General features: G+C 39.7%; 4 protein-coding genes and 1 pseudogene across 9 annotated transcripts in view; 3 read left to right on the plus strand and 2 right to left on the minus strand.

The window, feature by feature from the left end:
- Positions 1 to 3,346: 3,346 nt before the first annotated feature.
- tmem104 (transmembrane protein 104) lies at positions 3,347 to 75,776 on the minus strand. The gene is given in 11 exon segments (XM_043235821.1): positions 3,347 to 4,398; positions 13,407 to 13,500; positions 65,846 to 65,942; positions 66,848 to 66,960; positions 70,432 to 70,498; positions 70,594 to 70,691; positions 71,718 to 71,799; positions 73,894 to 74,015; positions 75,187 to 75,205; positions 75,207 to 75,267; positions 75,486 to 75,776. Coding segments are annotated over 10 exon segments (1,479 nt in total). The 5' UTR covers positions 75,230 to 75,267; positions 75,486 to 75,776; the 3' UTR covers positions 3,347 to 3,634.
- Positions 75,777 to 77,334: 1,558 nt separating this feature from the next.
- LOC122342018 lies at positions 77,335 to 89,443 on the minus strand (annotated as a pseudogene).
- Positions 89,444 to 89,590: 147 nt separating this feature from the next.
- gaa (alpha glucosidase) lies at positions 89,591 to 98,724 on the plus strand. The gene is given in 22 exon segments (XM_043235819.1): positions 89,591 to 90,120; positions 90,152 to 90,203; positions 90,205 to 90,387; positions 90,389 to 90,475; positions 91,331 to 91,482; positions 91,637 to 91,802; positions 91,882 to 91,978; positions 92,065 to 92,184; positions 92,265 to 92,383; positions 93,215 to 93,346; positions 93,426 to 93,536; positions 94,262 to 94,375; positions 94,487 to 94,571; positions 94,669 to 94,786; positions 94,914 to 95,047; positions 95,353 to 95,504; positions 96,240 to 96,388; positions 96,475 to 96,616; positions 96,858 to 96,956; positions 97,049 to 97,213; positions 97,864 to 98,016; positions 98,114 to 98,724. Coding segments are annotated over 22 exon segments (2,766 nt in total). The 5' UTR covers positions 89,591 to 89,947; the 3' UTR covers positions 98,177 to 98,724.
- Positions 98,725 to 99,552: 828 nt separating this feature from the next.
- tbc1d16 (TBC1 domain family, member 16) lies at positions 99,553 to 120,233 on the plus strand. Of its 3 annotated transcripts, none has more exons than XM_043235176.1 (12): positions 99,553 to 99,710; positions 102,128 to 102,334; positions 103,439 to 103,850; positions 110,520 to 110,708; positions 111,282 to 111,429; positions 112,479 to 112,643; positions 112,733 to 112,881; positions 115,433 to 115,567; positions 116,215 to 116,401; positions 116,486 to 116,665; positions 118,145 to 118,291; positions 119,425 to 120,233. In XM_043235176.1, exons 2-12 carry the CDS (start codon positions 102,160 to 102,162, stop codon positions 119,689 to 119,691), a joined length of 2,154 nt encoding a protein of 717 aa, XP_043091111.1. In that variant the 5' UTR covers positions 99,553 to 99,710; positions 102,128 to 102,159; the 3' UTR covers positions 119,692 to 120,233. The 3 variants fall into 3 exon arrangements, with proteins under 3 accessions (XP_043091111.1, XP_043091113.1, XP_043091112.1); XM_043235177.1 differs by having other exon boundaries at positions 99,556 to 99,710; positions 102,088 to 102,334; XM_043235178.1 differs by lacking the exon at positions 119,425 to 120,233 and having other exon boundaries at positions 117,737 to 118,285.
- Positions 120,234 to 139,518: 19,285 nt separating this feature from the next.
- The window catches only part of cbx4 (chromobox homolog 4 (Pc class homolog, Drosophila)), a 6,146-nt gene continuing 1,485 nt past the window's right edge, over positions 139,519 to 144,179 (plus strand). Inside the window, exons 1-6 of one of the 4 annotated variants that reach the window (XM_043235159.1) lie at positions 139,519 to 139,642; positions 139,742 to 140,530; positions 140,621 to 140,975; positions 141,400 to 141,465; positions 143,121 to 143,187; positions 143,531 to 144,179. The exon at positions 143,531 to 144,179 is cut by the window's right edge and continues 1,485 nt beyond it. In XM_043235159.1, the coding sequence (XP_043091094.1) occupies positions 140,401 to 140,530; positions 140,621 to 140,975; positions 141,400 to 141,465; positions 143,121 to 143,187; positions 143,531 to 144,179 (1,267 nt within the window). In that variant the 5' untranslated portion in view covers positions 139,519 to 139,642; positions 139,742 to 140,400. Of the gene's footprint in view, positions 140,531 to 140,620; positions 140,976 to 141,055; positions 141,100 to 141,399; positions 141,466 to 143,120; positions 143,188 to 143,530 lie in introns of those variants that run through there. The other 3 variants (XM_043235158.1, XM_043235161.1, XM_043235160.1) reach the window with 3 other exon arrangements.

Genomic DNA, 144,179 nt, shown 5'->3' on the forward strand with positions numbered 1-144,179 from the left:
TAGACACCGTTTACTCATCTTCGCGTTGCTCCAAACTTTACTTTCTTGCTTTCTCTTACGCCGCTCGCTGCTCTTCCAGTCAACTCCACAAAAACACAAATAAATTGATTTCACACAGGCATACGATAGCGTCCCGTCAAACTCTAGCGGTTGTTTATTTTCCTTTCGGAGCGTCCCGACGCCACATCGAGGCCTAAAGGCGAATCTCACGGGTCAGTTCGTCGGCGCCGGCGTTTATCAACGCTTTCTGTCAAAACGCGGTTTTGAACCTCTATGTAGAATATGATTAAGACGGTTTTAATACGGTGTCATGTAGAGAAGCAGAGTCATAAATCAAACGACGACACGTTGTCCAGGCTCTCGCTTCGCAATACTCAAGCGGCAGCTGTCTCACAGTTGATCAATAGACAGTGAGACGGCCTGCATTAAAATGCTGTTTACAGTTTCTATATGCAGTACATCGGAAGCCTTTTTTCTTTAATAACTTCATTCAAGTCTTTTATATACTAACCATAATATAAATATGGAGCATAAGCACCACGAATGAGATGCGAAGCCTTTTCTGTACATTTGTTCTGAAACGGATTGGCTATAGTCGATGTCCTCGGCCCGTGTTGTACTCTATTAAGTATAGTTTGTGCAGCTAGTGTGGATCGATATCCTTCTTTATCTAATCAATAGAGCAGAGCTTAAAAGGTAGGACATAAACGAATGCAGGCGAGGCTGCTCAAACACGGCCGACGTCCATCTATGATTAATGGACTGAGCCAATACGTTTCTTTAAAAATAAATACAAACACCCATTAGTAAAGCAAGGTTTATGATGGTGTAGTAATTGCTTATTATTACTCATTGCATGTACTAGAAAGCGAGTTAACCAATAATTAAAACGCTACTGCATGCCTTTTCAAGCGCCTCCAAGAACGTGACACATCAGGGCAAGTTAGGTTTATGATCATAATAATGAGCTAGCATGTTCTTGGAGATAAGTGCAGCTACAATATACTTCTACTTTGTGTAGTTTCACTCGGTTTCAACATTCAGCAGTCAACCTGGTGTGGAATAAAACATTCTGTCTAACTTCAGGAAGTCAGACACCAAAGTGAGGGCAGAATTATATATTATATTTAATTAATATTTAAAATCCCTTTTTAAATGCACATTGTTTGACACCATTACAGATGCCAAGATAATCTTGAGGTGATGAAAACATTAAAATAAGGCAATTTAAAACCATTTATATTACCTTTATACATACAATTACATAATTATTTATTTTGTGACAAACCATGTAAGAAAAAAAAATGCACGAGTCAATCTCAAAGATCAAAAAGAGCATATCCATTTTTATTTTAACGAGACATCGGTGGATGTGATTGTCAAGTGTTTGAAGTGACTTACATGCAAAGTGACAGGCTGCACAGAACACACACTCGAGAAAAAGACATTAGACGGCGAGAAAGAGAAAGAGAAAGAGAGAGTGAAATAGGCGAAAAAGCAGGAAGATTCCTGGAAAAAAGGCACGTTTGTTTTTCGTTCATGGACATATTACATGAGAGTTTGGTAACATAGCATTTCACCCACGTGAAAGACTTGCTTTTGTGCTTTAGAGAGGCATGAATGACTTGTTTGTGGATCAAATCAGAGAAAAGTACTGAACGAGGAGACGTCCATTCTGTCCACAGACACCGTCCCACAAATGTATTTCCCTTTAAATCGACAGCATTTTGAAGTTAAACCTACAGCGGAAACAGAGTAAACTCAGGCGCAGGTTCAGATACGCGCGTCTCTTAGATCAGGAGACGGCGCTCTCACAGAGAGCAGCGATCGGGTTACAGTATCAAACACGGCACGGATCAAACGAATCAACCGCGAGGGGAAGAAAAACAGAAACATGTCAAACTAAGAACTCTGGGACAGACACGAGAGAGCTGGACGGAGCAAAGATACACACAAACAGAAAATCATTAGAGAAACTAAAGGAACAGTTAATTCTGTCATTGCTTACTCACCCGTTAATGCTACTTTGGACCCCGTTGACTTTCCTTTCTCTCTTTTTAGCCATGTGATGAAAGTCAGTGGGCTCCGAAATAACGCAAGACCCCACCGGCTTTCATTACACGGCCAAAAAAGAAAGCAAGTCAAACTGTCTGCAATGACACGACAATGAATGCGTGTAAACTACCTTTAAACGAGCCAATATAAGCAAAAATGTGCAAAACGATAGGCAGGAATCAGCTGCCGTACATTTGGTACGAATTAAAGCCAAACTCGAGACAGCTTCGTCAGAACTGACATTAACATTAATAACTGTGTGAATGTGTTCTCGCAGGCACGATGAGGTGCTCCATATTGATCATGATAAATCTCAGTCTCCGTAGATCACGAGGCAGAGGTGTCCATTTAATATCTGGTTTGTCTTCCCTTTGCTGCCTCCCCAAGGGGCCCGTTTGAGAAGCCGAGAGCTTGGGGTAAGACGTCACTACATGGAGAGCATATGGAAGCCTTCAATGCCTCTATCAATCTGCTGATGAACTGAGATTGAACTTCAGGTCCGGGCACATTATTCAGACAAGCGTTGCGCTGGTGTCACCATCCGTCAGCGCAGGAGACGCAGCGAGGTGCCAGCCGCCGGTTAGGAGCGCCGGAAACACCAGCTGTGAAACGCTAACAATCTTGGAAGACGAAAACAAGGAGCGCTTATCGTCAGTCTGTTTGTTTTTGACTTGATGAATATTAGGAGCATTTTTGGTGGGGGTTGAGTTTTTCGGTTGTTACACACGAAATCAGACGCTGAAACGAAATCCAAGAAAACGTGAAGGCCACATTTCACCCCCCGATATCAAATAAGATTCAAATAAACTAAATTAAGTGTAAACACAAGAGAACCCTTCAATTTAAAAAGACCATTAAATCACACCTTATCATTATTAAAATGCAAAAAAAATATATATATACACTAGTGCTGGGCAATGATTAATCGCATTAAACTAAACTATTCTGGTTTACATAATGTGTGTGTATGGTGTATATTTATTATGTATATATAAATACACACACGCATAATATAAATATACATATATTTATATTCATACAATTTATATATACATTTTTTTTTCTTAAATATATACATGCATGTGTATTTATATGCACGTAGTAAATACACAGTACACACAAAATATGTAAAAAAAAATGTTTTGATGCGATTAATCATTGACAAGAACTAATATATACACAATAATAATGTGATATAATATAATTTTTCACACTATTGCAAAGCATTAATCAGAACAGTAAATATGCTAAACTGTCTTTTAAATAACATCACATATGCAAAGACTTTTTCTTATGCATATGATTTATTATTATTTATTTGTAGCTTTTTTTTGCTTTTGGGGTGGAGAGTGACCCAATCATGTTTTGATGAGAAAGCCCGAAAATAACAAATCAAGTGACGTTTGGAATGAACACATCACATATGGTTTTTAAATAATCCTGAACATCCCCTAAATGTCTTTTGGTCCCTTTTAAACACTGAATTAAACTTCAGCTAATGCCATTCATTTAACATATAACCCTAACAAACAAAAAATTAAAAAACAAAAAACACGGCTCGACAAAACAACTTGTGAGCTCAGTTCTTGGCCTCGGTGAGGACAATATTAGCGGTCACAAACATCAGACAGAACGTTGCCCACAATATCACAAACCAAATCCAGAAGGTATGATGGAAAGGTGACCGGTGCTTATTTACAGCATCCCTTCCCAACACGGGCTCGAGATGACGCCTGCTGAAATACACCAGGAAGGCCGGTATGATGTACTGAATGCCCGTTCCGGCATACGCCCCAGTGATGCCCACAAGCGCCTCTAGATCGTGAGTACAGAAGGCCACGATGATGGGCGGCACTAGAGTAATGAGCGGGAAGACGATGCGGTCCACCACCCAAGGGTACGTGCCGCCGTCCCGATGGAAGAGGGTCTTCCAGTTGTTACGCAGCGTGACGGCTATGATGGGGAAGTTGGTGCTGATGGTGAAGACGGGAAAGAGGCCCAGGAAGTAGCGCAGCACTGGAATGCTCAGGACGTCGCAGTTGTCGGTGAAGTTTAGAGTGTACATGTCCCGCAGCAGAGAGCTGTCGAAGCAGAAGATGGCCGTGAGGGACAGCAGGCTGTAGAAGCACAGGATGAGGACGTAGTCGGCCATGACCAGGGCGCTCATGCGCTGCTTGTTGGAGATGGGCGTCACGAGCGAGGGCAGCGAGTGCTGGCACATGAACGAGTAGACGCAGACCCCGAAGAGGTTGGGCACACCTGAGATCTGAGCCACGGATGGGCGGCCCTCACCGTGGCCCTTGCCGATGCGAATCAAAGCCAGGATGATCATCATGGTGAACGCTGAAAGAGACAGAGAAACTCGTGTACAATTATTATAGAAAATCTAGAGCAAAATATATGTTTTTCATGCGTGTGTTGTGCATATTTATTAAACATACATAAAACACACACATGCATGTATATATATATATATATATATATATATATATATATATATATATCTATGCAAAGACAATACGACTGCTTTTTTATATAATTGTTCATTTTGAGGTTTTTGACTATTTGTTTTCATAATGTTATTTTAGTCTAGTGGAAGAAAACTTTCATCTGTAGATTTCAATGATGAGCCAAAAATCTCCCAAAAACCTGGGAATCACGGTGATATCTATTAGATGAATATTTTACCCTATCCACCTGGGGTTTCCTGCCTTAATACTGTGTATTCAGCTCATACATGAGTTTGCCAAGCCGAGATGATTATTTATTAACACTGTCCGTCTAAAGCCGATTTTAGGCATAACCCCTTTTTTTAGTAGCCCGAACAGCAAAAAAAAATAAAAAGTATGAAATCTGATTTTAACTAAATCAATCCAAGTCTCATGAGGATGTGACTTGAAATCCATTTAAATTGGATTTGAGTAGATCCGTTTCAGCATGAACAGATATCGAGTTTATCTTCCATCATTTGGGACACAACTAGATGTGGGGGAAAAAAACTCAAGATCTCTGATGTGTGTGTTTTTTGCGCTTTACGACGAACTTGAATAGAAGACAAATTCCCAGTTCTGCTCTGTCCGCACAGACAGACCGCTTGCGTGCAGCTTCAATGAGTCCAGTGTTATCAAAGCTGCAAAAAGCCGACTTAACTTACATTTTAGTACTAACTACCTTAAAAACTGTATATGTAAGAAAAACGTTAATAAAAAATGAATTCAACTTTTTCAGTACAAGTTAAAACTAAAGTGGTTGGAATTATTTATTAAATGTTTTTGAAAGAAATTTCTTGAGCTAGCACTGAACTGGTGGACAACGTGTGTTTGGTTTGCACACAGAAATGGCCACGGGGTCAAACTATAATTAAGCCCCCATAATATTAGGTGTCCTAATTCTAACATACTTGCCTTATTTAAGCTTTATATTATTTCTGTAATACTGAATTTATGTGAAAAAAAAAACAAACCCTAAATGCATGACTTTTTGTATTTCTATTCTGATCAATGCTGCAATCAATGCTGAGTAAGATGAGGCTGTTAGGGATCTAACAGCCTGCTGGAAAACGCTGAGCTGGTTAAAAAAGGGACCAATATGTTCCCTGAACAGACAAGGGAGAGGAACACACAAGTGCAATCCCCTCCAAATTGTTCTCTCAAACATCTAGAAGATCTTCGTGAACAGATTTCAGGACAATAAAAACTTTAAATGTAAAACAAAAAAATAAATATTTATATGGTCACACTGGTTAAGTTCTAATAGACAACAAAAAGCTGTTAAACACAGGTTCCTGATAGCTTAGAGGACTGACAGTAATAATCAGTCGTCATCCTCTTTCCTAATGCATCACACAGCCAGGTCGGGGACTACAGGTGTAAATCTGAGATGCCAGCCGTGGGATTTAAAGGGGAAATGGATTGGGTCCGTCCGCACCTCTGAGAGCCCAGCTGACGTCCAATTAATCGAAGGTGCTCCCGACAGCAGTGCTGACCCAAAGGTCTCCATTAGCATTAAAGGTGTCCTCGCACATGCTCAATCAGTGTTTGAAAGAGACGCATTCTTCCAGGCACGAGTAAAACATTCTGGCAGCAAACAAGGGGCAAAGAGCAAGTCACACTAATCTCAGTCTATTAATCAAGGGCAGGTTGCATGTAAGGAGAATAAATAATTCACTAGTTATAAAGAACAAATAACGCTGTTTTGTTGCAGTAAAAGGCTACGGCAGCATGCTGCCAGGAAAAATACAAATTTCCTCATGTCAAGTACACAAATAACCGTTATGAATGGCTTCAAAAAAGTTTTGAAACTCAAAACTCTGGAAGAAGTGGAGAACGAAGAAGAGTGACAAACACTGAATCTATACTGTGACAGAAAGCTATTATTTTACATCAGATCTAGACACCAACAACGAGCATACAATATATATTTTGAAAATATTTACATATCTCTGTATGTCTGTGTGTGTGTGTGTGTGTGTGTGTGTGTGTGTGTGTGTGTGTGTGTGTGTGTGTGTATATATATATATATATATATATATATATATATATATATATATATATATATATATAATATATTATTCTATAATATATATATATATAAAATTTTCTTAAATGTATGCATGTGTGTGTATTTATATATGCATAATAAATATACATAGCACACACACATATATTTAGATTTACATTATGTAAACAAAAAATTATTTTGGATGTGACTGACTAGTTATGATGCATCATCTGTGTGTGTATATGCATGTTTTTCATTAATTTATTTATTTATATATATATATATATATATATATATATATGTGTGTGTGTGTGTGTGTGTGTGTGTGTGTGTGTTTATGTGCATGATATTTATATTTATAATATCTGTCACAATATACAAACAATGTCAACCAAAAAAAGGACAGTAATATACAGAGCACAAAGCCAAAGGCAAACAACTGCATTAACAGGTAACCTTCATTGTGCAATATGCTTAATATAGCAAAACAGATACACAAGAGCTCAACTAGAGGACAAACGCAGACATACACAATGATGGAACTACAAATCACTGGGGCAAACGTCAGAGATAGATAATGTAACTGAAGAGGCCAACCAGGGAGGATACCAGCATGAATGGGACGTAGGCAGATTTAAGATGCATTACTCATTTTCATAACAATAGCAGAGAACAAAAAAGTCGCACCAAAATAATAGGAAGGTAGAGGAGAGGGAAAAAAAGGAAACAAAATCAAGGGCACACTTAATTCAAATACTCCTGACATCTCCTGACACAACTCAAGTCATTGTATAGACGCTTAACCTTCAGCACAGAGGCCTTTTGTTGTTTAGGGATGAGATGTGATTGTATCCTGCCACATACGGCCCAGCGATTCATCACACGCTATAAATTCCCTCAGTGTACATGCTGACGGCCATGGAAAATGCCACCCGTATCTCCGTCTTCGAGTCTTATTCATCATGATATGTTTGTATCTGACACCAAAACCGGCAGAGCCTGGTCAGGAGACACCACATAGGTACACGAGGAGGATACAAAATATATATTGCGCATCAAAGCCAACTTGTCACGGCATCACCATTAAAATGACACTGATTGCTAAAGCTTCCTCAAAGGACTGCTGGGTTTTTGAAGGACACTCTTCATTAACAAAACGCCCGTGAGGCGCCTAGTCACATGACCAACTGTGACCATCAAGTGTGAATGGAGAACGGTGAGTGGAAGACGTCAAAAACACCCCATCTGTGAAAGTTTCATCAATCATTATTCATAAACTTTGTCAAGTAGGACGCATTGGTAGTTTAACAACCTTGCTTGCTTGTCCTGGAACATTCCTATCAAACAACCATGTTTCAGAGAGATATTTATATTAGCTATAAACTAGTGTTCAAACGCTTGGGGTAAGCAAGATTTTAGGGAAGCAAAATATTATCGGACCGATATCGGAATCGGCCGATGATGGCTTTAAATGTAAATATCTGCATCTGCACATAAAGCAATTGATGTCATGAAATAATGGGTATGTTTTCATTTTAAGGTAAGAAGCTATAGCTTTTATGAAAAAACTGTATAAAAAAAACAAAAAAAAACATACTTGTATAGTTATTTTAAAGCTTCAATGTACTGTCAAAAAATCTTGAACTAAATTAGTTTAAAAATATATTCAAATAGAAAAGTGTTACTTTAAATTGAAATATTTTGAAATATTAGTTTTGCTGTATTATTTTAAAACAAATGCATGCAGTCCATGTGAGCACAAGAGACTTTAAAACCTATGCAGCCTCACAGAGCTCTTACTAATAGTATATTATGTTTTTTCAAAAAGTCATTTGGAATGACTGTGAATTGATTTTCGGACTAACTTTGTGATATATGTGTGTTAATTATTGAATGTAAATGCTTATGTGACAGAGGGTGAATATACAGGGTACACACATCTCCCTAATCACCTAAACTTTATTCTGCCCTTAATTGCTCAAGTAATTAAAGTTTTAACAGAAAGCCGTTAAGGAAGCAAACGTGGACATCAATACGTGGCATAGGCTTAGGAGAGTTTAAAATCTATTTTAACACAGTTTACACAAAAACCCCCCAGCAGAAAGCGTACAACACTTTGCCATTTCAGACCATTTGATGATCCTCTGAACTTTTCAAGCAAATGAGCGAGTGGTTTTTATGGTCTGTTAAGGAAAGGAGTATACGGTAGTTTGTAGCTTGTCTATATCGCAGGCCCTTCTAAATGAGAGGCACCAATGCATTTTCCTTGAGAGCAATTTTCAGACTCTATGAACTGAACCATTGCCTGGGGTATTCATTAAGGCACGGCTATATTTCAGAGCACCTTGAGACTACAATGCTGCACAATATCCCACACTGATGCTGTTCCAGATCCAGCACCTTTTACAGTAAATCTGACCTATAAAACCACTATAAAGTCTGATTCTCAATGGACGTCTATTAATGTGGGGAAAACCCTTAACATTTAAATAGCACTGGAGCCAAATCCTTATAGTAAGGCTGCTGTTCAAACCCCAGTATGTTTGAAGTGGGGTAGCTTATTGATAATATTTATTTATAATATAACTGAAACTGTAGTAGCGTCACAGTGTTTTGCAGTAAAAAAAATGACAGAGGGAAAAAAACATTGGAAAAAAATAACGGCAGAGGTTACAGTGAGCTTTTGTGGGAAAAGTGTACAGTTCAAGCTGTCAAAATCAAGACTGAACCTCAACTAAATGCTTTTAAAGTTTTAATAGTTATCTATATGTTCAAAATGCTATAAATTCACACAGCAGTTTCACTGTTGCACTGAGTATAAAATTTTATTTCTTTTAACCTTTGCACATTTTAAAGTTTTAATAGTTATCTATATGTTCATCTGTAAATGCTATAAATTCACACAGCAGTTTCATTGTTGCACTGCTAGCTTAAGAAAAATATAAATGCTAAAATATTTATTTCTTTTAAATTCTTTTGTCAGACAATGTTTTCCCAAGCAATTTACAGTAATGTCTTTTTATATATATATATATATATATTATATTATATATATATATATATATATATATATATATATATATATATATATATACATATACATATATTATATATATATATATATATATATATATATATATATATATATATATATATATATATATATATATATATATATATATATATATATATATATATATATATATATATATATATATATATATATATATATATATATATATATATATATATATATATATATGATTTAATCAACATGCCACTGTCATTGTTTGTATCTCACTGGTACTACGGTGGTGTTCAAATACTCTGACATGGCATGAAGGCACCTACTGCATCTATTGCAAATCACCTTCATACACATTTCCTTATATCCGCATTTGGCAGACGCCCTAATCCAAAGTGACTTAATTTGCATTCAAGCCATATATATTTTTTTCCAGTTCATGCACTGCCTGGAAACTGAACCCCGTTTGAGCAATGACCTTGTTAGCGCTCTGCCATTACATGTATAATGATGCAAATGATGTCTTGAACCTGAACGGCAGATTTTTTGAGTCTTCAGCATGTTGTTCCAGCACCATTAACAGTAATACAGTCTCCGGGGGACCGTTCGGGAGCCCACCACGGCAATGCAAAACGCAGTCGTTAATCTCCAGTGAGTAATCACACGCTCTTTGTCCGTTCCTCAGCATTCACACTAAATATGAATTAAAGCGGCAACCTCACTGACTCATTTCTCTCTCCACGTCAAAAGCTGATAAATGTTCCCTACTTCAGTGCTGAGAGGAGGTGATCCTTCCCATTTAAATTACCCCCGCAATAAAACCGCCTTTAAATAATGCATGCGAAGACGCACAGCTTTGCATACAAGACGCCATATCTGTGATCCCGGTAAACAAGGTGCATAATGAATTTCATACAAGTGGCGAGCAAGAGTCTGTGGCTTCTGAGGCTTTATATCTGAAGTACGAGGCTTCAGTGGTCGTTGAGCTAATAACTGAGCTCTGCTTTCTGATTGAGCAGAAGACTGCGCTTGGTAGTAGATGCTAAAACACGAAGTCGCTCACCTGACGCCAACTAAGCCGAACCCTACTTACCACGTCTCGACTGACACCGGAGCAGGCACGGTCTCTCCTTCGGGGCATTATGGGTGAACGGAGGCACACGAGGGACGTGCCTGCTTGTCCTGCTGTCTGCTGTGAGTAATGACTGAGACCGGAGAGGATCATGGGGAAAAAGCACAATACTGGAAAGAGCCGGACAAAAAGAGGAAAAAGAAACGACAGGCGACCGTTCAACCTGTTGGCATTGAGAGGTTCGTGTCTGGTTCGGGTTCAGATTGAAAAAGTGAGAAGAACGGCTGCGTTAACGTGTTGATATGACACCGTTAATCAATAAGAGGGGGAAAATGTGGAAGAGGGTTGGGTTTTGGTATGAAATAACAGCATGGTTAGCGCATAATGGATGAAAGTTTAATCAGCTGGGCAAAATAAAGCCTAAAAGGATGGCAAGGGTCTTGTATTACTTGGAAGGGGGTTATTTTGGGAAGGCTGCTCGAGTATATTCTCCTTGTTTTTACTAGAACACCTTGCCAAATAAATTAAACGGACATGAAATATTGATTTGAGATCCAGTTATTGTTTTACGCGGGATAAGAAGCAGCCGCGGAGTGATACGGGAGACGTGAAACTAGCATCGATACGTAGGAGATAAGTTGCCTGGGACATCATCATACAGAAAAGGTTTGTCCGCCGAATGCAGTGATTGACCGATCAGAATCAAGTATTCCAGAGAGCGGAGTAATAAATAAACACCGATTTACAAAATAAAGAGGCAATTTATATGCAATGCAAATGTTTGTCATAATAACGTCTCTGCGGGAAAAATGCTACAAACTAATATCATGCTTTATATTAGATTTGGAAATCTGTTTTTCTCCTCAGGGATAAATAAAAAAAAAAGGCCTCAATCTATGGTTAAAATAAGTTCCATCCAAAATTTATATTAATTAGACTGTGTATTAAACGGCCAAGCATTTGTTAATAGTAGATATTCAAAAAGAACTAAAACTATTGCTGGATCACATTAAAAATTCAATCCATTCTAAACCTTAGACAGGATTTTCATTAGATTTATTTTTTGCCTTGTTTGTCTGTTTGTTTAGCCTGTCAATCTATTCCATTAATAAGCACATCTGGAAAACAATCTGTAAAGCAAGTACTACAACAGAATACCTGAATCATTTTTGTAAAAATCAATCGATCATTTAAAAATAAAAAATAAATAAATGAATAGAAACCGCAACTGTTTGACAAATAATTTTGATGACAATTAAAGTTGATTTTAAAGTGAATTTAAAGCATTTTAATACTTTAATAAATCACAGTTCTAGATCTGAACGGCTTGAAATCAAACTATAAGACTAAAAATGAGAAGAATGCATTATCAAATAATTACTTCAGCCCTCTGGGGATTCAGAAAAGAAAAAGGGAAAAACAGCTAGAGAGAAAGGTAAGGGCAGCACACATGCTACAAGATGGCCACTGTGCTGCAAGGCACTGTGATGTAGTAAAAAAAAAAAAAAAAAAAAAAAAGTGCAATACAAAGCAAACAGCGGCCAGCTAGACCAGTGAAGACTTTCACGATCGACTGGAATCATGCATAATACATACATGATGCAAATAAGCCCATATTGATTTGCATGGCTAATAGAGCAAGAATCCATTCTGGATAAACAGTCTTGAGAAATAGCAGCACTGCTGTGAAGTTCATCACCTGCATTCAGCTGTATATGTTGCTGAAGCAAGCAGGATGAGCTACTTCAACCCTCAGGTTATAGTGCCCTTAAATGGGCAGAGCGTTAAAACACAGATGGCAGAAATATGGGTCGCACATGCTAATCAGAACATTTCTATACGCTGTCTATACATTTCTTGATACATAAATTTTGAGTAATTGCTACACAATGCTGCATAGCACCACTATCCACAACTCAGCGTTACTGAAACCCACACAGCTAGAACAACCGCCCCGTGGAGCTTTTAGGAAATGTACCGCACAGCTAATGACACTCATGCACATCTCATTGTGAATCAATGAGACGAAGAGCAGAGAAAGGTGAGCGAAAGGGTATGCTTGTTTCTTTAAAGGTCTACGAGCGTTGTGACTGTGTGCCTTTTTTGTACGTTTTACAGGTTCATTCACCGCTGCGTGCACATGGGAGTAGAAGCCACGATTCAGTGCGGCTATGATTTGAGCGGCGGGTGAGGATGGGCGGTTTTATTTTGGGCCTGTCGTCTGGTAAGTGACTGCCCAATCACGCCTGAGACGGCCTGTCTAGCCTGTCAGGCTGAAGTATGAGGGAGACAGAAGGCGGAGACATGGAGCGGGACGCACTTATGATTGACAGACCCTGGCTACACTGCAGAGGAGGGGGAACAATGTACTAACCACGATGGCGTACCTTTAAAAGGCATTTATTAAGGAAATCAAAAAGGTTAATTGGAAAAAGAACAAAATAAATAACTTAAATGCACTTATTCTGTACAGATAATTTAAGCTTTGAAAAAACAAAAGCACCATCATTTTTCATCCTAAGGTACATCTTGAATATTACAGATTAAGCTTTTGTTTCACGCCATGTTGTGTTGCAAAAAAATTGAAATGAAAAAATAAACATAAAAAATAAACAGACATAAAATAAAATAAATATCACCCATATCAAAATTTAAAACAAAGGCTTAAAAAATGTATACCAAAAAAAAAAAAAACACAAAAGCAAACTAACAAAAACACAATACAAAGTAAAAGCAAAGTAGTAATGGACTTACCAATCCATCTCATTAGAGAGGTGAGGATCTGGAGGTATTTGGTCTTCTGCGCATTGAAAAAGGTGAAGGGCCCCAACATCAGTGTGAAGATTGCCTGAAATGAAGTGAAAACACAGAAAACAAGTCAATGAAAGCAACAAGCAGTTTGAGTAATTGCAGTGTGCCACAAGTAGGAGACCAAGATAGATCTCCGTAAACATTCAGTGGTATTTTGACCTAAATAACTACCAAATTCGGCGCCTATCTCAGCCACAACTGAAGCGTATACATGTAGGACTTTCATGAATGATGGGCGCTCCAGTTCTATGGAAATCTGTGGAGTTTTGAGGATGCGGGCACATAGATTCATGGCTCGCTTTTAATAAACTGCACTGGGTTAAGTGTTGATGCCAGACTCTTTGATATGTATATTAGAAAATTTTGCATCTCCACAGACATCAGCAAGAAGCACTGTACCTCCCCGTCCTGGTGTGCCTGACCGTGCAAGCAAAGCATTTAACTCTGAATCTACTCACTACTAAATCACACCTTTTGTGTTTTTAAAGACTTCCCATCATGTCTGGCATGAAGGAATCTGCCCTAAATACATATAACCGTTCTAACAGGGTCACCTGTGAAAGCCATTTTAGGTCTGATCTTTTCCATTAAAAAAAAAAAAAAAAAAAAAAAAAAACAAAACAAAACACAATCTCTATTAAAAGCAAGAAACTAAAATACATTTTTAACAATCCTGACCTGTTTTCTCGAAAGTAAGCTCTAATCAGATTCAGCTGGCCTCTTCTGGTACATCACAGAAGCTGTGACTTACTATTTTGCATATGATGATTTGATTTTTAGGCCACCGGCATAGAGATATGTTTGCTAATACAGTTGAACAAAAATCGATTTCTTTTCAATTACAACTACAATGTGAATTTAAGTTTACCGTTTTAAATTTTGATGCCCTGTTGAGTAGTCAGATTAATGGCCCAAAACAGAGCTCAACACACGTCGCTAAACTGATGGATGTCTCTCATTAAAGAGTGAACTGTAAATCATCATGACACCATTCATGCTTTATCTTGAAAGGTGAGGAGTGTCTTGGTTTTTCTATAGTCAGATAGGATGAGAGCGAGATCACAGTCCATCATAATGCCTGAATGTCCTGATAAAAGAGCTGACAGAGAGGCTTACAAAAGCTAAAACCCTGTCGAGACAAAAGAGCAGAGGGCTCCAAGTTTGTGTGCGGCTCCTATAAAGCGTTGTTATGAAACAATATGGCAGAAGTTAAAACAGTTACCAGGAAAGGGTTGGGGCTTATATGATAATTGAAGAGATATACTGAAGAGAGGAACAGATAGGCGCTTTTCTCAATTTCAATTCTGCTCTGAAACTAGCAGCACATTGCCTAGATTTATGACTTGAGTTCAAATGGACGTGTTATATGGTATTACAGTTAGTTAATCTAAAACTGTGAATATGTATGACTGTGTGTGGGCAACTATTTCTTTAACAGCCAATGAACAGTTGTTATTAACTTTTGCCAAGTCATTCCTAAAAAGGCACTTCAGAGCAAACAATATGGCAAATAACGAGAAATAAGCATCTCCACCTTGATAAATTCCCATAATGCATTGTTGTCAGCATGAGTTATCTCAAAATTCATGCCTGCATCACTCCCACCATACAAAAATATACAACCAAGCCCCTTGTTTCACGATGGTCGGAAACACCCACGACCCTAACCATTTACTCCCGAGCTGAACTCCTACATCCCAGAACGGCCATAAAATACCAAATGCAATCTCACGTCAACACGAAATGAAACCGAAAACATAAGCCCTGTAAAACAGCTCAGCTTTTTTTTTTTTTTTTTAATAGGAGGCAATGTCTAAGCTAACCAATTTCGCCTCTGATGGCCGGGCCTGCTGTAGCTCCTCATCTGAAACCTGACTTATAACATATGCTGCAGTTTCCGATTTGAAAAAGGACGCTGGCAGAAAGGTTGGAAACTTGACAGGAGCTCGTCCACGCATGCCAGGAGGGCAGAGCGATAGTAACGGATTTCCATTCCCTGTCCCATTCCACGAGTGTTGCTGGTGCTGATAGTGAAAATGGTGCAACATTGGCACGCTGGTGCACAACGTATGCCAGGAAAGGACGACAGGAAGGAAGTTTGGCAATAGATTGGAGTGAGGGGAGAAATGGAGGGACATGGCCAGGCAGAGAGGGCATCAGGGGAGGGAGAAAGAGCGAGAGCCGCGGGGTGCTCAGTGACTCAGACGTGACACAAAGAGAGACAGAGAGGTACTGTGACATACTGTACTTGTTTGTAAAAAACAGAGCTCATTTATTAACATCAATAGTGTAAAACAGCCATACAAGTAATTTAATAATTAAAAACAACTCTTTAGCCTAAAATAAAAGCACATTTTAAATCAATGGCATGATTTAAAATGTGATAAAAAAATCTATAATTAAATAAAATGGCAAAATGACTTAATATAATAATAATAATAATAATAATAATAACTAGAGCACATTTCCTGAAGAAAATGTAAAGCTTATTGCGGGCAAAACTCGCCGGTTGCTAGGGTAAATTGGTTGGTTAAGTTAGGAAGCAGCTTGAAATACAATGATGATACACTTGTCACTAAGTGACGATATAAACCAACCCCCATGTCTCTAAGTGACGCCCGATGAAAGATATGCCCGCTTGAGTCGGGGTTGCTAGGTGTTTGAATGGTTGCTAAGGCATGGATAGAGATGTCTATGATGACTCAGGATTGGCCGTTTGTTGCCCTGGACACCCGCGATCACCCCATGTCTCTGCAGACGCTCTGTTTAAGATATGCAGCCACGGTTGCTAAGGTCATCGATAATGGCTACAAAGTGGCCAAGGAACAGCTGGGGTACTTATGATTACGCTACGCCCGGAAGTCAAAATGACATTTCACCCCATGTCTCTATGACGCTCTGGATCCAAAGATACCAATCGAACAACATAATGGCGCCCTATGGAATCTGTTGCTAGGGCGTCTAAATGGTTGCTAGGTGGCTTGACACCTTCATAGTGATTCAGAGACTGATTGGCCCATTGAGCAAAACGAAAGCCCACCCCAATGCCTCTATGACATTTTAATGCAAAGTTATATTGATTTGCAAAATTCTATGTAAATTACCATAGTAGGAAAACACATGTGCAGTTTTACCTCACCATAGTAAAAAGTTTGAGGTCTCTTGTCCCCAGGTAAAACTTTACCCCACTGTGTGGTATGTTCTCGCTCAGCTTGATAAAGTCTTCAAATCTGGTGATTTACAAGTTTGTGCGACATTCTCGCTGCGCTACGATCCACAAAAGTTTGGCGAATGTTAAGTCTATGATTTTTCGCCTCGACTTTCGCTCCGTGTACTAAAAATCGCACGCCGATCATTATAAAAGTCATATATCATCTTTTCCACAATACCCCGCACGATTTGACGCCTGCTTGTGTGTGTGGGTAAAAACTGGCGGACTAGTTACGCACGTAAATTTGTCCGAATCTATAATAATAATAATAATAATAATTCAGAAAGTACATTTCCTGGAAGAAATGTGAGTGGTGCTTTCTACGTGGCAAAACTTCGCCGGTTGCATGACTACATGTCGCTAGCATGTTTTTTAAGATGATTAAGAAAGTATCAGCGCCAAAGACAAGTTTCTAAAGACATGATTAAGAAGTGACCAGCATGCTCAGCAAGATCAGCATGTCACGCAAGATGTTTTTAGCATGATTAGCAAGGACTAGCATGTCGCCAAGATGACTCAAAGATGCGCGAAAGATGTTTTTAAAGATGATTAGCATGCACCAGCATGTCACGCATGACTCAAAGATGTCGCTAAAGATGTTTTAGAATGATTAGCGATGTGACTAAAGATAAACAAGCAAGACACCAAAGCATGTCGCTAAGATGTTTAGCATGATTGAAGAAGTTACTAGCATGTCGCCAAAGATGACTGGAAGCATGTCGCCAAAGATACTTCGCAAAGATGATTGAAGAAGGGGTGACTAAAGATGTCGCCAAGATGATCAGCATGTCGCTGGGTGATGTTTCAAGATGATTAAATAGCGACTGGAAGATGTCGCAAGCGATGACCAGCGATGTGTCACAAAGATGTTTCTAGAACATCAGCGGGCGACTAGCATGTTTCTAGCATGATTGAAAAGTGACTGAAGATGTCGCTGGAAGATGACTAAAGATGTCGCTAAAGAGATGTTTTTAGCATGATTAGCCAAGTGACTAAAGAGATGTCGTTAAAGATGATCAAAGCATGTCGCCAAGATGTTTAAAAAGATAATTATAAAGTGACTCAAGATAAGCCGCTAGCATGACTAAAGACAAACGCTGCGATGTTTAAAGATGATTAAGAGTTGACTCAAAGTATGTCGCTAAAGATGTTTAAAGATGATTGCCGCTAGCGACTAAAGATGTCGCGAAGCATGACTGAAGTGATGTCGCTAACATGTTTTGGCAGACAATAAGCAAGTGAGACTGAAGATGTCAAGCAAGATGACTAAGATGTCGCTGAAGATGTTTCAGCGTGATGATTAGCGTGCTGACTAAGATGTCACAAAAGATGTTTCATGATGATTAGCAAGTGACTAGCATGTCGCCAAGATGACTAAAGATGTCGCTAAAGATGTTTTTATCATGATTACAAGTGATTCAAAGATGTCGCTAAGATGACTAAGATACAACATGTTTTTAAGATGATTAGCAAGTGACTACATGTCGCTAGCATGACTAGCATGTCGCTAACATTTCTAGCATGATTAAAGAAAGTGACTAGCATGTCGGTAGCATGACCACATGTCGCCACGATGTTCTGACGCAAAGATATAGGTCTTGCTAAAATACAGGGTGTTTGATAATGGTTGCTAAGGCGTGATAGGAGATGTCTATGGTGACTCAGGATTGGCTGTTTGCTGCCCCGAGTCAAACGAGCCCACCCCTGCTGCCCTGTACGCTTTTGAAGATATGTAAGTCGGTTAAGACGGTTGCAAGGTCATCGAGATAAAGGTTACAGGCGGCTGGCCAACAGAATGAAGTAGTCTGGTTATGATTACCGCTTGCTGCCCCGAATAAACGAGCCCACCCCATGTCTCTGGTATGACGCTTCGATCCAAACATACCCATCTGAACCATTATAATGGTAGTTCGCGGATCTGCTGCTAGGTGCTCAATTGTTGCTAGGGCGGCTTGACACCTTCATAGTGATTCAGAGACTCGGATTGGTTAGCCGAGTAAACGCAGCCCACCCCAATGTCTCTATGACATTTAAATGCAAAGTTATTTAGATTTGGCGAAATCTTCTATGTAAATTACCATAGTAGGAAACACGCATTTTTCCTCACCATACTAAGGTCAATGGGGCAACTTTGAGGTCCTCAATCTCAGGGTAAAACTTTACCCCACTGTGGGGCATGTTCTCGCTCAGCTTGATAAAGTTCTCAAATCTGGTGATTTGCAAGTTTGTGCGATATTCTCGCTCCGCGCCACGATCCGCCAAAAGTTGGTCGAATATTACGCTCTGGCGGGATTTTTCGCGACGCCGCCCCGGTGTACGAAAATCGTATACGATCGCTGGCAAAAGTCATAGCACATCTTTCACAATACCGCATCGGTTTGACGCCCGCTTGTGTGTGTGGCAAAACTATGGACTAGTTACGCCAATAAAATCGTGACGAATCTATGCACAATAATAATAAGTAAGAATAAGTATGAGGAATAGTAATAGCGTGCTTTGTTTTTAGTGCCGCGCTACACCACTAACTAGAAAGTACATTTCCTGAAGGTTGAGTGGTGCTTGCCGTGGGCAAAACTCGCTCGGTTGCTAGGGTAAAATTGCTGGTTGGGGTTAGGAAGGAGCTTGGTAGCTCACAATGATGATACACTTGTCACCATGAATGATATAAACCAACCCCATGTCTCTATGACTTTCCTGACGAAAGATAAGTCCGCTTGAGCTTCCGGGCTGCTAGGGTGTTTGATAAATGGCTGCTGGCATGGATAGGAGATGTTCATGATGACTCAGGATCACGTTTGCTGCCCTGAGTCAATCGCACTCCACCCCCATGTCTCTGTGACGCTCTGTTTTGAAGATATGCAAGTTTGGATTTTGCTGCAAGGTCAACGATAATGGTTGCGCGTACAATGCAACAGCCGAAGTACGGCGATTGGGCGCTTGCTGCCCGAAATAAATGAGCTCACCCCCATGCCCTATGATCGCTTGATCCAAAGGATGCCCATCTGAACTACTTATAAATGGCAGCTCATGGATCTGTTGCTAGGGCGCCTAAATGGTTGCTAGGCGTGGCTTGACACCTCTATAGTGATTCAGAGACTTTGATTGTCTGCTGAGCAAACATTTCCACCCCACGCCTCTATGACATTTTAATGCAAGTTACATTGACTTGCAAAATCCTATGTAAATTACCATAGGAAAAACACATGTGCAGTTTTACTCTACCATAGTAAAAGTTTGAGGTCTCTTGAATTTCAGGGTAAAACTTTACCCCACTGTGTGGTATGTTCGCCAGCTTGAGCAAAGTCTTCTCAACCCAGATTTACAAGTTTGTGCGTATATTCTCGCTTCTGGCGCTACGATCCACAAAGTTTAAGCGCAATGTTAAGTCTATGGGATTTTTCGCCGGATGCCAAATTCGGTGTATTGTGCACCGTACGCTCGGGACGCGCAGGTAAAAGTCATAGCACATCTTTTCTCCACAATACTCCGCACGCATTTGATCGCTTCAGGGTGTGTGTGGCAAAACCGCGGGACTAGTTACGCACGAAATTTGTCCGAATCTAGTATAATAATAATAAGAACTAGAGCATTTCTGAAGAAAATGTGAGTGGTGCTTGCCGCGGGTAAAACTCGCTTCTCGGTTGCTAGGGTAAATTAAGTTGGTTGCTGTGAAGGAGCTTGGTAGTCACAAATGATGATAGTTACTTGTCACTATGAATGATATAAACCAACCCCAAGTGTCTCTATGACGCTCCGACAAAAGATATGCCCGCTTGAGTTAAAGGCTAGGGTGTTTGATAATGGTTAAGTAAGGCGTGATAGGATGCTCCGGCGGCGACCAGGATTGGCTGGTTGCTGCCCTGAGTCGACCGCAGACCCACCCCATGCTCCCGTCATGTTCTGCTTTGAAGATATGCTTGGATTTTGCTGTTAAGGTCATCGATAATGGTTACAGGGCGCGGCTACGAACAGCTGAAGTAATTTCATGGATTGGCCGCTTGCTGCCCCGAAGTCAAACGCAGCCCACCTCATGTCTCTATGACGCCTGATCCAAAGATACTCCATTCAACCATTATAATGGCAGTCTATGGAATCTGTTGCTAGGCGCTCTAAAATGGTTGCTAGGCGTGGCTTGACACCTTCTACAGTGATTCAGAGACTTTGATTGGGTTCGCTGAGTAAAACGAGCCCACCCCCACGTCTCTATGACATTTTAATGCAAAGTTATATTGATTTGCAAAATTTCTATGTAAATTACCATAGTGTAGGAAAAACACATGTGCAGTTTGACCTCACCATAGTAAAAAGTTTGAGGTCTCTTGCACTTCAGGGGTAAACTTTTACTCCACTGTGTGGTATGTTCTCGCTCAGCTTGATAGCAAGTCTTCAAATCTGGTGATTTACAAGTCTGTGCGTATTCTCGCTTGGCGCTACGATCCACAAGTTTGGCGCAATGTTAAGCTCCATGGGATTTACCATTTTTCGCCTGGCAGACTAAAAAAAAATCGTGACTCGACGCTTATAAAAGCTCATAGCACATCTTTCCACAATACCGCGCACGAGACGGACGCCTGTCAGGGTGTGTGGCAAAACCGCGGACTAGTTACGCGAAATTTGTCCGAACTGAATAATAATAATAATTCAGAAAGTACATTTCTGAAGAAATGAGTGGTGCTTGCCGTGGCAAAACTTCGCCTCTGTTGCATGACTAGCATGTCGCTAGCATGTTTCTAACATGATTAGCAAAGTGACTGCATGTCGCAAGATAAGCTTTTATGATGATTGCCAAGTGACCAAGATAACAAGCAGTACGACTAGCATGTCACAAGATGTTTTAAAAGATGATTAAAGAAAGTGACCAGAAATGTCGCTAAAGATGCTTTAGCATGATTAGCAAAGTGATTCAAGATGTCACAAAGATGATCAAAGATGTCGCTAACATGTTTTAAAGATGATTACAAGTGACTAGCATGTCGGGCCGCATGACCAGTATGTCGCCAGCAAGTTTTAAAGAGATGATTAATATAAAAGAGACCTAAAGTATGTCACGCGATTACTAGAATGTCGCCAACATGTTTCAAAGATGATTAAGAAGTGATCAAAGATGTCGCTAAAGATGACCAAAGATGTCACAAAGTGATGTTTAAGATGATTAGCAAGGATCAGCATGTCGCAAAGATGACTAAAGCATGTCGCCAACATGTTTTTAGCATGATTAGCAAGTGACTAAGATGTCGCCAAAGATGACCAAAGATGTCGCTAAAGATGTTTTAAAGATGATCAGCAGCGACTAAACATGTCGCTACGACTTCGCGATGTCACAAAAGATGTTTCTGATGATTAAAGCAAAGTGACTAGCATGTCGCTAAAGATGACTAAAGATGTCGCTAAAGATGTTTTTAATATGATTAGCAAGTGATCAGCACGTCGCCAGATGACTAGCATGTCGCTAACATGTTTCAGCATGATTAGCAAGTGACTAAAGGCACGCTAGCATGACCAATATGTCGCTTAACATGTTTTAGCATGATTAGCAAATTGACTAGCATGTCGGTAGCATGACTAGCATGTCACAATGGCGTTCTGATGCAAAGATATAGGCTCCTGCTAAAAGGTTGCTAGGTGTTTGATAATGGTTAAGCAAGGGGCGTGATAGGAGATGTCTATGGTGACTCAGATTGGCTGTTTGTTGCCCCGGTAAACGAGCCCACCCTCATGTCTCTGTGACGTTTCTTTTTTTGAAGAAGGCACACAAGATATGTAAAGTTTTGCTAAGATTGCTGCTAAGGCCATCGAGCAAAGGTTGTTAGGGCGTACTATGAACAGCTGAAGTAGTTCATGATTGGCCGCTTGTTGCCTAGTCAAACGAGCCCACCCTCTTATGTCTCTATGACGCTTTCTGATCCAAAGGATACCCATCTGAACCATTATAATGGCAGTCTATGGATCTGTTGCTAGGCGCTCTAATTGGTTAAGAAGTGGCTTGACACCTTCATAGTGATTCAGAGACTCGTGATTGGTTAGCTGAGCAACGAGCCCAATTTCACGTCTCTATGACATTTTAATAAAGTTATTTAGATTTGCGTAAATTCCTATGTAAATTATCATAGCAGGAAAACACATGCATTTTTTCCTCACCATACATATGTCAATGGGGCAACTTTGGAGGTCTCTTTGCCCCAGGTAAAACTAATTCTACTGTGGGGTATGTTCTCGCTCAGCTTGGATAAAGTCTTCAAATCTGGTGATTTACAAGTTGAAGTGATATTCGCCTGGCGCTACTTATCCGTCAAAGTTGGTCGCAATGTTGCCTATGGATTTTTCGCCCGATTTTTCACCTGCATTTAAAAATCGCATCATCGCTATAAAAGTCATAGCACATCTTTCCACAATAATACCCGCACGCATTTGACGCCTGCTTCAGGTGTGTGGCAAAAACTATGGATTCAGTTACGCGCCGTAAAATCGCACGGAATCTATAATAAGAATAATAATAACTAGAAAGCACATTTCCTGAAGAAAATGTGAGGAAGCTGCCGTGGCAAAACTTCTACCGGGTTGCATGACTAGCATGTCGCTAAAGATGTTTTTAAAGATGATTAAAGAAGTGATCAAAGATGTCACAAGATGTTTCTGATGATTAGCATGACTAAAGATAAACAGCTAGCAAGACTAAAGAGGTCGCTAGCATGTTTTGTGCAATGATTAACAAAGTGATCAGTGATGTCGCTAAAGATGACTAAAGATGTCACGAAAGATGTTTTAAAGTGATGATTAAAGTATGTGACTAAGATGTTTACAAGATGATCAGCATGTCACAGATGTTTTTAGAATGATTAAAGATGTGATCAGTATAAACACAAGATGACTAAAGATGTCGCTAGCATGTTTTAGTACGATTAGCAAGTTACTAAGATGTCGCTAAAGCATGATCAAAGTATGTCACAAAGATGTTTTTAAAGATGATTAAGAAGGTGATTCGAAGATAAAGTCGCCAGCATGACTAAAGATGTCGCAGATGTTTCAAAGATGATTAAAGTGACTGAAGATGTCGCTAGCATGACTAGCATGTCACTAAGATGTTTTTAGAATGATTGCATTAAAGTGATTTAAAGATGTTTCTGGGAAGATGATTAAATAGCGACTAAAGATAAACGCTAAAGATGACTGGGGCATGCGCTAAAAGATGTTTCAAAGATGATTAGCTAAGTGACTAAGATGTCGCTGGGGCATGACTCAAGATGTCATAAGATGTTTCCTAAAGATAATTAGTAAGTGACTGAAGATGTCGCTAAAGATGACTAAAGATGTCGCCATGATGTTTTTAAAGATGATTAAGAAAGCGGACTAGTGATGTCGCCAAAGATGTTTCAAAGATGATTAAAGAAGATCAAGATGTCGCCAAGATGACTCAAAGATGTCGCTAACATGTTTTTAGCATAATAAGCAAGTGACTGAAGATGTCGCTAAAGATGACTTCGTGATACGCCAAAGATGTTTCAAAGATGATTAGCAAAGTGACTAAACATGTCGCCAAAGTGATGTTTTTAAAGATGATTAAAGAAGACTAAAGATAGTCACAAGATGACCAAGATAAACGCTAAAGATGTTTTTATCAGGATTAAGAAGTGATTCGCATGTCGCAGCATGACTAAAGATGTCGCTAACATGTTTAGCATGATTAGCGCGACTAGCATGTCGCTAGCATGACTAGCATGTCGCTAACATGTTTTTAGCATGATTAAAGAAAGTGACTCAGCATGTCGGCAGCATGACCAGTACGTCGCCACGATGTTCTGACGCAAAGATACAGGCTCAAGTGTGCTGTCGCTAGGGGTGTTTGATAAATGGTTGCTAAGGCTGGATAGGAGATGTCTATGGTGACTCAGGATTGGCTGTTTGTTGCCCCGAGTCAAACGAGCCCACCCCATGTCTCTCTGCGTGACGTTTCTTTTTGAAGATATGCTCGGTTAAGACGGCTGCTGCGCCCCGATAAGCGCCAGCAGGGCGTACACGAACAGCTGGCGGAAGTTCATGATTGGCCGCTTGTTGCCCCGGGAAGTCAAACGAGCCCACCCCTACGTTCTATGACGCTGATCCAAACATACTCATCTGAACCATTATAATGAGTCTGGCGGGATCTGCTGCTAGGTGCTCTAATTGGTTGCTAGGCGGGCTTGACACCATAGGTGATTCAGAGACTTTGATTGGTTAGCTGAGTAAAACGAGCCTACCCCCTCAATGCCTCTATGACATTTTAATGCAAAGTTATTTAGATTTGCAATTCCTATGTAAATTACTTCATAGTAGGAAAACACGTGCATTTTTCCTCACCATACTATGTCAATGGGGCAACTTTGAGGTCTCTTTGGCCTCTCTAGGGTAAAACTTTACTCCTGCACTGTGGGGTATGCTCTCGCTCAGCTTGATAAAGTCTTCAAATCTGGTGATTTACAAGTTTGTGCGACATTCGCTCTGGGCGCTAATGACATCCACAAAGGTTGGTCTAATGTTACGTCTATGGGATTTTTACCGAAACGCTCGTGTACTTGTAATCAGACGATCGCTTATAAAAGTCATAGCACATCTTTCCCACACAATACCTCAGACGATTTGACGCCTGCTTCAGGTGTGTGGCAAAATCGAAGGACTAGTTAATCACGAAATCGACGGGAATCTATAATAATAATAATAAGTAAGAATGGCATGAGGAATAGTAATAGTGTGCTTTGCCTAAAAGGCAGCACCACTAATAAGTAAGAATAAGTATGATAATAGTAATATGTGCTTGTTTTAAAAGGCAAGCACCACTAACTAGAAAGCATTTCTGGAAGAAAATGTGAGTGGTGCTGTCGCGGGCAAACTCGCCTCCTGCTGCATGACTACGATGTCAAGTTAAAGATGTTTCAACATGATTAGCAAAGGATTCAATGGATGCTATACGACTGCATGTAGTTAAAGATGTTTGGAAGATGATTGCAAAGTGACTACCATGTCGCTTAGCATGACTAGCATGTCGCTAGCATGTTTTTAAAGATGATTAAGAAAGTGACTAAGATGTCGCTAAGATGATCAGCATGTCGCTTAGCATGTTTTTGGGGCATGACAGCAAAGTGACTAGCATGTCAGTTAGCATGACTAAAGATGTCGCCAAGATGTTTTTAGCATGATTAAGAAAGATTTAGTATGTCGCCAAGATGTTTTACCATGATTAAGCAAGGATTCAAGATGTCACAAAGATGACCAAGATGTTTGTAAAGATGATTAAGCAGTTGACTGTGCATGTCAAGCAAGATGTTTTTAGCATGTTTAAGAAAGACTAAAGATGACTAGCATGGTCGCAAGATGTTTTTAAAGATGATTGAAGCATGATCAGCATGTCGCCAGATGACTAGGCAAGTATGTCGCTAACATGTTTTTAGTATGATTGGGGCAAGTGATCATGATGTCGGTAAGATGACCAGCGATGTCAATAACATGTTTTAGCATGATTAGCAGCGACTAGCATGTTGGCAGTGATGACTAGCATGTTGGCAAAGATGACTAGTACGTTCTACGATGTTCTGATGCAAAGATATAGGTCTCTGCTAAAAGGTTGCTAGGTAGTTTGATAATGGTTGCTAAGGCGTGGATAGGAGATGCCGTTCATGGTGACTCAGGATTGCAGTTTACTGCTCCAGTCAAACGAAAGCCCACCCTCATGTCTCTGTGACGCTCTGTTTTAAGATATGTAAGTTTGGATTTTTGGGTTACAAGGTCATCGAGTAATGGTTGCTAGGGCGCATGACAAACAGCTGAAGCACTTGCACATTGGCCGCTTGCAGCCCCGAGTCAAACAGCCTACCCCCATGTCTCTATGACGCCTGATCCAAAGATACCCATCTGAACCATTATAATGGCAGTCTATGGAATCTGTTGCTAGGGTGCTCTAAATGGTTGCTAGGGCGTGGCTTGACACTCTTCCTGTGCCATCCAGAGACTTTGATTGCCCGCTGGAGTAAAATGAGCCTACCCTCACATCTCTGGTGGGACATTTTAATGCAAAGATTAGATTTGCTAAATTCTCATGTAACTACCACAGTAGGAAAAACACATGTGCTTATTTCCTCACCATACTATGTCAATGTGGGGCAAGTTTGGGGTCTCAGATTTCAGGGTAAACTTTTACCCCACTGTGTGGTATGTTCTCGCTCAGCTTGATAAAGTCTTCAAATCTGGTGATTTATGTTTGCGCGATATTCTCGCCTGCGCCACGGAAACACAAAGTTGGTCGCAATGTTACGCCTATGGGATTTTTCGCCGATGCCGCCCCGGTGTATCAAAATCAGACGCCCGATCGCTTTATAAAAGCTATAGCACATCTTTCCACAATACCCCGCATCGCATTTGACGCCTGCTTTCAGGGGTGTGTGGCAAAATCATGGACTAGTTACTACCAAATCAGAGGACGAATCTATGCGCATAATAATAAGAATAATAACTAGAAAGCATATTTCCTGGAAGAAAATGTGAGTGGTGCTTGCCGCGGCAAAACCTACCGGTTGCTAGGTAAATAGGCTAAGGTTAGAACAGTTTCTGGTAGCCGCACAAATGAGGATACACTTGTCACTATGAATGATATAAACCAACCCCATGTCTCTATGACGCTCCGGGACGAAAGATATGCCCGCTTGTTAAAGTTGCTAGGTGTTTGATAATGGTTGCTATATGGATAGAGATGTCTATGGCGACTCAGGATTGGCTGGTTGCTGCCCTGAGTCAATCGCACCCACCCCCATGTCTCTGTCATGTTCTGTTTTGAAGATATGCAAGCTTGGATTTTAAGCATATACATCGATAATGGTTAAGCAGGGCGTGGCTACGAACAGCCATACCTTAAGATTGGCCGTTGTTGCCCCGAGTCAAACGAGCCCACCCCATGTCTCTATGACGCCTGATCCAAAGATACCCATCTGGTCATTATAATGGCAGTCTATGGAATTTGCTGTTAGGCGCCAATGGTTGCTAGGGCGTGGCTTGACACCTTCATAGTGATTCAGAGACTTTGATTGGTCTGCTGTAGCAAAACGAGCCCACCCCACGCCTCATGACATTTTAATGCAAAGTTATATTGATTTGCAAAATTTATGTAAATTACCATAGTAGGAAAACACATGCAGTTTGACCTCACCATAGTAAAAAGTTTGAGGTCTCTTGAAATTTCAGGTAAAACTTTACCCACTGGGTGTGGTATGTTCTCGCTCAGCTTGATAAAGTCTTCAAATCTGGTGATTTACAAGTCTGTGCGATATTCTCGCTTCAGGCTACGATCCGGCCAAAGTTTAAGCAATGTTAAGTCTATGGATTTTCGCTCGATGCCATCGCGACGATTTAAAATCGTGACACTCGATCGCTTATAAAAGTCACAGCACATCTTTCCACAACACCTCGCACTTCCATTTGACGCCCGTCAGGTGTGTGGCAAAACCGCGGGACTATTACGCTCAAATTTGTCCTGAATCTAGCACAATAATAAGAATAAGTACAGGAATAGTAATAGTGCGTCACTAAAAGGCAAGCACCACTAATAAGTACATCAAGTATGATACAGTAATAGTGTGGTAGCTATTCTGAAAAGGCAAGCACCAATTAATAAGAATAAGTATGAGAATATAATAGTGTGTTTTAGCTGGAAAGGCAAGCACCACTAATTCAGGTGCTACATTTCTGAAGAAAATGTGAGGGTGCTTGCCGTGGCAAAACCTTGCCCTGCTGCTAGGTAAACTGCTGGTTGCTATGGAACAGTTTGAACTGACAATGATGATACCGTCACTATGAATGATATAAACCAAACCCTCTATGCTCCCATGACGCCCGATTTAAAGATATGCCCGCTTTGAGTTAAAGGTTAGGTGTTTGATAATGAAGGCAAGGCGTGATAGAGATGCCTGCGGTGACTCGGCATTGGCTGTTTGCTGCCCTGGAGTCAATCGCACTCCACCCCCACGTTCCCGTGATGTTTCTGTTTTGAAGATATGTTTGATTTGGTTGCCATGGTTATCATCGATAATGGTTACAGGCGCATACGTAACAGCTGAAGTACCCATGATTGGCCGCTTGCTGCCCTGAGGTCAAACGAGCCCACCCCCATGCCCTATGACGCCTGATCCAAAGACACCATCTGAACCATTATAATGGCAGTTCATGGAATCTACAAGGTTAGGCGCTTAAATGGTTATATAGGGCGCTTGACACCTTCACAGTGATTCAGAGACTTTGATTGGTTCGCTGAGCAAAACTGTCATCCCATGACTGACATTTTAATGCAAAGAATATTGATTATAAAATCTTAAGCAAATTACTACAGAGAAAAATTACATGCAAATGAACTTCACATAGTAAAAAGTTTGGAGGTCTCACTTCAGGGTAAAACTTTACCCCACTGTGTGGTATGTTCTCACTAGCTTGATAAAGTCTTCAAATCTGGTGTGATTTACAAGTTTGTGCGATATTCTCGGGCCTGCGCCACGCATCCGGCCAAAGTTTGTCGCAATGTTAAGTCTATGGGATTTTTCGCCCATTTTTCGCCCGTGCACGTAAAAAATCGTACTCCGATCGCTTATAAAAGCCATAGCACATCTTTTCCACAATACCCTCGCGACTACTTGACGCCGTCAGGGGTGTAAAACTGGCGGGACTAGTTACGCCAAAATCAGACGGAATCTATAATAAGAATAATAATAATAAGTAAGAATAAGTATGAGGAATAGTAATAGTGTAAGCTGAGTTTTGAGCGCAAGCACCACTGACCAGGGAAAGCACATCTGAAGAAATGTGAGTGGCGTGCTTGCTGCGGGTAAAACTCACTCGCTGCTAGGGTAAATTGGTTGCTACAGCAGCTTGGTAGCTCAATACGATATACTTGTCACTAGAACGATATACCAACCCCTACAGTTCCCTATGACGCCCGATGAAAGATATGCCCGCTTGAGTCGGGTTGCTAGGGTGTTTGATAATGTTGCTAAGGCATGGATAGAGATGTCTATGATGACTCAGGATTGGCCGCTTGTTGCCCTGAGTCAATCGCACTCCACCCTCACAAGTCTCTGTGACGCTCTGTTTAAGATATGTTTGGATTTTGTCACAAGGTCATCGATAATGGTTACAGTGGCGTGGCTACGAACAGCTGGGGCGTACTTCATGATTGGGCGCTTGTTGCCCCGGAAGTCAAATGAGCCCACCTCATGTCTCTATGACGCCTGATCCAAAGATACCATCTGGAACAATTATAATGGCAGTCTATGGAATCTGTTGCTAGGCGCTCTAAATGGTTGCTAAAGTGGCTTCGACACCTTCTATAGTGATTCAGAGACTTTGATTGGTTCGGCTGAGTAAAACGAGCCCACCCCACGCCTCTACATTTTAATGCAAAGTTATATTGATTTGCAAAATTCTATGTAAATTACCAGAGAAAACACATGTGCAGTTTTACCTCACCATAGTAAAAAGTTTGGTGTCTCTTACCTAGGTAAAACTTTTACCTCACTGTGTGGTATGTTCGCTCAGCTTGATAAAGTCTTCAAATCTGGTGATTTACAAGTTTGTGCATATTCTCGCTGCGCTACGATCCGCCAAAAGTTTGGCGCAATGTTAAGTCTATGGGATTTTTCGATTTTTCCGCCTCGTGTACTAAAAATCGACACTCGATCACAAGGCTATAAAAGTCGCAGTAATATCTTTTCACAATACCGCACGATTTGACGCCGGTTTCAGGGGTGTGTGGCAAAATCATGGACTAGCACACGTAAATTTGTCCGAATCTATAATAATAATAATCTAGAAAGTACATTTCCTGAAGAAAATGTGAGTGGTGTTGCCGTGGCAAAACTCGCCGGTTGCTAGGGTAAATAGGTTAAGCTGTTAGAAACAGCTTGGTAGCTGACAAATGATGATACACTTGTCACTATGAATGATATAACCAACTCCCCATACCCCAAGGACGTCTGATTTAAAGATATGCCCGCTTGAGTTGGGGTTGCTAGGTGTTTGATAATGGTTGCTAAGGCGTGGATAGGAGATGTCTGGTATACTCAGGATTTCTGGCTGGTTGTCGTCCGAGTCAATCGCACTCCACCCCCACATGTCTCCTGCTGCGTTCTGTTTTGAAGATATGCAAGTTTGGATTTTGGTTAAGCAAGGTCAATGATAATGGTTGCTAGGCGTGGCTACGAACAGCCGAAGTACTCCATGATTGGTCGCTTACGTCCGGTCAAACGAGCCCAATTTCACATGTCTCTATGACGCCTTGATCCAAAGATACCCATCTGAACCATTATAATGGCAGTCTGCGGAATTCAAGTTGCTAGGCGCTCTAAATGGTTGCTAGGCGTGGCTTGACACTCTTCATAGATTCAGAGACTTTGATTGGTTCACTGAGTAAAACGAGCCCACCCCCACGCTCCTATGACATTTTAATGCAAAGTTATATTGATTTGCAAAATTAAGGTAAATTACTATAGTAGGAAAAACACATGTGCAGTGCTTCTTGACCCTCACCATAGTAAAAGTTTGAGGTCTCTTGATTTCCCCAGGGTAAAACTTTACCCCACTGTGGTGTTCTCGCCAGCTTGATAAAGTCTTCAAATCTGGTGATTTACAAGTCTGTGCGATATTCTCGCCTAATAATGATCCACAAAGTTTGGCGCAATGTTAAGTCTATGGATACTGATGCCGCCTTGACGACGAAAATCGCACGCCCGATCGCTTATAAGTTTATAGCACATCTTTCCACAATACTCCGCACGATTTGACGCTCGCTTCAGGTGTGGCAAAAACCAAGAGGACGAATCTAGTATAACAATAATAAGAATAAGTATGAGGAATAGTACACAGTGTGCTTCGCTTTCTAAAAGGCAAGCACCACTAGCCAATAATAATTCAGCGCACATTTCCAAGAAAATGTGAGTGGTGCTTGCCGTGGCAAAACTCGCCTCGGTTGCTAGGTAAATAGGTTATTGCTAGGAAACAGCTTGGTAGCTGACAATGATGATACACTTGTCACTATGAATGATATAAACCAACCCCATGTCTCTACAAGGACGCTCCGATTTAAAGATATGCCCGCTTGAGTTGGGGCGTTAGGTGTTTGATAATGGTTGCTAAGGGGCGTGATAGGAGATGTCTATGGCGACTATGACTGGCTGGGTTGCTGCTCCCTGAGCCAATCGGGGTGACCCACCCCCATGTCTCTGTCATGTTCTGTTTTGAAGATATGCAAGTTGGATTTTGCCGTTAAGGTCATCGATAATGGTTACAGGGCGTACAATAACAGCTGAAGTATTCCGGCGATTGGCCGCTTGCTGCCCCGAGTCAAACGAGCCCACCCCATGTCTCTATGACGCCTGATCCAAAGATACCCATCTGAACCACGGCAATGGCAGTCTATGGAATCTGCTGCTAGGGCGCCCTAAATGGTTGCTAGCGTGGCTTGACACCTTCATAGTGATCTCGAGACTTTGATTGGTTCGCTGGAGTAAAACGAGCCCACCTCACGCTCTATGACATTTTAATGCAAAGTTATATTGATTTGCAAAATTCCTATAAATTACTACAGTAGGAAAAACACATGCAGTTTGACTCCTCACCATAGTAAAAAGTTTGAGGTCTTTAAGACTTCAGGTAAAACTTTACCCCACTGTGGTGGGCGTTCTCGCCAGCTTGATAAAGTCTTCAAATCTGGTGATTTACAAGTCTGTGCGATATTCTCGCCTGCGCTACGATCCACAAAGTTTGGCGAATGTTAAGTTCAGGATTTACCGATGCGCTTTCGCGCATTTAAAAATCGTGACGCCTGATCGCTTATAAAGTCATAGCACATCTTTCCACAATACTCGCACGCATTTGACTCGTCAGGGGTGTGTGGCAAACGCGGATCAGTTACGCTTCTCAAAATCAGACGAATCTATAATACACACACACAAGTAAGAATAAGCACAGAATAGTAATAGTGTGTTTTGGCCTTGAAAGGCAAGCACCACTAATAAGAATAAGTATGAGCAATAGTAATAGTGTGCTTTTTGTTTGAAAGGCAAGCACCAATAATATCGGGAAAGCACATTTCCAAGAAATGTGAGTGGTGCTTGCCGGGCAAAACTCGCCTCGGTTGCTAGGTCAATTGGTTGGTTGCTAGGAAGCAGCTTGGTAGCTGACAATGATGATACACTTGTCACTAAGTGAATGATATAAACCAACCCCATGTCTCTATGATGCCCGATTTAAAGATATGTCTGCTGAGTTAAGGCTGCTAGGGTGTTTGATAAATGGTTGCTAAGGAGTGATAGAGATGTCTATGGTGACTCAAGATTGGCTGTTTGCTGCCCCTAGTCAATCGCACTCCACCCCATGTCTCTGACGTTTGTTTGGAAGGCAAGATATGTTTGGATTTTGGTTGCTGGTACACGAGTAATGGTTGGGCAGGTACAACAACAATAGCGATTTCATGATTGGCCGCTTATTGCCCCCGAGTCAAACGAGCCCACCCCCCATGTCTCTATGACGCTCTGATCCAAAGATACCCATCTGAACCATTATAATGGCAGTCTATGGACTTGTTGCTAGGCGCTCTAAATGGTTGCTAGGGCGTGCTTGACACCTTCATAGTGATTCAGAGACTTTGGATTGGTTCGCTGAGTAAAATGAGCCCACCTCACTGCCTCTATGACATTTTAATGCAAAGTTATTTAGATTTATGAAATTCCTATGTAAATTACTTCATAGTAGGAAAACACATGTGCATTTTTCCCTCACCATACTATGTCAATGGGGCAACTTAGTCTTCACTTCAGGTAAAACACATAATCTCCCACTGTGTGGTATGTTCATTGTAGCTTGATAAAGTCTTCAAATCTGGTGATTTACAAGTTTGTGCGATATATTCTCGGCCTGCGCACGATCCGTCAAAGCTGGTCGCAGTCGTTACGCCTATGGATTTTTCGCTTCAATTTTTCGCCCGCGCATTTAAAAATCGCATTTACCCGATCGCTATAAAAGTCATAGCACATCTTTTCCGACAATACCTCAAGACGATTTGACGCCTGCTTCAGGTGTGGCAAAAACTGCGACTAGTTTACGCGCTTAAATTTGAGTGGAATCTATAATAATAATTCAGAAAGTACATTCTGAAGAAAATGTATGGTGCTTGCCGTGGCAAAATCACCGGTTGCATGACTAAGATAAGTCACGCGATGTTTTTAAAGATGATTTTAGCAAAGTGACTAGTATGTCGCTAAAGATGTTTCAGCATGATTACTAAGTGGATTAAAGATAAACACAAGAAGACCGCATGCCGCCAGTATGTTCAGCATGATCAGCAAAGGACTGAAGATGTCGCTAGCATGACTAAAGATGTCACGGAAGATGTTTTAAGATGATTAGCATGTGACTAGCATGTCATGAAGATGACTAAAGATGTCGCCATGATGTTTTTAGAATGATTAAGATGACTAAAAGATAAATGCTAAGATGACTGAAGATGTCGCTAAAGATGTTTTTAGCATGATTAGCAAGTTACTGAAGATGTCACAAGATGACTAAAGATGTCACAAGATGTTTTTAGCATGATTAGCAAGGTGATTAAGATGTTTCAAGATGACTAAAGATGTCGCCAAAGATGTTTCTAAAGAGATGATTAAGCAAGTGACTAAAGATAAACACTAAGATACGCGATGTCACAGACATTTTTAGAATGATTAAAGAAGTGACTGAAGATGTTTCTAAAGATGATTGAAGAAGTGACCAAAGATGTCGCCAGCGATGACTGGTATTGTCGCCAGCATGTTTTTAGCATAATTAGCTGGCGACTGAAGATGTCGCTAAAGATGACTACATGTCGCTAAAGATGTTTCTAAAGATAATTGAAGGCGTGACTAAGATAAACAAGCAAGATGACTCAGCATGTCGCTTATAAGATGTTTTTAGCATGATTAGCAAAAAGTGATCAGCATGTCGCGCGAGATGTTTTTTAGCATGATTAAGAAGTGATCTCAGCGATGTCACAAGATGATCAAAGATGTCGCTAACATGTTTTTAGAAGATAATAAAGCGAAGTGATCAGATAAATGCCAAAGATGACTAAAGATGTCGCCAAGATGTTTCAAAGATGATTGAGCAAAGTGACTAAAGATGTCGCTAAAGATGTTTTTTATGATGATTACTGAAGGACTAAAGATGTCGCCAAGATGACTGAAGACAACGCTAAAGATGCTTCATCATGATTAAGAAGTGACTAAAGATGTCGCTAAAGATGACTAAAAGATGTCGCCAACATGTTTTTGTAGCATGATTAATAAGTGACTAGTATGTCGCCAAGATGACTAGCATGTCGCTAACATGTTTTGAAAGTACGATTAGCAAAGTGACTAGCATGTGTCGGTAAAGATGACTGGCGATGTCGCCACGATGTTCTGATGCAAAAGATATAGGTCTTACAAAAGGTTGCTAGGTGTTTGATAAATGGTTGCTACAAGCGTGATAGGAGATGTCTATGGTGACTCAGGATTGGCTGTTTGCTGCCTCTTGAAATGTGGAAACGAGCCCACCCCACAAGTCTCTGTGACGCTTCTTGAAGGCGTAAGCTGGGTTAAGATTTGCTGCTATGTCATCGTATAAAGGTTGCTAGGGCGTGTGGGTTTAACAGCTGGGAAGTGGTAGTTCATGATTGGCCGCTTGTCGCCCCGGAAACAAACGAGCTCACCCTCATGTCTCTATGACGCTCTGATCCAAAACATACCCATCTGAACCATTATAATGGTAGCTATGGGATCTGTTGTTAGGTGCTCTAATTGGTTGCTAGGGCGTGGCTTGGACACCTTCATAGTGATTCAGAGATTCTGATTGGTTAGCTGAGTAAAACGAGCCCACCTCACGTCTCTATGACATTTTAATGCAAAGTTATTTAGATTTGCGAAATTCCTATGTAAATTACTACAGTAGGAAAAACACGGCATTTTTCCCTCACCATACTATGTCAATGGGAAACCAGTCTCTTTACTTCAGGGGTAAAACTTTACCCCACTGTGGGGTATGTTCTCGTTCAGCTTGGATAAAAGTCTTCAAATCTGGTGATTTACAAGTTTGTGCGATATTTTCGCTCTAAGTGCCACGACCACAAAGTTATCGCGAATAAGACGTTTATGGGATTTTTCAGCCTCGATTTTTCGCTCAAATAAATCAGATGCCGATCATTATAAAATATAGCACATCTTTCCACAATACCCTCGCGCACTTCCATTTGACGCCGCTTCAGGGGTGTGGCAAAAACTGCGGGACTAGTTACAAAATCGCACGGAATCATAATAATAATGGCTATAAGAATAAGTATGAGAATAGTAATAGTGTGTTTAAATGGTGCCGCAAGCAATCTAATTCAGAAAGCATTTCCGAAGAAAATGTGAGTGGTGCTTGCCGTGGCAAAAACCGCCTCGGTTACAGGGTAAATTGGTTGGTTGTTAGAAGCAGCTTGTAGCTCAAGCAATGATGATAATAATTTGTCACTATGAATGATATAAACCAACCCCACATGTCTCTAAGGACGCTCCGGATGAAAGATATGCCCGCTTTTGAGTCGGGTTACTAGGGTGTTTGATAATGGTTAAGGCATGGATAGGAGATGCTCCAGGATACCTGGTGATTGGTCGCTGCCACTCTGGAGTCAACGCACTCACCCCATGTCTCCCGTGACGCTCTGTTTTAAAGATATGCAAGTTTGGATTTGGTTGCTAAGGGTCATCGACATAATGGCTACAGTGTATGCATACGAACAGCTAGCATTTTCATGATTGGGCGTTTGCTGCCCCGTGAGTCAAATGAGCCCACCCCCATGTTCCTATGACGCCTGATCCAAAGATACCCATCTGAACAATTATACGGCAGTCTATGGAATCTGTTGCTAGGCGTCTAAATGGCTGCGAAGGTACGGACACCTCTATAGTGATTCAGAGACTTTGATTACATTCATTGAGTAAACGAGCCCACCCCCACGTCTCTAAGGACATTTTAATGCAAAGTTATATTGATTTGCAAAATTCCTATGTAAATTACCATAGTAGAGAAAACACACATGCGCAGTTTTACCTCACCATAGTAAAAGTTTGAGGTCTCTCTTATACTTCAGGTAAAACTTACTCCACTGTGGTATGTTCTCGCTCAGCTTGATAAAGTCTTCAACACCTGGTGATTTAAGGCTTGTGCGAGACTCGCCCATGCCACGATCCACAAAGTTTACGAATGTTAAGTCTATGGGATTTTTCACCGATGCCGCCTCCGGTGTAATAAAAATCGACGCCCGATCGCTTATAAAAGCCATAGCACATCTTTCACAATACCGCACCATTTGACCAAGCTTCAGGGGTGTGTGGCAAAATCATGACTAGTTACACTCAAAATCAGACGGAATCTAGTAATAATAATAATAAGTAAGAATAAGCATGAGGAATAGTAATAGTGTGCTTTGCCTAAAAAGGCAAAGCACCACTAATAAGTATGAGGAATAGTAATAGCGTTGCTTTGTTCCTGAAAGGCAAGCACCACTATTGAAGAACTAGAAAGTACATTTCCTGAAGAAAATGTGAGGGTGCTTGCCGTGGCAAAACTCGCCTCTGTTGCATGACTAAGATGTCAAGCAAGATGTTTCTAAATATTGATTGCGAAAGTGACTAGCATGTCAAAGATACTTTTAGTATTGATTCACAAGTGACTAGCATGTCGCTAGCATGACTGGGGCGATATCGCCAGTATGTTTTAAAGATGATTAAAGAAAGTGATAGAATGTCGCAAGATGTTTTTAAGATGATTAGCAAAGTGATTCAGCATGCCAAAGATGATCACGATGTCGCTAATAACATGTTTTTAGCAGATTAAGCAAGTGACTAAGATGTCGTCACATGATTCAAAGATACCGCTAAAGAAGTTTTTAAGATGATTGAAGAAAGAGACTAAAGATGTCGTTAAGATGATTCAGAATGTCGCTAACATGTTTTTAAAGCATGATTACTATGACTAAAGACAAATGGCTAAAGATGACTCAAGATGTCGCTAAGATGTTTTTAGCATGATTGGGCTAAGACTAAAGATGTCGCCAAAGATGACTAAAGATGTCGCTAACATGCTTTTAGCATGATTGGGCGAAGACTGGAAGATGTCGCTAAAGATGACTAAAGGATGTCGCTAAAGATGTTTAGCATGATTTAGCAAAGGACGATGTCGTTAAAGATGACTAAGATGTCGCAAGATGTTCTCAAAGATGATTAGCAAGTGACTAAAGATGTCGCTAAAGATGACTAAAGCATGTCGCCAAAGATGTTTTTATCATGATTGAAGAAGACTAGCGATGTCGCTAAAGATGACTAGCATGTCGCTAACATGTTTTTAGCATGATTAAAGAAGTGACTAGCATGTCGCTAAAGATGACTAACATGTCGCTAACATGTTTTAAGATGATTACAAACTGACTAAAGATGTCGGGTAAAGATGACCAGCATGTCAAGCACGATGTTCTGATGCAAAAGATACAGGGTCTTAAGTAAAAGGTTGCTGTGTGTTTGATAATGGCTGCTATATGCGGATAGGAGATGTCTATGGTGACTCAGGATTAGCTGTTTGACACCTCGAGTCAAACGAGCCCACCCTCATGTCTCTGACGCTTTTTGAAGATATGTGTTTTGGTTGGCATTTTGCTGCTAAGGTCATTTTATGTTGCTAAGAAGGTGGCTATGGAACAGCTGAAGTAGTTCATGATTGGCCGCTTGCTGCCCTGTCAAACGAGCCCACCCCATGTTCCCATGACGCCTGATCCAAAGATACCCATCTGGAACCATTATAATGGCAGTCTATGGGATCTGCTGTAAGGCCTTAATTGGTTGCTAGGCGTATTTGACACCTTCATAGTGATTCAGAGACTTTGATTGGTTAGGCTGAGTAAACGGAGCCCACCCCCACGCCTCTAAGACATTTTAATGCAAAGTTATTTAGATTTGCGAATTCCTATGTAAATTACTCATAGTAGAAAAACACATGTGCATTTTTCTCACCATACTTCATGTCAATGGGGCAACTTTTGGAGGTCTCTGTCCCAGGGTAAAACTTTACCACCGTGGTGTTCTCGTCACGGATAAAGTCTTCAAATCTGCGATTTACGTTTAGCGATATTCTCAGCTTCCGCGCTACGATCCACAAAGTTGGTCGCAATGTTACGCCTATGGATTTTTCGCCCGACACCGGTGTACGTAAAAATCGTGACGATCGCATTATAAAAGTCATAGCACATCTTTCCACAATACCCCCGTACCCATTTGACTCGCTTGTGTGTGGCAAAACTGGGCGGGATTAGTTACGTCAAAATCGTGACGGAATCTATACAATAATAATAAGTAAGAATCCAGAGTACATTTCTGGAAGAAAATGAGTGGTGCTTGCCGTGGGCAAAACTCGCCTCGTTGCTAGGGCAAATTGGTTGGTTGCTAGAAGCAGCTTGGTAGCTGACAATGATGATACACACGCTTGTCACTATGAATGATATAAACCAACCCCATGTCTCTGCAAAGGACGCTCCGACGAAAGATATGCCCGCTTGAGTTAAAGGTTAGGTGTTTGATAAATGGTTGCTGAAGGCGTGGATAGGAGATGTTCATGGTGACCAGGATTGGGCCGCTTATTACCTGAGTCAACTTAATTCCACCCCCATGTCTCTGTGACGCCTGTTTTGAAGATATGCAGTTTGACTTGCCATAAGGTCATCGACATAATGGTTGCTAGGCGTGGCTACGAACAGCTGAAGTACTTCATGATTGGCCGCTTGCTGCCTCGAAGTCAAACGAACACCCCCATGTCTCTATGACGCCTGATCCAAACATACCATCTGAACCATTATAATGGCAGTCATGGGGATCTGTTGCAGGGCGCTCAAATGGTTGCCAGGGCGTGGCTTGACACCTTCATAGTGATTCAGAGATTTTGATTGGTTTCGCTGAGTAAACGAAACACCCCCTACCGCTCTCTACATGACATTTTAATGCAAAGTTATATTGATTTGCAAATTCCTATGAAAACTACTACAGTAGGAAAAACACATGTGCAGTTTGACCTCACCATAGTAAAAAGTTTGGAGGTCTTCAGTTTCAGGGGTAAACTTTAACCCACTGTGTGGTATGTTCCTCGCCAGCTTGATAAAGTTTCAAATCTGGTGATTTATGTTTGTGCGATATTCTCGCTTCAAGCTACGATCCACAAAGTTTGGCGCAATGTTAAGTCTATGGATTTTTCGCTCTGGATGCCACCTGGTGTACTTAAAAATCAGACTGATCAAAGCATAAAAGCTCATAGTACACATCTTTCACACACTCAGACGATTTGACGCCTGCTTGTGGTGTGGAAATCAAGTGGACTAGTTACGTACTGTAAATTTGTCCGGAATCTATACAATAATACAATAAGAATTAAAAGTACATTTCCTGAATAAAATGTGTGAGTGTGTTTGCCGTGGCAAAACTCATTTCGTTGCATGACTAGATGTCGCTAAGATGTTTCCTAACATGATTAGCAAAGACGGCATGGTCACACAGATGTTTTTAGCATGATATGACTAAAGATGTCGCTAGCATGACTAGTATGTCGCTAGCATGTTTAGCATGACAGCAAAGTGACTAGAATGTCGCTAAAGATGTTTTCAGTATAGATTAAAGAAGTGATCTCAAAGATGTCGCTAAAGATGACTAAGTATATGTCGCTAACATGTTTTTAAAAGAAGATTAAATAAAGTGACTAAAGATGTCGCCGCATGACTAAAGAGAATGTCAAGCAAGAAGTTTTTAGCATGATTATAAAAGAGACCAGTATGTCAAGATGATTCAGAATGTCGCTAAATACGTTTAAGATGATTAAGTGACTAAGATGTCGCAAGATGACTAAAGATGTCGCTAAGATGTTTTTAAAGATGATCAAAGAAGTGACTAGCATGTTGCTAGCATGACTGTAAGCATGTCGCCACATGGGCTAGCAAGATTAGCAAGTGACTAGCATGTCGCAAAGATGACTGGAAAAGATGTCGCTGGGTGATGTTTTGGCATGATTAAGAAAGTGACTAAGATGTCAGTTAAGATGACTAAGATGTCGCCAAAGATGTTTCAAAGATGATTAGCATGACAAGATGTCGCCAAAGATGACTGGGGTGAGATGTCGCTAAAGATGTTTTTATCATGATTAGCTATGATCATGATGTCGCTAAAGATGACTAGCATGCCGCCAATACGTTTTGTGTGATGATTAAGAAGCATCAGCACGTCAGCGCGACTAACATGTCTAACATGTTTTTACATGGATTACAAATTGACTACGATGTCGGTAGCATGACTAGCATGTCGCTGTCGAATGTTCTGATGCAAAGATATAGGTCTTACAAAGGTTGCTAGGTGTTTGATAATGGTTGCTAAGGCGTGATAGAGATGTTCATAGACTCAGGATTGGTTGTTTGTTGCCCGAGTCAAACGAGCCCACCCCATGTCTCTGTGACGTTTCTTTTTGAAGATATGTAAGTTGGTTAAGATTGTCATGGCGTCATCGACAAAGGTTGCTAGGGCGTGGCTATGAACAGCTGAAGTAGTTCATGATTGCCGCTTGCTGCCCCCGAAATAAACGCAGCTCACCCCCATGTCTCTATGATTTTTGATCCAAAGATACCCATCTGAACCATTATAATGGCAGCTCCATGGGATCTGCTGCTAGGGCGCCTCTAAATGGTTGCTAGGGCGTGGCTTGACACCTTCATAGTGATTCAGAGACTTTGATTGGTTAGCTGGAGTAAAACGAGCCCACCCCACGCTTCTATGACATTTAACAAAGTTATTTAGATTTGCGTAAATTCCTATGAATTACTATAGGTAGAAACACATGTGCATTTTTCTCACATACTATACAATGCGGGGCAACTTTGGAGGTCTCTGTCTTCAGGTAAAACTTTTACCCACTGTGGGGTATGTTCTCGCTCAGCTTGAGAAGCCAAATCAGGATTTACAAGTTTGTGCGATATTCTCGCCTGCGCTTACGATCCACAAAGTTGGTCTAGCCGTTAGCCTATGGGATTTTTCACTGATTTCGCCTGTGTACGAAAAATTTACGCCCATCGCTATAAAGCCAGTAGCACATCTTTCTGACAATACCCTCGCATCACGGACGCCCGCCAGGGGTGTGTGGCAAAACTGCGGACTAGTTAATGTAAAAATCGCACGGAATCTATACAATAATAACATACATGGCGGCGAGGAATAAGTGAATAGTGCGTTTTGTTTGGTGCCGCGGCACCACTAACTAGAAAGTACATTTCCTGGAAGAAAATGTGAGTGGTGCTTGCCGCGGGCAAAACTCGCCTCGTTGCATGACAAAGATGTCGTTAAGATGTTTCTAACATGATTAGCAAAAGTGATCACAGTGTCGCATGACTATGGTATGAAGCGTTTTTAGCACATCACAAAGTGATCACTATGTCGCCAAAGATATCAAAGTATGCCGCCAGCATGTTTTTTGTGTACGATTAAGCAGTGACCTTGAGCGTTTCATAGTATACAAGTTTTTAGCATGATTAAGAAGTGACGCCAAAGATGTCGCCAAGATACAGACGGCATGTCGCCAAGATGTTTTTGGAAGATGACACAGCGACTAAAGATGTCGCTAAAGATGTTTTAAAGATGATTAGCAAGGACGAAGATGTCACGCTAAAGATGACTGGGGCATGTCGCGCTAATATGTTTAGCATGATTAAGAAGTGACTGGAAGATAAACATGCATGACTAAAGATGTCATAAAGATATGCTTAAAGATGGTCAGCGCAAAGTGACTAGCATGTCGTTAGCATGATTAAGATGTCGCACACGTTTTTAAAAGATGATTAGCTGTAAGTGATCAGCATGTCGCCATTTACATGATTACAAGACTAAAGATGTCAGCAAAGATGACTAAAAACATGTCGCAAAGATGTTTCGTGACATTTTCATGACCAGCATGCCAGTATTGTTTTTATCATGATTAGCAAGTGACTAGCATGTCGCCAAGATGATTCAGTATGTCGCTAAATATTTTTAGTATGATTAGCAAAAGCGACCAAAGATGTCGGTAGATGACTGGAAGCATGTCGCTGTTTATGTTCTGATGCAAAAGATATAGGTCTTGCTTAAAAGGCTGCTAGGGTGTTTGATAAGTATTGCTACATGGATAGGGAGATGTCTATGGTGACTCAGGATTGGCTGTTTGCTGCCCCGAGTCAACCAGAGCCCACCCCATGTCTCTGACGCTTCTTTGAAGATATGTGTGCCTTAAGCAGACTTTGCTGCTGGTCATCGACATAAAGGCTACAGTATGCACTACGAACAGCTGAAGTAGTTCATGATTGGGCCGCTTGTTGCCCAGACAAACGAGCCCACCCCCATGTTCCTATGACGCCTGATCCAAAGATACCATCTGAACCATTATAATGGCAGTTCATGGATCTGCTGCTAGGTGCTCTAACTGGCTGTTGTGGCTGGCTTGACACCTCATAGTGATTCGTAGGGACTTTGATTGGTTAGCTGAGCAAAACGAGCCCACCACGCCTTTAAGGACATTTTAATGCAAAAGTTATTTAGATTTATGTAAATTCATGTAATTACCATATAGTAGGAAAAACATGTGCATTTTTCCCTCACTACATATGTCAATGGGGCAACTTTGAGGTCTCTTTACACTCTAGGTCAAACTTACCCCACTGTGTGGTATGTTCTCGCTCAGCTTGATAAAAGTCTTCAAATCTGGTGATTTACAAGTTTAGCGATATTCTCGCCCGCGCTCACGATCCACAAAGTTGGTCGCAATGCTACGCCTCAGGATTTTTCGCTCGATGCCAGCTCGTACTAAAACAGACGCCCGCATCGGCTATAAAAGTCATAGCACATCTTTCCACAATACCCGCAGACGATTTGACGCCCGCTTCAGGGTGTGTGGCAAAAACTGGCGTGGACTAGGTTACGCCACGAAAATCGTGTACGGAATCTATGGCACAATAATAAGTAAGAATCCAGGAAAGCACACTTCCTGGAAGAAAATGAGTGGTGCTTGCCGTGGCAAACCTACTATTGCTAGGTAACAGGTTGGTTACTAGGAAACAGTTTGCAGCTGACAATGATGATACACTTGTCACTATGAATATAGTAAACCAAATCCCCATGTCTCCCATGATGCCCGATTTAAAGACATGCCCGCTTGAGTTGGGGCTGCTGTGGTGTTTGGATGGTGGTTAAGTACATGCGGGATAGGAGATGTCTCATATGCACTCAGGATTGGCTGCTGTTGCTGCCCTGAGTCAATCAAGACCCACCTCTGGGCGTTCTGGGTCATGTCTGTTTAAAGATATGCAAGTTTGGATTTGGCTGCTAAGGTCATCGATAATGGCTAAGCAGTGGGCGGCTACAACAGCCGAAGTAATTCACGATTGGCCGCTTGCTGCCCCCGAATAAACGAGCCCACCCCCAGGTTCTCATGGACGCCTGATCCAAAGATACCCATCTGAACCAATATAATGGCAGTCTGGCGGAATCGGTTGCCAGGGCGCTCTAAATGGTTACTAGGGCGTGGCTTGACACTCATAGTGATTCAGAGACTTTGATTGGTTCGCTGAGTGGAAACGAGCCCACCCCCACGCCCTATGACATTTTAATGCAAGTTAGTATTGATTTGCAAAATTCATGTAAATTACCACAGTAGGAAAACATGTGCAGTTTCTGACCTCACCATAGTAAAAGTTTGAGGTCTCTTACCCCAGGTAAAACTTTACCCCACTGTGTGGTATGTTCTTCGCTTCAGCTTGATAAAAGTCTTCAAATCTGGTGATTTACAAGTCTGTGCGAGATTCTCGCTCTGCGCCATGCATCCAAAGTTTGGGCGAATGTTGGGCTCCATGGATTTACCATTTAATATTTCAAGGACAAAAAATCGTGACGCCGGACGCTTATAAAAGTCATAGCACATCTTTTCCACAATACCCTCGCATCGACGGACGCCTGCTTCAGGGGTGTGGCAAAACTGCGGGACTAGTTGACAACAAAATCGACGGAATCTATAATAAGAATAACAACACAAGTAAGAATAAGTATGAGGAATAGTAATAGTGTAAGCTTTTTGCCTGCGCAAGCACCACTAATAAGTATGAGGAATAGTAATAGTGTGTCATTTAAAAGGCAAGGGCACCACTAATAAGTAATGGTGAATATAACATAGTAATAGTTTCTAAAAGCGTGCTACCACTAATAAGAATCCAGAGTACATTTCCTGAAGAAAAATGCGAGTGGTGCTGGCCGTGGCAAACTCTCGCTCTGCTGCACACGCGACCAGCATGTCGCTAGCATGTTTCCTAACATGATTGCAGCGACCAGCATGTCGCCAGCGGCGTTTTTAAAGATGATTGAAGCAAGTGACTAAAGATACGCCAGCATGACCAGCATGTCGCTAGCATGTTTTAGCATGATTAGCAAAGTGACTAGAATGTCGCGCATGTTTTTAAAGATGATTAGTAGCGACGGAACGATGTCGCTATGATGACGTTGATGTCGCTTAACATGTTTTTAGTGATGATTAAGTGACTGCGATAACGCCTACATGACCAGCATGTCGCTGAAGCAAGTTTTTTAGCATGATTAGGCAAAGAGACTAGCATGTCAAAGTTAAAGAATATCAGAATGTCATACCATGTTTCGTGATGACTAAGAAGTGACTAAAGATGTCGCCAAAGATGACTAAGACGTCGCTAGCATGTTTAGCATGATTAAGAAGATCAAAGATGTCGCTGGGGGCATGACTAGCATGTCGCTAACATGTTTTAAAGATGATTAAATAGTAGTTGACTAGCACGTCGCCAAGATGACTAAGATGTCACAAAGATGTTTTTAAAAGATGATTAGCAAAAGTGACTAGCATGTCGTTAGCATGATTCAAGATGTCACATGTTTCAAAGATGATTAAGAAGTGACTAAAGATGTCGCTAAAAGATGACTGAAGCATAAACGCTAAAGATGTTTTTATCATGATTGAAGAAGTGACTGTGATACACAAAGATGATTCAGCATGTCGCTAACATGTTTTTAGCATGATTAGCAAGTGACTAGCATGTCGCTAGTATGACTACGTCGCTTAACATGTTTTTAAAGATGATTAAGAAATTGACTAGCATGTCGCAGTACGATCTAAAAGATGTCGCTACGATGTTCTGATGCAAAGATATAGGTCTCATGCAAAAGGTTGCTAGGGTGTTTGACAATGGTTGCTAAGGCGTGATATACAGGGAGATGCTCATGGTGACTATGATCATTGTTTGTTGCCCCGAGTCAAACGAGCCCACCCCATGTCTCTGTGGACGCTCTTGAAGATATGTGTTTTCGGTTAAGATTTGCTGCTAAGGTCATCGATAAAGGTTAAGTAGGGCGTGGCTAAGAACAGCTGAAGTAGTTCATGATTGGCCGCTAACGCCCTGTCAAACGAAAGCCCACCCCCCATGTCTCTATGACGCTCTGATCCAAGATACTCCATCTGAACCATTATAATGGCAGTCTGCGGGACTAAGGTTAGGCGCTCTAATTGGTTGCTAGGGCGTGGCTTGACACCTTCATAGTGATTCAGAGACTTTGATTGGTTAGCTGAGTAAAACGAGCCCACCCCCACGCCTCCTATGACATTTTAATGCAAAGTTATTTAGATTTGCAATTCCTATGTAAATTATCAGTAGAAAACACATGTGCATTTTTCCTCACCATACTATGTCAATGGGGCAACTTTGAGGTCTTCTTGCACTTGCGGGTAAAACTTTACCCCACTGTGGGCATGTTCTCGGCTCAGCTGATAAAGTCTTCAAATCTGGTGATTTGCGTTTGTGCGATATTCTCGGCCTGCCACGATCCACAAAGCGGTCGCAATGTTACGCTCATGGGATTTCGCCCGACGCCGCCTCCGGTAATGCAAAATCGACGCCGCATCGCTATAAAAGTCATAGCACATCTTTCCGACAATACCGCACGATTTGATCACTTCCGCTTCAGGGTGTGTGGCAAAACTGCGTGGACTAGTTACGCCACGTAAAATCGTATCGAATCTATACACACAATAAGTAAGAACTAGAAAGGCATTTCTGAAGAAAATGTGAGTGGTGCTTGCCGCAAAACTCACTGCCGTTAGGTAAAACTGGCTGGTTGCCAGGAAGCAGCTTGGTAGCCGCCGACAACGATGATACACACGCTTGTCACTATGAATGATATAAACCAACCCCATGTCTCTACATGACGCCCGATTTAAAGATATGCCCGCTTGAGTTGGGGTTACTAGGTTTGATAATGGCTACTACATGCGGGATAGGAGATGTCTATGGTGACTCAGGATTGGCTTGCTGCCCTGGAGTCAATCGTGACCCACCTCATGTCTCTGTGACGTTTCTGTTTTGAAGCAAGATATGCAAGCGGATTTTAAGCCAAGGTCAATGATAATGGTTGCCAGGGCGTATGGCTAACAGCTGAAGTATTTACGATTGGTCGCTTGCTGCCTCGAACAAACGAGCCCACCCCATGTCTCAAGGACGCCTGATCCAAAATGATACCCATCTGAACCATTATAATGGCAGTCTATGGGATCTGCTGCTAGGCGCTCTAAATGGTTGCTAGGGCGTGGCTTGACACCTTCATAGTGATTCAGAGACTTGATTGTCTGCTGAGTAAAACGACCCACCCTCACGTCTCTATGACATTTTAATGCAAAGTTATATTGATTTGCAAAATTCCTATGAAAATTACCATAGTAGGAAAAACACATGTGCAGTTTGACCTCACCATAGTAAAAAGTTTGAGGTCTCTCATACTTCTGCGGGTAAAACTTACCCCACTGTGTGGTACTGTTCTCGCCAGCTTGATAAAGTCTTCAAATCTGGGTGATTTACAAGTTTGTGCGATATTCTCGCTCTGGGCGCCACGATCCGCCAAAGTTTGGGCGCAATGTTAAGTCTATGGGCCTACCCGACGCCACCCGTGTACGGGGTAACGCGACGCCTGATCAAGGCTTATAAAAGTCATAGCATCTTTCCACAATAATTTCGCAGACGATTTGACGCTAAGCCAGGGTGTGTGGCAACCGCGGACTAGTTACGCCACTGGTCCGGAATCTATAATAATAATAATTCGTAAAGTACATTTGAAGAAATGTGAGTGGTGCTTTGCCGTACAAAACTCGCCTCTGCTGCATGATCTGTTAACGTCGTTAGCATGCTTCTAACATGATTAGCGTGATTCAACAGCACGCGATGACTAAAGATGTAGTTAGTGCATGTTTCTAGCATGATTAAGAAAGTGACTACCATGTCGCCAAAGTGATGACTAAAAAGATGTCACAGATGTTTTTGTGCGATTAGCAAAGTGATTTAGCATGTCGCCAGTGATACTTAAGATGATTAGCAAGGACTAGCATGTCACAAGATATTTCAAGAGATGTCGCCAGATAAGTTTTTAAAGATGATTAAGAAAGTGACTAGCATGTCGCTATAAAGATGTTTTGAAGATGATTGGGCAAGGATTGGCATGTCGCCAAAGATGATCTAAAGTATGTCGCTAACATGTTTTAAAGATGACAAGAAGTGACTAAAGATGTCGCCAAAGTGATGACTGCATGTCGCCAGTGATGTTTCAGTGATGATTAAAGAAAGTGACTCGCATGTCGCGAGCGCTGACCTACATGCTTCCATAACATGTTTCTTAGCATGATTGGCTACAGTTGACTGAAGATGTCGCCAATGCTTTTATGAAGATGATTAGCCAAGTGACTTAAGATGTCGTTAGTGATGACTAAAGATGTCGCTAAAGATGTTTTATCATGATTAGCAAGGATCAAAGATGTCGCTAAAGATGATCACGTCAAGCAAGATGTTTTAGCATGATTAGCAAGTAACTAAAGATGTCGCTAAAGATGACTAAAGATGTCGCTAAGATGTTTTTAAGATGATTAGCCAAGTGATCAAGAGATGTCACAAGATGACCAGCATGTCGCCGCGATGTTTCAAGTATTGATTAGCAAGAAGTGACTAAAGATGTCGCTAAGATGACTCAGTATGTCGCAAAGATGTTTTTTTTTATCATGATTAAGAAGTGACTAAAGATGTCGCAAGATGACTGAACATGTCGCCAACATGTTTTTAAAGATGATTAGCAAGTGACTAGTAATACGTCGCCAGCATGACTAGCATAAATGCTAAACATGTTTCAGTACGATTAGCAAAGTATCAGCATACGGCATGACTCAGCATGTCGCTAATGATGTTCTGACAGCATATAGGTCTGCTAAAAGGTTGCTAGGTGTTTGATAGTAATGGCAAGGCGTGATGGAGATGTCTATGGCACTGTGATTGGCAGTTTACTGCCCCAAGTCAAACGAGAGCCCACCCCCATGTTCTGTACGCTCTGTTTGAAGATAAGTTTGGATTTTGCTGCTAAGGTCATCGATAATGGTTGCTGGTGGCGCTAAACAGCTGGAAGCACTTCACGATTGGCCGCTTGCAGCCCCGAAACAAACGTAGCCCACCCCCCCATGTCTCTATGACGCCTGATCCAAAGATACCCATCTGAACCATTATACTTTGGCAGTCTATGGAATCTGCTGTTAGGTGCTCTAAATGGTTGCTAGGCGTGGTTTGACACCTTCAAAGCCATCCAGAGACTTTGATTGGTTCGCTGAGTAAAATGAGCTTCCACCCTCACGTCTCTGTGACATTTTAATGCAAAGTTATTTAGATTTGCAAATTCCTATGTAAATTACTATAGGAAAACACATGTGCTTATTTCTCACTCATACTATGTCAATGTAGTGTTTGGGGGTCTCTTAAGACTTCAGGGGTAAACTTTACCCCACTGTGTGGTATGTTCTCGCCAGCTTGATAAAGTCTTCAAATCTGTGATTTACAAGTTTAGCGATATTCTCGGCTTTCTGCGCCACGAGCCGCCGTTGGTCGCAATGTTACGTTTATGGATTTTTCGCCATTTTCGCCTCCGGTACGTAAAAATCGCACGCCCGATCGCTATAAAAGCCATAGCATCTTTTCGCCAACACCTTATTCCATTTGACGCCAAGCCAGGTGTGTGCAAAACTGCGGACTAGCACAATAAAATCGCATTGAATCTATAATAAGAATAATTAGAAAGTGTACATTTCCCCAAGAAAATGTGAGTGGTGCTTCGCTGTGGCAAAACTCGCCCTCGGTTACAGTGGGTCAATTGGTTGGTTGCTAGGAAGCAGCTTGGCAGCTGACAAATGATGATACACTTGTCACTATGAATGATAGCAAACCAACCTCTGCTGCCCCCAAGTGAGATGCTCCGATTTAAAGATATGCCCGCTTGAGCTGGGGTTAAGTAGGTGTTTGATAATGGTTACAAGGAGTGATAGGAGATGTCTGGTGGTGACTCAGGATTGGCCGCTTGCTGCCCTGAGTCAATCGCAGACCCACCCTGTCATGTCTCTGTGACGTCTGTTTCAAGATATGCAAGCTGGATTTTGCTGCTAAGGTCATCGGGAGTAATGGCTAAGTAGCGTGGCCACAACAGCCGAAGTACTTCATGATTGGTCGTTTGCTGCCCCGAATAAACCGAGCCCAATCCCATGTCTCATGACGCCGACTCAAACACCATCTGAACCATTAGTAATGGCAGTCTATGGGATCTGCTGTTAGGCGCCTAAATGGCTGCTAGGCGTGGCTTGACACCTTCATATGATTCAGAGACTTTGATTGGTTCGCTGAGTAAACGCAGCCCACCCCTACTTCCTATGACATTTTAATGCAGCTATATTGATTTGCAAATTCCTATGAAAATTACCATAGGAAAAAAACATGCATGTGCAGTTTGACCTCACCATAGTAAAAGTTTGATAGTCTCTTGCTCCCAGGGGTAAAACTTTACCCCACTGGTAAGTGTTCTCGCTAAATATGAGTTCTCAACCAGACGATAAGTTTAGGCGATATTCCCGCTCTGCGCTACGATCCACAAGTTTGGCGAATGTTAAGTCTATGGATTTGATGCCGCCTCGCACGGGAAATCGTGACGCCGATCAAAGGCTATAAAAGCTTACAGTACATCTTTTCCATTGCCACCTCGCATCATTTGACGCCCCTCGCTTTGAGGGTGTGTGGCAAACTGCGACTAGTTACGCGAAATCGCATTTGAATCTATAATAAGAATAATAATAATAAAAAAGAATAAGTATGAGGAATAGTAATAGTGTGCTGCCTTGAAAGGCAAAGTGATCACCAATAATGAATCAGAAAGATTTCGAAGAAAATGCGAGTGGTGCTTATTGTACAAACTACCGTTGCAAGGACTACAGATGTCACAGTACGTTTCTAACATGATTAGCAAAGTGACTAATGCGGTCGCTAGCACGACTAAGATGTAGTTAAGATACACGATGATTGCAAAGTGGACTACTATGTCGCTAAAGATGACCAAGCATGTCGCCAGCATGTTTTTTAAAGATGATTAAAGAAAGGATCAAAGATGTCGCTAAAGATGTTTTAGTGATGATTGCCAGCGACCGTCGTTTCAAAGATGATTAAGAAAGTGACCAGCATGTCGCCAGTGATGTTTTTAGCATGATTAGTAAGTGATTCGTGATGTCGCTAAAAGATGATATGATGTCGCTAATATGTTTTTAGCATGATTAGCAAGTGATCGAAGATGTCGCCAAGATGACTCAAAGATGTCACAAGATAAGTTTTTGGGGTGATGATTGAAGAAAGGACCAAGATGTCGCTAAAGATGATTAGCATGTCGCCAATTATGTTTTTGTGATGATTGTATATGCGACTAAAGATGTCGCCAAATAGCTTAGCATGATTAGCTATGACTAAGATGTCGTTAAAGATAGACTCGCGATGTCGCTGTAAAGATGTTTCTTGGAAGATGATTAGCAAGTGACCAGCATGTCGCTAAAGATGTTTTTATCATGATTAGCAAAGCATCAGATGTCACAAGATGACTAAGATGGGGTCGCTAACATGTTTTTGTTATGATTAAAGAAAAGCATCGGTATGTCGGTAGCATGACTAGCATGTCGCCATTTACGTTCTGATGCAAAGATATAGGTCTTACTAAAAAGGTTATGAGGTATTGATAATGTCATAAGGGGCGTGATATAGAGATGTCTATGGTGACTCAGGATTGGCTGTTTGTTGCCCCAGCCAAAACGCAGCCCACCCCACACAGTCTCTGACGCTCTTTTTGGAAGATATGTGTCGGTTAAGATTTTGGTTGCTATGGGTCATCGATAAAGGCTGTTAGTGCATGTGGCCACGAACAGCCGAAGTAGTCTGATGATTGGCCGCTTGCTGCCCTCGAGACAAACGAGCTCACCCCATGTCTCTATGACGCTCTGATCCAAAGATACCCATCTGAACCATTATAATGGCAGTCTATGGATCTGTTGCTAGGTGCTCTAATTGGTTGCTAGGCGTGGCTTGACACCTCTTATAGTGATTCAGACGATTGCTGAAGGAGAAACCAGCCCACCCCCACGCCTCATGACATTTTAATGCAAAGTTATTGATTTGCTAAATTCCTATGTAAATTACTACAGTAGGAAAATATGCATTTTTCCTCACCATACTAAGTGTCAATGGGGCACTGGAGGTCTCTACACTTCAGGGTAAACTTCTTACCCCACTGTGTGGTATGTTCGCTCAGCTTGATAAAGTCTTCAAATCTGGTGATTTACGTTTGTGCGATTCGCCCGCGCTAATGCATCCACAGTTGGTCGAATGTTACGTTTATGGATTACCCGACGCCCGTAAATAAAAAAATCGTGACGCCCGATCGCTATAAAAGCCGCAGCACATCTTTTCTCCACAATACCGCATTTACTTGACGCCTGCCAGGGGTGTGTGGCAAAACTGCGGGACTAGTACGCGCGAAAAATCGTGCATTTGAATCTATAATAATAATAAGTAAGAATTGTAGCACATTTCTGAAGAAATGTGAGGTGCTTGCCGCATAAAAACTCGCCTGCTGCATGACTAAGATAATGCTAGCATGTTTCAACATGATTAGCAGCGACTAATGTCGCCAAAGATGACTAAAGAGCGTAGTTGCATGTTTTTTAAAGATGTATCAAAGCAGCGACTACCATGTCGCCAAAGATGACTAGCATGTCGCCAGCGCTGTTTTGGTGATGATTGAAGAAAGGACTAAAGATGTCGCCAAAAAGATGTTTTTAAAGATGATTACTATGATCAAAGATGTCGCCATGATGACTAAAGACGTCACAACATGTTTTAGCACGATTAAAGAAAGTGGCTGCATGCTGGTGATGTTTTTTAAAGATGATTACTAAAGTGATCATGTCACAAAGATGACTGTGCTATTGTCGCTTAATATGTTTTTAGCATGATTGAAGAAGGATCAAAGATGTCGCTAAAGATGACTGTAAGATGTCGCCGTGATGTTTTTGCGATGATTGAATGAAAGGATTCAAAGATGTCATAAAGATGATTAAAGATGTCGCCAACATGTTTTTAAAGATGATTAGCTAAGTGACTGGGGCGCGCTGCCGCTAATTAAGCTAAAGCGATGATTACCAAGTGACTAAGATGTCGCTGGGGCATGACCAGATGTCGCCAGCATGTTTCTGTGTAGCATGATTGGGCTAGCGACTAGGCATGTCGCTAAGATGATCAAAGATGTCGCTAAAGATGTTTATCATGACAACAAGTGACTAATGATGTCGCCAAAGATGACTTAGGCATGTCGCTAATATGTTTAAACATGATTAGCAAGTGACTAGCATACGTATAGCATGATCATGGCAACGCTAACATGTTTTTAGCATGATTAGCAAAGCGACTAGCATGTCGGCAACATGACTAGCATGTCGCTAAGATGTTCTGATGCAAAGATATAGGTCTTAAGTAAAAAAGGCAGTAACATAATGGCGCGCGTGATAGAGATGTCTATGGTGACTCAGATTGGCTATTGTTTGTTGCTCGAGTCAAACGAGCCCACCCCCAATGTTCCTGGACGCTCTTTTTAAGATATAAAGCCTTGCTAAGATTTTGCCATAAGGTCATCGATAAAGGTTGCGAGCTAAGGTGAACAGGCTGAAGTAGTTCATGATTGGCCGCTTGCTGTCCCGAAGCCAACGAGCCCACCTCATGTCTCTATGACGCCTGATCCAAAGATACCATCTGAACCATTATAATGAAGAAATCATGGATCTGTTGCTGTGGGTGCTCTAATTGGCTATTAGGAAGTGGGCTTTGACACCTTCATGAGTGATTCACAGAGATTTTGATTGTTATTGAGTAAAACGAGCCCACCCCAATGCCCCATGACATTTTACTGCAAAAAGTTATTCATAGATTTGTAAATTCCAAATGTAATTACCATAGTAGGAAACATAAATGTGCATTTTTCCTCACCATACTATGTCATCGGGGCAAGTTTGGCAAGTCTCTCACTTCAGGTAAAACTTACCCCACTGTGGCATGGTCTCAGCCTCAAAACTTGACAAAGTCTTCAAACTGGTGGATTTACAAAGCTTGCTTTTATTCGCTTATGCCATTTATCCACAAAGTCGGCTCAAATGTTACGCCTATGGATTTTTCATCGATTTTTCGTACCGCAGACTAAGATCAGACGCCCGATCAGCGCTATAAAAGTCATACACATCTTTTCCACACCGCACTCATTTGGACGCCCGCTCTAGGTGGAAACGCACTTAAAGCCACGCTACCTAAAATTTGGAGTGGAATCTATAAGGCGTAAGAATACATGAGGAATAGATGAGTGTGCTTCTGCCTCGGAAAGGCAAGCACCAATTAATACATGAGGAATATGGCTGAGGTGCTTCGCCTGGGTGCTGCAAGCACCACTAATAAGTAAGAATAAAGTGATGGAGAATAGTAATATGTGTTTGGCCTTGAAAGGCAAGCACCACCACACAAGTATGAGGAATAGTGACAGTGTGCTTTGGCCTTAAAAGGCAAGCACCACACAAGTATGAGGAATAGTAATAGTGCGCTTGGCCTTGAAAGGCAAGCACCACCACACAAGTGAAGGCATGAGGAATAGTGAATAGTGCTGCCTGAAAGCGCACAACCACTCAATAATAAGAATAAGTATGACAATAGTAATAGTGCGCTTTGGCTCTGAGCGGCGCACCACGGTCAAGTATGAGGGAAGAAAATAGTGTGCTTTACCTGAAAGGCAAGCAACCACTAATAAAGGAACAAGTATGAGCACAGGCGAGTGTGCTTTGCCTCGTGCCAAAGCACCACTAATAATAATAATAATAAAATATTAATTGCACCGCAATAACGCAATTCGCGCAGATGTGTTACCAAACATTAATAAAATATAAAAGCAAAGATTATACACAAAAATAAACAAAAATTTATATAAATATACCAAGCAGCAATTTAACTATTTAATGATAGACTCAGAAAACTTTCCAAATACTTTGTAATATAAAAATATATAATAATAAATAAGAATAATTAACAATAATAATACTAAGAAACTGTGGCTTATATTGTTTGCCAACGACAGGGAAAACTGATATTGTACATTTGTGGCCAGTCTACCTTGCTGAATATTTAATGTTTTGATATATTTTTCTTCAAAAGGCAATATGTACGTATTTACTGTCAGTTTGTATAAGATTTTATCTTTCTACAATAAACATTCTGTTGTTAAACACTGACACTTTATGCTAATTTTATCCTTTCTTTATAGCCAAAATTGTGGTCAATGGGTATTTTGACCGATTTGACATCTTCTTTGGGTGACTGTAATGTTCCTAAAGCAATATCAGATAAATAAATTGAGCAACACGAGCTCATCTAAACCCAAATACTTTGACTGAAATGAGATAAGCCAAAAAAACTAAATGAGAAATGCAAAGGTGAATAGCTTGACGGAAAAGCAGGACTCTGACTTATCGCGATCAATATGAGTGAATGAAACTAACAGTCGAAGCACTTTATTTGGCACCAGGTGGATGGTGGACTTGTCAATGCATTGCAGACACATATCTCAGGATAACAAATATCTGAGCAAGTGAGATATTGGCATTATGACTGAGCCCTGCCTAAACAAACTATTTTTGTAAAAGCACATACCTCACTCCTTAGCATATTGGAATAAGGTAGACTGGCAGAAACTGCCTAACTATAAATTACATCAGCTGTCAGCTTCTATTTAAAGTGTGTAAAGAGCAAAAGAAAATGCTTTTCCCGACATTTCTCACGATGTACCAAAGCGTGGATGGCTCTGAGTGGGCATTTGTGTCTCTGGGAAGGCCCATGTGGCGGCACAGAATGTAGGATTAGAACTCAACTGATAGCTACATGCAAAACAGGGATTATTTCCAATCCCCACAGTGTCAAGATCCCAGTGGCATTCGTCTCACAACTAATCTTTGGGAGACATTCTAGACAGGATCAACAAATGGAAGCATATACACTGCTACATCTCTGCTAAATAGAACGGACGGACTAGAGAATAGTGTTTAACGTACACTTCAATCCATAAGCAAACTTAAACCGTTAGTTCAATTCAAAATTTAAAAATTAGCCTGTGTTTTACTCACCCTCAAGGTATTTCTGACAAATCCGATCGGATTCCATTAAAAATTGTCCTGGCTATTCCAAGTGTTATCATTGCAGTGTTTTATCAACAGTTCGAACGCGTGTTTAATAAAAAGTGCGACCATCCGTACTAATATGGAGCTTCTGTAGCGAATCCATTGGATTTAGTGAGAAAATATCCATATTTCAGACAGTTTTTCTATCGCTTATCCGCTATCAATCATGTGCTCGATCTGCTCTAGTAGATGATGTACAGGACGTTGGCGTTGCCTGATTGTAGTGAGAAAGCGCAGAGAGAGAACAAAACTAAATTCCCGAATAAGTATAAACAGAGGTTTTTAAAAGAAAAATGTAGAAGATTTTGATACAAGATGAGATTGGTTTTCATTTGCTCCTGTAAACAAACTCTTGAGACTAGCATATTTCACGCAGACTAGCACTCTCAAGGGTGGAGTTAAACAAGCTAACCCTTTATGCTAGAGCAATAATAAACACATATGCATCTATACATGCGTATATGGCATGTAACCAACATTTTAACTACAACTTGACGTTCGAATGTCCTACAAACCTCTAACGTTAGAGTCTTGTATTGGACCTCAGATTTAACGCTTGTGTAAAACAGGCTAATAAAAAAGCATACGACAGGCAGAATAAACCTGCTACGAAACCCGACTGCAGCAGAAGCTAAGCTGCTGAGCCAATAATGACTCCGTAATTGAGCTTTTTTTCAGCTCATTGTATCTGTCAGTGCGCGTCATTAACCTCCAAAATGAGCTGCAATAAAGCGATCACAATTGCTGCGACTCAATTAATGAATAAATGGATCAGAAACAACGCATTAAAGAAAGCAAACTAAAAAAATTTTAATGGAAGCACAGTTTGACCCATTCTTCTACAAGAAAAGCAATTAAGGCCTTACTTTGGTTTGGCGTAGGTATTATTATGTGCACAAAATTGAATACTAGATTTAAACATAATACTTTAACCCGTAATATACAACAAAAATATGGACACTAACTCTCAAGGATCACTGAGGATGAAATAAGCTTAAATCTTTTAAAAGTCATACTCATGGAATGACTGGAAACTGATATCTTAAAATGAATTTAGCACAAATCAGGAACTGTCAGGCATCAGAACCATGGTGCAGAAGCAAAGTGCAGCTCAAAATAAGATCACTCGGCTCCCATAAGAGGATGATGGATTTCAGGATTCTGGCTCATTCAGTCTTTGCCCAATCCCTTCTGATGATCCAATAAAGTAACTCTGCAAACGCTATTGTAAAGGAGCAAACATACTCAGAACTCCAGAAAAGCTGGAAGCTGTCAAGTGATTTTCTTTTTCCCCTGATTGATCTTTACAATCAAGGAAAGCATGAATATTAAGTGCGTCCCAGTAGATGTCCATAAAAAGACAGGAAGTGTCAGAAAATCAATGCTGTATATCTGAATCTTTGGAGAGGTCATTGGTTTTTGTCTGCTTGAATCTGACAGTAGAAAAGGCCAAAAGACCACCAACTTTTTGTCCTTTGACATATATTGGTTATTAGTCTCAATCCATGACAATATTTTCCAAAAGAACATTTCTTCACTTGCAAAGTCGATAAAATACAATAAAGCAGATTTGTTGTGTACTTTTCTCTTTTTGCTCACTAACCCGATATGAAGCTTGTATATTAGATGAGTAGCTAAACTTTCATCTTTACATTTTAGCCGTAGGGACAAACAAGCAAGTTTAACTGTTTGAAAAGCTCAAAATTAAGACTAATAAATACCAATTAGCTTCCCAACTCACAAGCCAGGTCTCAAGGAAAATCTTGTAAATATGATTAATAAGTCAGTTGGAATGGGAGTAACCCTCCTCACTTTCATTCATATCTCACAATCTGTATTTCTAACGCTCACAGAGCCAATAAATCACTATGGAAGAGCTTGTCATTGAGTCAGCGGGGGTGTTCATTAAGGCTGGACACTTGCATTACTCTGCTATTCATGGGTCAACAGCTCTCTCCCAAAGGCCTTTGGTAAAAAAAATAAATAAATAATGTCTATATTTTTAAGAAGAAAGCATTCTTCCGTTAAGTCTCATTTACAGCATGATTACTCTGGCAACCGTGGTGTGAATCAAAGCAGAAACCTTTCTAAATCAGTGGGAGCCACCGAGGAGCAGGTCTTAATTCTCATGACTTTGTAATACTGTGTCAAGTTCACCAAAGTACTTTGTTCTCTTTGTAACCATAGAGCTTTCGGTTTAGTCCAGTTCCAAGAAAGCCAAATAGTCAAATCTTTTTCGCCAAGATCAGGGCAGACACCACTTTCACGCCATGTCACCACCTTAAGCCACAAGGACAGTCCGCCAAGGAAGCAGGGGCTACGTGCCTTGACCAAGGGCACAACAAGAGTTTTGTTAAAGGTTTTTAATATGCAAACTGTTGGTTAAAATCCAGACGTGGCGCGTCAACTAGTATAAACTACATTACAGAAAAAGGAAAAAAAAGGAAAAGGATCAAGAAAAAGAGAATAAAAGGAAAATAATAAAATGAAGGGTAAAACAAATTAGTTTTGCTTGTTGATATTAAATTTTGTAAATTAAAATGTTGTTATTGAATTTAAAAAGTACAGGATTAAAGAAAACGTCGGAGATAAAAATGTGTGTGTTTATATATATTATACACACAAATAAATGTGTTAGTAAATAATTGTTACACATGCATAAAAAAATATAGGAAATCTGTTTCAATCAGTATTGTAATCAATCAGTACAGTACTCTGTGTCTCAAAATCATCTTTGTTGATAGAGGTTAGAACAAACTTCAAGCTAAAAAAAAAAAAAAAAAAAACCATTAAACAGTTTTGTATTCATAACTGGCTGTAGAGTGGGAAGAGTGTGTCATTTTCATGTCATTTCATTTTCTTTAAAATACCATTCAGACTCCTCTCCAATTTAAAATCAATCAGGGCCTTGATGTTTTTAAAAGAAAATAGCAGGTCAGGGCTTGAAACTGTGACAGAAATGCAAAAATAAAAATAAAATAAATAAATAAAATCCACTGCCATCATCTCAAACACTGCACTACAAATATGTTTGTAAATCTAAAATGCTCCTAAACAGTCTGAACCCTTTCAGCCAACAAACATGAGAAACGAAGGTCAAACAAGTAGCTTGTGTGTTCAGGGTGACATACGCGCAAGGATGTTTTAATAATGAGACATCGGGTTGTGCTTGTGGATTTCATTTCATGGAAATCACGCACAGCCTCGTCCCTGACACCCACCGAGGAAGACCATTACATCATTCTGCATGTCGTCCTTGGACTATATAACCAGCTTTTCCAAGCCGAGAACAATATTGTACTCAGCAGGAAACTCCGGTGAACATGCAAGCTGTTCACGGACTAAAGTTAAGCTTGCAGAAATGGACATTAAAAGTAATTACAATAACGGGCTACAGAGTAAAACACAAACTGGTGGTTGTAGAGATACAGGTTCAGGTTATTCTGGTCTCTTGGTGTAAACCCATGGATTGTTCCGACAGCTAACACTGCTAATAACAAAACGAGACAAACTAAACAGCTGTGGGATCCTAAACCGCATTTTGAGACCGGGGCTGTCGCTGTGACATCAACTACTGCAATGTTTACAGCACTCTGACAGATCATCCTTGCATATCCTGCAGAAGATATAAAGAGCTGTCAAATTGTGTTACAGACGTGGTACATCATGATCTTAACCCAAGGATGAGTTTGTTTTGTCTGCATTTACTTCCTTGTCGCTTTAAAGTTGATCTGCCACATCTTTTCATAGCGCCACGACAGCTTCTTCCACGCTTTGAGGATGGGGGTGTGACTGTGGGTCAGCCAGTGTTTGCACTGGCACGATGATCCCACTGTGGATTAGGGGAGAGAGGACTCTTCCCTGGTGGGCCGCTGCTCAAACTCCTCGTCCTGCTGTGCTAATATCCACTAAACCATCTGCGTGGTCTTATTCCTGCAGAGCCATCTACACCGAGAGCCGCGGGAACCAAAATCTATTGCTTTCGACTTCTCAGATGTTGCTGTAAAAGTAAAACTGGTCATTGTTTGTTGTTGTCCCCTGCATCTATACTTGTCTGAAAGAACCTGAATATTCAAAACCTGATTATTTGCTGATCATTTAAAAAAAGTTCCACCAAGAAAATAAATGTGCACAAAAACATTACTACAACGCTATTGCATTAGACATTTTAAACATGACTTTGCAACTTGCTGTTTAGTCCAAATCACAGATCCTCTGAGAAAAAAAAGCTAATGTATAAAATAACATTAAGGGAAATTATGCTGTGTCTTAAATTTTAATAATCTTAATTACTCACCCTCATGTCATTCCACCATAAGCTTTTGATCCTCCATTGACAGCAATGCAAGGTAATAAGGCATCATTAAAATAGCCAAATGCAACAAAAGTGGTTCAACCTTAATTTTATGAAGCTATAAGAATACTTTCTGTGTGCAAACAAAAATAACTTCATTCAACAGTTTCAGCTCTTTTAATGTCAGTCTTTACAAAAACACGCTCAGGAGATTACTACATGTGATGTCACATGGACTACTTCAATAATGTCTTTACTAGCTTTCTGGGTCTTAAAAGTTGCATTGCTGTTTATGCAGAATTCGGAAAGCTCTTCGAGTTCATTAAAAATATCTTAATTTGTGCCCTCAAGATGAACCCAAGGCGAAACAATATGAGGGAGAGTAATTAAAGGAATAGTTCACTAAAAAAAAAAAAAAAAGATGGCATATTTTACTCATCCCCAAGCCATCCTAGGTGTATATGACTTTCTTTATTCAGTCAAAAACACTGACAGTTTTTTAAAATATTAATCCTGGCTCTTCCAAGCTTGGTAACGCTGGTGGATAGTGGCCCTTATTTTGAAGCTATGTAAATCGGATAGGTTCCATAAATAGGTCAGCCATGAAGCTTGAACTCGGCGCGCTCTCTCTGTTCAGAGGACACATCGCGATAACCCCAAAAAGACACGTATATAGGTTTATTATACATCAAAGAAATTGTGGATATATCCAGTTTATATTCATTATAAAATAAAGGCCACTATCAAAGAACATTACCAAGCTTGAAGCTTTTGCCTGAAAGAAAAAGTCTTAAACACTTTTAAACTTTTTAAAATAATTTTAGGGGAACTATTCCTTTAATGACAGAATTTACATGATTTTTAAATCACACCATCCGTTTAAGTCATAAATCACCCAATTTAAATTGTGTGAAAACCACGCTACATTTTGACCACTGACCAACAGAAAGTTCAGAGGAAAAAAAAAAATCGAATGTGACTGTATTACAACTCAAGTCTTTGTTTACGCCACAAGTATCTGCAGGTCTGCAGTGATCAATGAGAAGTTTTATGATGTTAAACGACCATCATACGACTCCATAAGAATCGTAGCTTATGAGCAAGACTGTTTTGGTACAAGGTTCCTCCCATCAAGATGGTTAAGGAAATGAGCTCATTTAACAAGGACCCATAGAATAAAGGTGATCATGTACAGCCATTAATCCCCGCTTCCCCTTCCAGAATAATTACTAGCCCAATGAGAAAAAGGAGGACACCTTTCTGTCCTTGATATAATTTACAGCCTCACTCCACTTTATCCTTTCCATATATAAGCAGATCCACGGAAGGCTCTCAATACTTTCCCTCAAAAATGAATCAACAATGTCTTGGACTTGAACTCAAGTATATCTTAAACTTTCGGAGTGCTTGCTCTACAACGCTTCGCCAAAAGATGCATGTTAGCGCCTGAGGGTCAGATGCCATTAAAGCCTGTACAGATACTCTGGTTCTTTAAAAAGCTCTTTAAACTGGACGCTGAAACGAACTGACAGCAGATGAAGTCTCTGTCTACTGATCTTCTTAACAGCTCACAGTGAATTTGCGACAGATAAAATGGCAGTTTTACACAGTGTGGACCTTTACTACTGATCAAAGCCACCACTTGCCGGGCAGACAGGCCTATCTGACTTTATAGGCAACAAAAGACTAGCCTTTAGCCATACCTGCTTCAAAACAACCCAAACAGATCTACTGAAATCTTTCACAATTGACAAAACTGCTTAATTACGGGGAGAAAAATGACTATTATTTTGCTCAGAAATGCCGCGTTTTTGTCCTTGCCTCAGAGAGCCCTGATATTTTCAGAGGTTTGTGTGTCATCCGTCTTGGACTTTAAAAATATAGCATTGCTCAGGGACAGCTGTTGAGCCAGAGCTCAAAAATAGCTCTTTGTTTGCCGTGCCACTAGAACAGCAAGTGCTGCAATGGTTTTTATTTTAATGATGGGGAAAAAAAAAATTGTGACAGCAGTGATCTACTTTAACACTTAAAAAGAAGAAAAGTGTGAAGAAATGTGAAGAGAACGAAATGAATTAAGCACATGCTGTTACATACACACTGAAACACCATTATGAAAACTAATGACCAATGAGTCATAAAACATGGAGTATAAATTGGATCATAAATGTAATAATTACATAAGCGCCCCAGGTACTATTGAGTACGATTATTCAGTGAAGATATTTATACAATGTGCCCCTTAATACAAACATAAATTAGTTTTAATTATACTAGTAAATTTGCTTAGATTTATATTTTAATATAAAATGTATATTGTATATGGCTGCTTAATTTACTTTTATTTACATTTTAATTTAAAAGTATAAAAGGTCGTTTTCAGAGAAACTGCAGAAAACATTTTTAAATTATTAAACATTTTATGACTCAATCAAATCCTGATGGATGAATCCCCTTCCCGATATTAATTTCAATGAATATTTTATTCAGAAAGAGGTTAAATCAGGTCAGCAAAACACAGATGCAAATAGTGTTATAACTATATACTTACGTATGTAAATACATATGTAACCTAAATACTTTATGATGCACAAAAATATTTTATTCTACTTTATACAATATTACAACATTATAAACAATTTTTCGTTCTGTGGAATTCAAATGAGGGTGGAATGACATGAGGGTGAGTAAAGTTACATAAATAAAAACTTTGAGTTTGCCTTAGAAGTAGGAATTTTTACCAAGAAACCATAAAAAAATTATGGCATCAATTCTAAAAACAAAAGAACCTAGTTGTCCATCCTGCCTGTCAGAATAAAGAAATCACTGAAGTCAGGAGGATTTACACACTGTACGGTTGTGTTGTATTATTGGTGTGAACAGCCATTAAGCAGCACAAAGCAGAACAGCAGCTACAAAGGCCTTTGCTGAGACATGCGGTCTGAGAATCTATAGTCAGCAGCGCCCATTCCTGGAAAGTCTTTGGCCACATTCCTTAAAGAAAGACATCCATAACGCTCCTCTTGGCGTGTCACACAGGTAGAGAAAGAACAGTGCCACGGTCTGCCGCCCACACTCAGGGATTATACTGAGGAAGGTGTTATGTGAAGGCATAACATCCTCTTAATCTTCCCTTTTTTCCTTTTCTAAAGCTTATGCCATGAGGCTGCACTAATGTGTCAAACATCAATCCCGCCAGCCACGAGGGGATACAACTGACCATCGCTCTCAAATATTCTCAGGCAGACCACATGCTGGCTTCAAGTCAAAGTCAAGACCCTTAAAAAAGCTGAGAAAACTATAATCCACACCTCTTTATCTAAGGCAGGTATCATAAGTAAGATGATTTAGGAATATATTCAAGAATAAAAGGCATACGGGCACACAATTCAATAATCTGAATATTTGCTAAAAACATTATGCTGGACAACCAAAATTTCCATGAATGCATTTCTATGAATATTTAAGATGTAATAACAGGTTAGATCTCTCATTTTTCTCTACATCATGTAATAGATTTGCGCTATGTCTCAGAAGCAGTCTTGTTGCATGATCAGCACTGATCTAGAAAACAACGCCAGATAAGTAACAAGGACTTCTGGTTAGACTAGCTTACTTGATTTAAAAGAAATGTACAGAGCGCCAACGAAGAACTCTAATTAACACTGCAATTAAAAGCAAGAGCAGTGATGAAGCAGCATCAGTGTTCTCAGACAAGTTCAGGTATATGAAAAAACTGAAAACAAAGGTAGTGCAAGAGACGGGGATTTATGTAAATGTCACTCATTTGCATGCAAATGTGACCTGACATTTTTGTGGTCATGTTAAAACACCGAAGCACCAATGCGTGTTTAATTTTTGCTGACGTAGTAAATTTTATGGCACTGTCTTAAAGGGTGAATCTCACAAAAAAGTATCCTTTTTAGGACCATTAAGATTTGTGATTTTCATGTTCAGTGACAAATAAGCATTTTCTTCCCCAAAAATCTCATTACTGTAAAGCAGAAAAGTTACTTCACATTAATCTTCCTTTCCAGACAGCATTTTATTTATTTATTTAATCAGAACAAACTAAATTCTGTACACTTAAATATAAAAAAATATTATATTAACATTTTAATTATACATTTAACAAAATGCTGAGTTTTGTAGTATCAAAATAATACTTTATAAGTATATAAGAATACTTTTTTTTTTTTTTTTTTTTTTTTTTTGCTGTAACAAGAATTGCCAAGTGCCAGTTAAACATCCTGTGGCACAATTTATCTGGTCTGATAAAGCTCATAAAGTTGGTGGCTCAGACATTTTGGCCTTTGGACATTCCCCAGCCTCAAAATTGGTCAATTTTCCTCTCTCACAACAACAGAGACGGTTAGAGGTGAAGGTGAGGGGAACAGAACAGCCCCAGCGACACTCGGTTCATAAGCCGGGCGGATTAATCTTTCATCAAACCCAAAAAAAAAAAAAAAAAAAAAAAAAAAAAAAAAAAGATGATTTATTTAAGGGCATGTCTAGAAGGAAAATGAACGATGGCGGCTTCTAGATGTGGGTTAAACCTATGGCTTCCTAAATGCATGCGTACAGAAATGATCTAATAAACGAAACCCAATTACAGCCGATACACAGCATGCATGAAGTCACGACCTCATCTTAAAAGTCGACACGAGACGACAAACGGAGCATGAAGGGGAAAAAGCTCCACATCCGTAAGGCAAGCACATATTGGCACATGTTCTAAAATCAGCATAATTTCCTGTGGTTAACACGCGGTAAGAGGCTTATCCATGCGATGAGATTTAAAAAAAAAAAAAAAAGAAAAGAAGCTGAAACAATGCTTTTTATTGGCAGATGGGACAGCCACTTCCCTCATTTCTAGAGATGAAGGAGGTGGAGCAGAGCGGAATGAATCAGCACATCAATCACTGTTGCGAAGCTAAAGCCGAGGAGGAAATCACACTGGCGTCTTGTGCTGTAGCTCGCGTGAATTTCAAGGGCACTCGAGAGCCTCCAGATATGCGTGGGGCGAGGAGTCCACAGAGATTACGAGAGAAGTATTAAGTGTCTCGTTTGTCTTTCTTACCTTCAGCCTTCAACCGGTGTGAGTCCGGCACCCTGCCGAGACATAAGTGCTGCCAACGAGGTGCGCGTGTTTGACTGCGTTGTAACACTCACCAGAAACACTCTGTAGGCATCTTTGCGGCTCACGGGGCCCCAGCACGACTCGGTGTCGTTGTATTTCACGCTCCCAGCACTGCACGAGTGATTCCCACTGTGAGAAGCCAAACAATTAGACACTTCTGACCTCAGAAAAATCCATTTCAGGAGTTTGTAAAACTAAAGACACATTCAAACTCTACAGGCCATTTATAAAAACGACCCTGTCTATCAGCGTCGGTTTCTTTCTGGGAGTACTCATTGTCGAATAAATTACATTACGATTGTTTTCTTTGCTCACAAAAAGTATTCTCGTAGCTTTGTAAAATTAAAGGTTGCTTTGTGTTGTTGTGCCTTTGCCAGCATTTGTTTTCCTATTAAATGCATGCTATGAAGGAAGGATGAAAGTTTCAGAGGCGGTGTGTAAATATGATAGAGGCAACATGAGGAGGTCAGTCAGTCAATTCGTTATCAGAGCAGGATACAACATTTGATATGACGAATTAGATCTGTGCATTAATGTGAATGCAGCCTATTAAAGCAGCCGCTGTCTATGATCTCATAATCAAAACAACAACAATGCCAAAGCAAAAAAATAAACTATGATTAACTATGATTGTCAGTAAACTATTAAGATACTCAAAGAACACTTATTTTAAAGAAGTAATTATTTAAAAAAGTAGCCTGCTCATGTAATTTAATGTAGAAAATGAAATAATGCACAAAATAAGTGTTGCATTCAATTTATATGAAAATGTATCTAAGTGCAGTAATATTGAAAAATGAGGACGTGATGCATCGATGTATGGTGATACCGAATTAAATCCAATCGATGACGTATAATGTGAAAATATATGTGAAAATGTCTGTCATGAGAGATTAGTTGAGTTCTTATGACTCCTTAATCTGCAACTACTATGAAACAAGTCAGGTTTTAATGTTTGGATTTATTTTCACGTTTAAACATAGCTGATGCCTTAATATCTAGCACAATAACAAGATGGGAGATCCCGAACTCACCACGCAACCTCCATCAGTGACACAGGCACAGCAGCAGCATAAATGGCCAGGTCTCCGTACAGGTACACGATGATACAGATGTAGAACATGTTGACGCCAACTGCCGAGAAGAAGCATCGCGAGTCATTGGAGGAAGATTCATGGCTTTGCATAAAACATCGCTTCAAGTACAAACAGGTGGAGATGTTGACTGAGCCTGAAGACGGGCGGCATCATTCCTAGAAGATTCCTCTGATGTTCCTCCCAACACTCTATACCCACTAAATGCATGTATAAATCATCCTAATTAAAAAAGCAAGCACTTCATTATGAACCCCCTGCTCTTCTCTTCATTAACCCCACACTCCTCTTCACCTGTTCCTCCACCCATCCATCACTCACTCCCTGCCAGTTGGAGACGAGATGGAAGCATTCAAGAAGAAACACATGGGCTTACCATATCACACATTCATCATCACGAAGAGCCAACCGGCCAGCAAGCTCATTAATTACTCTGAAAGCGACTAGAGCTAACAGACTATTAAAACTAGATTCAAATAAAGAAAAATTAAGATATACTCTTTTAGCTCAAGTGAATCATCTTTTCCTCCACATTAAACAAAAAATATATATATTCAGCAAATGCTGCTGTCATTTCTAGTTGGTTTTATGAAGATGAGTGGAGAAAAGCTGGGAAATTATAATCACAGAGTCAGTTCATGTGCTTATAAAGTTATAAATGGAAAAAGAGTGAGCATGTTACTTTAAATATTGAGATTAATGAGGAATATTGTTTATGAAGTCTGTGGCGATTTTACTTCCATATTGTGATGTACTTCAGAAAAAAAAAATGTATTTAATAATCATTTAGAAGACTACGAAGTCTGGCAGAATACATGGAAAATTATAAACACCGATACAGACAAAATGCTTATTTAAAAATGTTATAAAAAGAAAAATATTTAGTCTGTTACAGAGGTTCCTGTATTTTTTTTTTTTTTTTGTTGTTTCTGAATTTAAATCCAAACTTGTTGCTTTGTTATGCATATATGTAAATGTAATAAAGAGATGCAACGGTAACTAAATAAAAAAATCTAGAATATTTATTTAAAATTGAAACTATTAGAAATATAGGTATCACGGGCAAAATTAGGTTGTTCCTTCCTAACTCATTCCTAACAGTCATGTTTCAGCGCTTACGGTTAGGGGTCTGAAAAAAAATAAATAAAAAATCCCCATCGTGAGCCAAAAGTAATAGTCTTAGCAAGCGCTCCAAAAAAAACTAAATCAATCATGAACTAATCTATCTCTTCTGTGACATTATCCGAAGCTGACTTCTAATCAACCTGTCAGTGGGAAGGTTACTGTGAACATCCCTGATAAACCAGCGGCCATGAAGAAACCTGTCCAGTGATGAAACGAGGGAAAGCCGAGCTTCCTGTCGGTAATTTCAGACAAGGCGAATTCCCGTTCGCTTTAATCTTAAATTGCAAACAAATAGCAGCTGACTGTGTTTTCTCTAAAACAACCTCCCACCTGCCTGGACAATCCTAAAGTCCATTCACAAACAACAAAGCCTCTAACTACAGCTGATTGTGGCATATAAAAGACTGTGCTTTCTTCCCGGCGAATGGCAGCTCGTGGATTGATCGCCCCCATTACAAAGGCTGCGTTTAGCAATTGCACTAGCATTAAAAAGACAGCATGCCCTAAGACAGGAGGGCGAACGAGTATTATATTTAAAGCGGCAGTCAATACGAAGTCACACTAACTATACTAATCTCCTTCACGGTGATTGTAAATGTATTAAATGGAAGCGTAACTCAGGGTCTGCTCAGGTAGTCATTAGTTTCTCCCAAGCGTGGGCCACTTCTCTCCAGCCCACAATGGGGAAAGGTCAGAGCAAAGCCAGCTATTTTCACACATCACGCCTAATAGAATAACAGAGAGGCGACTGGGCGCGAGTGAGATGTCCGTGTTGAGGAAACGCTGGGCTCTGAAGCTGCGAGAGTGCGTTTGCGTTGAAAGACGTAACGAGTGCACCACCTAGTGTCTTCCACGTGCCTTCACGTGCTGTAGATGCACGGGAGCAGGGTCAGAAATGTACTTTTTCCCGTTAAAGTGCGATATTTTTCACCTGGAATTGATTTTGGGGGTATTTGTCATTTCTTTGTATTTAAGTTTTCATTTTTACACTTACCGATACTAACCGTTTCGGTGCTGCCTTTTATGTGAAATACAATTTAACAGGTTCATCGATCGTGGCATTTTTATGCACATCGACGTTTAACGCCGCTCAGAGATGACAGGTTTATATGAAAACTCATTCGCGTATAATATAAATAGCCTGAATAAAGCATACAGACTTCTGTTATATGCCGTATGTACATTTACGAAGAAAGAACTGCATTGTTGTTTATTGCTTTTGTAATAAAGCATATTATAGTAATGCCAATTAGTTTTGTTTAATAGAATACCTAAAATACCTTTAAGGCTAACCGTTTTTTGTTCCAAAGCCATAAGACTTCTTCTGAAAACAAACTAAGTTGTTTTTGATGAAATTCAAGAGCTTCCTGACCCTGCATAGACAGCAATACAAACACGTTCAAGGCCCGGAAAGATACTAAGGAAATGGTTCAAATTATCATAGCTTCATAAAATGTCACATGGACTATTTTAAAAATGCCTTTATTACCTTTCCGGTCCATAAACTCCCGTTACAGTCACTGAAGCCGTCTACACTGCCAAATTCAACTTTAGATTACATCTACACTCTAAGCATTGAAAGAATTTGCAAGAGAGTGCAGAATTCAGATTTATTCAGCGGTGACACCTCTGATTGCCCGTCGCATTCATCATCTCAACAGAAATGCGTGTGATTGGTTATAACACTCATTGCTGAAATATGAGCGGTCTAAATACAAGCGCAACCAATCCATTTTCACGTGTAAATCAAAGACACCGTTTGGCATTTTTACCCCCTTGTCTTGAATTTCCGACCCCCGTATGGAAAGGGACTTTTGTTCATTTTGTTCATTTCGCCGCATTTTGGCCCCCCCGCTTAAATTTCCGACCCCCGTATGGAAAGAGCGGCAAGCCGTTTCTGATGTCCGTTCTTTTGTTTGATGGTTTGGAAAAGATGCCAAAAGCAATGCTGTTGAGATATTACAAGGCTGCTCTGGGCACTGTCGAGTCAGCCTCAGCGATCGAAATGATGCTTAGGAGGGCAAGAATCCTGAAAACAGGAATCTGTATAAATGACACATCGGTCTGCGGTTCAAGGTGAACACGTCGTCTTCATATTCATCACAAGATTCTCATTACCTGGCTTCTCCGTCTTTGAGCAAACCTCTCCCTCCTTGCATTAAAGTAGATAACGGATCTAGAGGAGGGTAATTACAACCAAAAAGTAATTGAACTAGTTATAATTACACCTCATTAGCAGCCAATAACCTTGTTCACTGCGACTGAGCGTTCAAGCAAAAAACTTGACCTTCGCAAGCCATCTTTTAAGGCCCGTTTAATAGCCTTATAAAACTAAATGTCTTAACCGAAGATTACACTGTAGCACATAATGATGCAAGAACTCTTACCTTTATTAAAAACATGGAGGCCATTTGTCCCATCTCGACTCTCTCGACAATGTCAAAGTGGTCTACATTCGCAGCACGCCTGTTACATCAGATGACAAAACCAACGTGACCTTAGGATTTCAAGCCCGCCAAATCATTATGTTGACAAAGACACAAAATAACGCAGAACAGCACTTACGGACAGAAAGAATGGGCGCGTCTCAGCGGGTTCGAGCGTCCCGAATAACAACTTCGTCATCTGAATAGTCCGAGCTGGAGTCGCTGTCGTTAATCTGGAAATTTTAGAAAGCAGTTAGTTTAGTTACTGAACAAACATGCTCGTAACCAAAAAGAAAAGAACGTATTGCTTTTTTTCATTTAAAATCACAAGAACAATGCTGTTAAAATCTTAATTTTTCTTTTTTTGCATGATATTATACTTTTTCTTTTAAGTAGCACAACTGTTCTTAAAACTACTGTTTCATGACCAGCAAGTCTCTATATTGGGATTAGTGCTGCCAAACAATGAATCGCAATTAATCATGTCAAAAAAGAAACGTTTTTTGTTTACATAATATATATAGATGAGTGTGTTGTGTATAGCTATTTTTCTGTACAGAAATATACACAGCGGATAGACAGATAGATAGTTTTAGATTTTACAACATTACTATTTTTTACTGTTTTTTGAACTAATGTTGAATGGAGATGTACATCTTCAGAGGATTTAGAAAATATCTTTCTGCATCTTTGGCATATATTTTTGTTTTTAGCTCTGCAGCACTCGTCCCCATCGACTTTCATTGCACTGTACTTTCATTCAGCCGTTCGCACTATATAATGTGCCACACAAAAACAAAGGTAGCAATTTGTCATGCTAAACTGCAAAAACTGGTCACAACACGCTTATTCAGCATAAACATAAAATATGCACAATCACATGCCGCTGTAGAAAAGAGACGATCTATTAAAATATAAATACAAACATATTCTTTTTCAAGTTGCATAGGCCAAATTATTGTTTCCCAGAGAGGTTTTTATTGGTGAAAAGGAATAGAATCATAGTAAGCATTGGCCTCTGTTCTGAGACTACTTCAACACATAAAAGCTCTATTTTAGTACTCCTGCCCTAAATGGCCTGCTTACGTTCAACGATAGGTCAGTCTCGTTCAAAGCTTCATTGACTTTCTGGCTTGATTACCTGCAGTGGGGCGTGCAACATTTCCAAAATCAGTGTAATTTTCATAGGGAATGACCTGAGACTGAGTAAGAACATAATGTTCTTATTCAGCTGGCATTAAATAGATGCAGTTACCAACCTCTTCCTGTTCTCTCCTCTTCCAGCGCAGCTGGGCGTTAGCAGCGGCCATGGCTTCAATCACAAATGTGGTGGTCATGAAACTGAGAGAAGACAGAAGAGTTAAAAACACGTGTAGCATGTCTTTAAAAAAAAAATAATAATAATATCATAAGAAAATAAGGAAAAACAATTCAGAGACAAGCAACTGGCTGGTATCATAAGAAAACAACAAAAATTTTGCACATTATTTTAAAAGACCAAATAAAAGATTCTATTTTTTTCTGCTAAATGCAATACATTTGAAATGATGCATGTTGTGGTCAATATGGAGAGAAAAAAATTTAAAATTAAAAAAAAAAATAAATAATAATAAATATATATTTTTTATGATTTAAAAGTCATGCCAGCAATCAAATTGAATATATTCATGGCTTTTTAAAATATTTACTGTATGTTTATGTATTTATATACATACAATAAATAATCAGTCATATGTAAACACAACTTTTATTTTGGATGCAATTAATCGCGATTAATCGTTTTACAACACCATTTTTTTATGTTTTATTATACCAAAACACAAAGACTTCCACGACATCAGGCAGTCCCAGTGCAAAATATGCAACTATATGTCAAATACATTACGTCCATCTCCTCCTATAACCTGTATTTAAAGAGCACCGTTGTCTGGTCTCTTTCCTCAGCTCTTTCATTGATATACAGCTCCATCCCGTTTCATCTAAACACTCATAACTCTCCCCTGGGCTCTGTCAGTGACTCAGACAGCTGGCAGGTTGGCGGAGGTGATAAATGTGTTTTGATGGCCACAGCACCAGCGGCAGCGGTAACAGGGTTGAGAAGTCAGCTAAAGATGAGCGGAGTGGGAGAGAGCGGCATGCAAGAAAGACACGGCTGCGCTGTCACACCGCACAAAACCCAAACTTCTCGAATTCATGCAAATCCAGAGACTCCTCCTAACACTGTTTGGAAAACCACTACAAAAAGCGCGATGGAAATCTAACCCGCACAGCCTGACATGTGAAACCCCAAAATAATCAAGCCTAGAAGCAAGGTACTCGAATAAGAAAATTGCTAAATAAAAAAATAATAAAAAAAAAAAAAAAAAAAGACTAAAATAAGCGGTTTCTGCACACAAATCTGCATCACAAAAATGGGTTATAAAGTACATTTAGCAGCACTAAATGTACTTTATAACCCATTTTTGTGATGACTTTTAGAGTGCATTTTTGGTGCACATGAAACAAGTTTCCAAACTCTGACAGTAACTTAAACTTTATATGCTCTTTGTAAAAATGTAATATTTTTTTTTGATTTTATGCGCATATGAGTGCATTCAGACCAGCACACAAAACGCGTGTCATAAAAGCAATCCAATCAAGTTGCGACCACAACGTTAAATAAGGACTTTTCTTTTTGTTCTGTTCATAAGATTCAAGTAGAAACGCATCTTTAATTCACTGGTATCGAGGTGTTTTGTTGAAGATCTCCTAAAGCTCACAAAGGGTTCCAGTGTTGTTGCATTTTACCACTTATTCTCAAACTTTCTGTATAGTAGTCATTTGATCGAATCATTGAGTGCATTATTTAGCTGTTTTGCGATTGTTTAAATCACAGCAATAAAGGGTCTATTTATACTAAGGTCTGTAATAATTGTGAAGTCCACACCACAGCTATAACAATATTAACACTGAAGAATGATACCACTGCAATCACTTCCAGGACGTTTTTTTGTTTTGTTTGTACGTTCGTTTTTTTCCAGCTGATGCATATAAAACAGTCAATCGGCATCTGTCCTGCTTTAAAGAGCTTGAGCATATAAATGGAAAATGATAAAACTGTACCAAGCTTATAATAAACAGAAAATCGTTGTGGATGTTTACAGTTATTGTCACAGGTATCCTTATAGGTGCTCTTTATTGCTGCGGGAACAGGCTATAATGCACTTTTTTAACTGAAGATGCTCGAGCCTGGTTTACATGGCTTGCTAAAAGAAAAAACTAAACCCAGCAACTGATGGGAGTTGGCGTTTGCGGCCTTTAAGTAACGGTTCACCCAAAACTATCCGTTGGTTGAAACTCATACAGGTACTTTAGTGTACTACCCCTTTAAGATTAAAAAAGAAGATTAAAGGGAGCGTGATGGATTAAAATAAAAAGAAAAGAGGGAAGACATACCTCATAAAAGCCAAAAATGTGATGAGGGAGACGCTGACAACCCAACCAGCTGCTGCAAAGGCCTTGGGCATGGTCAGGGCACCAGTGCCGACTATCAGATTGAACATGTACACCAGGCCAACCTACATGAACACAAAACAAACACGCCTCAAGAGCACAGTCAAAGGTATTAGAGATCGCAGACGCACAGAAAGTGTTCAGGTTTCATCTCACAGCGGGGCCCGTTTACACATCATCCGTCGGTAGTCTCTGTTCTACTTCCTCGCAAAGAGGATGCATCTGGAAAGCATCACCATCACGCAATTCAATAAGCTGATGCATGCGATAACTCACTGGAAATGCACTGCTTTTTCTCACTTGAGTGCACAAGTTACATATTAATCAATACGGTCTACTGTAAAATTAGTCAAGAGATGACTAACAAAATTGTTTCCGTTTATTTCATTGGAAACTGATGAGCGCTTCCCTTATCGAAAAATACTTCCCATTAACCAAGGGAGCAAAACAGAGGAGATAGAAATAATACAATTACTCTGCATTACAGATCTTAAAACGTTGGTCTACAAAAAAAAAAAACAGGCACTAAAGCCAGTTAGAAATTAAAATGTTTATTTTATCAAATGTTTATTATTATAAAATGTTATTTCATTTTTTCAGTTTTTATTATTATTTTATAATTATTAATGTAACCACAGCTTGAATTATCTCACAATTCTGACTTTATATTTTTTTTTTTTTAATATAAGCTTTCTTCCCCCAACCCCCCCCCCCTCACAGTTTTCATTAGTTTTTTTTTTTTTTTTTACTTATTTTACTGTTAGTTTTAGCTAAATATTTTATAAAAGTACCTTTACCAATTAAAAACACAGGAGTGCTGATCATGCGCCCATTTAACCCATTCAAGCATGTTTCTCCTGTCTCCTGAGCTTTCGTTTCCTCTTTAAATGAGTGACAAAAAGCGAGTGGTTCGAATCACATGACTTACAGTGACACAAAGGCAAATAAACCCTCATGACAACTACTGTTAACTAACACTACCTGGTCATCAAAACCCGAGTAGGGGCGAAAACAGAATTATCAGTCGCTGCTCTTAATAAACAGACAGCTTCTCAAGTCTTACACTATTTCACTAACGCAGACAGGAAGCAGTCACATGACACAAACACGACCTGACGGTTTGCAGCGGTCACAAGACAAGGAGCTGAGTGTGTACAGAACAGTTCAACTGACCAGCGTGTTCACGTGAAGTAGGTCGATCAATATCTACTCCACTTGGTTATATGTAATACTTACGAAGGGTGAGTAAGGCCTCTGTTTCTGTAATGCCCCCGGCCATCTCGAAGAGGAAAAACACAACCCTGAAAGACTACCACCCTGAAGAAAGAAAAGACCGTTTTAATATTTAATGCACTACAGTTTAGCCAAAGGGACACGAGCAACGTTAGGCCAGAGTAACACGACTAGAGTTGTTTATGATTTGTTTACCGTTACATTCACTCGGTGGTCACAGACTTAATAAGCGATGCCGTTTCGCCATAGCGATATCGTCTACAGAAAGAAAACTTTTTTTAAAACTGAAACAACAGGCTCACCTGTCACCGGCCGTAGCTGTCAAGCGAGGTGTAGTTAACGTGAGGTCTGTGTAACGTTAAGTTAGAAACGAACGACGCCGTTTTCTCGTGACGTCCTCGCGCTCAGCGACGCAGCTCGCGAGCGAACGCGACGCGTTAACGGAGCGGAGCGCATCGTGCGCACCTCCTCATCGTTTCAGTGGCGGATAATTAAGAGGGGCTGCGGGAGTTGTTCGCTGCGAGAAACCGTATCCGTCAAGATTAAACAGTACACACGAGACGTCAGCAGGAAACGGTTCCTGCAAAGGGGGTGGGGCGTAGCTGGTCGGAAGTCTTCGCTCATTGGTTGGTTGAACGCGATGACGTTTTACGAAAAAGACGCTCGTAAACTATGACGTCATTTTGTAGGCGAAAACCGGTAGCGAGTTAGCATTTCTGCACTTTTTCGGCTACAGGCGCCGTCGGACACATTAAACGTCATCGAGATGAAGAGTTTATTTATTTTTAAACCGTATTTTCCAACTTTACACATTTACTAGCTTGCTCTCCGTGAAAGTAATCATTCAAAGGGCTTGCAGCCATGCTAACGTTAAATGTTTATGGCCACATAAAGCCGTTATTGAGAATTTTGCTGAAAAATGCAAGGATAAAATAACATTGTGTACCTACCCTAACAAAACGATATCTGAAATAAGTTCAATCTTATATCCAAAAACGTATTTAATAGAGTATGCACTACAAATGTACTGAATAGTACGCCAAAAAACATTTTACTTAAAATGTTCTCAAGGATTTGACTTTTAATGTGCCTCACTTGAAATTTAGTCTTTTCGCTTTAGATTGCTTCTTTTACTCATTGTACTATTTATTATTTAGTCTCATTTCAGTTTAAGTTTGGTTCTAGTTTTGTATTTATTCCAGTTCATGTGGATTAAAATTAATATACAGACAATCCTTTTCATTGAACATTGGAGTCCTTGGTTAACATCTGATTAGGACATCTCTGCGTCTTACTAGACAATTGTGTCAACATCTAGACAGCTGAAGGGAAAAAAAAAAAAAAAAATAAAAATACAATAATAAAAAAATTAAATTTAAAAAAAAAAAAAAAAAAAAAAAAAAAAAAAAATCACAAACGCTTTGTTTTAGTTTGACAGAAAATGTTTATTTCCCCATTCAAAGAATCTGAAGAAAGGTGATTAGTGAAAAAGTCAACATCCAAATTGAGGAGAGGAAGGGTGAGGAAAACATCAATGCTTCAGCAGACTTTCTGAAAATCATAAGCTAAACGCATTTCTCCATTGCAAAAAGTCTAAATAAAACCAAATAAAATTCTTTAAAACAAAAAGAAAGCAAAAGGAAAACTTTTAAAGTCTAAAAAAAGTCTTTGTGCACGTGCACAAAACAAAATATATTAAACAAAAGTATATTAAACACGTTTAAACAAAAATTACTCAATTTAAATAAAATGCATAAGTAAAAAAAAAAATTAAAATAATAAAAGTAAAAAAAAAAAGATAAGGTCTTGGTGGAACACAGGTCTGCTTGGCAGCATAATGTCATTACAGTAACAGGAGCAAATGCATCAGTGCATTAATCATTTAGAAAGTGAGGCTTTCCATTAGACAGTTTTAGATCATTCTAATTACAAATACAGCATGATTTTAAAATCTCACCACATAATTTTTAAGATCCACTTTGCATTAAGGTTAAACTTGAGTTCTTATACCTTGAATTAAGCGCTTAACAGGGTTGCTTATCAAATCTGTGAAAAGAATCTATGAGGAAAAAAAAAAAAAAAAAAAAAACCCAGAGGGTGAAGCAGCTTACAAAAAAAAAAAAAAAAAAAAAAAAAAAAAAAAAAAAAAAGTGTATTCATTTTAAAAATTAGATTGTCAGAGCTAGTGTTTAAAGATGAGAGAATAAACCTTAAGATGCAACTGTCATTTGTAGAGATGAACATGCATATTGCTTAAACAGGCATTTAAAAACCACGACAACAGCTAAAATAAGATCAAAACAACTGAAAATATGGGGAAAAGATTCAGGAAACCCTCCTCATTACTGCGTTTTTCCACAATTCGTTAGTCATTAAGACAATTGCATAAGGTGTAGTCTGGAGAATCTTACCACATTACACGCCATTAACACAGGTTAGTTCTCTGATGAAATTATTCTCCGTGTTAAACTTAAGCTCAGTTAATTACATAGCTTTTCCTCTCATGATGTGATAACTAGATTGTCCTTACACAAGCCAAACAAAAACAGCCTTCATAACTTCGAGGGGGAAACCGACAGTCCTTATAAGAGAAAGTGCATATCAATAATGCCACTAACTAAAGTTCCTTAAGCATTATAGTTTTTTAACTCCCTATAATTTATTTTAAAAGCAGCAGAGGCAAACACTCGATCTCTACAGTGAATTCTCGGCGCAGGATCAATCTTCACGTGACGTTTGCAACACAAAAGGAATAATAATGCTTAAATACAGACTACGGATCACAGCGATCGATTAGGAAAAATTATTATTTGCCACTTAATCGAGACCTCATTGCCTTTCCTGCTATGCGCGTTTTAGATTAGCGAAAAGAAAAAGAGGAAACAAAACAAGGTATGTGTGCTTAACGAAACATTACGTGACCTAAATCAGCAACTCCATTATGGTTTCTTTACTGGCTACAGCAGAATTAATCAGCAATAAACGAAGCAAGCAGTTTCTTTGTGGAATGAAAATATAACACGATGTGAAGCGGAGCCGGGGAAAGAAATCAAAGCAGGCAGATAATTCAGAAATACGTACTTACGTCATAATGATCGCATGCTTCTGTCATTAGCCAACCCTACGAACGGTTTATTAATTAGCAGTACACCCAAAAATGAAAATTTTCCATGAAAATTGATTTTAGTTTTCAATAAGAAAAGCTTATGCCGTGTATATCTTAAAAAAAAAAAAAAAAAAATTAGCGAATAACTACTTGACTTCTGCCAGTTTAAGCGAACCATCTCATGGCTTCTGAAGATTGGGAAAACACTGCATAACTTGTCCCATTTGCAGCTATAATGCACTTTGTTATACATGTAAAAGAGTAATTGTGCTATCCGACATCTTAAAGACGATACATACTTGTTTCGAGCTTGAAAGTTTTCATTTTCGGGTGATCTGTTGCTTTAAGAAAACTAATTATGTTCAGGCACAGTCTGCCTCAAAAGCATGTATGCCGCTCGTTGCGGTTTGTGTGTGTGTGTGTGTGTGTGTGTGTGTGCTTTTGGCATCTAGCTGAGAAGCCAGGCTTTGCTAAGGCTGGACTACTGAATGGCGTTGTTTTGTCCAATAAGCAGCTGGTGAATCTTGCCTGAACGCACCCTCCCTCCCGATCAAGATCCCTGAGCTTCAGCTTTCATTCCCCTTCGGAGCAAGTCAGAAGCCAAACCGTGACAGTTAAGAGGGTTGATTTCACATTAACTCTTTCAAATCCTCTTTCACAGAGCTGGAGGAAGAGGAGTCGCTCCAGATCTTAAACCGCCACGCGTCTTTGGTTCTAACAGCAGGTAGTTCCCACAAACAGACATGGATGAGTTCCCCAGTAACCCTCCCGTAGATTTGACCTGCAGATGAGAATGATGTGTTCAAACAAACGACCCGAGCTGCTTTTAGTCTAGTGTACCATCACTGGGGTGGTTCTTCTCACCTAATAGTTGGTTCCCATGTCGGCAGGGGCGGTGTCTACACACCGTAGCAGGCTGAAAGTCTCTCCTTCAGCAGCGGTGGAAACTGCTCAGAGAACTGCTGCCAGTTATCCTCACCAACCTGGTCCTTGAAGCCGTGCAAAATCTAGACAAGAAGAAGTGGACAAATTCTGTTGAGGCACAGCAGACGATGCTTCCATCTTGGCCGACTGTAAACCTATCAACTCAAAGTTGTTACAGGAGAAAAGTTACTACCTTGTAGAACATGTCCCTCAGATCGTCTTTTGGATTCACCCAGGAGGCCACAGCGTCGCAGAAAAAGATGAAGTCCTGCATCCAAAAAAAAAAAAAAAAAAAAAAAAAAAGCTGCATTAAAGCCAAACTGTAACCTTTAGCCCAACAACTTAACTAAATGTTTTATTTCAGATTTTATGGTAGTTGTCACACACAAAAAAAACAACTCACTATTATTTAAAAGTAATAAATTATGTTAACTATAATTTTGGCATTAAGTACATAGACTATATAATTGTATATTTTCTGTAGTCTCTATTGTTTTTTTTTTTTTTTTTGTGTATATTGCTATAGGAATATGGAACCTTTAACCCAAAAACATGATTTATTATTTATATTTAATACATTAGGGAAGCATGTAAAATACTGTATAGTAACGTACAATTTTATATTATGCATTTTATATTGCTTTTGTTTCACGTAGATAGTAAAACAGTTATTCAACTTATTTTTAAACTAGAAATTCAATGAAGCTTAAAACGTATAAATTAGCCTTAAATTTTTTTGTGATTTTATTGCAATGATTGAGTCCATAGATCCTACTGTATACACTAAATGTATTCAATTAAATAAACCTCACTACTCATCTCTTGAATTGTATAACAGATAAGGTCTTGAATGAATTCCCCTGTATCCTCTCACCTGTACGACTCCTCCAGGATTTACCCCAATCATTACGCAAATGCCCCTGAAGGCAGAGTCTTTCTCTTCATTGTCCCGAATGTTTCTAAGTGACGTGCACCTATGTTGAAAAAATAAAAAGCTGCTTATTTCAGAAGTTTAGTAGATGTCGTAGTTTAAATTGCATGAGCCAATTTACACATTAAGAGGAATGCAAAGGTTGCAACATCTCACCAAGGCCGAATGAACTGTGGCAACATCGGGGCAACTTCCTGTGGGCACACATATCCCAGCCGACCAATTGTAATGGCTGTTTCACAATGAGAGGGGGGGGGGGAGTGTTTTAAAGCATTTAAAAATGACCTGCAGTCAAAGCTACAGAAACCAGAACACCGCTTTCCACAGATAATTCAGGTTTCTGTTAGGAGTTCATCATATGTTAAGTGCCTGCAATGCATTATTCTTGCTGTGTGCATTTACCAGTGTTCTCGAGCAGAGTTTTGGGTGTATTCGGTCTGTTGATGATCTCCACAAGGCTATTAAGAACCAAGGCCACAAACGGCTGCATCTCCGTACCTGAAAAAATAAAAAAAGTTCAATGTCAAACAGCTGAATTTACACAGGTCATATATTAGATATGCAAATAACTACGCTGTAATAAATGTGTAATATATTACTCATCAATTCACCCATCTGTATGGCGATCTCTCCGATGGCCCACGTGGCATTGTTGCACACGGATATGAACTCCGGGTTGAGATTGAGGCCCAGGACAGGCAGGAACTCGGCTAGAGAGTGTAAACGGACACCAATGACAAACTGACCAGCACAACACACACAGAAGCAACAGCTAGCATGAGAAAGCAGCTCTTCATGTGTCAGGCTTCACTCAGTATGAGTCAAAGAGCACAGCTCACCGATGCAGGGCTTGACGTGAAGGAAACAGGCCTTAGTCAGGTCTCCCAGCAGAGCAAACGAACTCTGACGCACTTCTGGCATGGTGTCCTTTAATTAGAGCACAAATAAAGCTTTTAGGATTTCTTCATACGACAGTGAGATTTTCTGCATCATTTTTTATATGCATACATACCTGCATGCACTGGAAGATCAGGGTCATGATGTTGCTGCGGGTGACCAGCTGCTCTACATGAGCCCCGAGGCCTTCGGCCAGACCGCTGAGCAGATCAAGGGCCACGATCATGAAGTCTTTATCAGGGGCCTCGTACTGGTCAGGGTGCTGGTTATACATCTGCAACAAGAACAGAAAGAAAACATCAAGACCAGGGGAGCAAACCAAAAGCACACACTGTGGCTGTTCTTTCTCCACGGACCATGGCTTGAGCGAGGTTCTTCTGGACCAGGGTGACACATCGCTGGTAAACTGGCTCACAGTAGGGCAGGAAGCCGCTCTGTAGTGCTGTGGCCACTGAAGACAGGCACTAAAACAAGAAAATAAAATTTAATTCTTGAGACATTTCAGTTTTAAAACAAAAAAACAACAACATGAAAACAATTTTACCTCCAACAAAGGGAACAGATCCTTGTCTTCATCTTTTAATTCATTCCATTTCTGAATAAGAGGGGGCATGAGCTTTTGGATGTATTCCTGTTAAACAAAACAGGAAGAATTAATTATGACTATATGAATTTTTTCCTCTTGTAGCAGCCGTGATCGAAGGCGCAGTGATCTTACTGGCTGGTTAAGATGATGCCCGACAGAGTCAGCAAGGGTCCCGATGGCGTCGTACAGGATCAACAGGTTCTTGTGCTGGTACTTGCTGAAGGCAAACACCAGTGTGTCCAGAATGAAGCTCAAGTAGGGAACCAGCTCTGTACAGGCCTCCTCTTCCAGAGTTGCAAACGCACTGATGAAGGAAAAAAACCCCAAGTATTAGCTCAACATGATGATGCGTCTCTAGAAACTCCATCCACACGGAAAAGAAAAGACTGAAAAGCATATGGTTTAGCTGGTTGGGTGTTAAGTGGGCTTTATAGCTGGTAAAAAGTTAGACAACCAGATTTGGAGCAACCATTAAAACCACTGTGATTAACCAGCTAAATCACATTAACTTTTTTTCCCCCCCCATTTATTTAGTCGTTATATTAGCATTCAAATAATACTACACTATCAATATTATAAATTAGCTTTTACTTCATTTTAAAACAAAGTTATTTTTAAAATTTACTTGTTTTAGTTACTGTAGTAAAAATAAAAAAGTAGAAACTTTGTGAAAGCAATTTAAGCTGTCATTTAATAATTACAGTTACAACCCATTCCAATTAACAAATCATTTTAAATATCTTTAGTCAACAATACCACTCAGAGATATATAAATATTGACATTCACTAGTTAAAAGCCACAAAAGACATGTTCAGACTTAAGATGTTTGTAAGACTTAAGATGTTCAGACTGTAAGTTGTGTGTCTGGAGCTGTATTTTCTGTACCTGCAGGCGGCCTCCTGAACCCTCTTGTTGCTGTCGAGGATGCGTTTGAGCAGCTCGGTCATGAGGGGTTTGAGGTAGGAGTCTGGCGGCTGGCTGACCACCCAGTGTGCGTAGCGGCTCAGAGTCCAACAGGCGATGGAGCGCACTAGCGCTTTCTTATCACAGAGACACTGGATCAGGTGAGGGATCAACTCCGGCAGGTACAGAACCATATCCTGCATGCAGCCTGAGGACGAGAGAGAGAGAGGAGCTCAGAAAAGTCGTTTTCCATACATTTTTGCAGGATACACACATTGATGCTCAAAAGTCAGTAATATTTAAAAAGAACAGTCACTTAAAAGTATCCTTACTGAATAAATGCATTTAATGTTTTTTAAAATATTCCCATTCCAAAATACTTATTCACTGTCAGTTCTCACAAAAATATTTTCAAAAAAAATATATATATATATATATAGTTTGAGCAGCAAAATGGCCTGTCTGAGCGATTTCTGAAGGATCACGTGACACTGAAGTCTGAAGTAATGATGATGAAAATTCAGCAGCGCGCCACATGAACAAATACATTTTAAAATCTAAAAAGTAATTATTATAATAAATCATTTTACAACATTACTTAATTTTTGTATGCATGGAATATAAGGTGGAAAGCATATCAAAGATATGATGATGTAACTAGTTATAAAACAATACACTAAACTGCTATTTTGATTTGACTAAGAAAATCCAAATGATATTGACACCCTTTAAAGAGATTTACAATGAGAATTTTATGGGAAAAAAATTTTCAAAAAAAAAAATCTAAATCAGTAAAATCTTTCAAATTTTACATGTGATTTTAATTGTATTGCAAACAAAATTAAGCTAAAGTTAAGCTAAAATTGCAAAAATTACCAAATATTAGAATATTTTAATAAATTATAGTAAACAACTAAGTGAGTTCACTTCATAAGTTTTCTGAATACATTAAAAGTTGAACAGACCAATAAAATGTTTACTACAGTTAAAAACATGAATTATTACTGCAGTGTCTTAAATTGTAGGCAGTACACAGAACACAGTGCAGTGGGCTGCATTCTGGCACTCAACTCAGAACAAAGCCCAGATTTAGTGCAAACAAGGTTCAGCATTCATTGTCTTATACCTTCAGCGATGGCTCCCAGCACCAGGATGCCGGACTCTTTAACCACCCAGTCCGGGTGAAACAGCAGCTCCTTCAGCACTGGAAGCAGGTGGGGCAGCAACTCGTCCCGAAACACGTTTGCCAAGACATCAAGGGCAGCCGCCGAACACTTACCTACGGAGGAAAGGCACACGTAGTACACGGGGTGAGACCATTCACTCAGCGCCAATGTAACTTTGGTGCATTTAAAGCTTGTTGCAGATCAGACAGTATGAGTAGATAAATATCACTGACATTCATGAAATTGAGTGTAATCATCTCCACAAAAAACAAGCACGCGAGCAACCTGCTTACAAAAACAGCAGCATGAGGTCAGCTCCTTCTACACTTACGCAGATTCCAGTCGGACAGACTGTCGTCATCGTCGTCATCGTCCTCTTCACTCTCCTCCCCTTCCTCGCCCTCATTGCCCTCGTGCCGAAGGGTGACGGTGCGAGACTTGTGAAAGCGCGGCTTTATGTCCTGCTCGTTGTCCGGCACGGCCTCGTCTTCCTCCACGTCACCCTACACAGGAAGCAGAAGGTCAGTGCGAGGAAACAACTGCCAATTCTGGACTGCAGTGATTGAGACGAGGCCTTGGGTCAGACAGTATGAATACTTGAAAATCACTGAGGAAATCAGGGATAACGTTCTCTTCACGCCCGAGGACCGGCTGCTTCAGAGGCGCTTGTGAAGACAAGTAACTAACCTTTAACAAAATGATGTCGATCTCAGAGTACTTCATGCCGTTCACCAGAACAGGAACCAGTCTACGAGAGAGATTAATAAAGACAGGAGGTCAAAACTGGACAGCGGGATCTCTGAAGATATAGACAGTTGAGCAATGCATGAAAATTTCGAAAGGCAACAGGCAGGAAAATACTGTGCAACAGAAGAAATGCGACAAATGAGAATCTTCTAATTATGTTAAATTATCTAAAAGGAAAAAAAAATTCTAAATGCTTAAAAGGAATGGTTTTAGCAAACAAATTACAAGAAATTGTAAATTCAAAACAGGAAAAGGGCTTTTAAATGAGTTATGTTTTGTATAATTTAAAAAAATTTGTTTAAATGTGCCAAACAATTGAGATTCTGATGCATGGACCTAACATCTGTCCCCGTTCGCCACAGTTCAGGATGGTTGCTAATGAAGGGCTTGAGACTGTGCTTGAGACACTTATGAGAAGAGGGGAAGGGTCGCTTACTGTGCAAGATGTCCAGACAGGACGTCCTTACAGATGGGCTGCTCGGCCAGCGTTAGCCAGAACTCACAGGCCTCCAGAGCCACGTTCTCATCGGGTCCTGCGAGCGCTGCAGCATGTACTGCACAAACAAACAGTCAACCCCATCAGCATCTCTGACTGCTCAAGATCCACATCAACTCTGGGTCTTCAGCGTCTCACCTCAACGATACTGCGCATGTGAGGGATGAGCCGGTCCACGCGCACCTCCAGCAGCATGACCAGAGCCCTGCACACGCGTTCTTGCGCACCTCCGAGTCCTCATCTGCGGCCAGCGCAAATAGACTCTGGAATAACAGTACAAGAGGGGAGGAAAAAAAAGAAAGAAATTAACAATGAAGTTACTGTAATGGTTTCTCACTGGGATTTTTGCCATCTGAACCAGGAACATTGGTGTTCTACTTTACCAGCACCAGTGATATACTATAGACATGGTACGGCAGCAAAGTTTCTTAATTATTACGCATGAATGGAAAAAAAGATACTAAAACTCAATTTGAGCATGATGGTAATGGTCTAACCAGATTCAATGATCTATGCTAATCTACAGCTAAAAGGGCTAGGAGATCAGATGAATGGTTTTAAAAAGGGTACAAAAAAATTATTTATAAATATGAGTGGCATGTTCCTTAAAGGCATTCAATAAATTTGGCAGTTTTAGTTGTAAAAATAGGCAAGATTTCTATTGCAATAGCATTCAATAAAATGTAATTCAATATAATCAGAATTTTAATTGTTAAAGATAATTTTCAACATTTTCAGGGTCTGCTTCGTGGTATTATTGCAGTCCAAAAATCCTAAAGTCTGTGTTTTTCTCCCAAATTCATGGAGAAAATCCCCTGTCAAATTATCAAGTATTTATTTAACAAACATTGAAGTTTTTGGTAATTTAATAATTAAAGTTTGTGGTAAACGTTATATACAAACTTTTAATAGACAAACTAGTCAGGTCCAACATTTTTTGTATGCAAATAAGAATTTCCAATTTTTGATAAAAAGGATATTTTTAATGGTTTATTATCAGTATATTAATAGACCGAGCGATGACAGACATTGTGTTTAAAAATGACAAACATGCGACTCCTCTCTTGACCAGGACGTTCTCAGGTTCATAATATCACAGAACACACTGCTTGATATTTGAACAAATGAGTTTTGAGACTCATTTTAATTAAATCCATGACATTCAATCTGCAGGTACCTCAATAAAGGTGTCGATGTTGTCCATCAGGGCTTGCGCTCTTCCAATGATAAACTGGTTCACACAGGCAATAGCATGAGACCTAAACACACACATATGAACATCCTTAAGATTCCCAGAACAGCGACACAGAGGATTTGTACACATTTTTACCAATAACTTTCCATGACCTGTCCACCCACCCTCTCCTAGACTGACCTTATCTTAGGACTGCAGTGTTTGAAGAACTGCAGGAACTTGGGAATCATGATGTTGAGCGGTCGGTTGAGCGCGTCACTGTCCAGGAGCTCAGACGAGTCCTCGCAGATCTTCTGTAAAGCTCCAAACGAGCCCTGCGTGTGAACGAGAACCAACTAAGATCTCAGGAACATCTCCAGATCTGATACACAACACATCGTGGCCACTTTAACGGCGTCTTCAATCGTTTCCAACCACATTTGCGTGTGAAAATGTGCGCAAAACAGAAGGGGAAAAGGATAAACGGGTGAGAGCACCGCGCTGACCTCACAGGTGTTGTAGTCTTCTGAACTGAGCATGTTGCACAGCTGAGGAAGTAACTCCGGCCATGTCTGCAGCTCTCCTTTGGTGGAGATCGTTGTGATGAGGATACCTGAACAGACAAGAATCAGCATAAATTATCTATTTGCTGCCATTTATAGCCTACCTGAACTTTGTGCAGGCTATTTTTTATTTACGATCAGGCATATAGCATGGTGAATTTTTATTTGTTAAGAGTTCTGTTCTACGTTGTATTTTGTTGTTGTTTAAATTAAGCAATTGGGGCAGATTGCTGCTCATCTGAAAGTCAAAGTAAAATGCACATGGCGATTTAGTTACTCAAGAAACGCAATTATTCAACATCACTATATAAATTCTTCTGAGGTCAATTCCAGCTTATTTCTCTTTTTTTGCAAGGGGCGTTTGTGCGCAGGTGACTGCATACGAGTTCAGATACAAAGAAACAGCACCCCCCTTTAGTTTCATACAGATTACATAATTAGATAATATTTGTTTTTTTTATTTGAATTCATTCATTTAAAAGTAGACATTAAGCTTTCATAAACGGGAAAGACCGTACATTGCTTTTATATGGATTACATGATCACATAATAGTTTGATTTCTTTAATTTGTGTAGTCACACGTCGATTAAAATGTGAGAAAATGCTGTGATTTCTAGCTAATGACATTCAGTTCATTGGCCTATTCCAGATCAGGCCGAGAAGCTCACCGATAGTGGCGCGGATGAGAGGGGAAGGGTCTCCGATGTTGTTTAAACATTCCTGCTTGATGAAGTGTGCGACTGCAGGGGGGAAGTTCTGATAGTGAACCTTCACGTTGTTCTTCAGTATCAGACCGCTGAGAGATCGGGTGGGCTCATCTGAAGAAAGGAAACAGACAGTTATACAAGCAAATTCATACATAGAGACCGTCGGAAACCCTCATGGAACAACCCACGTGTGTAACAGGATTAAAAAAAAAAAAAAAAAAAAATCTCACAAACCCAGACACCCACCTTCAGTTTTCAGCCTTGTCAGAACGAAGATGAGATAGTTGTTGAAATCAGGAAATTGATTCAGCTGCTCTAGTTTCTGTAAGTGAAAGAGAGTTAAGACATTACTAATAATGGTCACTGACTGTATATAAATAGTTGCAGTTTAACACTTTGATAAAGACAGGCATTTCATTTATAGCGTGTATAAACTTCTGCTAAACTCATGCCACATTAAAATCAGTTAAAAAGCTTTTGAAAACATGGCGCACAACATTATAAATTTCATAAGGTGATAAAATCACAATATCAGTATTTCCATTTTGCAAGACTGCTATTTGTATATAAACAGGTTTGACCGCCATCACAAAGCCCTTTAGAACTGTAATGAGGATCAGTAGACGAGGATACCTGCTGCACAGCTCTCTGGGTGGCTGTGTTTGGAGACTGGGAGTCTCTGAGGAGATGCAGGACCTGCTGGAGGCCTTGTTCATCCGGCTGCCACTCCATCCTACGCATCAACCACACAAGACACAAACAATTACATCCTTCCTCCTCGTGTCTTCACCAAACACTTCCTCATATCAAACCATTGCACCACCCATGACTGCGAAATAACCCTCTCCACTTCGCGGTCCAATTCTGCAGAGCAATGTAGTCCACTACTGCTACGGTGTGTAGTATGCCCTGCATTGTTAAGGACACTAGAAGGCACCGATCAACTAACATACAATATCAATACACACGACTGCATAGTCAAAGGCCAGTTTGAAACACGCCCAACATTGTTTGGTTTAATCTCTATATCAGTGATTGAAGATTCATTTCTGTTCACGAAAGGTTAAACCAAACAAATGGAATCACGTTTATCAGCGATGATAAAAGAAATCTAACCCAGACGCACTAATATACGTACTGTCCGAAACTTTCTATATATTAAAAAAAAAATTATATTTTAAATTAAAGAATTTCCACACACCCTTTGGTCTCAATTTCAGACTGAAGTGATATTTCTTTCATTTCATGTGTTTATTTACATCAAACTTAAATACGTTCTATGTTAACAGAACTCCTTGTTTCTAATAATACAAATATTATTCAAATTAACCGAGTGTGTTGGTTTCACGCTCTATTCAACGCGTTAGTTAACGTTATGTTTTGCGCACTTAAGCATTCGACAGACCGGTATTTTGTGAACTGTAGTTTACGCAATTTAGTAAAATTCTGTATAATGACGAAAAAAAGTCTATCCAATGTTTGACCAAACTACTGTTCGATATTAAATACAGACCAAGCATGAAAAAGCGAGAAATGCACATGGACATGCCTGCATACCACGCTGAGGCCTTGTCTCTCTCTCTCTCTCTCTCTCTCTCTCTCTCTCTCTTCCTATGCAACAGTGTGCTTTGAAAAGCTCGGACACGACCCGCGTTAATACGCGATAATAACCTTTATAATAACGCCAGTACAAAAAAATACGAACATTTTGAGCAACTTTACATTCTAAGGCGCCAATTAAAGGCCCCCGGATCACCCCAAAACTGCATTAGACGCATACAAGAAGTGACTGTCTATGATATAGCAGGTACACTCGTCCTAATCCATCCTGCTTACTAATATCGTGTTAAACTCTCGCTATGTATTTCAAATGATGTAAACACCACTAACGACGGTAACTAGGTCGTGTTCACTTACACATGCCGCGTGCGGAGGCCTATCGATCAGCTCGTGCAGCGTGGAGCGCGAGCTAGTCTCGAGCAACGGCACTTTCAAACACTTCCGCAGCTCGAGCGCTACAGAGCGGAAGTGACGCTCTTTCGGTCGGCGCGACGCTGTTTCGCACAAACCGAGTGCGCGAGGGATCTCGATATAGAGCGCGAAGTGTATACGTCTGCGCGCGTGTTCGTGCAACGGTTATTTGATATCTGCTGTTTGTGTTTCGTTAAAAAGCTGAAATGCAATAAAACAAAAAATATATACGTTACACTTGCCGCAAATGAGCACATATGAAAAACCTATGCATTTAGCATTAACAGAGGCAAGAAATAATATCATAAACAGAAAATTAATACAACGTAAATAGATAATAAATGATACAATGACACAATAAAAACGTTTTAATAAAAGAGGAAACGCCGGGTTCGTGACGTCACGGGAACATGGCGGCGCAGGGAGGATATTTCACAATCGTTAAAATCTACTCTGGCTCGTCATCCTGACTTTGAAAACACTTGTGAACAGCGCATGTGTCATTTTCTCCCCCCTATTGGAAGAAGAAACTAGCGTTTTGTTGTGTTTACATTGATCTCACACTCTAAATAGCCTAACTAAGCCCTTTAAATGGCCAAGATTTGCTGTGGGCCCCTGCACACATTTGCACTACTGACTTCTGTACTTCTTATTCTGGTGCACAAGGACAAGAAGGCTTCATTTGCCTTTTCTCCATCGGCAGAATGGCGGCACGGTTCGAACATCTCCTACAGGAGCGCGCTCCGTACGAGAGAACATAAGCAGTAGTGGTAATAATGTATCCGCTGATCCCAGGACTCCCTCTAGTTCACTCAGAGATCGGTGTGGAGTAGCTGTGGAGAGCCGTGATCGACTGTGCCCGGGATAGAGCTCTGAGCCGGGCTGATTGTTTGGGCAGAGGGTGCTGCTATGTGCCCCTGCCTCAGTCTGGATTAGGAGGACCACCATGGTGTTTCTACCCAGTCCCTTACCCGGGCTACAAGATGGGGCCCCTGTTTCCCTCAGAGAAGGGCCAAAGAGCCACCCTGGCCTCGTTCTGCACCCTCATACGTGCCCAGAGATATCCCCACACTGCAGCTAGATGTGATGCCTGAGACTTTGGGTCGTCTTCACCTCACTGTGAGCAATTCATTTAGTTATTTCAATTACCAGTCAAATAAAGATATTGCCGTTTGTGAGAGGAATTAAATACAGTCAGAGGATCTGTCCTCGAATGTCCTGGGAAACAAATGGTTTATTTTAGTATTATTTAATTTGTCTTTAAGGTTGGAATCCATAATATTTTTAGCCAGACTAATCAATCTTAGACTAGTCTGTCTAATAAACCTAATGACAGCACAAAAATATTGTACACCTTATACAACTGCTTAGTTTTTATTGCTTAGAAGTTTTTACTTTTAAATGCATTTTAATATGGGTTTAAATTGTCCAAAAATTGTTGTTAAAATTAACATACTTTATCAACTCTCACCTCAGGGCATTCTCAAAAGAAATTTTTTTTTTCTCATTTATCTTCCACCTTAATTTTTAAAGCACTAAACAACAAGGCCTGGTTTCATAGACAGGGTTTAGCCTAAGAAATGATTAGGCCATAGTTTAATTAGGACATTTAAGGAATTTTTATAAACATGCTTTAGAAAAAAGCATGACTGTTGTGCAACTTTTAGTTGAAACAGCTCAGATTTACAATTAGTCTAGGTCTAGGCCTTGTCTGTGAAACCTGGGGAAAAGACTTAACTGGTTAAACTCGATGGAGGAAGCAAGTAGTCAACACTTGTTGGAGAAAAACACAGAGTGTAGGATGGAAAAATAAGAATATCTTCAGACTATATTTTAATCCAGTTGAATACATAATGCATACTGTTGTAGTCGTGTTCACTACTTATTCCATTCTAAATAACTTCTAGGAGATTTTCTGCTCAGAATAGTAAACTCCCAATCTCAATTTATTTTACTAATTTTACTTTAACACAGCTGAAGGATCCAGCATCTCCACGATATGAGGTTCCCTTTGTGACGTCCCAGTCCAGGGGCCACAAGGACGTGCAAAACCCCCTCTACGATGTTGACTTCCAACTAGATCCGTTCGGATTCATTGTACGGCGAAAATCCAATGGCCGGGTTCTGTAAGTGTAGATCATAAGTGTTTTTCTGTGATTCTGACTGACGGTCAGTGACAGCCCACAGAACCGTATGGTAAGAGTGCTGTAATTTGTCACAACCAAATGTCCTTTCGTTTCGATAACGTCGTACGGATGCACTATATTTTTCTTCTTCTAGCCTGAATACTACAATAGGCCCGCTCCTGTTTGCAGATCAGTATCTGCAGCTCTCCACCAGCATGGCTTCCTCCCTGATATCTGGCCTGGGTGAACATTACACCCCAATCACGCTGGATCTCAACTGGAGCTCTGTTTCATTATGGAACAGAGACATGGCGCCACATGTAAGACATCATTTCACATTCTTCTTTATCTCGCCCTTTGTTTACAGTTGTATTTAATGTTTAATATGGGCGTTTGTAGAGAAACGCCAACTTGTACGGCTCCCACCCTTTCTTTTTGGTCCAAGAAGGTGATGGACAGGCACATGGAGTCTTTCTGCTCAACAGCAATGCAATGGGTAAAGCGTTTTGTTGTTGTCTTAAATTGCTTATTATGTGGGTCCGCTTTTCAAGACTAAAAGTTTTGACGACGTCCCAATTGCAGAAGTGTTTCTGCAGCCTGCTCCAGCATTAACTTGGGTGACCGTCGGAGGAATACTGGACTTCTACATCTTCTTAGGCCCAAGTCCTCAGAGTGTGGTTCAGCAGTACCATGAGGTTATAGGTATTTAACAGTCTACATTATGTGTTATAAGTGTATTTTTCCCACAAGGCAGCTCATATGGTTGTATCTTGTCATTCGAGGTTATCCGATGATGCCACCCTACTGGTCACTGGGCTTCCACCTCTGCCGCTGGGGTTATACGTCCACCAACATAACAAGAACAGTGGTACAGCGCATGCGCCAGGCCAAGATCCCTCTAGTATGTCCCCTGTTGATCAGCATATACCTGTGTTTCTCAACAGGGAGGGGACCATAGCACACTTCCAAGTGGGCCTCTACTTGACTTAAAACTGTGACATGGAAATGCAAGTTCATGTAAAAATACATTTATAATGAATATCCACTTCTAGTTAGTTAGGCCAAGTTCTAATATAGTTTTTCAGGTAGAAATTGTCAAAATAATCGGGAGCGGGGCCTTGAATATTGTTGTGAACAATGGAAGGCCTTTGAGGCATATAGGCTTGAGTATATACAGTACTATGTGTTGACTGTCTATATATATATATATATATATATATATATATATATATATATATATATATATATATATATATATATATACACTATATATATATAAAATAAAGTATTTTTAACTGTAGTATACTATAAGGTCATTCTGTGTCAGTTCAGCCAAATATCAGAATCTTACCCTGCAAAACTATATTGTTGTTCACATTTTTTCTGAAGAAAGACAGATATACATAATAATGAAAGCCATATATTTCAAAGTATAATTTACTCAAAGGTTTTGTCGTTAATCACTCACCCTCATGTTGTTCCAAACCTGTAAGACCTTTGTTCGTCTTCATAGCACAAATTGTTTTTAAAGAAAAACGAGAGCTTTCTGACCCTGCATAGACAACAACTGACACGTTCAAGGCCCGGAAACGTAGTAAAGGCATTGCTGAATCAGTCCATGTGAAATGAGTGAAAACAGAAAAATCAACTTGAATGGCTGAACCACTGATTTCACCTGGACTATTACTACGTTTCTGGGTCTGCGATGACAATCTTAAATTGACTTCTGTAGGACGTACAGTGGAATGACCTTGACTATGCAGACCAAAGAAGAGTCTTTACGTTTGATCCCCAAAGATTCGGAGATTTGCCCCGAATGGTTGAAGAGCTCCATCAGCTGGGCATGAAGTATGTGCTCATTCTGGTATGTGGATATCAGTATCTTTAGTAGAAATGAAGACAAATAAGCAAACAAGTGTTGAATAGCAATGTTTTTGTGTTAGGATCCTGGCATCAGCAGTACGAGTCCTCCTGGTTCATATAAACCTTTTGATGACGGGCTAAAGAGAGGAGTGTTCATCAAAAACTCCACTGGACAGATCCTTATTGGGAAAGTAAGTGCCATACATCAAATATAGTGTCAATAAAAGTCACGATCGTGTGATTTACAGCGCACTGTAAAAGAAATCTGCAAAATCCATGAAAAACTAGCAGGAATTCTACCGTAAAAAAATATGGTAACAACCTTTTGTTTTACGGTTTTAAGTTAAATTTACAGTTAAATACTGTAATTTCATTAACTGATAAAATGTTAATATACCTACCTATTAAAGTACGGAAATCTGTTTTGTCCCTTTGAAATACACCGATAACCACCAAAAGCAAGTGGTGATGAGAAAGTCACGTGATGAACCAAAGCCCACCGCAAGCAGCTTTTAAATAGCAACATGTATAGAAGGTGCTCAGTGTCGTTCACACACTCATTAAACTGAAATATGCAATAAACATTCATTTAACAACATTAGATGTAACATACAACCGTAATAAGCTTGACTGAAAAGAAAAACTAAGGGGAAACAAAAAACAAGAAGAAAAAAAACAATTTGATATGCAATGCAGAGAATTCTGGGAATGTCAATTAACGTTTTTCCCTGTAAAATGTACAGGAATTTAGTTTTTACTGTAGTATTTTCACTTTTTTTTCTGTTAAAATCACGGTATTTTTTTCACAGTGCATGTACTTTCCCGTTCTGTTGCATTATTAGTACTTAGAGTATGTGGTGGTCATTGTGGAGTACGGAAGGGAGCATAAAGATCTTGCGTCTTTATTTCTAACCAGGTATGGCCGGGTCCAACTGCTTTTCCAGATTTCACCAATCCCACAACACGGGACTGGTGGATGGACTGCATCAGAGTCTTTCACAGCCAGGTACCTGTGGATGGACTCTGGATAGTGAGTATTTACAGATTACATTTTAAATAAAACATAAGGTGTTTTATAAAGGCAGCAAAACATCTATAACTTATAGATAACTTCTACATTTCTTTGAAATTGCGCTCACAGGACATGAATGAGCCGTCAAATTTTGTGCAGGGCTCTGCGGATGGGTGTCCTGACTCCGACTTGGAGAATCCACCTTATACGCCAGGTCAGAATAATAAACTCTTAATGTACTTTTAAAAAAAAAAAAAAAAAAGATTATTATTGATTTGACGTGACCCGCATGAATGTGTCTGGGTTTACAGATGTGATCGGAGGTCAGTTAAGCTCAGGAACTCTGTGTGCGTCCTCGCAGCAGCATCTGTCCAGTCACTACGACCTGCACAATCTGTATGGGCTGACCGAGGCCATCGCCACGCACAGGTCCCGCACAGAAATGCCCCTTCGGTTCATGACGGCACTAAATGCATCACATGGCATGGGGAAATATCTAAAGCTCATTGGACTTGGTTCGACGTTATTATCAGCGTGGCACTCATTTGTGTTTCAGGGCACTGTTGAAAGTGAAGAGCACTCGGCCGTTTGTCCTGTCCCGGTCGTCTTTTCCAGGACTGGGCCGTTTCTCTGCGCACTGGACTGGAGACGTGCGGAGTGACTGGGAGCAGCTTCGCTTTTCAGTACCTGGTGAGAGAGAGTCACAATAACAAACATGTGCTAAACCATGGATTCCAATAGAATAAAAGCCATTTTGCTTAGGATTGGTTTGAACATTCAATTATGCTAAAAGCAAACAAATGATTTGAGTTCAGTGCGCCGTATAGAGAAATGATATTGTTCATAATTCAACCTGGCCGCCCAGATATGGCAATGGTGTGGAAAGTGTGTGCATTTCTAATTTCTCAAACAGCGCTGTCTTTTTTTTATTATTCCTAATGCCTGCAAAGCATGTTTGGTCCCTGCTCTTAGCTGTGTTTGCGTGTCTGTGCCAGGTGTGCTCCTGTTTGGACTCTATGGAGTCCCGCTGGTGGGTGCTGATGTCTGTGGGTTTGGTGGAGACACTACTGAAGAGCTGTGTGTGCGCTGGACACAACTTGGAGCCTTTTACCCCTTTATGAGAAACCATAATGACAGACCCAATGCGGTGAGATGTCAGCCAACAATTTAAAGCCATTTATGTAAAAAAAAATAATTCTATGGCGATATTTTAGCGCCAGTGAAAAACAATTATGAGAATAAAGTAATATTTCGGAAATAAAGTTGAAATCATGCAAATAAAGTCAAAATACTATTGTGAATAAAGTAAAATTATTACATAAAGTCAAAATATTACAAGAATAAGGTGTACAAAATACAAAATATTACAAGAATAAGTCTACAAATAATGGGTAACATATTTAAAAGAAAATGCAATCATACTGAATTTTATTACATTTAAACATGTTATTTAAAGATGAATAAAATTGTGAAATTATTAATATAATAATATTGTGAACGATTAGCTATCTTTTAATAACAAAATTGAATTTGTAATATGTGTAATATATTATTAATTTTATTTTATTTCTAATATACCGATTTAGTAACTTTTCGTGTCATTATCAATGTTAAAAACGGTTGGTCTGCTTAATAATTTTCTGTATGAATATTTGTGTTTTAAAATGAGCTTAAATGTGGGTATTTATTTGGAGGACTAATTCTCACTGTAATCTACCTAATACCTAAATGTAACTACCTTACTAACTAAGCAGCTAATTAGGAGTTTACTGAGGCGAAAGTTAGTTAATGATTGATTGATTAATAGTGAGAATTTGTCCCCAAGCTGAAGTGTGACCAAAACATGTTACAGTGTATTTCTTCCCGTATTCCTTACCGCCAGCCCCAGGAGCCGTATGTGTTCAGCCAGCAAGCCCAGGATGCCATGAGGACTGCGATCAGACTGCGATACTCTCTGCTGCCCTTCCTCTACACACTGTTTCATCACACACACTCCTCCGGCAGCACCGTGGCCCGTCCTCTCTTCCTTGAGTACACATGCACGCTGGTTTCAGCCCGACAGCTCTCTGACTGAGCTCAGCGATGACCTCTTTACTGAGACCCGCTCGTTCTTTCAGGTTTCCCACTGATCCAGATTGCCAGAGCATCGACGGGCAGTTCCTGTGGGGCAGTTCTCTGCTCATCAGCCCCGTCCTGGAGGAGCGAGCGCTGGAGGTGACGGCCTATCTTCCCCCGGGGACCTGGTACAGCCTGCACGATGTAATCCCTCCTCTTATGCTCTACGTATTAAACCAGCACGTCAACAGCATTTATCATTATTGTTTCGTTATTTATTTTTCCCTGAGCTCAATTTAAAATACCTGTTTTCTTATTAAATGTATCTCAAATTAATTTTAATGTGCTGATTTGCTGCTCCAGGTGCATTTCCTAGCTTATTATGTGACCCCTTTAAGACAAATGACTGTGTATATGATTGAATCCTCTGTGGTTTCTCTTATAGGGGGAAGCTTATCACAGCAAAGGGCAATACGTTCTGCTCCCTGCTCCTTTAGACACCATTAATGTTCACGTGAGAGAAGGGAGCATCATCCCGCAGCAGGTGGAGTAAAGACCAGATGTAACGATATTCTTTCCTTTAGTTTATGCTTTGTGTAGCGAGTGAATTTCGCCCGTTTCTTGCTTGTTCCTCAGGTTCCCGCACTGACGACCGCGACATCCCGCGGGAACCCTTTCACCCTAGTCGTGGCGCTGTCCGTGGGAAACCGGGCGAAAGGGGAGCTCTTCTGGGATGACGGGGAAAGTCTGGACACGTTTGAGCATGGAAATTATTCATACGTTCTGTTCTTTGCTGAAGAGGTACAAAATAGGGTGAACTTTGGCTTCATGTTGACTTGAATGGTGTTTTTGGGGTTTTTTTATATTGTGAATTGCTTCATCGGCCATTAAAATGAGAAAAACACAGCAAGCGTGGTGTTTAGCAGACCTTTGACAGGCGGATCACTTTTATAAATATTTGTTGAAAGTGTACTCACCCGAGATGTAGATGAGTTCGTTTCATCACTTGCTCACTAATGGTAGTGAGTGAATGGGTGCCGTCAGAATGAAAGAGCTGATTAAAACATCACTATGATCCACAAGTGAACTGCTTCCGGCTAAAATATGAATCATATCCATAGTATTGCGTTCTCCTTTCGAAAATATCATTTTGTCTAAATCAGTTGTGAACTATACAAAAACTGGAGGATACACCACTCTAGATCATGGACTAGTATGTTGTCCAGAAGTTAAAATGCCTTTCTCCCGATCTGTTCTGATGAAGAAACAAACTCTTCTGTGTCTTGGAAAGCCTTTTTTTCATTTTTGTGTTTTTTTCCCAACTAGAACATCGTTTGAAACCCATCAAACTAAATGTAGAGAATACACAAAGGTTTCTGGACTCAAACGCGCATTGATTAAATGCAAATGTACTCTATATCTTTGTTTAATTTTTTCCATGTTCCCTGCAGTCTTACGTGATCAGTAAGCCAGTAAAACTAAACGGATCTCTGGATGGTCTGGTCCTGGGGGAGGTATGTGTTTTTGGGGTTCAGACTGCACCTACAGCCGTGTGGGCCAATGGCCAAAAGCTTCATGGCTTCTCCTACGACCCAGACAGCAAGGTATGCAACACGTGTTTTTGTTTCATACTCATTTTTAAAATGCGTTGATATTAAAAAGCTGTCATGAGGAAGTAGTGAGTTTGTGTGTGTGTTTCAGGTTCTTGCAGCGCCAGGTCTGGACTTACCCATGACCGCCACCATCACGGTCCAGTGGAGCTGATGGGAAATCTCTGCCGTGTTCGTTGTTTTTTACAGTTATCTTTAACAGCATGTTTCTGCTGTACCGTTTCTTTTAAATATCGTTTTTGCTATAAAATAAACCTTTTATTTTATTGAATGTTCCTAATGTTTCACTGAATAATCAGTGTTTCACATAACCCATACATTTGTCTTTAAATGTTTATATAATTTTTTTAATATCATTTACATTTAGCAGACTTACCAATTGAAGCAAGCAAAACAGATCAATAATATGCAAGTCCTATGACAAGTCTCGTTTTTTACATTGTGTATTTAAAACAAAAAGAATATATGCTTATAATATTATACAAATAAATATATAGCTGCATACGCATAGTAGGGGTATTGCACTTTTATCGATTAAGCTCCGATTTAAATAGAGTTTAATATAATAATGCTGCTCCAGATGCATTTCCTATTATTATAAACGTCGTACTGCTTAATATTTTGGTGGAAACTGTGATCATTTTTATTTTAGGATTATTAAATATTAAATAAAACAATAAAACAATGCAATAAAAATAATAATATAAAAGGTTTTGTTTACTTTGTGTATGCACTGTGATTTATTATGTATATACAAATACATGCATGTATATATTTAATAAAAATATATTTATATATTACATATATATTTATATATAAACTATATTAATCTAAATACTGTATATATGTAAATATTTCCAAATTTATGCTGTAGGTGTGTGTGTATATTTATAGAAAGGTGTGTTTAATTACGATTGTTTGACAGCACTAATTTATTTATAATGAATTATTAAGTGCATCTCACTATTATTTCATGTTAACTAATGCAGTTTCCTAATATTTACAAATTAAATCTTGAAGTGTTAGAATTATTACATTAGAATTGTATAATTTATACACATTTTATATAAGTATATTTTAACACATGCACACACGTGTATGTGACACTGGAGCACAAAACCAGACATAAGCAGAACAGGTATATTTGTAGTAATAGCCAATAAAACATTGTATGGGTCAAAATGATCGATTTTTCCTTTATGTCAGAAATCATTAGGATATTATGTAAAGATCACGTTGCGTTAAGACTTCATTTGGACAACTTTAAGGGCGAATTTATCAATATTTGGATTTTTTTGCACCTATATTTATTTCTCAGTCAAATACTGTCATATCCTCATTAAAAAAAAGCTGTTTATGTTTCAGCTATGTTTATGTTTATACATATAGTTTATATTTATATATAGTGTATATGTAGTTATATTTATATATATATATATATATATATCAGAAAGTTGTGCGTCTCCCCGTCACTGGTCGTGCCTCGCGCGTGGACTCCGGAGGAAGCGCAGCGTCGTCCCGGAAGCAGCGGAATGTCAGTGGGCGGGGCGTCGACTCCGGCGTCAGCGGCGGCGTGCGGAGTGAAGTGTCACCGATAAACACGAGCGTCATTCCCCGTAGCCTGGCTCGGACGCGCCGCTTCTGATATGGACGCGTAGCGACGGCTGTAATCGTTTCTGTTGCTGAAGGTAAGACTGCTGCGCGGGTGCCTTTCGATGTCAGACGTGTCTCCGCGGCTGTCATTACTAGAAGGAGTTTAGTTAGCGTCCCGTACGGGTACGGCAGGTATAACGGGACGCCTGCGCGACTTCCGTCTGAAATCAATCCTCCTACGAGATACGAGATCCCTCAAAGCGGGACGGAACGGCTCGTCCGTTAAAAGACAATACTGATAGAGGTCAGTCACTCTGATAGGAAAGACGAGACAGCTGATACAGGCCTGGATCTTATTAATATATATATATTGTTATATATTTACCTGCTGTAATGTTAATAGGGCACGCACACGACACCGTTTACTATTGAACGACTTGTAACTTTGCCATGGGGATTAATATAATGTTGCCCCAATAAATGATTTTATGACACTTCTTAAAGGGATAGTTCACCCAAAAATTAAATTGTCTCACATGCATGTTTTTTTTCCCATGTGTGGAACCCAATACGAGCTTTATAGGCAGGTATGATGATTATGATTTAAGTGCCATGCAAGTACACGTATCTACAGAAAAACCCGTGATAGCAAATATATGCATTTTATTATTAGTAAGAGCAAATAGTAGTAAAAGACGTATGTTGAGAGTGTGTTATGTTCTTTCTACTGTGTATTTTCATGTTTAATTCGTTGTATTTGTTCATTGCTAAAGATTTCTAGTGGAAACCGTTTAAAGGAAATCCTGTGCCATTTTTGTTTTGCCCATCAGTGCCCTCTTTCTCTTAAACGCTCACGTGATAGTCAAACTTGGCACGTCGCGATCGAATACAAGCAAGGGGTTAAACCGGGCCGGAACAGCTTTCTGGCTCCTTTGAATTCAATGAAACAAACCAAAGGAAGTGTTTAATTTTACTTGTTTTACTTTTTTCCTGGAGCCTGTGTTCAGCGCCGGGCCCTGACCGGGGTGGCACACGTTTGCCTGATCGGTCATAACTGGCAAAATCGAGAGGTCTTTGGGGGGAATGTTTATTTTTGGGTGAGCTAATATCATTGCGCCTTTAACGAATGGGCCCGTTGGATCGAACCTGTTCCGTGTGCATTCCTGGCTGTGTCGTGTGGAGCTTGATGTCTGCCAGAGCGAGAGATTGCAGCGGCGCCGACAGATCCGAGGAGAAACAACGCATGCCTCTGCTCCTGATAGCGCACGCTCGCTTCCTCCTGATCTGGCCTGTTGCGAGTCTGCTTGTGATGTGGCATGTTTGCTCACCGCTGTTGTGTTTGAGCTGCAATCATAGCCGTGTGATACATGCGACCGTGCATCCACCTCAACAGATGACTTCTGAGGAGACTTCACCGGACCAACTTGTTCCTCTCATGAATGAAGCAGCGTAGGGTTTGTTTGTTCATTTGGGTTTTTTCTGAAAGTTCACTGAAAGTCCCTTCAGCCTTAAAACTGTTGTATTGTTCATAATTATGTAGAGTTTTTAGTTGTTGTCTGGTTTGGGACAGGAAGTCGAGCTCTAATGAGCACACATGAGCGACGCCGTTCCGGAAGACTAGGGCACCGTTAATTAAGACCGAAAAAATGAATTCGCTAGACAGAAGAGGAAGACTGAAACAAAACGTCCGTCCCGAGGAAGTGCTTGTCACGAGTGATAGATGACTGTGAATGTTGCGCAATTAGTTTTCAAATAGTTGACAAATATGCATTTTTTTAGGTTAAAATATTGGTTCTGTCAAGGAATTAATTGCTTGCAAAATAATTTTTTTTGAGCTGTATGCTGAAGTTGAATGTTTTGGATTTAAGCCTTTTAAAAAAAAATCCACAATAGAATACTAATAGCATGACTTATGAGGTCATGAAAAATGACTGTAGAATTAGACAATTGTGTCTAATGCATTTTTAGATGAAATGTAGCTTTTCACACAGCGTTCAATTTCATGTGAAGTTGCCCTTATCTTAAACGCCTTATTAGCATTTAAACATCTCTGGCCGTAAAGGACCATAAAGTGTTTTATAGTAGTGTTTTCTGATAACATATGTCACACTGAATCCTCTGTCTGTTTCTGTGGCTTTGGGTTCCTCTAGTGAGTAAGTTGGTGCGTGTCTGTGTGTCTGTGTGTGTGTGTGTGTGTGTGTCTGTTTGTTTTAAGGTGTGTCTGTGTGTGACTTAGTCATAAATAACCATGCTGTTAGTTTCAAGAAGGTGACATGGATCGACTCTGACTTTCATATATTATTCAGATGTTGTCATGATTAGATCAATCGGCTCAATTCTATTACCATTGCCTTTCTTAAATGAAACCGCCTCAATGATATATGTGCCTGACGAAGTGACCTCGAGAGGTCGGAGTGATGTGCAGCTTGTGATATTCTGATTTGCGTTGTATTCTGTGCATTGTTTGTGGAGTGAGAAGAAGAGTTTAGCGGTTGTCTTGTCTCCGTCTCAGAGGATGGGAGAAGCGAGCGGTCATTGGAGGAGATGTCATTCGGTCGACTCCTGCGACGCGCATCCTCCAAAGCCTCTGACCTTTTGACGTTTAACGTGGGCACGGGAGGATCACGGACCGTGCTGGATGGAGAGATCATCTTCTCCAAGAACAATGTGTGCGTTCACCCGGCCGAGCCTCTGCCCGGCCTGCCCGAGCATCACCCAGGTACACACACACACACACACACACACACACACGTTCTCAAGAGACGGGCGTCTCAGCTGCCTGCCAAAAAGTGCCTTTCTGAATGTTTTTGGAAGGAGTTACATTATAGCATTAAAACTTTCAGGTTGCTGAATTTTAGTTTAGAATAGTTTGTAATAGTTTTTAGAATAGTTTGCTAATTGTTTTTATGTTAAATAAAAAGGAAAAGGAAAGGACATTGTTAAAAATAAACATTTGTAAAATAAATAAAATATGTGCTGTCAAATGATTAATTGCAAAATAAAAGTGTCTTACTTAATATATGTGTGTACATATATATATATATGTGTATATGTATATGTACATTTATATAGAGACACATTTATATTTTGAAAGTATTCACATTTATTTATGTATGTATAAATGTATAAACAACACATTTTTCTTAAATATAGACTTGCATGTGTTTTTATTCATAAATATACAGAGTACACACACATATGTAAACAAAACCTTTTATTTTGGATGCAGTTAATGGTTATTAATCGTTTGACAGCACTAGTATAAAATAGATAATAATTTTTTTAATTCCATTCTATTCTATTCCTGTGATGGCTAAGCAGATTTTTCGTCATAATCAGCTGCTTAATATTTTTGTGGAAACCATGAAACATTTTTTTTTTCTCCAAAGATTCTTTAATGAGTAGAAGGTTTTGAAAGAACAGAATTCATGAAATAGAAATATTTCATATATTATTATTATATTATATATTATTATATTATTATAAATCATGCATTTCCATTGGTCCAAAAGACTTTTTCTTGTTAATTGTCACTAATTGTGTCTAATTTACAATACTGTGAAAATGTATTTACTGTATTAATCTAAATGTCTTTTTGTCTTTTAATGTATTTTTTGGTGTTATATCCCATATTAGATGTACATTCACAAATTTTTTTTTTTTTTTACACGTAGGTCTACTTGTGGTCTACAGCTAACCTTGCTAAAACATGCCTCAAATAAACATTATCATCGGATGTAAATTAAAAATGAGATGCCTTTTAATCTCAAAACACCCTGAGTCTGCCAGATTGTGAGTTTTTTCTGTCTCCGTCCTCTTACAGGTTACCTCTGCGTGCACCTGGAGAAAGACGAGACCCTCGGCTCCACCCTCATCCTCACCTGGGTGCCCAACTCTCGCATCCAGCGGCAGGACGAAGAGGCCCTTCGTTACATCACGCCCGAAAGCTCTCCAGTCCGCCGCAACCCCCGCCGCCGAGCCCACCGGAGCCACTCTCGCCCGCCGCCCGCCCCCGAGGAAGAGGAGGACGAAGAGGCGCCGGAGCCAGCTCTGCAGAACCAGCAGCTTTTGGAAGAGGGCGACGAGGGCTCGTGCGAGCTCTCTGCGGACGAGGTGAGTCGAGACAGCACCCTCGGCTCGGACTCGGACACCTTCTCCTCGCCCTTCTGCCTGTCGCCCGTCAGCGAGGCTCTGGGCGAGAGCAGCAGCTCCGTCTTCCTGGATAATGAGAGCAGGTGAGTGTTTAAATACAGCATGTATTCTGTGAAAAAAAAAAAAAAAAAAAAAAAAAAAATATATATATATATATATATATATATATATATATATATATATATATATATATATATATATATATATATATATATATATATAATTTATAACATGTGTATGTTTCTATATACATAAATATACACAGTACAGATACACACATATTATGTGAATTTATTTTTTAGTTTTTGGATGCAATTAATAGCAATTATTTGTTTGACAGCACAGATTTGTTTCAGACTCTTTTATATAAAGAACATAAATCAATAATTAAAATGGTTTCTGCATACACTAGCATTAAAAGTTTTGAGTTAGGGTTTTTTTTGTTTGTTTGTTTTTTTGAAAGTCTCACCAAGGCTGCTTTTATTTGCTCAATAATACAATACAAATATAATATGATGACATTTTTCCGAATTTCAACTACCTGTTTTCTATTTGAATATCTTTTAAAATGTAATTTATTTCTGTGCTGCGAAGCTGAATTCCCTGCATCGTCACACGATCCTTCAGAAGTCATGCCAACACACTGATTTCATGTGCAAGGAACGTTTCTTATTATTATGTTGAAAATAGTAGCAAATTTAATTTAAAATGTAATTTTTGCAAAAACCACTTGCAGATTTGGATTGAAATCAAATCCTTCGAAAAGTGTTTACCGTCTATCTTTTCCGATTTGGTGCATAAAAAAAAAATCTTACAGAGCCTAAACATTTGTGTGGTAGTGCATACTATGATTTCGCAATAGTAAAACATTTAAAAAGGCTGCAGTGTGAATTAGTGGTAGCTGAGAACCTCTTTTTTTTTATTTCGGATGATGTCTTTTTATGGCATTACTAGATCACCCAGTGAACAGGAGTTGCATGTGTAGCTCTGCATTACAGTAGGTGTTTTCAGTGATATTAATGGCAGAATGCGTCTGTCATGTACATGCTGTGCTGCTGCGGGTCTGTGTGTAGTAAGAGGAGCTGCTCGCAGCTTATTCATAATTCATAGATCAGCTCAGCATGCCTTATTACACAGCATCGTGTGTTCCTGTTCTGAACCTCTACGGCATCCTGTGATCACAGGCCATCTCTCATAAAGTGTTGCACATATAAATATATAATGCTTGCTTCTGCCGACAACAGTTTTTCACTACTACTGTGTGCGTGTAAGGTTATACCAACATGCCGTTTTAAAATAACAGTATATTACATGGAATGCTTTGTGCAACAGCATGTTTTATATCCGTACACCCTTTTATTTAAGCGCTTCGTTTAAACGATTCTCATCATATACTCTTCCTCAAACCTGTATGCGCTTCTTTATTCTGCTGAACACAAAACAAGGTAGTTTGAAGAATGTTAGGAGCCGAACAGTTGCCGGTAGTTATTGACTTTTCAGTATTTACATTTTTTTTGTATTTTCGCTAAGTACAAACAGGCCGACTTGTTGGCAGAGGCTATTTACACTAGCTCCGCCCCCCGACGCGTGATTGGGTGAGTCAGCATGAATAAAGACTGCTGTCAGCTCCAGTCTCTCAGATGGCTTTATAATTTAGTTTTATCCTTTTTCAAATCATGAAATAATTTATTTGAAATCAAAATAAAGGAAATAATGAAAAGGTTGCAATAAGTAGCATAAATAGCAGAAAATCCCGTTGCTTTAACAGCAAGGAAATACTCTATTTACACACATTTTTAGTATTCTTGTAAGCACAAGTATATTCATGTAGGTCAAATATGGTCGCTCTGAATGTGAGGCTTGCAATGCTTCGCTGTGGACACAAGGTGGAGACATTACAGGAGGATATGCGTGAGAAAGAGCGGGAAAGCAGAGTTGATCAGGTTGACAGTGAGAGTCTCGGTCTGTGATATTCCCTCCCCCAGCTGCTTCAGCTAGCATTCCCTCTTTCAGCTTGGTTTCCTCCCTTTGTTATATGTCCAGAGCCGCGGGGGTGAGGCCGGGACATGAGCTGCCCATCGGATCATAAATATCAGTGGTTTGTGTTTGACTGAGTCTGTGATGAACGGCTTCATTCCTCTCTGTTCCTTTGGGTGGAGAGCGCTCTCTTTGGCCTGCTTTTTGCCATTTATTTTCTGACTTCCACTTCCTCTTTGGATCCCTCAGTGTTTATGTTTGACTTCTTTTTTTTTTTTTCTTCCTCCTTCACTTTCTCACTCTTGTTCTTTTCCCTACTATTTGTTTTCTTTCCCTGCTTCTCTGTAATTTTTCTTTTTCTCCCTTGTCGTGGTATGGCTCTATGTAGGGCTCAGTACATTTTAAACCATTGTAAACTTTTTTTGGGGTGTTTTTAATGACTACTTCCACCCTGTGTCTGGTTTTTAGAATTATATGAAATATGTAAATGTTCTCTGTTATGACTGCCTGACGTCTTTGTTTTTTTTTTTATGTCTGTATATCATTAGAGTGAGTATAGAAAATCTATTTTAAATTTTAAAAAAAATTCTGAGGTGAAAGAGGTGGAAAAACATTAGAGGTCATGTTTTAATGTAATAGTAATGTGTTAGCTGTGTTTGACAGCTCTGGCTCTGGGGCGTTTGTTTCCCTGTGATGTAATAAACAGGTCCTGAGAGGTAGTGTCTGATCCAGAGGGAGTCCAGTCCCTGGAAAAGTTTCCCTCGACTCATACTAGTACAAACCATCCAACTAAACATTTAATCAGTTAACTTCTCTCCGTTTAGTTAGGTCGGTTTAATTACCTTATTTTAATCTAATCATTTATCCAAATATCTTATATCTATCCATCACTTTATTTATATTTATTTTCTCATATTTCTCCTATTCATAACTTTACAAATAATAAATAAATAAAAAAAACCTCTAGTTTAGTCTCCTTATTTTCCCCTATTTCTCCCTTTCCTTACTAATGTCTGTTCATTGTGGCTGTTCATTCATCTGTCCGTCTAACTAATTAACCACTTACCTTTATTCATCTAGTTGGTTGGTTCAGTTTAGTTACCTTTAATCTCTCCTGTTCCTAACTATCACCCTTTTGCCTATCCACCCATCTTCTCAACTCTTTCTAGCTAACTAACCAGTAAACCAACTAACTTCAATCGTCTATTTGGTTGGTTCAGTTACCATATTTTTTGATGTTCTTAACAATCCAACTATCTAACCTCTGAACCAACTAACTTCCCAGCTAATTAACAAATCAACCAACCAACTGATTTCTGTCTATCAATTTGGTTGGTTTGATTTAGTTACCATTTTCCTCTTCCTAACATTTATGTGGCTATTGGTCTATTGAAGTCCTACTTCTATCAGTCCATCTAGTTGGTAAGTTTAATTTAGTTGCCTTATTTTCTTCTGTTCTTGTCTAAGATCTATATTTTTATACGTTTGTCTTGGTAACTAACTAGCCAATTATCCAATTAACTTTATCCATCTAGTTGGTTAATTTAGGACATTCATCATAGTTTCTCCTTTTCCTAACTAACATCTTTGTGTCTCTGTGTCTAACTAACTTTCGTCTAGTTGTTCTATCTGTTAGTTCATTTAAGTTATCTTTAATTTCTCCTGTTCTTTCCTAATATTCTTGTGCCTATCCATCCATCTGTTCAGCTCTTTCTAACTAAATAACCAGTAAACCAACTAAATATCTATCTGTTCATCCTGTTCTTAACTAACAGCTTTGTGCCTGTTCTAACTAACCACTAACCCAACCGACTTCATCCATTCATTTGGTTGGTTCAGTTACCATATTTTTTGCTGTTCTTAACAAACTTCTACCAATCCAGCCATCTAACCTCTGAACCAGCTAACCTCTCTCTGTCCATCTATTAGTTTAGCCACCTAATTTTATACTCTTGATTTAAGCAAATGTCTATGTGGCTATTTATCAATCTATCCAACTAATTAACAAATCAACCAACCAACTGATTTCTGTCTATCCATTTGATTGGTTTGATTTAGTTACCATTTTCCTCGCCTTTCTCCTGTTGCTAACATTTGTGGCTATTGGTCTATTGAACTATTGATCTAACCATTCAACCAAGTTTTATCAGTCCATCTAGTTGGTAAGTTCGATTTAGTTGCCTTATTTTCTTCTGTTCTCGGCTAAGATCTAAATAGGTGTACATTTATCTTCCTAACTAACTAGCCAATCATCCAACTAAATTTATTCATCTAGTTGGTTGGTTAAGTACTTTCATAACTAACATATTTGTGCCTCTGCGTCTAACTAACAAACCAACTTTATCTAGTTAGTTAAGTTCAGTTCAGTTACTATAATTATTAAATTTGTCTTAATTCATTTAGACATCTAACCACTGAACTAACTAAAAATTGTACTAAAAAAAGTGGTTGCCAACAATGTATTTTAGCCTCATTTAATAAAAAAGTCCTTTAATATTTTTTAACTTAATTAGTTTATTGAAATGTAGCTATAAAATGCTTGCAACCACTTACCTTTTAAAGTAAAAAAATATATTCTTTTTTACTCAATTTATTTTTTCCTGTTCCTAACTAACATCTGTATAGCTATACGTTTATCTATCTTCTAAATTAACTAACCAATCAATCAACTAACTTTAGTTCATTTACCAAATTTTTTTATTGAACATCTGTGTGGCTATCCATCCAACCATCAAACCGATGAACCAACTGACTTCTAGACGTCCTTCCAGTTGGTTAGTTCAGTTGGCTCGCGTTATTTTTCCTGTTTCGTAAAGTCGCCGTGAGGCTCACCGAATAGAAAACAAGGGTCTATAAAGAAGATGAGATGTAACTTTGCACCGTGCGCTGTCTGTCACGGCCTCAGCCCGCCATATGGCCTCATGTGTGTGATCCTGCTGGAGCGTGGACTCCGAGAGACCTCTCAAATGCCACATGACCCATAAAGCTTCGGCTCCCACAGTGGATCTGTGACGGGGGACGTGTCTGGAGGTGCTTTTGGCATGTTAGACGTGCTCTGTTAGAGAAAAAGACGAGTGTGAGAGAGAGGCAGAGGTCCCACGGTTCAGGTTACAGCTCTGGCTACACGAGAGGTCGAGAGACGGTTGCAGGGAGATACGCTCACAGCGAGAGAGAGAGCAGGGCTGTCAGGGGAAATTGGCTGCCAGGCTGCTTGATTTGTGTCTCTGCTCTTCTCCTGCCAGCACAATAACCTCCCAGCATTCCTCTCATTCCTCTTCACTCCCAGCGTCCACTCTCACACATGCGCGTATCCGTACCTACAGCTGTCGCTGAGTTTCACACTAAAAACACAGGGCAGAACGAATGAATTGATGTGCAGGTTTACAGTAGAGAGGGCAGCTGAATGAAGCTGTCATGTAGAGCTTAAAAAAAGGCCTTCAAATAGATGACAGTTAATTAACTTGATAGAAAAGACGGTAACGCTTTAGTATAGACTTTTAACTTTGTCTTTTCCCTTTATTAATTCCTAATTTGCTGCTTGGTTAGTAAGGTAGTTTAAATATAGATGTTTGGTAGGATTAGGGATGTAGAAGAAGGTAATGAAGAACAAGGCATTAATATGTGCTCAATTAGCACTAAAAATGACTAATATTCTAGTAATATGCATGCTTATAAGCAACTAATAGGTGTAACCGTAAAAAAAAAAAGTGTTACCAAAAAAAGACTACTCAAATGAAATGTAAAAAGCCTTGAATAGTATGTTTACAATAACTTTACATTTTATTTGTAGAGAATATAGTTAAACTTTAATTTAGGGACCAATTCTCACTGTCAACTAGTCGTTTATTAGCATGTCCATTGTTAACATTGGATGTTTATTATTAATAATAATAATAATTAATAATAAATAGACCTAATTCTACATCCCTAATCCTACCCAACACCTAACCTTAACAACTGCTTTAACTATTAATAAGCAGCAATTTAGGAGCCAAAAGTTTGTTAATGGGGAGAATTGGACCTGAATATAATGTATGACCGAAAATAATATATATTCTTTTTTTATTAATACTCCTTTCTACTCCTTTCTTGTAGTCTCATAAAAGCAATTTGAAATGACAAATAATCATATTAAAGTAATATTTAATACACATTTCCGGTCTGATTATAAAGTGTTATTTTTAGAAACCGTTTGTCTCTCTGATATCTTTTGATATCAGCATACCTTGAAATGACTTTATGGTTAATATCACATGCATGTCTGTTTTAATGTACATGTCAACAAGGCTTTGTTTTAGTAAATTCAATCAATTCTTGCATGTAATTTCACAGTCCAGTCAGTTCTCAATTCATTTTCATTTAACATCCAGTTTTATTCAGCAGTGCACTGCATCACAATAGTTAGGTGGGTTGTAAATAGTGAGATAAATAATGAGAGAGTTGTGGCTTCCACCTTAAATTTTTAGTTTATATAGCTTAAAATTGCTTTAATATGTTCACGGTTTCTGCTTAAATGAAAGTGTGACATCAACAGATCCCTCTTAATTGTAATTTAGAAACATTCATTTCTTGTAAAGCTGCTTTGAGACGATGTGCATTCTGAAAAGCTCTATACAAATAAATACGAACCAAACTAAATGGTTCTATAGCAGCTTTGCTGAAAATATAAAAATCAAGAAAATAATACGCTCTCAGGCAGTATTCATTAATCACAATATTAGCATTTTATCTGCTTTTTATTACATGGATATTAATAGCGATACCCTTCATTTCAGGGAGTGCGATGAACCCATGGCTCACTCTGCAAGCTCCGCCTCCAGCCTGGACAGCCACGCCCCCTCAGAAATCAGCCAATCACAGGGAGTTCGGTGGGAGGAGCAGCAGAAAGTCATGGCCTTAGAGCACCTGTGCGGGGTGTTCAGAGTCGACCTGGGTCACATGAGGTCACTGCGCCTCTTCTTCAGGTCAGAAGAAGACTCCCGAGTTTATTCCAATATCCATACCTTTTGATTCATCTTTATTTTCAGTTGTTTTTAATATCTCTCCTACTTATCTGTGCTTTATGAAACTCATGCCACCCTATTTGAAGCTGGCTTTTTACACTGTTGCGTTAATATTTTTCATAAGTCTCCGTTTTATGAAACACCTCGTATATTTAATTCACCTCCTCGTATTGCATTACCGCTCTCATTTTAGGGAACTTAGTTATAGCTATATAGCTGCAAGCTATAAATCATTATTCCTTAACCTCGGGCTTATTTTGTTCGAGATATTAAAATATTTCCGCGGTGCGAATAAAAATCGAATGTTTCTGTGGTTTATGGAAAATATGCATTAATAGTCCTTTTATGAAGAGGAAATACAATTTAACAAATGCCGTTACTAAGGGAAAGCCAGTGCAAACAAAAGAGAAAGGAAGAACTGGGTAAGGAAAGCGCATCCTGATCTTTTAGCGGACTCGTCTCGCCGTTCATTTTCCCTCGGATCTCCAGGATGTGGTCTGGTGAACGTGTGTTTTGTTTGCGCGTGTGTTCCAGCGACGAGGCCTGCACCTGTGGACAGCTGGTCATCGCCAGCAGAGAGAGCCAGTACAAGATCCTTCACTTCCACCACGCCGGGCTGGATAAGCTGGCCGAGGTCTTTCAGCAGTGGAAGTGCTGCAGAGAGACGCAGCTCAAAGACCAGGTCTGGAGACGACTGAACGCTCACTCTCACATACGCTAACTCTCAAAAGTTTTTCACGAATGCATTTGAACCGAGTCTCTTGTGCTCGCAGTGCAGGCAGTAATATTGTGAAACATGATTGCAGTTTAAAACAACTTTATATTTGAATGTATTTTCCACTAATAAATAAAAATGGTGATTGCGAGTTTTTATATCGCAGTTGTTTTTTTTTTGTTTTGTTTTTTTCTTAGAACTGCATGACATAAACTCACAATTGACATGACTTTCTGTCTCACAACCCTCACTTAACTCTAGGGCTGCAACTAACGATTATTTTGATTTCAATTTTATTATTGTATTATTGACCAAGAGCACTTTTCCCAATGCCCTTCAGACAAATGCGTCAACTGAATGCTACGAAAACGGTGCATAACGTTTTATTAGACCACCTGTCATAGTAAAGAGAAAACATAAAACTTAGTAAATTAATTGCAATCAAGTCGCAATTCTGAAAAAGTCATAATTGTGAGTTTATATCTATATTTATCACAATTTTGACCTTATAACTTATAATTGTCAAAAAGTCAGAATTTGCAATTGCAGGGAAAAAAGTCAGAACTGTAAGAATTTTAGTTTTTTTTTTTGAATAAACGTAACTTTCAAACAAGCATTTATTTAAAAAAATTTGAATGATAGTATTCTTTGCCAGCCATTGGTTTCTTAAATGAAACCCATTTAATTTCTATAAAATATAATTTTATAAAATTTGTTTTACAGGTCAGTTTTAGATTGTGTCATGAATAGATTTGAATTTATTTATTTGTTTTATTTATTAATATATAACACAACGCTATTTATGCGAGCGGAGAAGACGGAGAAACTTTTTTTCTCCTTTAGAATAACATGAAATAGGCTAGTGACACCGTTTCAGAAATGTCATTATTTTGAACGTCTTTAACGTACGATATTTAGTCAGAAGTGTGTTTCTATGTCTGTGATTCGTATGGACTGTAGTGTTCATGCAGTGTTTTTTTGTTTCTCCGTCCTGTATCGCCCTCTTCCCGCTCCAGGTGTCGGATGAGAAGTCATGTATGCAGTTTTCTATCCGCAGACCCACGTTACCGTCCGCTGAGATGCACCCAGAGGAGCGTCTGTATCGGCGGCTGGACGTCAGCTCTTGGCTCCGGCATCTCAACAACAACGGCCAGGTGGTGGAGGAGTACAAGCTCAGGAAGGTCAGTCAGTCGCTGTTTTCAGGGATGATTGAGGTCCCGGAGGTTTTGTTACGATGTGATTTCTTCTGACAATGCCTTTGTTCTCTCAGGCCATCTTCTTCGGGGGCGTCGACCCGTCCATCCGTGGTGAAGTGTGGCCCTTCCTGCTGCACTACTACAGCTACGACTCCGCGTCTGAGGAGCGGGAAGCCTGGAGGCTGCAGAAGCGCGCGGAGTACCAGGACGTCCAGCAGAGGAGGTTAGTGGAGGCCGTTGAACCACAGCGGGTGGTGCTTTGGTTATTACTTTATTTTATATACTTTATTTCATTTAACTTTTTTTTTTTTTTGCATTTTACCTGGAACTCGTGTTTCAGTCGTTATGAGCCAAGAAAGCTTTCTGAATTTCATTTCTGAAGCAAAAAAGGTGATTGTAGCTCCATTGATGAAAAAAAAAAATTGCTTTTAAATGCTTATAAAATATATATAATTGCCAAGGCTAGTTTTCTTTCCGTTCGCACAGGTTTTGTTTTCTTTTTCCGATTGGTCATAAGTCAGTGATCTGAGCTTTTTATTTTATTTTTAATTTTTTTGAGCAAACATTACATTATCCACAAATAATGCTTCGTTCACTCAACATCCGTGTCGCATAAGCTCAGTTATTAATAAATAGTTATTAATCCACATTAATGCGCTTTTTTTCTGTGCATATGTGATGCTGGAGGGAAAAAAGCATAAGGGTCATAAGGGGCCATTTTTAATAAAAATTGAAATGTATACATCAGTCAGTAAGCTTTTCGTTGATGTATGGTTTGTTAGGATGGGACTTAATAGACTTTAAAGTCCTCTAGCATAAAAAAGTGCAAAACAAACCAACTTTAACTTCAAAGAAAACAAGTGTCCTTGCTAGCTCGTCTCTCCTCTCACTTCTCCTGGTGCCGTAATGAAAACACGAAGCTGCACCCGCTTGTTAGATTGCTCACTTTGGTTCGAATCGGCTGCTTGTTTACTGAATGTGATATTTGTGGAGTCTGAAAGCGGAGGTTTGCTACGTAAGCTGAGGCTAGCTCCTCTAGTTAGCTAGGTGGTGTTTGCGCTCACGGTTCGTGAATCACCCGGAGCCTTAGGAGTCATTACATCAAACCGCTTTCTGTTGTTTTCAGTCACGTCTCTGACTCAATCTTATCAAAACGGCCGACTAAGCACTTTTTGACTGAAAATAGTTAGTTTTGTTATTTCAACAGCCATAATTGTTCTTTTTTTCCCCCCTGTGTTTAAGGCATGGCCATCTGACAGCGGCTGTACTGTCTTAATACACATTAAAACCACTGAGAGTCTCTGAAGGGTTTTCTAGCATCCGAGTCATAACCAATCAATAAATGTGTGCAAATATATGCGCTCTGGGGCGTAGTGAATTTCAGAGGAAATAATTACCTTAATCAATTAAATCATTGTCTAGCAATTCATAGAGTACTTGTGAAGCCTGATGCTTGCGTTTCAGATCGAAGCATATTTCTAAGCACACATACCTCAGCACTTTTTTTTATTAGATTACATTTTTTAGAGACTCTGTTTTTATTTGTTTTAATTTTTCATTTGAATAAATAAATAATCAGTAAATTTGGAATCAAATTATAAAAATTGTATTAATTATAATTCTAAAATTACTATTTTTTAGCTATTAGTCAGTGACCAATTATATAATATATTATTGAATTATTGATAGTAGTAATTCATAATTAATCATGTATTTTACAAATATTAAATCAAAGAATTATTCTTAATGGTTTTTAATTAAAATGAAAATGATTAAGCTGCTAAGTCACACTTAAAATGTCCATTATTATTAACATTATTGTAATTTTTTTATGTCTTCGCTGTGATAGAATTGAGCCAGTGAGTGAGAGAAAACACAGTGAAGAAATTGAAATTATATACATATTGTTACAAAAAATGTAAATATTTACTATGTATAGTACAAATATGTACAGTATTGTAATTTATTTTATTACAGTAATGTTAAGACTTGGTCGTGATTTTAAAGATAGTAAAGAAAATAAGATTACAAAAGAAAATGTTACAATTGTGATCATCATTATGATTTATGTATATATATATATATATATATATATATATATATATATATATATATATATATATATATATATATATATATATATAAAAATAAATCTAATACTATTTTTATTTAGTAAACACTATATGTGTTTCTGTAGTAATAGTGCACAGTATGTCAGTGTAGTGAGTGTGTTTTCTGGTCAGTGATTGTTTTGTTGGTGTGTTAGTAATGGGTGTGTGTGTGTGTGTGTGTGTGTGTGTGTGTGTGTGTGTGTGTGTGTGTGAAGGTGTTGCTGAGCAGTGAGCGATCTGAACCTCGAGGGGCCAGAGGGGGAGTCAGAGAGCGATGTGGGAATAGTTCACAAACACCGCTCTCGAAACACTTACACGAAGTTGCATCAGGGCTGGCTTCAATTCCAGCAAAACAAACAGTGTTAATGAAATCCCACCTGCTTGTTATGAGAAGGTCTATAGCCGGAGGGACCGCCATGTTTCAGGACGGGAATGTTACCACACTAGACCCACTTATTTTTCTTCATTGCCGTTTTTTCTTCCACTTTGTCTTTTTTTTAATTTTATGTTTGTTGTCCTTAGTTCTGTTCTTTTCATTTATTTATTTTGTTGGATTTTATTATTTGATTTAATTTTTTTTTGTTCTGTTCTGTGCTTCTTGACTTGTCGTTACTTGTCTCTTCGGTTAATCTCTTGCATTTCTCCGTGTCTCTTCACACACAGGCTGTCCATGAGTCCAGAGGAGCACAGTGAGTTCTGGAGGAAGGTCCAGTTCACTGTTGATAAAGATGTGGTCAGAACCGATCGGAGCAACATGTTCTTCAGAGGAGAAAACAACCCCAATGTAGAAATCATGAGGTTGGAGAAACGTTTTCATACCGCAGAAATATTTCATTGCATTTGAAAATGAGAATTTGGATGCCACATCATGCTTAAAGTAAAATATATTTGACTTAATTATTTAATACTTTTAATATTTTTTGTTTAAATATTTCATTACTAAAAAAAATTTTAAGCTGCTAAGTGATACATCCTCTCTTTATTGTATATGGTTGTAAATATGAATGTTATTAATATAGTTATTATAGATAATAAATCAATGAGTTGTTCTTAAAAAAATATTATTATTGTTATTATTAGTATTATCTGAAAAAGAAAGAAACTTTAAGCTAAGTCGCACCTAAAATGTCCATTTTATTGTAATATATTACAGTACATTCTAATAAATGTAATAATATTTTAAATATTACTTTTGATTAAAAGTAACAATACTATATTATATCTAATTGCATTGACATTCATATATTATTAAGTTTATTAAAATACTTTTTGAGGCTCCTGTGGTTATAGATAAGTTTATTAAGTATTTTCTCTTGCTTATGGCTATTTCAGTGTATTATGTAATAAATCTGTGCCATTCCATTAATAATACAAGTGTTGTTGTTTTTAGCCGATGAATTATTTCTGAGGCTCACCAAAGATGTATTTGTCCACTCGTCTCCCAGGCGTATCCTTCTGAACTACGCCGTGTTTAACCCAGACATGGGCTACTGTCAGGGCATGTCAGATCTGGTGGCTCCTCTTCTGACCGAGATCCAGGACGAGAGCGACACGTTCTGGTGCTTCGTGGGGCTCATGGAGAACACCATCTTCATCAGCTCTCCTCGAGATGAGGACATGGAGAGGCAGCTGGTGAGGATCCTCATCACGGTGTGAATGAAGAGTGAACGCTGCTGTTGTTTTACTGTAGCTGTGTGTGTGTGTGTGTGTGTCCAGATGTACCTGCGTGAGCTCCTGCGGCTGATGCTGCCTCGCTTCCACCAGCACCTGACCCGGCTGGGAGAGGACGGCCTTCAGCTGCTGTTCTGCCACCGCTGGGTTCTTCTGTGCTTCAAGCGCGAGTTCCCCGACGCTGAGGCCCTGCGCATGTGGGAGGCCTGCTGGGCGCACTATCAGGTACAGCTCGCTCGCTCGGCTGCCTCACGGCTAGACCATTAACCACATGTGATCAGATGAACCAGATGCTGGTAGTGTTGCCATAAAAGGCTTTGTACATGAACCTGATACTTCTTGGGGTGTTTTGTACAAATGCTGATATTTATCCTGATTATCCATACATGTACATATAGTGTGTGTGTATATATATTATATATTACACACAATAAATAAATATAATATATATATATATATATATATATATATATATATATATATATATATATATATATATATATATATATATATATATATATATATATAAATATCATTTTTTTTTTTATTTTTTTAAATAATGAAAAGCTGAATATTCAGCATCATTACTCCAGTCTTCAGTGTCACATGATCCTTCAGAAATCATAATAATACTCTGATTCATAATCAACGTTGGAAACGTTGTGCTGCTTAATATTTTTTGGGACCTGTCATACTTTTTTTTGTATTCTTTGATAAATAGGAAGTTAAAAAGAGCATTGATTATTCAAAAGAGAATTTTTGTGTCACAATATACACTGCTGTTCTGTTTTGGGGTAATACTGGGCTAAGAAATATATTGATTGAAATATATTGATTTCTATTTTGAATAGATTTTGAACACATACAATCAAATAAACAGCTAGAATTGTATTTTATCGATATGTAATTATTTAAGTTTCAAGCTCCGTGACCGCTTTATTCATTTTGCTTGAAATTAATGACATATAATGCAAAACATTACAGATGCCTCGTTTTTTTTTATTTTTTATTAATAAATAAATAAAAAAAGGTTTTCCTTCAGTGGAAAGGGAATTCATAAAAAAAAAATATATTCTGGCCGCCGTGTTTAGCGTTTATTCATATTTATTTCTTTAACCGTTGGTTTGCTCCCACAGCTGTTCATTACAGTTCGGAAGTAGAGATGTTTTTGAGCTTCATAAATGTGTGGTTTTGTATTAACGTTGGTTTCTCGTCTGAAAAGCCAGGAAACTAACTGTATATGACTGTAGAGGTTTATTTCTCTTTTTGACTTCCCTTATTCTTTTACGCATTTAGGCTCCTTCATAGGAAACGTCCGGTGAGATTTTGGGTGAAAGTTCCAACAGATGCGCGATGTAGAAATCTCAGAAGCCTCGAAAACCGGAAAGAGATTGTTCCTTAAATCCCCCTTTAAGCTAAACGAATGGGTGTCTGTATCGCTTTAAGGATCTGCAGAGTGTCTAATGAAGATGAGATGCTAATTATCAGGTTTCCGCGGAATCCATTTGCATACATTGGCATGGTAATGACGAGGTGATTTTGGGGAGCAAAGCGGTTTGTCTTCTCGTTGCCCCCTCATCTGCATATCACCGTTTACTGCTTTTTAATTGGCTCTGTATGCATTTGGCCTTCACGATTGGTCTGGGATGTAGAATCGGCGGTTTTATTGGCTCGGTGTGTTTCTGTGTGTGTGTCGTGTGACAGACGGACTACTTCCACCTGTTCCTGTGCGTCGCCATCATCGTGCTGTACGGCGATGATGTCACAGAGCAGCAGCTCGCCACAGATCAAATGCTGCTGCACTTCAGTAACCTCTCCATGCACATGAATGGAGAGCTGGTGCTGAGGAAGGTACACACACACACACACACACACACACACACACACACGCACACACACAGCTGACAGAGCTCCTCATGGTTATGCATGCTGTGTCTTTGTGTCATCCAGAAGTGATGCATCTCTCTAGCGCCGCATACAAAACATATTTTTCTTACAGCAAGAAAAGTTAGTATGCCAAACATGCTGTCATCTCTGGAGAAATATTTCTCAAAATCAGAGTCGCACCGCAGAGGTTACGATGGAAACAAAAGCCCGCTGTTTCGGTCAAGCTGACATTATAGTCCTGATACCAACAAACTCATTTGATAATTGTCTATACAAATAAATCGAACAAATATAAAAACTAAATTATTTTAAATGCAAATAGAATATATATATATATAATATATATATATATATATAAATATATATATATATATATATATATATATATATAAAGCTTTTAAATAAAACTTGTATTCATTGGAACATAAAAAGTGAATAAAAAAAAAATGGTTTTATTTATTTATTATTGAATTAATAAAATAATGTTCAATAATAATATGTTGTTAATGTCAATGTAAAGCTACAATTTAAAAAAAAAAAGGTAAAAATCTCTAAAAGCAGCTTAGTTTTTTTGTGTGTAATATGGTAATAGTAAATTATGATCAATTACACATTTTAGGTGAAATATTTCTTAAGGAGATACTAAATTCTTACTGAATAAGCTTATTTTTCTATTTATCTGTTGATGTGATGTTTAATATGAAATATTTATATATTCTTATTTTGCACTTTATCTACTTATTTGCTTATTGTTCAAAGCTTAGTATTTTATTTGCATTTTGTACTTGTTGTTTGTTTGTTTGTCATTTATTTATACATATTTTGCAATATTTATTTAGCAGTTTCACCATTTAATTTGAACTGTTTATTTTTTGGCATTCACGCATTTGGCAGGCACTTTTATACAACTATATAAAAGTATACATATTTTGTGAATTAGTGCATTTCCTGGGAATCAAACCCATGACCTTGACATTGCTACAGGAATGCTTTTGTTAAATAATGAAAAAGCTAAATATGAAACGTAAGTTTAACCGTGTTTTTTGCCTGTTAATCTTTTTTCATCTTTCTTTCTCTGTCGCTGTCTCTAATCCTAGGCTCGTAGCCTGCTCTATCAGTTCCGCCTTCTTCCCAGAATTCCCTGCAGCTTGCACGACCTGTGCAAACTGTGCGGTCCAGGAATGTGGGACAGCCGTTACATCCCGGCCATAGAATGTTCCGGAGAGCATCCCGACTCTCAGAGCTGCCCCTATGGAGGCACGGCTACCCCCGAGAGCCCGCCCCTACCCAGCCCCAACCAGCCCAACGAGGGCAAGAGGGGCTCCAAGACACGGGACATTTTCACTTTCCGCAAGCACTCCTGACTCGAGCACGTCTCAGGAACGCCCCTTACCCATAAGGCTTAGCCTCTGAGCCGCATTTCAGGTCTCCGCCGATGCCGACAGCCTCTTCTGGAGGTTGGGGAACCTCATCAATAATTCACAAGTACAATTATCACAAACAATCAAGACTAAGTCTTCATCCGTCTTTCATGAAGTCACATCTTGCGAACTGACATCTCAGAATATTTTTTTTTGTATCGACAATGTATGCATGTGTTAGCGTTTGGGTTTGGGTTTGGGTTTGTTACCACAGTCGAAGGGTGTCGTTTTTTTTTTCTGATTAGTTTGTGTTTTTTGGCATATTTTCGTTTCTTTCATGTTCAGTTTCTCAACTGTGAAATCAAACAATCAGCCAAAATAAAGTGGGACACCGTTATCACGGGCTCTCTGATATCAAAACGTTGCTTTACGATCATCTATGCCTTTCATATCACAGTAAATATAACGATATAGAGAAGAGAGACTCTTATTGAGTCCGTGAAGATCCTCAAGTCAATGTGAAATTAAAATTGATGCTATTATCAGACATGTTTAGTCTACTTTTTTTTGTCGACTGAGTTGCATATTATTTTTAAACAACGTAGCCAAGTGAGCATTATATAGGCCTACCTGTTAAATAATAAAAAAACCATTAGCGTTTTTGTTCCGAAATATCACGTCCGTGTTGCCGTGGTGAACCCTCAGCTGTAGCAGAAGGTCTTAATCTTCTTCTCCAGAACAGAATGAGCTTAAATCCAAAAACCCAAGAGGGAATTTGACTTTAATTAGTTTATCTAGCGACGGAGCGCGCTCTCGGAGATTAGACGCCGTGCTTGAGTGCACGTGAACGAGAAGGTTCCTGGCGTCTGCGCGCTTCCCCAGAGACTCTTTAAAAGGTAGATATCGACAAATTGCTGTCAAAAGGTAACATTATACTCTTCGAGAACGCTCTGCCTCTCAACATGCGGTCTCCGTCGGTGACGGGCATTATGGGCTTTCGCTATCCATTAGACGAACGGGGCTGCTCTCCAAGGCACGGCCGAGGGATCCTGAAAGGGTTTGCTTGTGAAATGATTAGAGGACAGCCACTTTCCGTTTGCGGGGATGTTTATGCGTTATACGCGTTTCGTAGTCTAACTTCAGAGGGAATATCCCGTATTTAACAGCTCCGAGTGATGCATATAAAGAATGTTTGTTTGAGGTCGATTAAGCACGGCCTCATCACTCATGAGTTTCAAAACGCGCCACGTTCAAGCACTAAGGTTCATGTGGTAAGCCCATCCGCTTTTTTCCCGTCGCTAACATGGACGCCATTTGTAAGTTCCATGGGTATAGCTTCCGGTCTCCTTCCGGTCCATATATATTTGAACAGTTGGTTTGCTGCGTGATATTAAATGAAGCGCGGATGATCAGCAGGCTGGTGTTATCCCTCAAAGCTCACTTATATTACGCCGTTTTCAAATGAAAGGGAAAAACGTGCATTTTGGTTATTCACTTGCATGGCTTTCGGTGTCTGAAAACAAAGCGCAGGCATGTCTTCATGTCAAAAAAAGACATTTATGAAAACATCATGCGCATGCGTTTTATGTGTAGACTACATAGTGTTTATGACATCGGCATCTAGGCAAAGAATGAATTTGCGTGAACGTGTTTTGATATCTTTGTCATCTCTACACGAAAAACACTTTTTGACTTTTCTTAGCACATGGTCTTATGGTTCTCCATGGTAAGATATAAGTCAACATTAAAACGGCATTTAAAAAAATAAAAAAAATTTGTACTATGTATTTGATTAAGTTGAAACCCAACACTTGACATTTTCTCTCAGCAAAACAAAACAAAAAAACATATCGTTACCAGACACAATGGACCTTGGGATAGATCTCGGCCCAGAAACCGACGGACGCGTTTTAAGGCCGGGACAACTGGGGCAAATTCGCTGCTGTGGTGCGTCAGGCTGGGTCTTCGAATGGAGGCCTTGAAGGATGCAACCTTTGAAATTTCAGTCTTTATAATGTCTATTTGAGTTAATTAAGCTTGGTTAGCTTAGGTAATGACATTTGTATGAATCCCACTGTGCAAATTTCTATATAATCGGCGCCTTATAAAATAGTTTTCCTCTGAGAACTGCTGGATGGCCTCTGTTCTTGGAATTCCTAAATATTATTACTATTTATTGTATCCGTTTTACGCTGAATATATTTAAAACAGTAACTGTTAAGGCGGCCTTTACTGATGCAACGAGAATGAGAACTTGCCTACAAAAACATCCACGAGAAAGACATTGAAACGTAATTTCTCACTTTTGCCTTTTTAATAATAGTTTTTTGCGAGGTTCACCCAGCTTAAATGACATCAGAGACAAGACGGCATTTTATAACCTCGTTTGTTGTGGAAAACGACTTTCCTTCACGCGGTACCTTTACGTTTGCCAGTTGTTGTGTTTTAAGAGAAAGATGATTAGATCGTGACCTTGGGCTGTATTGCCGTTTTCCGTTGCGCGTAGTTTAGCAAAACCAGCCGATTTAACCTGCATCATCTGTGTTTTCATCGACTTGCAAAAACATGGACTGTTGAAATATACAAGCCGAGGAAGGGGGTTTGGAATAAGCTTTAATTTCCTTTGGCTTTCCATAATGGAAGTCAAAAAATACCTCTTCCATTTCCTGTGAGCGGGCTATTTCTGGACGGCTAAATCTGATAAAAGCGCGATGCAGGTAGCAACACGGGAGATATCACGAGCCATTTCGCATCCAGCCTTGATTGTATTCCTAGAAATATCAGGTTGCTTTTATTAAATGAAACCCATGTACTCGCTTAACATTACTGCTTTAATATGGATTATCGCAAAAAGCTTTTCTGAAAAAATGTCAGACTTTATGAAAGTGGATTTTAGTGTGTGTGTGTGTGTTTGTGTGCTTTCTACCCTGACCTACTTTTAAGTGTGTGGTTTTTCTCCCTCAGACCCGTGGCTGTGTTTCTGTCTCTGATTGACAGGCCTGGTTGCGGGCGAAGCCCCCTGCAGTCAAACTGCAATGATTGCTGTGTTATTGCCCCTAATTATCAATTACAGGACCAGACCGGCCCACCTGCAGCAGACTGCTGTAATAATAAACCCTGGTCATTTGACCGACCCTCAGGTGAATGACGGCAAAGCTGACGTTATTTGATGAATGAATGCATTAAAACACGGTGACGTTGTGAAATAATATCGCAATTTAAACGAGTTGTTTGCTATTTTAATGTTGTATATTTTAACATTGTAATTTATTCCTGTGATGCGAAGCTGAATCTTCAGCAAACCGTTACTCCAGTGTCACGTGATCCTTTATTATTCAATGTAAATTACATTATTACCATTTTCATTGTACTTATATTAGATCATAATATTTGTCTGTTATGCCTTGGTGGGCATATCATAGTAGTGTGCGTATTTATGTTTTGTAGGATTATGTAGAATGCTAAAGCTAAATCAGAGAGTGTGTGTGTACATTTTACGGTTTAGTTAACATGATCTATGAATACTTTTTTATTAATATTTGTAAGCGTTAATTTTAGCAACTAATGCATTGTTCAAATTTTAGTTTCTTAGTTAATGCACTATGAACATCAACAAACGATGAACAACTGTATTTTTATTAACTAACATTTACAGAGCTTAATTACATATCCGTTGTTCATATGTTTGTTTATACATTGACTAATGTTAAGAAATGATACGTTGTTTTGAAAAAATACTATGTGTGTGTGTGTGTGTGTGTGTGTGAGTGAGTGAGACTCTTAAGCAAGCCTTCATTTCTGATCTTGCAAACCTGCATGTATTTATTTAAACCAATTTAAAAGACCACTGGTCTGTGTGTTTAAAGAGTCTGGTTGGGTTAATTAATGCATAAGAGTAGTTCTACATGAATACTTTGTGCTTTTGTTTTTGAGAGACCAAAGTAGAAAATGCAAGGTGTGGGACTGCATGGCACAAAATATATCCATTTTTTATTAAAATCTTTGGAAACTACTTTGCAAGTTATTTTTAGATAAAAGCATCTGCCGAAGGATTATATGTAAATGTAGAAAACAAGAGCTGACCGGACAGACAAGTGCATATTATTAGTACGTATGAAGGAATAGCTCACCCAAAAATGAACAATCTGTCATCGTTTACTCACCGAACCTGTATTTCTTTGGCGAACACAAAGGAAGGTGTTTTGAAGAACGTTTGTAACCTGGCTGTTTTGGATCACCACTGACTTCCATGGTATTTTTTTTCCTACTATGGAAGTCAATGGTGACCAAAACAGCCAGGTTACAAACGTTCTTCCTTTGTGTTCAGCAGAACAAAGACATTCGTACGGGAACCACTTGAGGGTGAGCCAACGATGAGAGAACTTTCATTCTTGGGTGACCTATTCCTTTAGGAAGCATCGTGATCGTCAGATGAACCCAGTGAGGACCAATAGCGTGCTCCCTTCCATGTGAAGTGTGGAGACGTGATCACTGTCCTTTGTGTACGTTCTGCTCTGATGAATGGGTCACGCTGAAGGCCTATGGGACGGTGTGTGCCGTGTTTCAACGACAAACTCAAATCATACTGTGAAGGCTGATTCTAATAGGAACATTCGTTAGAATTTTGAGGGACTTGATTAAAGAGCGGTTTATGAAGATATATAATAAAAGTCCAAACAGAACTGAGATGACATTAATGAAGCAGAACTGTAAAATGATTTAATTAGCTGTTTACAGTGTGAATGCACACTGTAAACTAAAATGAGTTTAATTATTTATTAATTAGCGTTTTTGTACATAGCCCAGTGTTCATTTTAGTATCATTGAGATGCTGTTTTTATAATAGTTTTGACTGGTATAGTCCTTCTTTTTTATTAATTACTAGTAATCATGTTATGGGTTTTTTATCAGTTATTTTATTTGTATTATTTTAATTTTTTTTATTACAGTTATTTATATGAATATTATTATTAGTAATATTTTTTATTTCCGTTGTTTTATTACATCAAGCTAAACTAAGTGAAAATTAGAACTATCTTACTGAACTAAAATACATTTAAAATAATTCATTTTATTATTGAATTGCATTCATCACAGCGTATTCCTGGGCATCGGGAGCAGAAACAAGACGTATGGTCGTAAAGCAAAGGAAAAAGTGTATTGGATGCGATGTGCTGTGCTCTGTTTCTGGATTGGTAAAAAAATACAGTTAATTATTCAACAGTACAGGCCTTGAAAATAATCGTATGCAGCATTCATGAGTTTCAATAAAACAGATTTAAGCTCAACAGCGGAGAGACGTATCAAATCTTTTGGAGATTTAAGCTGGAGAATGTTCCCAGTAGTCCTGGTGTGTTTCCAACTGGTTATTTCCTTGGCGACGGTTTCCAGGGAGCCACTTTAACTCCCAGATCAACTCAGCTCAGATAAACAAGAGCAGTTAAAGTGCTGAGACACACCCATACATATCCTCATTTATACAGAGTATACATATATATATATATATATATATATATATATATATATATATATATATATATATATAGTAGTTACGATTATGAAGTGATATTTCCTGAATTTAAAAACAAATATTATTTTTTTTTGACTAAATGATCTCCATTGAGTTCGAGTTGAATATTATTAATTGTTCTTCTGACCTTTCCTAACCCTTTTTTCCTCACCTCTCCGCTCAATCTGAACCCCTTTTAATTAATTAATACTCATGCATCGGATATTGATCAGACGAAAGCCGAAAGGAAGGTCATATTATTATTCAGCACTTAGGCAACGATTACGGCTCAGATTCATCCACCTGCTTCGCGCAAATATATCCGTGTCGTTTATTAATTCTGTTTCGTCAGGACGGACGGGGAACATCTGCGAGCTTCTTGCGTGTGCGCTTTATGTCTTTCACGAGTCCGCACAGGCTGTTTTCTCCGTTTCTTGCTTGGTGTGATTATGAATCATACACAGATGTTATCAAGGATTGTTCACTGAACTCTTGCACAGATCTCTGTCGGACACCCACACACACACACAGGGTACAGAGGAGGAACCGTGTTGATTTATTTATTTCATTTTTTTTTGCTTTTGTAACCAGGTTCAGGACTGAGAAAAGGCTACAGAAAGCAGCCTTTAAGAATCCAGTCTAATGACTTTAAACCGTTAAGCGACCTTCTTACTCTGTCCAATCATTTTGGCATGAAAAAGCAGAAGGTTGAGTCCAAGACTTCACTGGAACTTAAAACGGGTGTTTCTCTGGAAATTGTGTGATTTATGTAAAGAAATTGTCGTTTAATCGCGAATGCTATTTTTTCCAGAGAACGTTCTATAACACCCAGTCTAGCAAATTGACTTTACAGGCCATTTATTTTTAAGGCAAACCATAAAGCACTATATGTATAGTTTTAGGATTTATATCTCAGTTTTAGTTTGCCTTTTAATAAATCACCCTTATATAGCAAAAACAAATTAATGTTTTTAATATTTTATGCCAAACCTGCTATATCCTTCATTTTAAATGTAGGTTTAGACAATAAAATATAGCAAAAGACACAAAAATCAGCTATGCAAGCCTATTTAAAAAATTGCCATCATGCCACTTTGATGTAAAAGTCAACATGAATGTAAATATGATGTCAGTGGAAAATGACCAACACAGAATAGAAAGCTGAACAGAAAGTCAAACAGTGATTTTATTTATTAATTTTGTATATAGCCTAGGCTATGCGATATGGTATTTGAATCCTACGCCACTTGCTGTTTATGGACTAGCCTACACAAACTGCATCGACGTGATTCTGCCATCCTCCTCTGGGCTCATGGCGGGGGTTTCCACCGTAATTAGAGCCTCTCACAGGGAACCCTTTCTGTCGGAAAAATACCTCCACTCGGAGAGGAATGAAATCCCGCTGTGACAGACAGGATCCCGACCGCTCGTGAAGGGTGGTGAAAACACTGCAGATGTTTGTGGGTGTCTAAACAGTGCGCGGGAATCTGAGGTAAAATGACTGCGAGTCATCTGAAAAAAAAACCGGGGTGAGCTGGCATTTCCCGCATGCTGCACCTGAGGCTTCGCGTCAACTTTATCGTGAAAATTAAACATTTCATCCACTACTGAGGAATAACTAACTAAAGAAGCATACAGATTATTCTTAAAACACCTTGTGTACTAACAAACTACGATTAAAACGTCTAGTTCTGAAATGGTTCCAGCTTGCTTGTTTGTAGCACTGGAAAGCTTTTTGGAACCGACTTTACTGAATCGGTTCGTTCCAAACGGTTCTCGTTCTGTTTTATTATGTTCTGAAAAGTTCCAAATTATTTTATTAGGAAACGGATAGTTTCCGGTCGTTGATTCCGATTGGTCGATTGGTACTCTACAACATAAACCTTTGTTTAAGTGAATTCATAACAGCTAAGGGGCTTCGTCACGCACCATCCCGAATCTGTTCCATGCAGTGTTCCTGTAGCTATTGTGCTGGAAAATGTGAATCACTGTAGTGAATCGTTTTCACTCTTACTTTCATAAGCACTGGAAAGTCTGAATCAGTGAATCAGAATCGCAGTGAATCAGGTACGTCCTAAACAATTCGTTTTCTTTCATATACAGCGTTGGAGTCGGTAAACAGATTCAATATATATGCAATCTAGTGAATCAGTTTGTCTAAAACATTTCCATCTTTTTCATGGCAGATCTGATTCATTCTATTAAATCATTTACTCCACTTGCTCTCATAAGTGAATTCTAGTGAATCAGTTTGTACGCATTCTAGTGAATCAGTTAGTTCAAAATGAATCAGTTCTAGTAAATAAACAGATTCAAGAAAGAGTCAACGTCCCTACATAGCATTGTAGATCATTTTTATGTGGAATGTTTAATTCATCACTACACCTTTATCTCAGTTATTTCAATTATAACTGTATTTTGAGTAAATCTGTCAGTTGGGGAAGCAAACCCGTTTCTTATATATTCACACACTTGGTGTGATACTTCATTACTTAATGCACCGACAATCAGATATTTAAAGGATCCAAATATATTTCAGGCCTCTGTACATATACTGCATTGTATGTCTCACATGTCTCTATTAGTAAAGTTATATCTGTGTTTATGATAGAGGATGGCATAGGAGCACCTCCTCCAATCAGACAAATATGTTCAGAGTTGTCGGATGAGCTCTTCAGAGGAGAATGCGATGATCTTGGCAGAGCGCAAATGTTTGGTTGTTCCAGTTTCTGATTCAGCTTACTCAAAACATTGTAAAATCTGCCCAGATTTGTCTCTAAGGCTTCCACGGCTGATTATTGTTCTTCCGCTGAAAATCATTGTTCACGTGGCCTCTCCAGGGATGCCGAAGTCTGCAGTGAGACCCGGCGAAAACCTGCCGTCCTTTCCATGACGCAGCGAAGTGCATAATACACGCAAAAGAACGGGTTTACTGCAGTTCATGCCTTTTCTTGTCATCTGTTTCAGCTCCTTCAGCGGCGCGGTATTGGTGGGATTAGTGTGTTTTACACACTGTGGGCATGAAGCTGATTGTGGGTATGCCATAAACGGGTTCAGTGTGCTCATTTCCACACTGGATTAGACACCGTACGGTAAAAGAGGAAGTGTTTTCAGTGTAAAGCATAAGGAACCACCATTTTAGCATTTCATTTTTCCATTTTAAACATTTACGCCGCAGGGCATGACAGAAGCTCGAATTTCAGCTCTGTAACTTGGAATATTGCTGGTTTGTCATATAGATTCAGAATAGCTGCGTCTCTAGCCTGCGTGACTCTATAAGCCCCATATGTTGGATCAAATGTAATATTGTAAGATCCGACGAATGACACTCGCTTCATGATGTGAAAACAGTCTCGGAAGAACAGATTGTCCAAAGCCCAGAGAACGATTTGTGGTTTCTGAAATGAAGCTGGGAAAAGCAATTGTTGCCACATAACAAACAGCTGAGCACACATGGTCACCCTCCCCAGCACTTGGTCCCTTGTTTTTCGAACCTGCCGTCTCCAGAGAGCTTCCTCGTGTGATTAGTCTGCTTCATTTTCAACATTTTAATAAGCAGACCGTGTTATGCAGGTATTTGAGTTGAATTATTTTGAGCGTGTAAAAGGATTTTGGATCTCTCACTCTCTCTTTTTTGCAAAAAATAATAATAATTCGCTTACAACTGAATTTTGGACTTCGTTAATTTGATGATAAAACCCTGTTCATTCTTTTCAGAAAACTTGTTGGGTTTTCATTAGGTTCACGCACTTTTTCCACCGTTTGAAAAGATGCATCTTCTATTCATTCATTCATTCTTTCATTGGTGGTTTTCCCTGCTTCGTTCTCTTCCCTCTTTCATCCCTGTGTTCTAGTCTTCAGAGATCGTGCCAACATTGTCATTGGCAACCAGATCTAAACAGATGCGGCGAGTGGGACGACAACACCTGGAACTCATCTCTGATCATCAAAGGAGGATGTGAAGGGACGCTGCTATCCCAGCATGCCGAGCCGTGGCTTCATTACGGGGCTGCCGGTGACCAAAAGTTGGTATAGAGTAGGGACATTCTCAGTCTTTTGGAACGCTGTCTGGAGTGTTTAGGATGTTTTGCAGGAACATTGTGTGCACCTGGTCTCGTGAAATGTTTCTTTGACCGTTACGCAGCCTAGAAAAGCAATTACCAGGAGTAATTATTCCCATGAGGAGACTGCTCAGATCATCACATGAAACGGCGTTTTCTCCAACATTAATACGTCTGAATGGTTAGACATCAAAACGCATTATTATTATTATTATTTGTAGTAATGCATTTTAACACATTGGTCTTAATTTAAGAAATTTTCAGTTCCTGCGTTCTGTACTCCATTAAAAAGAAATCAAAGCATTTTTATTTGATAAATATTTATGCACGCTGTTGTTAAAAATGTCTCTTATACTCACAATGAGATGCTCAATAATGAAAGGTATATAAAAATATTTTTATATATTTCAAAATGTAATTTAAATCCATTACATGAATATATTGCATTTCAAAATATATTGAATAGAATAACGATTCCAAACCAGTATATACATTAATGCATAAGGGTCAAAGAGATATAGATGGCCGCATGACAAAAGGGATTTTATGTCCATAGAGAGCACATAAGTGAAGTGTCTTGTATGGTTTGAAATAAGTTCTTGGAGAATAAAATATCAGTTTTCAGTTTGGTTGAAATAAGGTTACATTGTCATTCAGTGCAATATACTTATGTTAAAATTCAAACAACATGCATATTCGGACATGTACATATTAAAAGTTATAAAAGAAGCGAGAGAGCATATTCAATTTTATTGTGATTTAAATTAGTAAAAACAGTAACTGACAAATGGGCAAAGCATAGGACAGTGGCAAATTTTAAGAATGTAAAATTATTACAGATTAGTATTCAGGATAAAAGTAATTTGTTGTAATGTGTAGTGTCTGTGTGTGAGTATTAACATATTTTATATATATATATAATTATATATATATTATATATATATATATATATATATATATATATATATATATATATATATATATATATATATATACATGTATAAAGTTTTTATGTATTTATATATGTACTGTTTATATATTTCAATTTCAAAATCAAGTCAGCATACTCCAAATCTCACTTGTAGTTTTTATTTGGCAGGCCACCTCATGTGACTCACCAGTAAAGCTGTAATGGCTGAACATGATTCAGTTATTCCAAACTCTTCTGTTCTGGTACTCGAGACTGTTGCTTGTAAAAAGCAGGTGTTGGACGGGACAGAAAGCGGGAAACACACCTTACTTTACATTCTCCGCTCAAGGACATGCTGATAACGACCCACAGCAGTGTGTGTGTGTGTGTGTGTGTGTGTGTGTGTGTGTGTGTGTGTGTGTGTGTGTGTGAGCGCCGATGAGCGTTTCCTCACTGAGAGTCTAAAATGAGAGACTCTCACATATTAGCCTAATGGTTTTGATTCGCTTGTAAATGAGCGCCAGGCCCGCTGTAGTGTCAAACTGACAGGCCTATTAACACTTTGCATGGCTCTTAACGGCATCTTCTCTTAATGCATGATGTGTGTTATAAGGAGGTTTGATGTTTGTAAGGATTTTCAGTGTGTGTGTGTGTGTGTGTGTGTGTGTGTGTGTGTGTGAGGAAGAGAGAGAGTCGCTGATGCGCCGCTCTGCCATTAACCTGTACCTCTTCCTCATTAGTGCTGTATCTCTGTTGCCATGGTGGTCTATTAGAGAGCTCAGATTAAAGCATCATTTGCATGTGAATGCGACCGTGTGTGTGTGTGTGTGTGTGATTAGGGGGTGGCTATTTTCAAGGGTAGAATTGGGGCACGAGTAGCTTACAGTCTCAATGTTGTGGAAAACAGAAAACAAATGACAGCGACTTTTGAGAGCACAAACCCTACTATGAAGAATATACAGTGCAGTTACCCCAAAGAAAATTCATTCAATGACAAAACAGTCGAAACAAGAGGCATGAAACCCTCAAGATACTGTTATTTTAGTATCATTAAGATTTTTAAACATTTTCCAAACTTAAAATATCCTTTTTTATATTTTATTTCGGTTAACGTTTCATTTATTTCAAAGTAACATGTTTTGAGCTTTACATACCTATAATAAACCTCAAGTTCTAGGTGTCCTACGAGAGTAAAAGAGCTACCTGATTTTTCAGTGATGCTAAATAATGTTTCAGTCTTGAATAAAACCCCTTTAGATTTGTACCTTTTTTGGTGTGACCTTAGTTGTGTTTTTCATATGAACCACGTCTTAATTTTTAACAGTGTCTTTTGTTTTGTCATCGAAACAATAATCTTAGCTTCAACCGAGCTAAATCGAACACACCCAAACCAACTAATCAAGCTCTGCAGGATCCTGCAAAACCCGAAGGCCAAGTCAAGTCAAGTGGCTTTTTATTGTCGTTTCAGCTGCGTACAGCTGTGCGGCACATATAGTGAAATGAGACAACGTTTCTCAACACTATACAAGACAAAAAAACTCACGTGCTGAGCTAAGACGCTGTCTTAGCCACGTAAAGTGCGAAGTGCAAGGACAAAATCAGTGCAAATAGTCAAAATCAGTGATCTGCTAAAATTGTTGTGTGACTTAAGCGTCCCAAAATGCTTTTTAAGTCCTCTGTACGTATCGAAAGTGTTTGTACTTTTAGTTTATGTCCTCTGGAAAGCGATGCACCTGTGGTTTGGATCTACCTCTGCTCGGTGGACAGCTGGCCCCTTACGTGCAGCTGTTTGGCAGCTGCTTCCTTTTTGCATTTGTTTCATATTAATGTATGTTTGTGCGAGTGAATATGAGAGTGTGCTGGACGTAACAACCTACCCTGCGAATAAAAGCACAAACAGTCATTTCTTCGGCTAAAAACACACCGACGGCCTACGATTACGCAGTCGTTTTATTTAATATTAAGTTCAGAGCACTAACTTACCAGTTGTACGTTCCCATGAACGTTAAAACAGCAGTTTTATGGATTGGACCGTATATTTTTTACGTCTTGTATTAATTATTTAAAGGGGTCACATGGTGCGATTTCAGGTTACAAGCTGATAGTGTATAGAGAAGATCCCTGAAGCTGCACAGACTACAGTTTCAAAACCAGAAAGATATTCTTTATAAAAGTTAGGACTTGTCCGCACCCCCTAAAAAAGGCTCGTTTAAACACGCCCCCACTTTTCTACATCACAGAGTGGGTTTATTTTAATAACACCGCCCAAATGTTTACACAAAGAAAGGCGGCAGAACTATTATTTTTACTGTAGTGTTGCTGCAGGCGCCATGTTCTGGAGACGCTGTGTTTCGCTGTAAAAGAGAAACTACTTTCTTTGTGTTTCTAAAAGAGGACACGGCTAGAAATCAGTGGTTAAGTTGTATTCACAACACTTTTCCAGAAGAGTTCAGCACAAATATTAGAGTGTGTTCAGTGCATTTACAGAGGACTGATTCCTGACCCTGACACAGCGGCCTATGCTGGCTGTGCTTGTTTATGGTTTCAGACATGGTGTTATGTTTACGAGGCGCGATGCAACGCAGTACAAAGTCATTATAAACAGTAATTATGTCCCCGCTGGATGCAACAAATGCCTCACTTGGCACTGACGTTTAACTACATCATATGACCCCTTTAATGTTTGACGTTTTATATATATGTACTCACACATGTTTACCTCCCCCTTTCAGAATCTGCTAAATGTTAGTTATTTGACCAAAAAAAGAGGGATCATACGAAATGCATGTTATTTTTATTGAGTACTGACGTGAAAAAGGTATTTCATATAAAGGATGCTTATATTCTCACTTCTAAAAAAAAACGTGGGGGTGAAAACCTTTGAATTTGAAGATCATAGTAAACAGACCGATTTAATAAATAAATAAATGTAACTTATTTTGTCTTCTGGGAAATCTTCTGTAGCCTCTGAAGGGCAGTACTGTATGAAACAATATGAAATCAATAGTGTTACTCTGCTAGGAGCCTTAAAGAAACAATTTAATACACAAAAAAGACATATTATTTTTAAATATATCATAATTTAAAATTTTATATATATATATATATATATATATATATATATATATATATATATATAAATATAAATCATATATATAGACATATATTTAAATGAATTAATAATGACAAAAATAAAGCTAATTCAAAAATACAAATTCTCATTGATGCTAAAATAACGTGTGTGTGTGTGTGTGTGTGTGTGTGGTGTGTGTGAAAGAGATCAAATTCAGTTACTTAATATAATTCAATAACTCTGTTCAGTTACACAGAAGTATTCAGGTTTATGAAAGATGTTTAGCGTTCTGGCACCGCTGATATGATTGTCTGCTTTAAGATGCTGCGCGTATGTTTTTTCTCATTTGTACGTCTAAAAAAGAAACATGTGAAAAACGAGTAAATGTAAATGAGCTTTCATCATCAGCATGCAGAAGAAGCGCCTGGAGTACCTCTCTCAAACACGTGTCATGCCATTGTCTGAAGTTTCTGAGGACCGTGCTGCTGATAGATCCGAGCAGGATTAGAGGCTTCGGTGAGTCACGAGCTTCAGGAGTGTTTGTGACTCATCTCCTGAAGGATAATGAACGCCCACGGTACCCTCGGATTCCACGGGCCGCCCTCACGCCCTCACCTCACGCGGCCGAATCTTCACAATCACAACATCCGCCACTCGCAGCGGGAGCAACATCAGCTATGAATATCAATGGCTCAGAGGTGCGGCCGAGCACATCAGCGCTACGTCAAAACCCTTTCCGGTACGAAATGGAGAAAAGTGGATTATACGCGGCATCTTTCAGCAGCTTCCCGAATCTCATTTGCTCTTATGCATTTTAATAAGACCAGAACGGCGTGGCTGCGAGAGCCCCCTGATTTCATCGTGCTGTGTGTTTTTCTTTCCGTTGGGTGTGTATTCAGACTTCTTAGTCATCAGCTGCTCCTTGGTGATTTTTAAATTCACGGAAACGTCCAGGCGTTTCTCTCCGAATGCGGTGACCAAAAACTACCGCTTAAGCACATCTTGAAAGTGCATTCGCTTTCGAATCACACTGTAATTTTATATTGACTGCGCGCGGTCGCGGCGTCAAAATGAATCGATAAGAGGTCTGTTTTGATCAATAGTAATATTTCTCTGTATCTAATACAGACGACATTAATTTGACTGGCTTCAACAGCGCTGCATGCTGATTACGACCCCTTATTTTTACTTTAATTTCTCCCCGATATTATAAAAGCAGGTCTAAATAGCAGATTGCACAAATTTCGGCGTGAAATTCGCAATTTAATATATCTTTATATCCAAGTAAGCACCGTTTATGCTTTCACAAAATAGCGTGCACGCAACTGCTGTGTGGTATGTGGAATAAATGCTGTGTATTTACATATGATAGACAGGCAGACAGATCATTCTCTCAGAGGAGGCGTTTTTACGGGGCAGAGATTTGCGAAGCCCCGGCAGAGGATGGGGAGAGGGCTGAAGGACTCCTGCGGCTGGATGCTGTGACAGGCTACAGAGGATAGAGGTCAGAACAAAGCCTTTGTTTCAGCGCTCTGCGTCGTACCTGCGTCAGTGCTGCTCCGTTTGCGAGCGTGTGTCCTCCTCCCGGCTCCGAAGCAAGAGCAAGAAAAGCTCACCGGCGAAGGTTTTGTAAACATTGGCGAGAATCTCACCCGGCCCTCAGGCTGAAAAAGAAAACAGAGCCAAGGAAAGCATGTATAGATATAGATATGTGTGTGTGTGTGCGTGTGTGTGTGTGTGGTCTTAGCATAGCCCACTAATTAGCTCGCTATAAAAACAACCGTCGTATCAAAACGAACACACTCTCAACAAACACCTTCTTGAGTTCCCCCAGAATCCATATGTTCTGTTTGATGCACAGAGAATCAAAGAGAACTGTAGAAAGCGAAGTCTGGCTCCCTGAGTCGGACGTCAAAGGCCTGCCAGCAGAAGGAATTCATATTTGAGAACAAACACAAAACACCTCCATCCACGTGACCCGCTGGCATGATTCGCGCTGGAATCAGAAACTTCCCCATCCTCCTATTGATTTACGTTCGGCAGCTAACATTGCTATTTAGCAAGTAACTTACATACAGGAGATCTGCGCTGGAAAATAATACACTAAACATCACCATATCATAAATATCTCTCCCGATTTTACCCGTGTTTGCTTTTATACGCCTCGTCCGCTGGATCATTTGAATACAAGCTTATTGATTTGCCGTTATCTTCAAAGGGAATGAAAAATCCATGCTTTTCTCTTTAAATAAGCATCAGATGTGCTCAGGCAAATGTGTTAGATGTGCAGAGGGAATTACGGCCAATATAACGTGACAGTGTTATCCAATCTGGCTTGTTTGAACTTAATGTTTCTGTGAATGACTTACGCTCGAGTCTAATCAAAGAGGCGCTGTGTATCCCTGACGATGTGTTCTGTATTTAAGAAGACTTAATTTAAACACAAAGTAATAATAGCAGGTAATATTTAAAATATATATTTAAATTTGTTTTTAAAATGCATTCACTCAAATAGCTTGAATCAAAAATATGTTCTTCTTGAAACTAAATATTTATCTGGGTATCATAAAGATTTCTGTTATAGATATCTTACCTGTTTCATTTATATGAGAGCAAAACATAATAACTGCATTTATAAAAGTAATGTTTTAAATCTGATATTTTGCTCTACGTCTTGTTTATTCCCTGCAGTGAATGGGTGCCGTCAGACTCCAAACATCTGTTAAAAACACTGCAATAATCTACAGTTAATGTCTTGTGAAGCCTACAGCTGCGTGTTTAAAAAAAAGAAAAAAAATCCATCAACGAGATGCTTTTCACCTTAGACCGCTGCTTCCAGCTAAAATGCTACTTTTAATGTTTTATTCTATCTTAGTGTTTGGTGTTGCCAAGCAGCAAGCAGCTTCACGGAGCTGGAAATATCCGTTCTTTATATTTGTATGCCGTTGTACTTTTTATGAGCACATGTGCGTTCTACCTTAAAAGTGAACCGTTTGTTTAGAAGGAGAACGTTCTTTTCCTCCCTGACGATTCCTCAATCCACCGTCTTCTTCCTAATTCCTCTTGATTGCATCTTTTAAATGCCAGTTTGAAACAAATCACCCCCCCATCCAATCACCTCTCGACATTCCCCGGCAGATTCCTACACGCCTGCATTTCCATATAGATGGAGCACCGCATTAAACCGCACTGCATTGTCCATTTATCCTATCACCGTATGTTCGAGGTATTCTTTTCTAATATGCTTCCTCTTCCCCGGGAACATCCACGACCGTCCTTTTATTACGTATGTGATTGGTTTCATCATCCCGAGCGAAAGCGCCGTGCTGTAACATCAGCTTAATGGTTATCGGGCACCGAGACCTCAAGGTTTCTGTGTGAAACAGCCGCGGTGACCCTGAGACCGAGGCTGAGATGGATGGAGGAAGCTCTGCTGCCAGGGAGATCAGAATTAAAATGCGAGGAGAACAGTCGGGATTGTCTTTCCCGGGAGAAGAGGAAGAGACGGGCCAGGCCAGAGCCACACTTGGACGCAGACGCCGATCTAGATTTGCATGACACTGCCCAGGGGGAACGTTTTATCGCTCAGAAGTCGCAGGACACTTAATGGAGATCTCAGTTATGTTTTATTTATAGGAGAATTCATAGAGAGCCACTGAGCCGATCGTTGACATGGTGTTGGGGTGAAGAACTGTGAGATTTTGATGACAAATGTTCGAGGTTATATCGAGGGATCTCGACAAACCCTGTTTCAAGAACATCTAACATCCATGGAAACTCTGCGTTAAACCTCCTTCATAGTGGAAGAAGGCTCTTCTGATTATTAAAACAGAATTAGAAATATAATCCAGAGTTTGTTTGGATGGTTCTTCTTACGCAACACCCTGAAAACCCTCTTTTGTAACCTTTATTTTTATTTTATATTCCCGCCGTTATTTATTTACCTTCATGCCATTACAAACCTGTCTCGAAGAGTCCAAGCAACATTTGATCCTTTTACATTCAGCATGTGGAAAAAAAACCCCACAGACTTTTTATTGTCACGATTTAGGATGACACGAGGGTGGCCCGGACGAGGACAAAAGCTTTATTTCGAGTAAGCCGTGGCTTCAGTGGGATATTACATGCGACAAAACTTCAAACTGCGTGCCATTTTCAAAGCGCTGTGACCGCGTGAAACAAGACAATGCTTTAAAAATAATATTTCAGCTTTGGTTCGTGTTGACTTCCATGTAATGGAAGCATACGAGAAGTGAAACTGTTTCTTCTAAATATCTTCTTTGCTGTTCGGCGTACAAGTTTAGAACGACAAGAGGGTGACTGAACGTCTATTTTTGGGTCGAGTGTCACTTTAAGCGACAGTGTCCATTTTAACCGTTCGCTGACTAGAAGAGTCTCAAAATATAAAATGCATGTGATTTCAGTGTATGAAATTTGCAGCATTATTTTTCCATTTTTCCGTGCCGTCCCAGCGCACGCATGCATTCAGCTCTTTATGTATCTTTACTGAGAGTATGCAGTACTTCAGACCGAAGGCAGTCGGTGTAGATGGATGGAGGAGAGAGCATGGTTCATTGCGTGATACGGTATTGACAGGTCAGCCGCCGCAGTCCTGCCGGATCCCTCTGCACCCCGGGGAACTCCTCTGTCTGTTTCGGACCCCTTCCCCCTCGTCTGACAATCCCAACCCCCTTCCCGCGCTCTGGGGGAAGAAGAGCGGCGTGCCGTGGTACTTTCTGATGAGCAGACCCTCCTACCAGCGACGTGTTCGCGACAATGACACGGAGAGACCGTCTCAATAATTGATAAAAGGCCGAAAATTAACCGAGACGCTCCATTTTATCTGACCGATCGCGTAATAATTGAAAAATAATGGAAGTCGAAGCCCGCGGCGCCGGGTGAAAATTACGCGGATGCGTCCCGACCGCATGCGAAACGCTTTGCAGCTATGAAGAATAAATTGGAAATGACTTTCCCATGTAATCGCGTTTCTTGCTTACGGCTTGTGATGCGGGAAAATCGAGACGGTTATCGAACGTAGCGGCGTTCTCGAGAGCTCTCGCAAAGAAAGCTCACGTAACTTCTTCAGAAATGTTTTTTTTCCTGTCGTATTGCTCGCTGTTTTGACATCATTAGGACACTGGGATTTAATGAGCTCCCACTGAGCTGAGATAGACTGCCTGTAGGCCCCTCTTAACATTTTCTAATACCCTTCCAGCCCTCGACCAATCCTCTTCCATGACCCTTTATAGTGGGATAAATGTGACGCTTGGTTGGGCAATGGAGGCTACACTTATAGTCTAGCACTCTCTCTCTCTCTCTCTCTTTCAATCCCTTTCTTTCTTTAGCGCTTTGGTGCCAGGCACTCAATACACGAAACCCCTATTTTGGGTGTTCTGTGAATGAGTTTCCATACATGGAAAAGCTCTGCAACAATCACGGTTTAAGATCTCTTCGAGAGGTTTCCGTCCAGTCAGCTGTCTTTTGCTGCCAACCAGCGCACACTTGAAACGGTTAAGGTCATTGTCACGAGCGGCGTCCAGGAATTTCTCTGCACTCGGGAGTATGTACTGAATCCGTTTACTGAATTTAGTTCTCTTTGTGTAGCCTAGTATAAATATATTGGCAGGAGTGCTGCATCCACTATGTCCCTTTGCCTTGGGGTTCTTTGACGCGGGGCGTATAAAAATAACGTGTTAAACAAGTGCAAGGAGCAACGTCACTGATCAAAGATCTTAAAAATAAAGTTTCCAAAAGAGGCATTTTTGTTTTCTTGGTGTGAAGAACGTTTTAATAATCTAAAAAATCTATAAGTCCGGTAGAAAGGTTTTATGGACGTTAAAGGTTCTTCATAGAGCAGTATATAAATAAAGATCCCTTTATTGTGTTTCAAATCTCTGCAGAGTTTTTATTATTTTTCAGCTCTGGCCTGTGCCTATATAGAAAAGTATGTATTTAACCGAGAATCTCAGTGTCATCTGGATATTGTTGGTGCTGTTTTGTAAATACTTCATATATACAGTATTTTTTTAATACTCCACTTTACGGCAAACACTGCAACATGAAGCATGCATATTTAGGACCACTACCAATTGGACTGATAACACAAAAGGCACATCCACCTCGCAAGAAATTAAGCGGCAATAGGCCCATCTGAAATACTGGTTTCGAATCGGACCGGAAAGTGTTGTTTAGTCCTGCACTAACTTTAGATAAAAGCCTGCAGCTCCTGAAGCGTAGCCTACTGAAAATGTTAACATGCTAACTACCACGTGCTGTTGAGATGAACGCGGCATCTTAATGGAAGTTAGCCTGCTGATTGGTTTTCTGGCAGCTTTCGTGTTGTGCCGCACGTGATGGCGGGGTGATATACGGCTGAACCGCAGCTTCGTTATTAAAAGGTAAACTTCGGCTACATGCCATCTATATTCGCACGACAGCAGGTGTGGACCCAGCGGTCCCCGTCGTTAACATATTCGCCCATTTTCTGTTTACTGCAGCGGGGTGTGTTCCTCCGAGGAGAAATGCGGCGCGACGATCGATTCGTCTTCATCGACACGCACTTTCCGCCCGCGCAGCGCGTGACACGTTGCGTTTCCGCGCGGACGTCTCAGCGCGCGCGTAACGAGCGCAATAAAGCCGCAAGATTCGGGTATATTTGCGCTTTCTTTTTCATGGCCATATATGGAGATCAGATCGGCCGTTGACGCGCCAACCCCGCTTTAACCCCTTAGCCGCTGAATTTTATTTTCTGGCAGCCCAATAATCGCAAAGAAGAAGGCGTTATAATCGACGCGCTGCGCGTGCCGCGATTAAAACCGACAGCCGTACCTCGTCTTTCTGTACGGTTTTTGATTATAACCGAAAACATAGGTGTTACTGCGCTCAGCTATTAATGCAGGCTTAATTGCCTTCTGGCGTTAAACTGAGGAGCCTGTGATAGAGCGACTCCTTTACGCGACAGATTTAAGAGATGTACACAGGTGTTTCGTCTCTATGCGGTGCCTTTCAGCGGCGTTAAAGCTTTGCGCTGGGGATGATGGTTAATTTACCTATACTAGCGATAAAGGTGCCTCGTGACAAGTTTAGAGACGCAAATGCAAGTGTTTCGACTCTGTAGGGTTTCTGTGATGGTTTCGCGCGGAGGGAAAAACAAAGAATGCTTTTTAAAGGATGCAATGGCATCACGCTGCAGGATGCAGAGACAACCGCAAGCCGTTTCCAACACATAACAGGGAACAAAAATAAATCTGTATCATTTTTGGCTGTCAAACGCGTTATAACTATAGGTAGGTGTAGCTAGGCGAGATGTTACGCCACAGCGAGGCGCGTTCATATGCGCACTGATTTCCAACTTTTTTTTTCTTGACGACCCCAAGCAGGCGCCGTTCATAAACACACTACAGCTTTATATTCTGCGCTTGGCACGGTCCTCGCCCCCCCTTCCTCGCGCGCTGACGTCACGCGCCCGCCTCGGCTCCGTGCACGAACTATTTCGTGTAGTAGCGCCAGCACCCGCGAGCTTCTCCGGCGCCCGCCGCTTAACGTGGAGACAAATACGAGGGCGAGAGGAGGGGTGAGAGGGACGAGGCTGATCTCGGGCCACAGCGCGGGGCGTCGCGGTGTTGTCGAGCCGGTGGTCTTGAGACGCGCGGCGGAGGCGGCATGGATCTACCTGCCGTCGGGGAGCACGTCTTCGCGGTGGAGGGCATCGAGAAGAAGCGCCTGCGGAAGGTAAAAACTACCGTGAACGGTGCGGAGCGTGTGTGTGCGGTCCCTGTGCTGTAAGCCAATGCATTTTCGTCGTTTTCCAGGGCAGAGTCGAGTATCTGGTGAAGTGGCGAGGATGGTCAGCCAAGTAAGTGTTTATCTGGTTTATGTGCACGTTAATAACTGCACGTTAAACGCCGAGGGATGTGGGTTTCGTACGATATCCTACATCGGTCGCGCCGGGCTGTTTTTTTACGGATTCCATCACAAATTTTAGGCGCGTGAATGACATTTTTCTGCACGCGATTTAATTGGCGTGTATCTGTACGCTATCAGTGTGCTTTGTCTGCGCGGTATTCTGTTAAAAGTGCTGTATTTTATCGCAGCACGCGTTGCATTTACCATATGGTTTATCGCATATTTTCACACTCTCTCGTCAACATTGCAGATATAACACATGGGAACCCGAGGAAAACATTCTTGACCCGCGCCTTCTTGTGGCTTTCCAAAACAGGTGAGGTGGAGGACGAATAACTGAACTTGTGGGGATGACCATATATGGTCACGGGAGGCGGGGCCAAGTCCCTGCACAGTGTAGCTGAAGATTAATGGTAGCCCCACGGGTCAGGTCTGTCTGCTACAAAGACTCTCTTGATGCTTGCCTTTTATCCGGTTTTGGAAACAACCCATTGTTATTACCCAGTGCTAGTCAATGAATGTGCCATTGTATATTGACTAAAACAAGATTTAATTTTCTTCCTATCAGTTCTAGGGCAGTGGTTCTCAAACCATGGGACCATAACCCTCTAGGGGCTCTATTAAGGTTCCAAAGGAACTGGAGGATGACTCATATATATATATATATATATATATATATATATATATATATATATATATATATATATATATATATATATATATGTGTGTGTGTGTATATATATATATATATATATATATATATATATATATATATATATATATATATATATATATATGTACATATATGAAGCGTGACTTAATAATAGCAAATAAGAATTTTAATACGCTGGCATTCCTTGTTTCAGAAGAAAAAAACAATACTCTCTTAAACAAAACGTTTGAAAGCCACTGTTTCTGGCAGCATTGAAAATAAGCATGCTTTGAAACAGCTTAGACCAAATATCGATCAAATGGCATGCATTCGTACGTGAAACGTACATCAGTAGCAGTGCTCTCACAAGTGGACATACCCTTGTACGCTCAAGTCTGTGATCTAATCTGCTGTGTCAGTGGTCTTGTGATGTTCACACACCCCTCTCTGAGCCCACTGTTCTGTCCTGAAGATAAAAGTCGAACGGGTATCAAAGCATTCCAGAATCTCTAGGAAAATGTTTCGTATTGATAGCATTTTTTCGCAAGATGTTTCTTGAGTCACGCTCGCTGCTTTAGCTGCACTAGAAGTTTGAGAGTGTCGTGTTACTCATTGTGCTCTTGTTTTGCGTTGTAACCTGGTGATCAAAGAGATCCACTGCGGCGTGGGATCTAAGTGTTAGCAAGCGCGCTCTTAAAAATACAGCTTCCAAAAAGCCTTCAAAGAACCGTTTTGGGGATAACCATTTTTCTCAGTGTAAAGAACATCCAAATAAACTAAAGACCCCACTATAAAGAATATTTACACTTTGTTTTTCGATAGCCCACTTTAGACATTATACATGTCAACTAGCAGTCTTTGGAGTATTTGTAGACTGTCTGTTTAATATCTTCTAGCACATTATTTTGATGGGTCCACAACTAGCAGAAACTGCAAGGTCAACTTATTCTACTAACCCTAGACCTACCTTAAAGTCTACTCGGAGAGTTAGTAGACGTGTAGTTGAAAATTAATGAGAATTAGTTATTGACACGTAGTTACAAAGTTACTTATAGTTAGCGGATTGTTAAAGTGGATGATTAAAATAAAAAGTAACCCATTTTGTGCAGTGGAGTAGTTCTGGGATGTTAAAGGTTCTCCATGGAAAAGTACGTGCTAATAAATAAACCTTAATTCTAAGAGTGAATGAGAATATCGGTTAATATTGTTTGAATGCATTGATGAGAATTTTAACATTGAAGTTGTTAAACCCAACAGTTTTGACACTATCCAATGTGTTGTGTTGAAGCCTATTTATATTATTTATGTATCGCTTTCAGGGAAAGGCAGGAGCAAATGGTGGGATATCGCAAAAGAGGGCCTAAACCCAAACACTCCCTCGTCCAGGTATTTTGTTTTTATTTTTCATTCAATACATAATTTTTTGCAAAAGCATTTCTTATTTATGATCTAGGTTAAATCTTCCATTTCATTATGAATCAATAATTGTAGTGCAGTGGCTCCTTATTGTCTGCATGCATCTTAATGCACTTGATGATGAGCGTTATGGACTGCTGTAGTTGATTTCAATGTTTTTACCTATAAACAATTCATAAGAACGGGATCTCTACGCTCAAAACATAGTAATACCCATACTTAAGCCTGTTATTATCTCTAGAGTAAAGCTAAATGTCTTGTAAAATAATCAGCAAATGATGAAGTCAATAGATATATTCTCCTTTTGTTCCAGCTTCCTGCGTTTGCTCGTAGATCAAGCATCCTGGGTGGTCTCGAGGACACCTTATTGGATGAAGAGAACCAGCCCAAAGTGGAGCCCCTCCAGATCCACCGCTCTCGGCCGCAGCACTATCAGCTCAACAGCAAAAAGCACCACCAGTACCAGCCCAGCTGCAAGGAGATCTCCGTCGAACAGCATTCGAGTGGGAAAAAGAAGCACTTCTACCAGCTGAACAGCAAGAAACATCACCACTACCAGCCGGACCCCAAGATGTACGACACGCCACTCACGGGACCCAAAGAGGTCAAGGTTCAAGACCCTTCCAACAAAAGCTGGAACCTCCCTTCAGCCCTGCAACAGAAGTGGATTCGGAACAAAGACACGGGCTGCTTGAGTAAAGTGAAAGATCTGTCCATCGAGTTCAAGAGCCTGCCGGATAACGCTGACAAAGCGGAGCGGGCGCTCAAGACGAGCGCCAAAGAGTTTGCCCTTCCCAACGGCATCAGCAGTAAGATGAAAATAATCAAGAACAAAAACAAAAACGGACGGATAGTCATTGTAATGAGCAAATACATGGACAAAGGGGTGCACTCGTCTAAAGTAAAAAACAAGGATGTCTCTCAAGTGTCTAATACGGACAATCTGTCTGAAGGTGAAGCTT

This window comes from Puntigrus tetrazona, chromosome 3, assembly GCF_018831695.1.
Source record: "Puntigrus tetrazona isolate hp1 chromosome 3, ASM1883169v1, whole genome shotgun sequence".
Lineage (NCBI taxonomy): Eukaryota > Metazoa > Chordata > Actinopteri > Cypriniformes > Cyprinidae > Puntigrus > Puntigrus tetrazona.

Coding starts and splice junctions, on each gene's coding strand:
- tbc1d16 (XM_043235176.1), top strand. CDS start 102,160: ATGTCATTCGGTCGACTCCTGCGACGCGCATCCTCCAAAGCCTCTGAC. Junction 110,709..111,281: donor TCACTGCGCCTCTTCTTCAG/GTCAGAAGAAGA, acceptor CGTGTGTTCCAG/CGACGAGGCCTGCACCTGTG. Junction 112,882..115,432: donor CAGGACGTCCAGCAGAGGAG/GTTAGTGGAGGC, acceptor CTTCACACACAG/GCTGTCCATGAGTCCAGAGG.